The 144,179-nt window shown below is 38.3% G+C and overlaps 1 protein-coding gene across 4 annotated transcripts; it reads left to right on the top strand.

Annotated features, from left to right (window-relative positions):
• Window positions 1–34,665: 34,665 nt before the first annotated feature.
• SDHAF3 (succinate dehydrogenase complex assembly factor 3) lies at window positions 34,666–117,555 on the top strand. Of its 4 annotated transcripts, XM_067746342.1 has the most exons (4): window positions 34,666–34,948; window positions 35,165–35,262; window positions 36,760–36,823; window positions 117,319–117,555. In XM_067746342.1, exons 1-4 carry the CDS (start codon window positions 34,775–34,777, stop codon window positions 117,520–117,522), a joined length of 540 nt encoding a protein of 179 aa, XP_067602443.1. In that variant the 5' UTR covers window positions 34,666–34,774; the 3' UTR covers window positions 117,523–117,555. The 4 variants fall into 4 exon arrangements, with proteins under 4 accessions (XP_067602443.1, XP_067602446.1, XP_067602445.1 ...); XM_067746345.1 differs by lacking the exon at window positions 36,760–36,823 and having other exon boundaries at window positions 35,165–35,261; XM_067746343.1 differs by lacking the exon at window positions 35,165–35,262 and having other exon boundaries at window positions 34,814–34,948; window positions 36,642–36,823.
• The last annotated feature ends 26,624 nt before the right edge of the window (window positions 117,556–144,179 follow it).

Here is a 144,179-nt window from a genome sequence, read left to right as displayed (position 1 = left end):
TTCCTGGTTCAGTCTTGGAAGGTTATATCTTTCTAAGAATTTGTCCATTCCTTCCAGGTTGTCCATTTTATTGGCATAGAGTTGCTTGTAGTCGTCTTTTAGGATGCTTTGTATTTCTGTGGTGTCCGTTGTAACTTCTCCTTTTTCATTTCTAATTTTATTGATTTGAGTCCTCTCCCTCTTTTTCTTGATGAATCTGGCTAAAGGTTTATCAATTTTGTTTATCTTCTCAAAGAACCAGCTTTTAGGTTTATTGATCTTTGCTCTTGTTTTCTTTGTTTCTATTTCATTTATTTCTGCTCAGATCTTTATGATTTCTTTCCTTCTCCTAACTTTGGGTTTTGTTTGTTCTTCTTTCTCTAGTTCCCTAAAATGGGATCTTATATACACAATGTTCTGAAACTTTGAGTATTCTTTGGAAAATAACAATATTTTCTTTTTTTAAAAAAAAATTTTATTGAATGTAGCTGTTTTTCAATGTTGTATTCTTTTCTGGTGTACAGCAAAGTGATTCAGTTATACACACATATATATTATTTTTTATATTCTTTTGCATTATGGTTTATTACAGGATATTGAATATAGTTCTCTGTGCTATACAGTTGGAACTTGTTGTTTATCTGTTTTATATATAGTAGTTTGTATTTGCTAATCCTCAAACTCCTAATTTATCCCTCTGCCACCCCCTTTCCCATTTGGTAACCATAAGTTTGTTTGTGAGTCTCTTTCTGTTTTGTGAATAAGTTCATTTGTATCATATTTTAGATTCCACATACAAGTGATATCATATGGTATTCATCTTTCTCTTTCTTACTTCACTTAGTATGATAATCTCCAGGTCCATCCATGTTGCTGCAAATGGCATTGTTTCATTCTTTTTTATGGCTGAGTAGTATTTCATTGTGTATATATGCCACATCTTCTTTATCCATTCATCTGGTGATGGACAATTAGGTTGTTTCCATGTCTTGGCTATTGTAAATAGTGCTGCTATGAAAATTGGGGTGCATGTATCTTTTCAGATTCCAGTTTTGTCCATATATATGCCCAAGAGTGGGATCACTGGATCACATGGCAACTCTATTTTTAGTTTTTATGAGGAACCTCCATAGTGTTTTCCGTAGTGGCTGCACCAACTTACATTAGCACCAACAGTGTAGGAGGGTTCCCTTTTCTCCATACCCTCTGCATCATTTGTTATTTATAGACTTTTTAATGATGGCCATTCTGACTGGTATGAGGTGATACCTCATTATAGTTTTGATCTGCATTTCTCTAATAATTCGCGATGAGCATCTTTTCATGTGCCTATTGGCCATCTGTATGTCTTTGGAGAAATGTCTATTTACATCTCTGCCCATTTTTTGATTAGTTTGTTTTTTGGATATTGAATCGTATGAGCAGTCATATATTTTGGAAATTAAGCCCTTGTTGGTCGCATTGTTTGCAAATATTTTCTTCCATTCTGTAGGTTGTATTTTTGTTTTGTTTATGGCTCCCTTTGCTGTGCAAAAGCTTATAAGTTTGATTTGGTCCCATTTGTTTATTTTTGGATTTATTTCTATTGCCTTGGGAGACTGACCTAAGAAAACATTGGTACAATTTATGTCAGAGAACATTTTGCTTATGTCCTCTACTAGGAGTCATAAAATCATGTCATGTCATTTTATGGAGTCATGTCATTTTATGGAGTTATGTCTTATGTGTAAGTCTTTAGGCCGTTTTGAGTTTATTTTTGTTTATGGTGTGAGGAAGTGTTCTATCTTCATTGATTTGCATGCAGCTGTCCAGCTTTCCCAACACCATTTGCTGAAGCGACTGTCTTTTCTCCTGAATATTCTTGCCTCCTTTGAATGACTGTATTTTTGTTCTTTGGGGATAAACTTGATTTTCAGACAGAAAAAATAGCACTAGATTTTTTTTTTTTTTTTTGCGGTATGCGGGCCTCTCACTGTTGTGGCCTCTCCCATTGTGGAGCACGGACTCCGGACGCACAGGCTCAGCGGCCATGGCTCACGGGCCCAGCCGCTCTGCGGCATGTGGGATCTTCCCGGACCGGGACATGAACCCATGTCCCCTGCATCAGCAGGCGGACTCTCAACCACTGCGCCACCAGGGAGACCCACACTAGATGTTTTGATGGTCAAAAAGATAGTGAGACTACCTAACTCTAACAGAGGATTTACAAAAATATTTTGTCCTGTTCACAAAATGTATAAAACCTGAAGGTGTCTACTTTAAATAATATTCTTTTGGATGTATGCATTTGCTGTTTACTTTTCAAAGTCTCATTATTTTATGGTTAACTTTGATATTACAAATAAACTGGAATTAACATATATACATCACTATGTATAAAATCGATAACTGGGGGATTCCCTGGTGACGCAGTGGTTGAGAGTCCGCCTGTCGATGCAGGGGACACGGGTTCGTGCCCTGGTCCGGGAAGATCCCACATGCCGCGGAGCGGCTGGGCCCATGAGCCATGGCTGCTGAGCCTGCGCGTCCGGAGCCCATGCTCCGCAACGGGAGAGGCCACAACGGTGAGAGGCCCGTGTACAGCAAAAAAAAAAAAAAAAAAAAAAAAAAAAATCGATAACTAATGAGAGCCTACTGTATAGCACAGGGAATTCTACTCAGTGCTCTGTGTTGACCTAAATGGGAAGGAAATCTAAAAAACAGGGGACGTATGTATACATATAACTGATTCACTTTGCTGTACGGCAGAAATGTACACAACATTGTAAAGCAACTATACTCCAATAAAAATTTAAAAAAAAACACGAATAAGCTGGAAAATAAAGTACTTACTTGAAAGTCTCCAGTGAAGCCAGAGGAATTTTGTCGCTAAGAAAATCATGAAAGGAGCGTTGATTGGGTAGCAGCTGAGCTGGACATGGCCACTGCTGTATTAACCCCAGTCTCTCCTGCTCCTCTTCATCTGAAGGTCCTCTGGTGACCTGGCAGAAGGCATTCAGACCCTCAGATATGGGAAGAGTTGTAAAAAGAAATCTTAGCACACTGGAACTACTGGGGAGTAGCCAAGAATCCTCAGTTGTAGATGCTCTTAACAGAAGTGAGAAATGTGTATTTGAGCTGCCTCACTCTGTACTAATAGCAAGTTCAATGGCTACTCAAAGGGCGTGTGTGTATGTTGTGTGTGTGTGTTTAGTGAAAAAAACTTTGAATATTCTTAACACCATCTTCTATTTAAAAAGATACTGAAGAAAAGGGTGACCAGAACCACGTGTTACAGATTTTCTCCTAATTATATTATTTTTATAATTTTCTTCGTTGTGAAATTAAGTTTACAGTACTATGTAGGCATTATTTAGGTAAATTAATTTAGTATTTAAATTAAAAAGGTGTGACAGCTGTCCTAAGTACAGTTCTTTGGTTGCAAGTAACGAAAACCAACTCTGGCTAATTTAAACAAAAAAGGAAATTAGTAGAAGGATACTGTTGCCAGAACTCAAAGTGCCTGGTCTCTAAGAGGATGGGAATTAGAATAGCTCCAGGAGTAGAGGTAACAGGAATCAGAGGACAGTTCTTAAGGTCGCTGCCATCAGAATGAATGAACTTGAATTTATCTTAGTTCTTGTTACTTGCTCGAGATTCAGTTTCTAGGAAGAGAGCCTCAGATTGGCCTAATCTTGATCACATGCTCATTTCCTTGATTTCAGTCCTCTCAAGGGCATAGCCAGTGAATGAGACTTGGTCTCCCAAAGAGGAACAGTCAGTAGATGCTGAGTGGGCAAAAACAGCAGATGTGCGCTTCTCAAAAGCATCTTCACTTGCAAAAATATGAAGTGCCACATAAGTAGCATTTCCGTTGTACTATGCACAGTGATTCTTGAGCTTGAAATTTTGATTAAGATTCATGCCTATGAAACTATGATTGTCATGGCTTTTTTTTTTTACCCATCAGTACTTACTTCTAGACTCTAATTAATATGGTCCAGAGTGCAGACCCTCAAACACAGAGATGCTTCTGTATCAAACGTTATTCTTATATAAATGCAAGTCACATGCCTACCTTGAAAACCAGAAAAAAGTAAACAGTTTTCTAGAGTCACATGCTAAAGTCTTTTCAAAGATAAATCACAATTTTAGTCAAATTACATGGGGTTGGGAGACAGAACCATAAGCTTTTCAGGACTTGGAGTCAACCCTTAGCAAGAAAGGAGGCAGAAATATGAGTTGGGAGAGTGCTGAAGCAGTCTTGATATGAGATCGTCATTTAAAAAAAAAAATTTATTTATTTTTACCTGCGTTGGGTCTTCGTTGCTGCGTGCGACCTTTCTCTGGCTGCGGCAAGCGGGGGCTCCTCTTTGTTGCATTGCGTGAGCTTCTCATTGCGGTGGCTTCTCTTGTTGTGGAGCATGGGCTCTAGGCGCGTGGGCTTCAGTAGCTGTGGCATGAAGCCTCAGTAGTTGTGGCTTGTGGGCTGTAGAGTGCAGACTCAGTAGTTGTGGCGCATGGGCTTAGTTGCTCCGCGGCATGTGGGATCTTCCTGGACCAGGGCTCGAACCCGTGTCCCCTGCATTGGCAGGTGGATTCTTAACCACTGTGCCACCAGGGAAGTCCCCAAGTCATTTTAAATTAGGGTTATGATGATGGAGATGAAGACAAATATGTAGATTCAAGAGATATATTGGAAGTGGGATTTATAGGATTCTACATTGTAAATAATTTTAGAAGTGAGAATCTGAAATGCCTGTAATAATACTATGAAGTATTTGCTTTTAACATCCTCTTACCTGGTACTGTAAAATGTCCCTCTGAGTATGAGTAACGTTATTATTACTACAACTCTGCAAATACAAAAAGAAGACCTGCATATATTTAGAGCTTTATACAAGATGAAAATGGAATCCTGTCACCTTCTTTTATATTGTCAACTTGTTTTATATTGTGTTATAGCACATGTGATATCTGTTTTTTCTGCATTTTTCTTAACTATAGGTTTTCAAGGCACTTCCAGTTACCTTGCTACCTTTAAAATCAGGACATGTTCATCCATCTGTCTAAAAGCCCCCATTTTTTTTATGTTGTTCATTTTGGAGTGGAAGACAACTGTATATACATTTTCAATGAGGAAACGGACAGCATATCACAGAAATCAGGACCTTTTCAAAAACCTGCTTGGAAATTCTACTCCTTTTATATCTGTTTTGTCATATTTTGTTCGTTCTGACAGTAGTTAAGATGATGACAATTTTCATGAAAAATGTTTGTTAGGGAAGAAACCCATCATGATTTCTTTTTACCACATCTACTATGTGGAGACTCTACAATTGCAAAAAGACAGATGGCAAAAACCATGTCTGCTCTACTGAAAACATGAGGTTTCTTAGCATTTGTTTAATTAAATACGGCTGCTTCCACAGCTTCTGAGCTGATGTTTTGAAGAAACAAACTCTCTTTAAAGAAAAACTTATTCATTTCATTTTATTTGCACAGTTGATGCCAAGTTTTCCAACCAACTTTCTTTACAGAGCTGTAATAATATCCAGGAGAACTCAGGGAAATATGTGAAAAACGGGTTGACTATGGAGTGTTTAGAGTAGGGATTTGGGTTCAGCTCTGGGTGCTCACAAGTTCGTATTTAGCACTTGCTGGTGGCATTTACAGTTTCTAGCCATTGGGACACACACCCCGAAAAATCCGGTTGCTGAGGTTGTGATGCTTGTTGGAAGGATTTAGTGGATTAGGCTAAAGGAAACGGGGTTTTGGTTTCTGGCTCTGTTAGTGATGTCTGTGTGACTTCAGACAAGTTACTTAGCTTCTTTGTGTACCCCTCTCCCACTTTTCCCCCCAGCAATGAAAGGGGAAGTGAAAAATAGAGGGGAAGAATATGATACTAACATACATTTCAGGGCCAACATAAGTAAATCTGAGTTGATGCTTCGTGATACATTGTCTCTTTGTGATCCAAAGAGAAAAGAGTGTGATTAAGAAGTCATGTTATGTAACATGGTCCTTTTATTTACACTTTCAGAGGACTCTTTTATTATATACTTCCCTGCACTGTTGAACTTCAAGATTTCAAAATTCATTTCAATCAGCTTCTCTTGGTTTATATCTATCTGAACCCCGTAAGCTGAAAGTGTATCTCTTTTTAAGAGATACTTTTCCATTATTATTTTTTGCAAAGGTTTTTATTGTTCTATTTCATTCCTGACAAATTTCACCCAGAGGAAAAGATAATAATGACTGATGTGTCAAAGGAAGTTTGTTTGGGCGTGCATTAAGGATACAACTTGATGTTTTCATAAAATACTGTGTGCAATAGATCTAGTCCAGTGCTTGCTTTTAGCAGATGCCTAGTAGCAGATGCCTAGTTCTAAAAGAGAGCGTAGTTTTTGTCTGTGGGCAGTGAAGTACTTGGTAATTGATCATCTGCAAGTATATTTTGCCTTTTACAGATGATTACTTTCTGATTATTTGTTCCTCAATTCCCTTTAGCCTGGGAGCATTTACCCCAGTTGAAGGCATGGAAATACATTTAAGCCATATGCCATGATGTCTAAAGTTGGGGACTGTGTAGTTTTCCTTAGTCCGGCTCAGGGCTGTGATGTTTGTTGCTCCCAGTTCAACTGGGTTGACTCCATCCCCTGGCATTATGGTTGGCACATGGCCCAGGCCTCACTGATGAAGGTGCCACTCTATCCCTTACACATGGTGACTGATTCAGTGGTGTGTGTGTGTGTGTGTGTGTGTGTGTGTGTGTGTTATCCTATCCAGGCAGTGACAGTCAGTTTGGGAAAGAGAGGCTCTTTTTCCTGGCACTGCTATGCTAGTAGGATGTAAGCCTAAAGCTGATATTGCACATCTTTGCCATCATAGTCTATTCATTTTTGTAAAAAGACATAAGTTTGTAGGGTGGAAATTTCTGTAATTTTTTTCATGCCCAGGACTAATTTATTTTGTAACTGAAAGTTTGTACCTCTTTTGTTCCCCTCCCCAGCTCCCTCCCCTTTGACAACCATCTGTTTGTTCTCTGTACCTATGACTCTGTTTCTGTTTAGTTATGTCTGTTTATTTGTTTTGTTTTTTAGATTCCACATATAAGTGAAATCATACAGTACATCTTTCTATGACTTATTTCACTTAATGTAATACCCTCTAGGTCCATCTGTGTTGTCACAAATGGCAGGATTCCATTCTTTTTTATGGTTGAGTAATATTCCATTGTGTGTGTACGTATATATACATATACATATATGAATATATACGCACACATACATAAAGCACCTTCTTTATCCATTCATCTGTTGATGAAACCTTATGTTGCTTCCATATCTTGGCCATTTTAAATAATGCTGCAATGAACATAGGGTGCATATATCTTTTCAGATTAGTGTTTTCATTTTCTTTGGTTAAATACCCAGGAGTGGAATTGCTGAAACATATACTCTTTTCCATAGTGGCTGTCTGTAATGTTTTTTTTTTTTTAATTTTATTTATTTATATATATATGTATGTACGTATTGGCTGCATCGGGTCTTCCTTGCTGCGCGCAGGCTTTCTCTAGATGTGGTGAGCAGGGGCTACTCTTCGTTGTGGTGCGCAGCCTTCTCATTGCTGTGGCTTCTTTTGTTGTGGAGCCTGCGCTCTAGGCGCGCAGGCTTCAGTAGTTGTGGCTCACGGGCTCAGTACTTATGGCTCGTGGGCTCTAGAGTGCAGGCTCAGTAGTTGTCGCGCACGGGCTTAGTTGCTCCGCGGCATGTGGGATCTTCCCGGACCAGGGCTCGAACCCATGTCTCCTGCATTGGCAGGCAGACTCTTAACCACTGTGCCATCAGGGAAGCCCTGTAATATTTTTTGAAAGCAATTGAAAATACTTATCAATATTCTTTGTCAATATCATATTCTTTGTCCCAATAACTGGGAAACTATTCTAAAGAAATAACTCTAAATACAGAAGAGTTTGGCACACAAAACCAGAAACAACTAATGTCCAAAGACAAGAAAATACTAAATAAATTATAGCAGATACATTTGACATTTTGAAGTCAAGTGAAGAATAAAAAATTGTAAACTCATAGTCCCTAAATGCCATTTATATTATAATTGATTTGTTATAAATATGATTTGCCTCCATGATACTTTCCTTTATAATATATATTAAACACTCACTATTGTCACTTTAAATGACACTTTAAATTTCCCCCATATTCCAAGTGCTAATGTGCTGTCTCAGCCAGTGGTACCTAGTGGAGTCTATAAGACCTTTAGCTTCAGCTCGCCCACATTCAGTATATTGTGCAATGGATGCTGTTTATTCTTCCAGGGTCTCTCTTCCTGCCATTTAGTTTGTATTTAGGGAATAGTTTTGCCTCAAAATGGTTGACGCGACGTGTGCAACTAGGAATGGAGCAACTGTTTCCAAGCATCAGATGTTAAAACTCAAGTTTTCTGGAAGCTTGACGAGTCTTCAAGGAAATGGCAGAGGCAATAATAAATAAATAAAAATAAAATAAAATAAAGAGGATCAGGAAATTAGGGGTTGGTGGAAATCCTTCAACCTTTCGAAAGTATATACACATCATTATAAGTGAGTAAACATTTTTAGGACAGAATTCCTCTCTCTCTGAGAAAATAACTCTTTCTGGCTATGTAATTTGTAATACATAATAAAAACAAAAAAATCTCTACATAATACGTAAATAATACACTACATAAAAAAACTCTTTCTGACTAAATAATTTGCAAGATAAAAAGAAAAATGTGGAGCCCTTGTTTAGAAAGCAGGTGGAAAAGTAAAGGTATATGAAGCACTTCCCTGGTGGCACAGTGGTTAAGAATCCGCCTGCTAATGCAGGGGACACAGGATCAAGCCTTGGTCCAGGAAGATCCCACATGCTGCAGAGCAACTAATCCCGTGCGCCACAACTACTGAGCCTGCGTGCCACAACTACTGAAGGCTGCGCACCTAGAGCCTGTGCTCTGCAATAAGAGAAGGCACCGCAATGAAAAGCTGGCACACTGCAACAAAGAATAGCCCCTGCTCGCCGTAACTAGAGGAAGCCCGTGCACAGCAACGAAGACCCAACACAGCCAAAAATAAATAAATAAATTTATTTTTAAAAAAGAAGGTATATGAGAAGCTTTTTCCTTTTTGCCATCCTCTCTCTCTTGACCTTGCCATGGTGTTTTTTTTTTTTAATTTGCTATTTAAAGTCATTCTAAGTAAAGAAAAAAATAGATATTAAATAAAAATTAGATATTAAATGAGTATTCCCACTTTTTATATTGTGCAATGTCAATTTTAATAAATATCAGAGCACAGTGTAAAAATGAAGTGGAAATATTTCCTGGCTCTCGGGGACCAGAAGAGCAAATACCAGCGGTACTCAGACAGGAGGAAGGAGGAAGAGAGGGCTCCCCCAGACAGGAGCTGGGGGTACTTGTGGGGTGAGTGCAGCCCCTCACAGCTGCCCAAGGTCGTGTGTGCTTGGGCTTGACAGTTACCAGCTTCTGCTTCTGGCAGCTGTCAACCCAGGCAAGGTGCCTTGGCTGGGGGCGGGGTCTAGGGAAATTGAGGCCACAGCAAGATGGATGACCCCCTGAGATCTTTAAACCTCAGGGCCTGCAGGTGCTGCGGATCTGGATGAGGGTAGGGAAGAGGCTCGCCCACGCCCAGACGCAGCCTCTGGCCTGTTGCCCAGCAGATGCTGCTGTCTGCCGAGGGCGAGCAATGGCCACCACTCATCCCTTCTGTCCCCACACTGCGCCCGGGCTCCTGCCAGCGGAGAGGGCGTTAGCAGTGCTGGGGCGGGAGGGGGAGGTCGGACTGCCTAGTGTGTGGGGCGTGGGCATGTGAGGGGGGAAGGCCGTTGAGAACCAGTCCCGGGAAGATGGAGGTAGGCGGGATCACGCTGGAGCGGAGGCGCTAAGATCCTGGCGCATGCTCCATTCCCTCGTTGGACTTCACTCACAAAATCCAGATCCAAAGGTAACATTATTAAGAATTTCAAGACAGCAGCCACAGAGCATTAAACCCCAATTGTGGGACCTTTCCAGCACCAGGCCCTGTGTGACTGTGCTGTCTTTTTGTGGGAGGCACCTGGGCTAGTTAATCTTGCCGCAGTCTTCCAGTTTCAGGTTATGTGGTTCCAGTCTAGGTCACGTTTCTGTCTCTCTGTGTGCATATGGCATTTAAGATTATATAACCTAATTTAGTACTTATTAAAAAACATTGGGCTTCCCTGGTGGCGCAGTGGTTGGGAGTTTGCCTGCCGATGCAGGGGACACGCGTTCGCACCCCGGTCCGGGAAGATCCCACATGCCGCGGAGCGGCTGGGCCCGTGAGCCATGGCCACTGAACCTGCGCGTCCGGAGCCTGTGCTCCGCAACGGGAGAGGCCACAACTGTGAGAGGCCTGCGTACCGCAAAAAAAAGAAAACAAAAAAAACAAAAAAAAAACATTGCCCCAGTAAAACTACCTGGACACCAATTAGACCCGTAGCGTGTACAAGACCAATGTGAACATTATCTATTTATTTTCTTACGTGAAAGTCTGTCTCCCCACCTGCCTTGTTAATGCCTTGGAGGACAGAGACCCTGTTTTATACTTCTTTAATCCCCTTGCCCCTCATCATCACCTTGTCATTGCCTAACATGTGACTTGAGTCTTCTGTGTATGATGGTGGTAAAGTTTGCTCTCTCCAAATGAGGTGTAGTTACCTTATTTAGAGCAATAAACACATACCTAGTCTTAGATTAATATTTATGATTCATTAAGAAAGGATATTGAGTCCTATGATTTTAAAGCTGGAAGGGACTTCCGGGAAGATGGCGGAAGAGTAAGACGCGGAGATCACCTTCCTCCCCACAGATACACCAGAAATACATCTACGCGTGGAACAACTCCTACGGAGCACCTACTGAACGCTGGCAGAAGACCTCAGACCTCCCAAAAGGCAAGGAACCCCCCACGTACCTGGTTAGGGCAAAAGAAAAAACTAAACAGAGACAAAAGGATAGGGACGGGTCCTGCACCAGCGGGAGAGAGCTGTGAAGGAGGAAAAGTGTCCACACACTAGGAAGCCCCTTCGCGGGTGGAGACTTCGGGAGGCGGAGTGGGGGAGCTTGGGAGCCGCGGAGGAGAGCACAGCAACAGGGGTGCGGAGGGCAAAGTGGACAGATTCCAGCGCAGAGGATCGGGCCGACCGGCGCTCACCAGCCGAGAGGCTTGTCTGCTCGCCCGCCGGGGCGGGCGGGACTGGGAGCTGAGGCTCCGGCTTTTGTCGGAGCGCCGGGAGAGGACTGAGGTTGGCGGCGTGAACACAGCCTGCAGGGCGTTAGTGCGCCGCTGCTAGCCGGGAGAGAGTCCGGGGAGGGGTCTGGACCTGCCGAAGAGGCAAGAAACTTTTACGTCCCTCTTTGTTTCCTGGTGCACGAGGAGAGGGGATTAAGAACGCTGCTTGAGAGAGCTCCAGGGACGGGCGCGAGCCGCGGCTAAAAGTGCGGAGCCCAGAGACAGTCATGAGACGCTAAGGCCGCTGCTGCCGCCACCAGGAGGCCTGTGTGCGAACACAGGTCACTAGCCACACGCCCTTTCGGGGAGCCTGTGCAGCCCGCCACTGCCAGGGTCCCGGGATCCAGGGACAACTCCCCCGGGAGAACGCACGGCGCGCCTCAGGCTGCAACGTCACGCCGGCCTCTGCCGCCGCAGGCCCGCCCCACACTCCGTGACCCTCCCTACCCCCCGGCCTGAGTGAGCCACAGCCTCCGAATCAGCGGCTCCTTTAACCCCGTCCTGTCTGAGCAAAGAACAGACGCCCTCCGGCGACCTACACGCACAGGCGGGACCAAATCCAAAGCTGAGCCCCTGGGAACTGTGAGAACAAAGAAGAGAAAGGGAAATCTCTCCCAGCAGCCTCAGAAACAGCGGATTAAAGCTCCACAATCAACTTGATATACCCTGCATCTGTGGAATACCTGAATAGACAACGAATCATCCCAAATTAAGGAGCCCTGTGGATGAAAGGCTGTTGGTGCTGCAGCCAGGAGTCAGTGCTGTGCCTCTGAGGTGGGAGAGCCGACTTCAGGACACTGGTCCACAAGAGGCCTCCCAGCTGCACATAATATCAAACAGCAAAAATCTCTGAGAGATCTCCATCTCAACGCCAGCACCCAGCTTCACTCAACGACCAGCAAGCTACAGTGCTGGACATCCTATGCCAAACAACTAGCAAGACAGGAACACAACCCCACCCATTAGCAGAGAGGCTGCCCAAAATCATAATAAGTCTACAGACACCCCAAAACACAACACCAGACGTGGACCTGCCCACCAGAAAGACAAGACCCAGCCTCATCCACCAGAACACAGGCACTAGTACCCTCCACCAGGAAGCCTACACAACCCACTGAACCAACCTTAGCCACTGGGGACAGACACAGAAAACAACAGGAACTACGAACCTTCAGCCTGCAAAAAAGGAGACCCCAAACACAGTAAGATAAGCAAAATGAAAAGACAGAAAAACACACAGCAGATGAAGGAGCAAGATAAAAACCCACCAGACCTAACAAATGAAGAGGAAATAGGCAGTCTACCTGAAAAAGAATTCAGAATAATGATAGTAAGGTTGATCCGAAATCTTGGAGATAGAATGGACAATAGAATGGACAAAATGCAAGAATCAGTTAACAAGGACCTAGAAGAACTAAAGATGAAACAAGCAACGATGAACAACACAATAAATGAAATTAAAAGTACTCTAGGTGGGATCAATAGCAGAATAACTGAGGCAGAAGAACGGATAAGTGACCTGGAAGATAAAATAGTGGAAATAACTACTGCAGAGCAGAATAAAGAAAAAAGAATGAAAAGAACTGAGGACAGTCTCAGAGACCTCTGGGACAACATTGAATGCACCAACATTCGAATTATAGGGGTTCCAGAAGAAGAAGAGAAAAAGAAAGGGACTGAGAAAATATTTGAAGAGATTATAGTTGAAAACTTCCCTAATATGGGAAAGGAAATAGTTAATCAAGTCCAGGAAGCACAGAGAGTCCCATACAGGATAAATCCAAGGAGAAATATGCCAAGACACATATTAATCAAACTGTCAAAAATTAAATACAAAGAAAACATATTAAAAGCAGCAAGGGAAAAACAACAAATAACACACAAGGGAATCCCCATAAGGTTAACAGCTGATCTTTCAGCAGAAACTCTGCAAGCCAGAAGGGAGTGGCAGGACATATTGAAAGTGTTGAAGGAGAAAAACCTGCAACCAAGATTACTCTACCCAGCAAGGATCTCATTCAGATTTGATGGAGAAATTAAAACCTTTACAGACAAGCAAAAGCTGAGAGCATTCAGCACCACCAAACCAGCTCTACAACAACTGCTAAAGGAACTTCTCTAGGCAAGAAACACAAAAGAAGGAAAAGACCTACAATAACAAACCCAAAACAAGAAAATGGGAATGGGAACACACATATCGATAATTACCTTAAATGTAAATGGACTAAATGCTCCCACCAAAAGACACAGATTGGCTGAATGGATACAAAAACAAGACCCATATATTTGCTGTCTACAAGAGACCCACTTCAGACCTAGAGACACATACAGACTGAAAGTAAGGGGATGGAAAAAGGTATTTCATGCAAATGGAAACCAAAAGAAAGCTGGAGTAGCAATTCTCATATCAGACAAAATAGACTTTAAAACAAAGACTATTAGAAGAGACAAAGAAGGACACTACATAATGATCAAGGGATCGATCCAAGAGGAAGATATAACAATTGTAAATATTTATGCACCCAACATAGGTGCACCTCAATACATAAGGCAGATACTGACAGCCATAAAAGGGGAAATCGACAGTAACACATTCATAGTAGGGGACTTTAACACCCCACTTTCACCAATGGACAGATCATCGAAAATGAAAATAAATAAGGAAACACAAGCTTTAAATGATATATTAAACAAGATGGACTTAATTGATATTTATAGGACATTCCATCCAAAAACAACAGAATACACATTTTTCTCAAGTGCTCATGGAACATTCTCCAGGATAGATCATATCTTGGGTCACAAATCAAGCCTTGGTAAATTTAAGAAAATTGAAATTGTATCAAGTATCTTTTCCGACCACAACGCTATGAGACTCGATATCAATTACAGGAGAAGATCTGTAAAAAATACAAACACATGGAGGCTAAACAATACACTACTTAATAACGAAGTGATCACTGAAGAAATCAAGAGGAAATCAAAAAATACCTAGAAACAAATGACAATGGAGACACGACGACTCAAAATCTATGGGAATGCAGCAAAAGCAGTTCTAAGAGGGAAGTTTATAGCAATACAATCTTACCTTAAGAAACAGGAAACATCTCGAGTAAACAACCTAACCTTGCACCTAAAGCAATTAGAGAAAGAAGAACAAAAAAACCCCAAAGTTAGCAGGAGGAAAGAAATCATAAAAATCAGATCAGAAATAAATGAAAAAGAAATGAAGGAAACGATAGCAAAGATCAATAAAACTAAAAGCTGGTTCTTTGAAAGGATAAACAAAATTGATAAACCATTAGCCAGACTCATCAAGAAAAAAAGGGAGAAGACTCAAATCAATAGAATTAGAAATGAAAAAGTGGAAGTAACAACTGACACTGCAGAAATACAAAAGATCATGAGAGATTACTACAAGCAACTCTATGCCAATAAAATGGACAGCCTGGAAGAAACGGACAAATTCTTAGAAAGGCACAACCTGCCAAGACTGCATCAGGAAGAAATAGAAAATATGAACAGATCAATCACAAGCACTGAAATTGAAACTGTGATTAAAAATCTTCCAACAAGCAAAAGCCCAGGACCAGATGGCTTCACAGGCGAATTCTATCAAACATTTAGAGAAGAGCTATCACCTATCCTTCTCAGACTCTTCCAAAATATAGCAGAGGGAGGAACACTCCCAAACTCATTCTGCGAGGCCACCATCACCCTGATACCAAAAGCAGACAAGGATGTCACAAAGAAAGAAAACTACAGGCCAATATCACTGATGAACATAGATGCAAAGATCCTCAACAAAATACTAGCAAACAGAATCCAACAGCACATTAAACGGATCATACACCATGATCAAGTGGGGTTTATTCCAGGAATGCAAGGATTCTTCAATATATGCAAATCAATCAACGTGATACACCATATTAACAAATTGAAGGAGAAAAACCATATTATCATCTCAATAGATGCAGAGAAAGCTTTTGACAAAATTCAACACCCATTTATGATAAAAACCCTGCAGAAAGTAGGCATAGAGGGAACTTTCCTCAACATAATAAAGGCCATATATGACAAACCCACAGCCAACATAGTCCTCAATGGTGAAAAACTGAAAGCATTTCCACTAAGATCAGGAACAAGACAAGGTTGCCCACTCTCACCACTCTTATTCAACATAGTTTTGGAAGTTTTAGCCACAGCAATCAGAGAAGAAAAGGAAATAAAAGGAATCCAAATCGGAAAAGAAGAAGTAAAGCTGTCACTGTTTGCAGATGACATGATACTATACATAGAGAATCCTAAAGATGCTACCAGAAAACTACTAGAGCTAATCAATGAATTTGGTAAAGTAGCAGGATACAAAATTAATGCACAGAAATCTCTGGCATTCCTATACACTAAGGATGAAAAATCTGAAAGTGAAATCAAGAAAACACTCCCATTTACCATTGCAACAAAAAGAATAAAATACCTAGGAATAAACCTACCTAAGGAGACAAAAGACCTGTATGCAGAAAATTATAAGACACTGATGAAAGAAATTAAAGATGATACAAATAGATGGAGAGATATACCATGTTCTTGGATTGGAAGAATCAACATTCTGAAAATGACTCTACTACCCAAAGCAATCTACAGATTCAATGCAATCCCTGTGAAACTACCACTGGCATTTTTCACAGAACTAGAACAAAAAATTTCACAATTTGTATGAAAACACAAAAGACCCCGAATAGCCAAAGCAATCTTGAGAACGAAAAATGGAGCTGGAGGAATCCGGCTTCCTGACTTCAGACTATACTACAAAGCTACAGTAATCAAGACAGTATGGTACTGGCACAAAAACAGAAATATAGATCAATGGAACAGGATAGAAAGCCCAGAGATAAATCCATGCACATATGGTCACCTTATCTTTGACAAAGGAGGCAGAAATGTACAGTGGAGAAAGGACAGCCTATTCAATAAGTGGTGCTGGGAAAACTGGACAGCTACATGTAAAAGTATGAGATTAGATCACTCCCTAACGCCATACACAAAAGTAAGCTCAAAATGGATTAAAGACCTAAATGTAAGGCCAGAAACTATCAAACTCTTAGAGGAAAACATAGGCAGAACACTCTATGACATAAATCACAGCAAGGTCCTTTTTGACCCACCTCCTAGAGAAATGGAAATAAAAACAAAAATAAAGAAATGGGACCTAATGAAACTTAAAAGCTTTTGCGCAGCAAAGGAAACCATAAAGAAGACCAAAAGACAACCCTCAGAATGGGAGAAAATATTTGCAAATGAAGCAACTGACAAAGGATTAATCTCCAAAATTTTTAAGCAGCTCATGCAGCTTAATAACAAAAAAACAAACAACCCAATCCAAAAATGGGCAGAAGACCTAAATAGACGTTTCTCCAAAGAAGATATACAGAGTGCCAACAAACACATGAAAGAATGCTCAACATCACTAATCATTAGAGAAATGCAAATCAAAACTACAATGAGATATCATCTCACACCAGTCAGAATGGCCATCATCAAAAAATCTAGAAACAATAAATGCTGGAGAGGGTGTGGAGAAAAGGGAACCCTCTTACACTGTTGGTGGGATTGTAAATTGATACAGCCACTGTGGAGAACAGTATGGAGGTTCCTTAAAAAGCTACAAATAGAACTACCATATGACCCAGCAATCCCACTACTGGGCATATACCCTGAGAAAACCATAATTCAAAAAGAGTCATGTACCAAAATGTTCATTGCAGCTCTATTTACAATAGCCCAGAGATGGAAACAACCTAAGTGTCCATCATCGGATGAATGGATAAAGAAGATGTGGCACATATATACAATGGAATATTACTCAGCCATAAAAAGAGACGAAATTGAGCTATTTGTAATGAGGTGGATAGACCTAGAGTCTGTCATACAGAGTGAAGTAAGTCAGAAAGAGAGAGACAAATACCGTATGCTAACACATATATATGGAATTTAAGGGGAAAAAAATGTCATGAAGAACCTAGGGGTGAAACAGGAATAAAGACACAGACTTACTAGAGAATGGACTTGAGGCTATGGGGAGGGGGAAGGGTAAACGGTGACAAAGCGATAAAGAGGCATGGACATATATACACTACCAAACGTAAGGTAGATAGCTAGTGGGAAGCAGCCGCATAGCACAGGGAGATCAGCTCGGTGCTTTGTGACCGCCTGGAGGGGTGGGATAGGGAGGGTGGGAGGGAGGGAGACGCAAGCGGGAAGAGATATGGGAACATATGTATATATATAACTGATTCATTTTGTTGTGAAGCTGAAACTAACATACCATTGTAAAGCAATTATACTCCAATAAAGATGTTTAAAAAAAAAAAAAAGCTGGAAGGAAGATAGGAGAAGTGGGTTTGCACTACTGGTCTAGAGTAACACAGCTTATTATTGACACGTTCAGGACTAGAAACGACGTCTCCAAATTCCAGCTCAAATGCTTTTTATAATGTATGATACCCCTTCTGCTACAAGTTAAATTAGCTACCTACTTTGAATCTTCATAAGCTCAGAACTAGTTGTACTATACACAATGGGGAGATGACTTAAGTTATATCTGAGAAATAAGAACAAACTGTGAGAGTTATACGTGTTAGAATATGATTCATTAGCAACTTGAGGATAATGAGAAAAAGGAATGGCTTATTCACATAATATAAATAATACTGCTATTTGTATTTTCCTGTTAAATCTCTGCTACCTCCATGAAGTGTATTCTTTGTGGTATAGAAATGGAAAATGTAAATTCCAGACCAGCTTCCCCCGTCATTCTCCATCTCTCTGGCAGACTTCCTTCACCATCTGTAATGCTAATGTTAACCTAATTTGCTGCTCCTCGAAAGATATCTCAGTTGATTTCCCCCAATTATTCAGTGCTTATTTAACTCAACACGTTTTTGCTGAAAACCTATACTGTGTTAGATACTATGGAGGATATAAAAATAATTAAATAAACAAACAAATCTAAAAAACCGCATTTTCAAGGAGCCCAGGAACAAGGAAGGGGCACGGAGTTTATTTGCTATTTTGTTTAATCCAGCTCACTGCTACCTCTTACTATGACTAATCAAAAGTTGAGGTGTAATAGAAAAAACTAACAGCAGATGGGGAAGCTGGAGACATGGAATCTAGTTCTTACTCAACATTTAATTAGCTGTATGACCTTGGGCACGTCACTTAATCACAATGGAACTCCATATATATATTTTTTTATCTCTAAAATGAGAGGTTTAGACAGGAAGTAATTTCAAAGCACCCTTCAGAGTCTAAAGTCTCAATTTATGATTACAATATATTTATGGGAACGAAGCAATCTTCTAATTTATTCCAGATTATGCCAAAATTAACTTATAATTAACTGATGTTACCCTCACTTTAATTTAGAGCACTGAATAAAACTGAAATTACAAATTGAAATCAAAATGAAACAAAGGTTTTAGTGTTAGTGATGTTGGCAAGAAAGTTGGTAGTTAAGGTTCAAATGACTACTATAGATTCTTTTTGTTTAGCTTTTGCCCAATCCATAGTTGCTGAGCCTTACTGTCTGATGTCTTTTTATTGTGATTTAAGGTACAAAGCACGTGTGTGCGTGTGCACACACACACACACGCACACAGACACAAATCCTATTTAAGGACAGAGGAAGGTAAAAGAAGGTATTTTGACCCAGGGCTCACAATTCACCTATTCTTTGCACCAAATGAAGGTTTCCTCTTTCAGCTGTGGTTAGTCTTGGTTTCCGTGTGGAGCACTGGGCAGGCTGGTACAGATGCATATACAGCTTTGCCACAGATCATGCCCTTCACAGCTAAAAACTGTACATTGGTGGTCCTGACCCTTAGGAGCCCTATTTGACAGGGTGCAGTATAGAAGAACTCACATTCTTGTTTGTGTCCTCAAAATTGGTGTGTGTGTGTTTTTTTTTTTTTTAACATTTCAGCATATCTTTGCTTTCCTTTGATTCTTCTGAGGTTTAAGGGTGGTCATTGGCAGAATTACACAAATAGAGTGTTCACAGCTCAGCAGTCGTTGGATCCACATTTGGAGTTCTACGTGGGTGGCACAGGAATAAATGCCAATGAGAAGCCAGGACAGATCTGTTAACAGAAATTAAATGACTCAGGATACAGCTCTGAAAGCTTCCATTAAAAAGCCTGAAACACTTAAAAATTATAATAGTAGGAAAAAGGCTGATTTAAAAATTGCTTTGAATCTATTAATCTTTTCAAAAGCATATATCTTTTCCTATGTCCAATAATTAGTATTTTTAATATTTTTAAAAGTGAGAAGCAAAGTAGTCTTCAGAATTGAGTTTTGCTTCACTTTAGATTTTTAAAAATTGAAGCCAGAAACAAAATTTCTTTGTGTTCCTGCTCTGGCAAAAACGGGGTTGTGGGAACAGATCGAAAGATGAGAAAAATATTACCGAAAACGTAGCCTATGAAATACAGCCTGTTCTTCTAAATTTATACCTTTCTATGGGATGTTATCAGTTATACTGATGCAATCAAAATCGATTTCAACATAAGTATTTAGTTACATTTCCAGAATCCTAAGTAGTGCAATATCAATGATCTGTGCCCAGCTTTCTTTTTTCAAAAATATTGAGCTTGGCTCACCTTACTATTAATAAGTAGCTTGCTTAAGAGTTTCACTCAAAAATTACAATGATTAAACAATTCATTTTGCATATGTGTAGAAGTATAGACATATATTTTTCAGAAAATAGTCTCAATTTTAGCTTTTAGGGTAGCAGCTATTTCTGGTTCTGCTTCTGTCTGGTTGCAGGCAGGATAAATACTGAAATATATAGTAAAAATAATTAATTTTCAGTATTTTCCTTTAACCATTGAACATTAGAAATATCCTAGGTTAAGGACTGTGTCCGCAGTTGCTGCCCACCTGGTTGGCTGGCCACCCATGCTGAGAAGCCACAGAGCCTGATTTCTGTAGTAAAGCATTATTTTCCTTTAGTGGTCACCATACCATGCTAGGATTGCCATTAAATGATGGCCTTAGGGCTTTCCTGGGACACTGTAATGTGTTCTTTCCTGCCTCATTGCCAGGGCGATTATTCTCAGGGAAAAGCTATTTCCAGGGGGATTGTAAGAGATGTGCTGGCTGCCCAAGAAGGAATTTTGAAAAGAGCTGTGGTGCTGGAAGAAATGATGCTGACCACATGTGTTCTCTGAGATCTCACAGAGAGCAAAGCCCAGAAAAAGAGGCCATTTAGAGAAGACTTTTTCTACTGTTCCTCCCATTGAAAAGCAATGGGGCCTCCCCCTGTGGAGTTACACGGAAGAGAGATTTAGGATGGGAAGCAGCATTCCCCTCTGCAAATCATGGAAGGGCTAGTGCCTTTCATCTGTAATTTAACAAGTCAGAAGGTAACTGACATTGACCTGGAGTCCATTGGCTCTACTGAGTCTGTGGAGATGCACTAGAGGAAGTCTGCTCATCAAATTGTTATCTATGTCATGCAGCTTCAGCTTCTTCATAGATTTTCATGAAGATGAGCGGGCATGAGGATATCAAGCCACAGGTGACAGTTACTGAACACTTGCCTTGGGAGGATTTTTCCTTCTGTTGACCTGTTGACGCTCACAGCCTTCCTAAAAGCCACATAGGCTCTTTGTAGAAGAGTCTGTGGAATCCAAAAACTCAGGTGAATTGCTTAAACTCATCCTTTTCAGGCAAGTTGGGGCAAAGGGGAAAGACTAAGACTCTTACCTCCAAACCCTGTGGTCTGTATGCTAAAATTCTCAGGCAGCCAGGCCTCTGGCCGGAAAAACTCCTTTTCCCTCATGGCCCCAGCAAAACTGGGTAGTGAGCTCTGTACTTTGGGTGACTGTTCTAGTTATCTGTGCCGTGTAACAAACTACCCCAAAACCTGGTGGCTTAAAATAACAGCATATTTTATAATATTTTGTGGTTTTTATGGGACAGCAATTCAAGAAGGGCTCAGCTAGGTAGTTCTGTCTCAGAATCTCTCATCTAATTATAGTTAGACAGTGGTTGGAGCTGGAATAGTAGACGACTAGAACATCTGGAAGCTGGCCAGTCATCTCTCTCTTCCTATAGTCCTAGAGGCCTTTCCTTGTGGACTCTCTTTGTAGGTTTAGTTTGGGCTTCCTCACCGCATGGCAGCTGAAAGGTAGAATTTCTTAACATGGCATCTCAGGGCTTCAACACAAGTGTTTCAGCAAACTGGGTGGGAGTATATCTGAGATTGTATCCTGGTTGGAATTTAGTCATATGCCTCTCCCTAGGTACAAGGAGAACTAGACAGTATGATGCCAGCTTGGCAGCCATGGGTTCAGTTAAAATGTGAGATTTCTATTTCTAAAAGGGAGATGTGAGGATAGTATCAGGGACAATAAATAGTCTCTGCCACAAAGTTATCATGGAGTTACAGAGTCCACGTAGAAATGCTGGTAGAAGGTATGATTACAATGATGATCTTGTGCCCCCTTCACTCTCGTCTGAGCCACTGCAACCATATCTAGTCTGAGTATATTTGCAGAATATCCAGATTATAAAAGGGGTCTGACTGAGGGTCCAAAAGGAATGGAGCCAGATAGCTGATCAGCTCCAGATTTACAAGGGACAGTTTTTACTTTGTGGTATTTCTTTTTTTTAAATTTTATTGAAGTATAGTTGATATACAATGTTGTGTTAATTTCTGCTGTACAGCAAAGTGACTCAGTTAAACATATATGTATTCTTTTAAATATTCTTTTCCATTACAGTTTATCACAGGATGTTGAATATAGTTCCCTGTGCTGTACAGTAGGACCTTGTTGTTTATCCATTCTATGTATAATAGTTTGCTTCTGCTAATCCCAAACTCCTAATGCTTCCCTTGCCCTCCCTTCCCCTCCCTTGGCAACCACAAGTCTGTTCTCCATATCTTTGAGTCTGTTTTTGTTTTGTAGATGTTTTTTTTGGATTCTACGTGTAAGTGATATCATATGGTATTTGTCTTTCTCTTTCTGACTTACTTCGCTTAGTATGATAATCTCTAGGTCCATCCATGTTGCTGCAAATGGCATTATTTTATTCTTTTTAATAGCTGGGTAATAGTCCGTTGTATATATGTACCATATCTTCTTTATCCATTCATCTGTCAATGGACATTTAGGTTGTTTCCATGTCTTGGCTATTGTAAATAGTGCTGCTATAAACATTGGGGTAATGTATCTTTTAGAATTAGAGTTTTGTCTGGATATGTGCCCAGGATTAGGATTGCTGGATCATATGGCAACTCTATTTTTAGTTTTTTTTAGGAACCTCCATACTGTTCTCCATAGTGGCTGTACCAGTTTACATTCCCACCAACAGTGTGAGAGGGCTCCCTTTTCTCCACACCCTCTGCAACATTTATTATTTGTAGATGTTTTAATGATGGACATTCTGACTGGTGTGAGGTAGTGCCTCATTGTAGTTTTGATTTGCATTTCTCTAATAATTAGTGATGATGAGCATCTTTTCATGTGCCTCCTGGCCATCTGTATGTCTTCTTTGGAGAAATGTCTATTTAGGTCTTCTGCCCATTTTTTGATTGGGTTGTTTGGTTTTTTTCTGGTTATTGACTTGTAGGAACTGTTTGTATATTTTGGAAATTAAGCCCTTGGTCACATCATTTGCAAATATTTTCTCCCAGTCTGTAGGTTGCCTTTTCGTTTTGTTTCAGGTTTCCTTTGCTGTGCAAAAGCTTATAAGTTTGATTGAGTCACATTTGTTTATTTTTGCCTTGGGAGACTGACCTAAGAAAATATTGCTATGATTTACGTCAGAGAACATTTTGCCTATGTTCTCTTCTAGGAGTTTTATGGTGTCTTGTCTTGTATTTAAGTCTTTGAGCCATTTTGAGTTTATTTTTGTATATGGTGTGAGGGTGTGTTCTAGCTTCCTTGATTTACATGCAGCTGTCCAACTTTCCCAACACCACTTGCTGGAGAGACTCTCTTTTCCCCATTGTATATTCTTGCCTCCTTTGTTGAAGAGTAATTGTCCATAGGTGTGTTTATTTCTGGTCTCTCTATTCTGTTCCATTGGTCCATATGTCTATTTTTGTGCCAGTACCATACTGTTTTGATTACTGTAGCTTTGTAGTATTGGCTAAAGTCTGGGAGGGTTATGACTCCAGCTTTGTTCTTTTTCCTCAGGATTGCTTTGGCAATTCTGGGTCTCTTATGGTTCCATATAAATTTTACGGTTATTTGTTCTAGTTCTGTGAAAAATGTCATGGGTATTTTGCTTTGTGGTATTTCTAGGGGACCACTTTGTCATTGATAGTATTGAATAAAAACATAAAGAAACACTAATCTGCGGAGCACCAAAGATAATGCAGAGCATTGCCTTGGGAACCTGAGAGATAAAAGGAGTATGAGATGATACTTGTCTCCAAAGAACATGAAGTCTACTTGCGTAGACTCAATCTTGAAAAGTTAAAGAGGCACGAGGTTATAAAATGATGATTTAACATTTCTTTGGTTACTCTTCGTGTGCTCTGTAACACAAAAGAACCCTATGGCCCATTGAAGATCCATCTAAGCTCGCTATTAGATGGGCTGTCTTATGCAGGCCAAAGACAAGAAAGCCAAAGCAACAGTAAGGAGCTGGAGAGAGAAGATGCTCTAAGAGTGTGTAGACTGGGGATCGACAGCCTCACCCAATCACAACCATCTACCCCCTTAGTCCCACTCATGGCCTAATGAGTTCTATAGAGAGAAGCACAATGGAGTCCAAGGATAGAGGGCCTTCTGGAGGTTGAAGTCCTCTTAAGAAGTTTACTGAAGAAGTAATTGTCACCTGGAGAATGGATAAAATAGAGAAAAGAAAGGAAGTCTTTTGAGATTAAGAGACAAAAAAGGGAAAACGAGAGGCATGTTCTAGGACTAGCTAGTTATGACAGTTGACTGGAGAGAATGGTCATGCAGACGCAGAGTGTGAGGAACAAGGGCTGGGATCAGTGTATGAAGGACCGTGAGTGCCCAGTGAAGAAATCTTTCTAATATGCTGTCTGTTGTGGAAAGCAACAGGCTGGGCTTGGCAAAAGATGTTTTTAAATAACACGCTACACCTAGACAGCGCAGGCACACCACTTAGCTACATTGGAATTTAAATGTTAGCTGGAAGTTGTTAATCACAGTGGTTTCTTCTGGAACCTGGGGGCATACACAAAAGTTTCATTTTGAAGAGATCTATATTTAACTAGCTAAGCATCTTTTCCAGACTTTGGTCTTTGAGTGTTTAATCAGTTTTTGTTTATTCTGTTTGATGAGCCTGCTCTCACAGAGCTTTCTTTGGGGCTTCCTAAGTATGAGTGTCTTCAGAAGGGAGAGGAGCAGACATCTCCCCAAGCCTGCCTCTGCCTCGAGGGGGTGTGGGAGCTGCTGTGCCATTGCTGTTCTTAGCACAGAGCCACAAAAAGACAGATGTGAGGCCTGCGCACTTGTGCCTTCAGGGTTGAAGGTGGTTCCGCTGCAAACATCAAGTGACATTACTTTCACTAAAGATCAAAACAAAGTGATTAAAAAACGTTTGCTTAGTCAGAGTAAGTCTACTCTCAGTGACGTTAAGAAAAGGTGGAGAGTAAGGATCCAGGTGTAACTTGGAGCCTGCATTTCTAGCACCCTTCCATAGGTCAATGAAGAGGATTTGGCTAATATTTGTTTGATAAACACATGTAATGTATGTATATTAGTGCATTGCAGTGCCAAGCACAGTGACTGGGACATAGGAGATTCTTAATAAATTGCGTTGAATGACTGAATTAAGTAACCTATGTAAAATAGCTGTGGAAACAAGTATCAATAAGAAGAATCGTTAATTATGCTTCTGCTTGTAGTATAGTCTTCTTTGTTTGTTTGCTTTTCTTTTAAAACAGCTCAGAAATTTGGGGAGGGAGGAGAGAAGAAACACATAAAAAATAAAAAGAATCACCTCTCATTTCACTTTTCAAAGGTAATCACTTCCAACATGTAGGTATATTCCTTCCAGTCTTTTTCCTATGTATATCTTTGTTCATATATAAATTGTCATTTATTTAAACCAAGTATATAACCTGAAGAACAGAAGCATAAATTAAAGAATACTATATGGATTTATTGTCTTCTCTGCTCTAGTCTGAAAACATAAAAAAGATATGTAAACATACACCTATATTTTAGGTGAGTCACCATTAGCTTAATCACACATTTGGAGCCTGCTGTGTCAACACACACACGTCGTATGATACCTGTGCTCCTTTTTGCTCTCCATTTTAGCAGCATTCATTTAAAGTCGAATTAATATTAAACTAAAAACAAAATCCAAAACAAAAAGGCAGGCAAAACCTCACAACGTTTTGAGGCCATTCAGCCTTCTAATCAGGCAGCTGTTCAGCGTGTGACCATTAGTCAGACCTTGCCTTCCTCACTAAGGCTTGCACAAAATACGTTAGAGGCCTGTGTATTGATTGCCCCCTTGTTGGCTATTTTGCTAAGACATGATTACAGCCTCTGAAATTGGCTTGCAGAGGGAGCCTCCAGGCCAGAGATCTACGGTGAAGATAGCACAGGAGCCAGCAAAATATTTTAATACGTTGGCACTATAAAATTGGACAGTATCCTTGTTTTCCATAAGCCTTGGAAGGCTGTCCACGTACTTGATGTTAAGGGTTTTGAGTATCCCCACTCTGTCAATATGCTAGAAAGATAATGGGCTTTTCTTAGGTATGATAGAAGGAGGTTTCCATGAAGGGCATTCACTTGTGCAGTTGGGATGTTTTGCCCTCCTTTTCCTCCTGCTTTTCTATCTAGCTGCACAGGAGGTAGGATAAGGCGCCCAGGAGGGATATGAGGTGGCTGGTATGTGCTCTCCCAACCCTTCACCACAAACCCGGCTGCCTAAGCTGAAGCAGCCACACAGAGAGCTAAGGAAACTTTAAAAACTTAATTAAGGGGAAAAAAGCAAACAAAATAATGCTATAGTGGATTTACTTAGTGCTGTAGCCTTGCCAGGGAAACCACAGAGTCTGCATTTATATAAGACATATCTAATTAAAACGGGAGACGGGACAACGAGCTTTCTTTTAAGTTCATTTAAATACATGTTTATGTTGTGTTTAAGTTCCCTGTGGGGTAATGTAACGCTGATCCAAAGGCATAAGAGCAGTTTGATTAGGCAACTGTAGGTCTTCGTGAATACTTTGAGCCTTAAGTACTTAAGACTTAATCTCCCCCATACCCCATACCAAGGTTATCCACTGAGGCTGGGCGAGCCCCACCCCTGAAGGCAATACGTCTGAGGCTGGACTGATTCATCTTCCCTTTGTAGTCTCCTTTCCCTCCTGCCTTGGTTCTTTCACTTAAGGTTATCATACTTGAGACTTATTTTTGTTCTTCTCTGCTCTCAATGATTTATGTTATCCTTTCAGATGATATATTTATTTGACAAAGAATAACTCTCCTTTCTCTTTGCTTCTCATACCACTTCTTTCTGAGGGCAATGCAAATATTTTAAATAGGACTTCAATTTGGAGAAATTTTAAATGTTTACAAGTCAGCCAAAATATCCACATTCTATATACATCTAAACAAGAAGATGATGTTTGGGGAACTAAAATGTCTTTCTCTGTTTGCTCCCGATATGTATTATGTTTTAGGACCTCACTTCTTAAAGCGAGTGGTCCAGCAGCATTAGCGTCACCTGGGAGCTTGCTGGAGCTACAGACTCTCAGGGCCATCCCCAGGCCAACTGAACTGGAATCTGCATTTTAATAAGATACCCAGATGATTAGTGAGTACATTACAGTTGGAGAAGCACCAATTCCCTCAGACTCATCTCCTTGAGACATTATGTAGGTTCTCCAGTAGGAAGACTGTGGAAAACATCCTGTATGCTCAGGTTAGATTCTTCCTTAGGCATCTTGAATGGCCTTTTTATGGACTCATTAGAAGTCTGCTACATAGAATAAAAATGAAGAATCACTGCATAGGGTTTTAAGTCTCCCCTTTAATTATGTCTGAATTTAATTTATAATGGTTCTGGACTATAATTAGTACATTAAAAATTGATTTACTATTCATTTATGAATACATTTAAATTGGGTACTTGTGAACAAAAAATTTTCTTTAATATTATATACCTATATGTGGCAAAGTAGCTTCTCTATAGAATGTTTATTCTGCCACAGATTTTGAAAAAGGCTATAATCACATCATATATCCATAAAGGAACACTAGAGTTACGTTCTTCTTTTGAAATTTCTCGTTAATATAGATGCTATTTGATCTAACTGAAATGGATATTTCATCACTGGCTGCATGTGTTGTCACATTCTTGAGAAAGAATGGAACAATTTTAAAATAATCTCATCTGCTTAAGAACATTATTGTACTATCTGAAAGGCCATTTGGGGTTCGATTAAACAAAGTAATTAAAATAAATTTATGATTTGTTCTAAAACTTGAGCTGAATTTAATATGTATATGATAATTGCTGTTATATTTTTAAAGAAATACTGTAACCTTTTGTTGCCAAAGTCTTGTCTAATGAAGCAAGAACAAATGCTTCTTTGTTTAACCACTCTTAGTGCAATCTTGAAGTTAATTTTGAAGAAGTTATTGGTTCAGAATTATGTAGTTTCAAGAATTATCCAGCCCCCACTCTTTATTCTGTAGATAAATGATCCTCCTTCCTCATCCTCTTGGCTACAGTATCGTAGACAGAGACTAAACACTAATTTTCCTTTAATTTGTTAGTCATTCCCAGCCATCATGAGTAATAGCAATTCAAGTGATTTCACAACACAAGCCCAAGACTGAAAAGTTCCGTTCCCATTGTTGATGCTGAGGGCCTGTTAGATACTGCAGGATTTATCTTGAATCAATAAACACAGTCCAGAGTTACAGGAGATTCTCACCTCAAGAGCAACTGTTCTTGTTGCTCAAAGGAAAGCCATCATGCTTGTGTATAGTAGGGGCTCAGGCACAAATGTTGGTTTATAATTTTAGGTGTCACAGTGTAATTGCATTATATCATTTCAGTTAGTTTAAGTTTCATACCTCTAAGATTGTTGTATTCTGAAGCGGGAAATAGTTTTAAAAAACCTTAAACTAAGATTCACAGTTTTTACTGGCTATCATTTTATTTTTTTTAATTTTGAAAAAAAATTTATTTATTATTTATTTATTTTTGGCTTCGTCGGGTCTCAGTTGTGGCATGCGGGCTCTTCGTTGTGGTGCATGGGCTTCTGTCTAGTTGTGGTGTGCGGGTTTTCTCTCTCTAGTTGTGGTGCACAGGCTCCAGGGCACGTGGGCTCTGTAGTTGTGGCTCACGGGTTCTAGAGCACCTGGGCTCTGTAGTTTGCAGCACGTGGGCTCTAGTTGAGGTTTGTGAGCTCAGTAGTTGTGGTGCGTGGGCTTAGTTGCCCCGTGGCATGTGGGATCTTAGTTCCCTAACCAGGGATCGAACCCGCGTTCCCTGTATTGTAAGGTGGATTCTTTACCACTGGACCACCAGGGAAGTCCCCTGGCTATCATTTTATGTCATCATCATCATTGCTAACACTATGCGCACTTTCTATATGCTGCAGACAAACTAGTCTAAATCCCTTTTACATATCAAATCATTAAAGCACACAGGAAGCTTTTTAGGTGCGTAATATTATTCTCATTTTAAGAGAAGGAAACTTGCGACTCAGAAAGCTTAAACATAGTCCAAGATCACATAGTTAAGAAATGGTAAGGCTGGAATCTAATGGTATATGAATATAATTTAGTCACTTTAAATTTGTGAGCCTGAAGAACACATACTGTGAGCTTAGTCTAATTTGGGGGGTGGGGAGAGGAATGCCTTCTTTTGTAAGACAATTACTTTTTGCATTTGTTTATCTATTTACTTACTTTTGCTTTCTGCAGGTTAAAAGTGTAATGGCATTATAAAATTGAAATCTCTGTCTGAAGTTATCATTTAGAATTTTTCCTTCAATTTTAAGAAAATTGTATAATGTATAGTTGTATATTATAATGAAAATATAATTTTATACATGTATATTATAATGAAAAAGTAGATCAGTAATAGCTCAGCTGCAAGTCTTGCCTTTGGTTGCAATGTGATTTTTTAAATACAATTTTATATTCTGGGGCACATACTTCACACTGAAGACAATGGAAAATCTTTCGAATTTTGAAGAAAGGGAATCCAATCAGAAGACTGTTGTAGTCATTTAAACGAGGGATATGGAGTCAAGGCAGGTGGGTCAATGACATGGGAAAAAAGTGACTGATTTACAAAAGAAGTCTCAACAAGGGCTCCTCAATAACAAGATACATGAAGAGGGTGAAAGATGTTACAGAACTCTAAGTCTTTTTTTTTTTTTTTTTTTTTTGAGGTGCGTGGGGCTCTCACTGTTGTTGCCTCTCCCGTTGCGGAGCACAGGCTCCGGACGCGCAGGCTCAGCGGCCATGGCTTACGGGCCCAGCCGCTCCGCGGCATGTGGGATCTTCCCGGACCGGGGCACGAACCCGTGTCCCCTGCATCAGTAGGCACACTCTCAACCACTGCGCCACCAGGGAAGCCCCAGAACTCTAAGTCTTGAGCCTAGGTAAATTTAAGAACGGTGGCGAGAGAAAGGTCTTTGGAGAAAAATGATGAGTTTAATTTGCGACATAGACTCTGAAGAATGACAGGATATCCAATTTGAATTTATTCAGTGCTTAGCAAGGAAGGTTGAAACTGTAGAGAGGTCGGAGTGGGTGTGAGAGTTGGTTAAGATGTCCTTACCCTTTCCAGGTAAGGGTCCAGCGAGGACCTCCAAAATGGTTAGAATGGGGTTGGCCAGGTGGGGGCAGCAGAGCATCACCAATTGCTGAGGACAGCTGGCCAGGACAAGGGCACTGACACTGATGTTTGTTTGGACTGATGCATTCTCATTTGGAGGCAGGAAGAACTGCAGCTAGCTAAGGACACAGAGACAGTGGGGCCCTAGAGGTGGATCACCTGGACAGTACAAACATATGGAAGCCGAAAGATGGAAAGATTTCTAGAAGGTCAGGGGAGAGTAGATGTATGAACAGAAGCAAGTAACTAGGGAATTTGAAGAAAGTGATTTTAGAGGAGTAGTGGGGACAATAGATTAAAAGGGATTAAGCAGGGAATGAGAATGGAAATGGAGAAATATTTGTTTCAAGTTTGCCAACGAAGGAAGCAGGGTGATAGGATGGTAGTTTGAGGGGGATTTAGAATGGAGGGTTTTTTTTTTTTAATGTGAAGTGTTCTTGTGAATGTTTATGAGCTGAATGGACTAGTCTTATGAAGAGAATAATTGAAGATGCCAGTGAGAGAAAGAATGAGGGGATAATTATGAAGCTACCTCTCAGAAGAGTTGGGATACAATCAAGAGCTCTAGTGGAAGGCTTGGGTTGGAGGAGAGTACAGATGATAGAGATTTTGTGGAATTTTATTGAGTGCCAAGTTTGCATAAGTAAGCTGTGTTCTAAATGTTCATTACTTATTTGGAAAGCTTAAACCATGTCCCCTGGGAGACACGGTGGTGCTGTGGATGTGGCATGTGGGAAGTGGGATGATTCTGGAGTGAGCTCTTCAGATAGCCCTTAAGTTATTAATCACCTCCTGTTGATAATTGTGCATATAGCCTGGAGTTATAGAACTTATTTTTCACTCTTACATCCTCTTTCTCAGAGATGTTTTACTGTTTTTTTCTTTCTTTTTGATTATGTTTTTTAAAATCTTTATTGCAGTGTAGTTAATTTACAATGCTGTTAGTTTCAGGTGTACAGCAAAGTGAATCAGTTATATATATACACACATCCACTCTTTTTTTAGATTCTTTTCCCATATAGGTCATTACAGAGCACTGAGTAGAGTTCCCTGTGCTATACAGTAGGTCCTTATTAGTTACTTATTTTATGTATAGTAGTGTGTACATTTCAACCCCAATCTCCCAATTTATCCCCCCATTTTACTTTTATGTTTAAAATATTTTTAGCTATATCAAAATCTTTACCCCCATTGTTGCAGGAACACTTTAATATTGAAGGACTGGAATATTTAGTAATCAGTTTTTAACAGTGTCAATAACTTGGGTACTATTCCTGGAACCCAGGTGTTTCCAAGTTGGAAACTTAGACCATTGGTTATCAATCCTGGCTGCACATTAGAATCACTTGGAGGGGTTTCTAAGCAATAGCCATGCCTCACCCCACTCGCAAAGATGCTGATTCAAGTGGTTTGGAATGGGTCTTATCAGTTTTTTTAAACCAGTTTCCCAGGTGATTGTAATATACAGCCAAAGTTGAAAACCACTGACTTAGACCAACAGCACTTTTACTATTAGGCAACTTGTTCAATGCATCATTTAACATAGGCTGTCCCTGCAAACTCAATATGAGTAAAGTAAAATGCATTTCCAGAAGTAATTTTCCCTCCTGATTTTTCTTTGTCAATTGCACTTCCATAAAGGAAAACATGGAGACCGCTTTGATTCAAATTTTGAGGCGTTTCCCCTTCTTAAACAAAAATCTTTTCAAAGCAATTATTTCAGAGTGGGTACATATCTGCTGCTCCTTTTACAAAAAATTTTGGAGGGGACTGGGGACAAATCATGATTAGCAGAGTTGAAAGGTACTGAGAATTACCTAACCCAATTTATTTGACACGTGAGAAAATCGAGGTGCAGATTGGTTGAGTGACTTGCTGAATAACACACAGGAAAATGAATTACATGGAGGAAGGATAAAGGGAAGGCCTGTATGAAGTGTACTGATCTGGATTAGTGGCCAGGAATAGAACTCAGATCTTATTTTCAGTTCATGGCTATTTTGACCACAAGAGGAAAACCGGTCAGCCTAAATTGGTAGGTCAAAGAAACAGAAAATTTTGTCCTCAAAACATAACTCATTGTCCAGCCCACTGTAAAAAAATAAAGGTCATCTACCATTATTCTCACTGTTATTCTTGATTCCTCTCCTCTAACCATTATGTCTTGGCTTTTCTCTTACCCATCATTTGTCATTTTTGAGCATTGATTACTCAAAGCTTTATGGACCTTTTCTGCTCCCTTTATGCTGAATTAATTCTTTTATTATGTTTTATTAATTTACCGGCAGAATTTTTCCCCACATTTTTATAAGAGCTTTGGCTCTAAAAGAAGCATTTATTATACATGTACTTTAACCCCAAAGGAAACCAGAAAAAAAGTAAACTGGAACAATAAATTAATTTTTAATTTACAGGGATATTAAGAGATGAAGTATGGTTAGAAAAAGATTTCCTGAAGTAAAATAACCATGCTGCCATTCAATCCTTGCCATGAATGTGGTTTGTCAAAAAACCAAATTAAATCCATTTAAGAAAATGTTCTGTGTTCTTTTAAACAAATATTTTTCTACAATTTCAGCAAAAGGAAAATAGTCCATTCAAGGTAATAAATATTAGAGTGCTTACTATTTGTAAGGCACTGCGGTGGACCCTGAAAAGAATACTAAAATGAGTTAAGTCCCTGCCCTTGGTAGAGGGGTGTGTGTCTTTTTGTCTTTCAAGACGTCTTTGCATAAACAAAAATCTGGGGTCTCGGAGGGAATCACATAAATTTTCCCACATTCTTGCCCTTTCATCACCAGCAGGTCATATAAATCACTTGACACCCTTAAAATCACAAAATCCCTGCCCTCCGGGAATTTGTAATCTAGTGGGGGCAAGCAATAGGCAAACAAGTAAAATATGTATGTGTTACAGAGAAAAATAAAGCAGAGAGGGGGCTTAGGGAGTTCTTAGCATGATGTTGGAGCAATATCAAATATGCTTGCCAGGGAGGATCTTAATCAGAAAGAGACCTGAAATAATGAGCTGAGTGAAGTAAGGGTGTTAGCCAAGAAAGACACCTGAAGCAGAACATTCCAAGCAGATGGAAGAGCAAATACCAAGGCCCTCGGTTGGAAGAGTGCCTGGCCTGTTCAAAGATGAATTAGGGGCTTTGAAGGCCAGTGTGGCTGGAATAGGCCAACTAGGGAAAGAGCAGTAGGAGAAAATTTAGACAGCTAAGAAGCGGAGAGGCTTTGCGTTTTACTCTAATGAGAAGCCACTGGAGGATTTTGGCGAGCAGAGTAGTGACATGTTTTTGTTCTGTTTTGTTTTGTTTTGCGGTACGCGGGCCTCTCACTATCGTGGCCTCTCCCGTTGCGGAGCACAGGCTCCGGGCGCTCAGGCTCAGCGGCCATGGCTCACGGGCCCAGCCGCTCCGCGGCATGTGGGATCTTCCGGGACCGGGGCACGAACCCGTGTCCCCTGCCTCGGCAGGCGGACTCTCAACCACTGCGCCACCAGGGAAGCCCTGTTGTTGTTGTTTTTTTTAAACCTATTAATAATTTAATAAAAAGCTATGTAAAAAGGTGTGGTCAGAATGATGGGAACCAGCAAGGATTTCTAAGGCAGCCAGATACTACCAGTAGCAGAGGCTGTTACAGTTTAGGTGGATCATGATCAAAGCTGATCATGGCAGAAGCAGAAACACAAAAAGTGACTACAGCATCCGGTAAAGAGAGACCATTGTGGAATAGGGAGTAGTGAGAAATGATCGAATTCTGCATACATTTTGTTGGTGGAGCCATCAGGATTTGTTGAAGGTCCAAAGGTGTGATGGGACAGAAAGAACGAGGCTAAACTGCTGCCAGCTTTGATTGGTCACACTCTCAGTATCACCGTTGTAAAAGGTGAAGATTTGTGAACGTTCTGATTCTACGTTTTCATCTCAGACTACTTAATCAGAATCTCCTGGATCGTGACCTTGGACACAATACATTTAAAATGGTCTCTAATTATTCTTCTAAAGCCAACTTGACATGAGCTAAGGATTGAAACCTGCTGGCTCAGGTCTCACTTGAGTTACATGAAACAGGCCACGCCTTCAGGGTACAAATTAGGAGCACAGCCCTGTGCAAGGTACGTGGGTGGGTGGGCTTCTGAATGGAGAGATTAATCCCATTCCGATCCCTCTCGCAGAACGCAGGAACACTGCAAAGACATCTGAAGTGTCTTTAGCCAACCATGGAAGGCTTCCTGGAGGAGTCCGATTTTGACGGAGCCTTTCTTAAGCCTTTATCAGGAGGAAAAGGGGTAAGATGAATGGAAAAGATGATGGGGTGTAACGGAGTGGTTAACAAGCACCCAAGCCAGACTCCTGGTGGACGACCGCTCCGCCCCAGACGCAGGCCCTAAGGAGTCGCTGCGCTGGCGCTCCACGAAAGCTACGCCCCTTTCAGAGAAGGACCGGCCCATTTCTGCCCGCCGCTGCCCCTCGCGTTTCCGGAAGGTCCTGATATTAGGCCGGACCCAACCGGATGCAAGTCGCACGCCCTCTTCCGCTTGTATTTGGGTTACTTATATTCAGCTTGTAAGGAGAGGCAGGCGCGCGCGGTCTCCCTGCGCAGGCGTGGCCTGTGGTCCACGCTCGGAGTTATGCCTGTTCGGCACGTCTCGCGTGTCCGGGCCTTGTATCGGCGCATTTTGCTGCTGCACCGGGTTCTGCCCCGAGACCTCAAAGCCCTTGGTGACCAGTACGTGAAGGACGAATTTAGGAGACATAAGACCGTTGGTTCTGACGAGGCCGAGCGATTCTTGCAGGAATGGGAGGCAAGTAACTGCCCCCTTTTCTTCGCCCCAGATCTTTGAGGTCCCTCAGCGGTGTCCCGGTTTGTCTCTGGGAGAGGCCGCCTGACCCGGCTGGTTTCCCCGGGCCTCACGAGCTCGAACACAGCGGCAGCCTGTTCCGTTTGAATTAAACAGCGCAAAGCCGTTCAAACAATACTTCCCAAAGTTACGTCCCAAGCTGGTCTGTTTATCCCACAGGTTCCTCGCTGGAGCACATCCCGTTACAACAGCGTGTCCAGTTCAGTTCAAGTTTTGCCAGGCGCTGGAGGGGTGAGGATGGAGGTTACAAAATTGAATAAGTCACCGTCAGGTGCTTAAAGAGCTTACCGTTTGGCAGCTTTTTTGTCTCCTCCAGTGCCTTGCACGTAGCGAGCGCCTATTGATAAATTAATGGTTTTCTCGTTACTAGTTTTCAGAGTTTTAGAGGCTTGTTTCTATAATTACTATTTTTAAAATCCCAGTGTTCTTTGTTGGGTCTTAATAATATTCTCAGTTGACTGATAACAGAAATCGGATAAGACTGGGGGTAATTAAAAGCGGTGGGCAGAAATGCTGGTCAGAGGTAAGTCAGGTGAAAGTTGGTTTCTTCGTAGTCTCAAGTCACGTTATTCTGTTGAATTGCTCTGCATCATTGCACTAAATCTTAATGAGACACATGCATTAGGGATTAACCCTTTGATTTTTCCCTCCCTTTTTTGAGTGAAGTCAAATGATGTTCAGAGTGTTTCATTTAGAGTGTTTCGTGGGGTTGGGAGCCATGCAGCACTGCCCCTCGTTATTTGCAAATATAAAGAAATGAATGAAATTGGCAATTAGAGCGACAGGTATTTGAAAGCATGAAGCAGTGTTGGTTTAAGAACTGAGGTAAGCAATTCTTCAGCCTAAAAAGTTGATGGCTATAGAGATGATTGAAGTCTGTTTTTTTAAAAAAATCATAAAGGGTGAACACAGGGTGAACATTAGGGTGAACACCGAACTCTTTCACTGAATTGCAGAATGTTTTATTGTAGACTCATGTACGCTTGCAAGAGGGACATTTAGGACAACGGTGAAATTTAGAACTTGCCTAAAAATTATGTGTATTAGATGTAGTGAGGCTGCCTAGAGCCAGGGAAGTTGAATCTTAAAATGCAGACTGCTGCAGACTGCTCTCTTTTAATATGGTAACTTGGTCTTGAAGCCAGAAGAACTGGATTCAGATTCAGGTACCGGCATTTATTAAATGTCAGGTCACTTTTCCTAGTCTTATTTTCTTATCTGTAAAATCATAACAGTATTTACAATATGCACCTCTAAATTAGTGTATGTAAATGTAAGTGACATCTTTTAAGCCAAGTCAGTTTGTGGCAGGACAGGAAGAAGTCTAGCTCTATGTTGGGAAGAAATAAGGGCACTTTGGGAGGCCCTAAGAACTGGGAAGCTTTTTAGGGAAAGAGTAGGAACCCAGAATAAATTGGTAATAGGCTAGAGGAAAGAGACATTTTAAAAAAACTGTTTTTTTAAAAAAAATGTGTTGATCAACTGAGGAGACTTGGTGTCAGGCGTTCAGCTTAAAAAAAAACAAACCCACAAAAACCCAAAAAACTCTCCTAGTGCTATGTGGCATTTGGTCTCTAGGATTCTTTCACACACTTCTAAAATTGCTTATGAACTTGAATTTGCTTTACTTTAAAAGGCAAAGTTGGGTATGGATACCACTGGAGAAGAGAAGGGAAGGGTCAGGAATATGAGAGGACTCAGTATTGGGAGGAGAGTTCCCTATTCCCTTTCATCTATTCCCTTCTGATCACAGAAAACTGGCAAATGTTAGAGCAAATTCATCGGGGGAAATTTCTGTTCAAGGACCTTTGGGGGAAGGTAAGAGGAAAGTATTTCATTTTATCTTAAGGATAAAAATGTAAATGCGTATTTACAGAGTAAATAGTGAATTTGTATGATTCCTTACCATAGAGAAAAAATGTTAAGTTCAGGGAGAGATGTTTGATAACTGGTTATTAAAATACCCCTTGTAATCTTATTCCGGAGCCTTTTAGGGGACAACTGTTAAAAGTGGAATTGGGGCAGGGTAGATCAGGGGGTCTTACTTATTATTGACACTTTTAAAGTTCTGACTATGCTCAGTTTTGAAGAATAGCTGTTTTAGGTAATGCTTTCCATTTTTCTTTCTGCGCCGACCCAGTTGTGGACAGAAGAACTTCTTACCACTGTTTTCTGGGAAATTAGAATAAACGTTGAAAATTAAATAGCAAGTAGAAGACCTTTGTGTTAGAATGTGAGACGAAACACAGCTCCTTAGGAGCCACTTTGAAAAGACTCCGTGTGTTTAATTTTTCATTTTTTTTGCCCCATTTATTTATGTCTGTTGCTTTCTTGCCTGGTTTCCATTGTTTTCCTTAAGTAGCTGCTTTGCTCTGTGTCTCTTGGGGGAGGTTTATAGTGGAAGTTTCTGGAAAAAGCAAAATGCTTAAACATTCTTTAAATAGTTATTGATCACTTATTGCCAGGCAAAGTGCTAGGCATTGTAGGACACACAATGAATAATATATGTGTTTTACTTTTATGGTGTACAAGTTTAGAGTATAATAGACGATTATAGTATGAAAGGGTGTCTCTGAAGTGCTATAGGGGCAAGGAGGGAATGGAGGAAGCTGAGGCCACATGTAATGTCTGAGCTGAGGTTTGAGCAGGTCAGCGTTACCTTGTCAAGAAAAAGACTCTAGAAAGAGGGAATAACCTATGCAGAGTTATTGAGGTAAGAAACAGTATGACTTTTTCCAGGATATGCAGTGATGTGTTTAGAATTTAGTGTATTACATGGGAGATAAGGAAGAGATAAAGCTAAAGAGGTGACAAGAGACAGGATATTCTGTTAAGGATTTTAGGTCTTTATTTTGAATCATTGAAAGATTTTAAGCAGTGGTGAAAATGATTCAAATTATATTCTAGAAAGATCACTTTAACAGCAATAGAAAGGAATGATTGAAGAATGAGACAGATTGAAGGTAGGGAGAACTGTTAGGAGAGATGTAGTAATCCCAAATATGTATGTGCCTGAACCGAGACAGAGATGTTGAGGATGGAGAGTATGGGCTTTTGCGTTACCCTTTTTAAGGTAGAATGGGATTTGACTTGGTGACTGATACAGGATTAATTAGAGGGGAGGCCATAGAATGGATAACTCTCAAGTTTTGGAATACGATACCAATAACCAGAATAAGTATATAGGAGGAGGAGGTGGAGGATGAGTTCAGTATGGTACATTTTTGTGTTAAAAATTCTGGTGGGACAGTCAAGTGGAGATGTTTTGAGATATATTTACCCTGATACTCAAGAGACAGATTGTGGCTGGAGATAGAGATTTGGAATTCATTAATTGTAATTGATGGTCCAAAGGTGTGAATTAAAGTGCCCAGGCTGGGTATAACGGGGGAAGCTAGATAGATAGTGGTCAAAGATAGACCACTAACATTTAGGAGTTAAAGAGAATGAAGGTAGTAGTAGTGTAGTGCTGGAACTGTTCTGTTCTTTTCTTTTTCTGTACTCAGTTGTTCCTAAGCTACTTCTGCAAAGGAACATACTTTAGATTTGTATGATAGTCTTTATCATAATATTTGCTTTTTTGTTTTATTTTGTTGTATTCATTTTAGAGAGGAGGAAATGCTTCAAATTTCATGTAACTGTGCATTTGTAACTCATGTGGGATATCTTATGAGTTTGAAGTGGATCATCAGATTAAAAAAATGTATGATTACATTGCATGTCATCTATATTTAGAGTTTCCTTAACTTAATATAATTAGGGTTGGATGGATATTTTGCAGTTTTTATAATTGTACGTCTCTCTTACCTAATTTGAGGACCTCATTTTGTTGGTTTTGAACATCCTGATTTGAACTTTGTATTTTAGTTTGTGGGAGAAAAGGAATGAATTACCTCTCTGTTCAGTAGATGGATTGTGTGTGTGGGGGATCATCTACCAAGTATGAGGGAGTCATCTGGGAACCTCTTAGTTGTACTGTTTATTCCGCATGTTACTCAGTGTGGTGTTTTTGTGACGGTTTATTGGGTGGTGATGGTTTATTGATATGTTACACATGTGTGTTTTCCACATTAAGCTTTACCATTTAAAAAATTTTAGCCGTACTGTGGTCCTTACCTAATGGTTGAAAAAGGGGTGAAGGTGAGGATTTGAAACAGTATATCCTTGGAACATAAAATGTTTCTTTTTTTTCTTTTTTTCATTTCTGAAGTATTTGGAAGCTTTTACGATATTTTTTTGTTTAGAAATACTTAACTTTTATTGGTGTCAGTTGTGTTATAACAGTGCTTATGTTATAAAGTAACTTAAGATGTTTTTAAAAATCATAGTTTGATCAACATTGCAAATATTATTGACTTTATACTATATTACTGGAACACAGAGGTACGTCCTTTTATTTAAGTGATTTTAAAGTTATTGGAATTTATAGATTTAAAATAATGGTAATAGAATGATAGTATTAATATGCTATTAGTTATGGTTCTAAAACAGATCTGTGTGTGTGTAGGGCTGTGTGTATGTCTATATACCACACAGACTTAAGAATTTGAAGTAAGTTTTTCCGTAGAATTTAATAAAAGGATTATATATATATGCATAATATTGATTTTACTGGTTTACCTATTATTTTATGAGATAAATTATTTTACGGTTGCTTAATAAGAACAGATGTTTGAAATTTTACATAGGGAGTATTAGAATTGATTGAAAGGGGCTTCACATTGCTTCAGTAAACTTGTTTTTTAGGTTAATGCTCTTCAGCTTTTTTGAAAAACCAAAGTAATATATGTATGTGGTTAAAAAAATTAGTGTGGGAGGGCTTATAATAAAGAGCAATATATTCTTTTCTATTCCTTAATTTATCTGTTCTGGGGACATTTTTCATTTTATTTTGGTGTCTTTCAGGTTTCAGGTATCTTGTGAATTTTGTTATCTGTCCAAATTTACAAGTAAAGCAATAAGAAACTGAGAACTCTGTATATAGGTAGGCTTGTTGATTAGAAAATTACTTTTAGGATCACAGAGTTTCAGTAAATCTCCCTTGGATTTGCTTCTTGCTCCTCATTTTCTTTACCTCCCTGGTGTTTGTGTTCCGTTGGTTCTGGCAGTTTGGCTTTATCTTCAGCTGTTATTCTCTGTTTTGTTTTCTAAGCTGTGGCTGCTTCTACTGAGGCTGTTTTATTAGTTAAACTTCTCCACCTGCTTTCCATTTTGAGAACCTTACTGAAATCTCTTGGCTTCTAATGGCTCCTTTCTTAGTCTTTATGGATCGCTCCTTTAAAAGTTTTTCTATTAGTTCAGTGGAGTTTTGGAAGGGAGAAGAAATAAGAAATAAGCTGCTGTGATTTCTCCAATCTGCCATCTCAAACTGGGGATTCTCAGTGTTTTCATTTTAAAGATGAAGAAACTAAGGCCTGTAGAAGTAAAATGACTTGTTTGGTGCCACACAACTAGGTACGATGAAAATCTTGTGCTCTCGCCTCATGAAAATCAGTTAAGATTTTGGAAATTAATGTTTCCAAAAGACTATTCAATTTTTGTTTAATGTAAAATGATTATATATTTTTTTCTTTGAATTTTGCTTGTTTGCTTATTACAGTTTATTTGTATATTTGGTTTGTTTTCCATTTTTGGTATTTTTCCTAAGGGACAGGGAAGATTTTTTTTAAATCATGTTTCTACCTAATACACCTCTAGCATAATTAGGAAATGTTTAGGTAATGATTTATTTGTATGTTTATTATCCCAAGGTGCTAATTGCGACACATTTCTTTCTCAAAGATTTTTTTCGTTAATGACATGAGAATAGAAGTTGCTGTAATGTAACTGTTAAACTGTTGTGCTAGTCAGGCACATATATTTCCTGTGTGATTTTTGGCTTCAGTTGTCTTAGTAGGGGAAGTAATATTTTACCCTTGAAATTACAGATGGACCAAAAAGTTCTCTTTTACCTCTAAGATATGATTATATTAGGAGATGAGTTAAAACTATATCAAACGGCTTAACCCACTTTACACTTTTCATTGGCACCACTGATTTCTCTCTTTAATCTTCTTTTAGTTTTAGGGTTGTGTGTTACCATAGTAATACCACGGACAATAAAAATACAGTACATTTTATTTCTCTTTGTAATACTTACCATTAACATAAAGTTAATAATTCCTGAATTAAAAATTAGTTAAAATAAAAGGCAAATAGAATGTATTTGGGATTAATGTGATAGATGCTTGATAGCATTAGTATAAAAAGCACTTAGCTTGGACTGGGAAAACACTTAACAGCTTTAATACAGGAATGGGCAAAAGGGACTCTAATAAGAGGTCATTCTCTGATTTATATATGAATTTAACTGCTGTGTTGAATGTATATGGTAATAGTGAAAAATTTAAATCAGTACAGATGTCCAGTGATGGCAGAAGAATGAAATTATAGCCATGTGATGGATGGGTTAGTATGCAGCTCTTAGTAATGGTGTTTCAGAAGAATTAATGGTATAGAAATAGAAAACTGCTCATGATACAATTAAAAATAAACAGTGTTTATCTTTGGGTGCTGGGATTAAGGATGATTATAATTTTCTTGTACCTCAGAATTCGAGATCATGTGCTACTTTCGTAATTATAAGAAAGCCAATAAATGTGATTTTAAACGATGCAGTTGGATATGCTCAGCATTTTTGTTACCAATCTTGTGTCACAAAGCACAGGAAAACACATACATTGAGTTAACTAGCACCTTATAAATATAGTTCCTAATTTTGCTCTTTAAATTTTGTAGGTTAAACTTAGACTTCTTCATGTTTCATAAATAATGTCAGCTATATATCTTAATTATTTCTTGCTGAGTTTTGTAAAATTAAAACAATGTAAATGTGTAGACTTTTTTATTCAGTATTGTAAATGGCCACTGAAATAAAAGGCATCCAGATTGAAAAGAAAGAAAGAAAACTGCCTTTATTCACAGGAGATATGATTATGTAGACAATTTGATGTGATCTACTAAAAAACTTCTGGAATTTAATAAGTCAGTTTAGCAAGGTTGTATGATACATGGTCAGTATATAAAAATTAACTGTACTTTTATATACTAGCAGTGAAAACTTGGAAATTAAACTTTTTAAATATCACTTACCATCAAAAAATATGAAATGCTTAGGGAAAATTCAGACAAAGGATGTTCAGACCTGTACACTGAAAACTACAAAGCATTGCTGGGAAAGAATAAACATGTGTGGATTAAAAATTAAACTTTATCTAGTTACTGTTTTTTCCTTAACCACTAGAAGACATATTTAGAATTTAGAATCTTTAGGGCTCTAAACTGAGATCAGAAAAGAGTCATCAGGGCCATCTATCTGGTATAGTTTTAAGTCTTTTTAAGCAACGTGAAGAATCTTCTCATGTTAATTTCTTAGAGATCATACTTAAATAGTCATAATTCTCCAATAACTTCATTTAATGAAAATTAAGTTACTACTTAATAACTGTTAGAAGTCTATTTTAATTTTTTACCTTTTTCTAAGTATTGTAGAAGGTTGCATGAAGGCTGACAGTGTATTAGGACTGGCAGAGGAAATTGGTTAACTGTTGGTTTGTCTTCTGGCGAGTGAGACAGAGAGAGGATGGAAGGTGGCTTGGAAACCAGCAGGCTTAGGAAGGAGATTCTAGGTAGGTTTGTGCCACCCAAGATTGTCATTGTAAGTTCTGGTAATTGATCTTGTACATTTGGAATTGGACTTTATCAGCATACTCAGAGATGATCGAATATTGACTTCAGATTCACACTAACTAAATTTATGTAATACTGAAGTATAAGCTAGAATGCTGATTTCTATGGTTTGGGGAGTGGGGGCCGATGAAGAGGGCTCTCCTTTTCCAGGAGTCAGAATATTCATATTTAGATCCAGGGACACTTCTTTCAGAGGTGTCTCAGAATTTAGAATTTTTTAGATTTTAGAAAGGTAACAAGGAGTATGATTGAATTTTAAGACACACCCCTGTGGGATCTGGAGTGGTACCCTGTAATCAAGTACATTAATATTTCTGCAGTAAAGCTTTTGACTGTTCATATTAAGCAGAGTAAATAAATGCTTCACATAATCCATTTAGGTCCGGATTTGCTACCAGATGAGTTCTGAAACAGCTTTTGTTTTTTGAAACTTCTTTGACTTCAGAATTGCAAGTAAGGGATTGTGGACCTCTATTAAGCTTTCTAGGAAACTGAATTAATGTTTAGAAGGTTGCCTGGTAAACACGGAATTAAAATAATGGGAACTGGGTAGGCATGAGAGATTTTTCATCAGGCCTTGTAGTAGAAAACATCCGTTTAGTTTACAGTAGAAAACATTGTGGGTCCTCATGCTTCACTGCCCTTTTTTCCTGGACAGTGCTGAACACACATTAGGAAGTTTGCCCCCTCTTGATAGTTTATTTTTGTTTTAAGCACATTTTTTCCTGCCAAAGCATTATTATTATTATCAGTGTGTTGATAGATTAAGCTACCTAATTGGTCTTCTGGGCCTGAGAGAATTCAGATGTTTCCCATTGTGTGTTGATTTTTTTAGCTCAGTTCCCAAGGGAGGATCATATTTATCTTATTTAGAAGTTTTTGGTCTTCCCTAATCCTAAATTAGTAAACTTGGAGCATTTCTAAAATAAATTGAATTTTGACTTCTAAGCTTTCAAACACTAAAATATTTATGCTTTATTTGAATAGATTTTAAACATGGCCTATTTTTTTTTCAAAAAACATTTCATCATTATAAACATAAAAAAATAGCAGAATGTTGTATATTGTATGTTTAAGTAGCAAAGCTTTCTGGACTTTGCTGCAGGACTCTTCACTTTGCTGCAGATGAAGTTGTCTAGTTTGTTTAAAACTATCCCATTGAATAAAAAAAAAATCACACACTTCTCATAGGAACTTTCCCCTTTCCACACTAAGAATGGCAGCTGATGGCATGGCAAATACGTATATATAAAAACAACTATAGGGCTTCCCCGGTGGTGCAGTGGTGCCAATGCAGGGGACGTGGGTTCGAGCCCCGGTCTGGGGAAGATCCCACATTGCCACGGAGCAGCTAAGCCCGTGTGCCACCACTACTGAGTCTGTGCTCTAGAGCCCGTGAGCCACAACTGCTGAGCCCATGTGCCACAACTGCTGAAGCCCACGCACCTAGAGCCCATGCTCCGCAACAAGAGAAGCCACCTTAATGAGAGGCCAGAACACCGCAACGAAGAGTAGCCCTGGATCACTGCAACTAAAAAGAAAGCCCACACGCAGCAACGAAGACCCAATGTAGCCAAAATAAATAAATAAATTTATAAACAAACAAACAACTATAATAACATCAGCATGCGGCATCAATGGGTCTAGCCTCACAGCACAGACCCAAAGCTCTAACCCCTCCAAAAGGTAGCTTGTTCACTGCCTCACACTTCCCAGCCTGGCTGCCTACTTATTCATTCTATAAGGTATAAGTACGTACAGTTGATAATGCAGGATTTCTAGCCAATAACCATAGTTAACACCACTTAAAAAACACCATGAACATATTTAAATGCCTTTACTAGGCTAAGCAAGATGCACAGAGTGAGAAAAACGTCTTATTTTAAAATATTTGGAAATATATACAACTTTGATACAGTTTCAGGGTACTAATAACGACCTTGGCTACTTCATGTAAATTACTTAAAATTTCTAGTACACTTCTAGAAACTGCAATATGATTATATTCGAATTTTATAATTAAATCTAATGAGGGCAGAGCCATCTCAAAGAAGTTTGTTATATTTTTCCCTACTCTGGAATTCATGTGGAGTTAGATACTCAAGTTTATTTCTCTATCCTCCTCTTTCTCAACCCCCTTCTTCCTCCTGTCATCCTCTTCATCTTCCGTTTTTTAGGCAACATCTGTCTCCTTTGCACCATCAGATTTTCCTGAGTTGGCTAAACCTTTTTCCTATTTCTCCTTCAGCCTCACTACCTTATTATTGTAAGGCTGCTTCTTTTGCTCTCAGATTACTCCACATCTGTTTGGTCTTCAGTGGAGGTGCCAGGGTTTGTGGATTTGATCTCAGGGTGGAACTCTGAACAGAACACTCCCAGTAGTGGCTACTCGGGAGCATTAGGTCCTTCCTGCTTCTCTTAGTTCTTCCACAATGCTCCATTTCTGGGTCATCAGATTTGGATTTCCTTTTCCCAGAGATTGTCTTCTGTATCTCAGAGCACTTCTTAGAAAACTGCAAAGGAAAAATCAAAAACAAGCTGCAACGCTGATGGGATCTCTTGGATTTTTCTTCTTTTGTACCTCTGGCTTGCCTGCACAATGAAGGCAGAGAAGACCCTTTGCTCTGTGGTTTCTTAGGTCACCTTCAGCCGTATTGATTCATTGTTTGCTAGCCTCTGCGTGCAATTTTACTGCACGCAGTAAAGAAACAGTTAACAAGAAACCAGTATTAATGATTATGGTAGACATACATGTATATAGTTAAGAACTATATAGAATTTGCTTTTCTGTGCCATTTTCAGCTATTGTATTTAATCTTTTTGTGTCACCTGCTAGGTTAGTCAAGCGATTGGGACAAAGATTGTAATAACGTTTTGGAAGCTTGATACTTTTGTAACTACTTTTATGCTATGAGTGCATTTCTGAAAAGTTGTTTATAAGTTGATTTTAAAAAATTTTAACTGTATTTTAAGTATACTGGCAGATTAACTATTTAAAGAAATTCTTTTGTTAATCCTTTTGTAAAATGAATAATCAGCCCATAATTTCCTTCTTTGTGTAAACCTGCATTTGCATACATGAAATTTGTTTTAAATAGGGTTTGTCTGCAAATGTCGATGCATGTGTCTAAAAAGAAAAAAATTTAATTTCTGTTTGTGAAGAACAAATTCAGATTTGGCACTTTTGATAAGTAAGACATACCAGATTATTTTAGTTCTATTCTTTTCAACTAAAGCATATTTTAGATAGCATTTTGCTATCAAAATATGCTCTGCACCTTTAAGGGGTGGCAAGAAGTTCATATGTTAAGATTGAACTGTAGTATATTCTTAAAGTATATTTTCTTAAATAGTAATAGAGCTAGTGTGAAGTTATATAAAGTTTAAAAAGCTATTTAGTAGTTTTATCTTTTCTTAAAAGCATAACTGGAATCTCAAATCTTAATGATTTTTGTCTTTAAAAATTTTGCTTTATCTTAGTCTGTACTTACAGAGGTAGATGTGTATGTTGCTTTTAATTATGTTTGTTAGCTTTCTACTTAACTGTAGTTGGGTGATACCTAGCAGTTTACTCCTCTGCTTGATACTTGGATGATAGATAACTCATCCTTCTTTTAGTTTGGATACTGAAATCTTGTTAACCAGTATTAACCATAAACAGCTATTTAGTCCACAGTATAGCATAAATGTGGTATATTTATGATGAAAAAATAAAAATGTAATTGCCATTGTGTAATATTTTAACTGTACTGTGGTTAAATAGACTTTTTCTGCAGGGCTGTCTGGGAGCCTTACTACTATTTGTTATACTGTTTCTTTGGGAAAGTATATACAAATTAAAGTCTAGAGCATTGGGAACTTGGCCCCATCTCTTAGACCAGCTGCACAACCTATTGGATAGTCAGTCAAAGGAGAAGCCCTCATGATTTAACATGGGTACTCTTTGATTCCATGGAAAGTAAAGCCTTTCCTCGATAACTGAGGAAGAAGTCAGTGGGTTAGAGAACCCTTGGAAATGTCCTGGGATCTAGTAGAGACACGTCTTCTAATATAAATAAGGCCAGCCATTTGTTTGTTCATGGCCTTAACAAGTTGAGTGTCAGGGATAATCTAGACGACATTATTAAGGACAAAAACTGGAAAGAAAGCAAAGAATCAGGAGGAGAGGTTTCAGCAACAAGTTCAAGGTGGGACATGGAGAAATTGTTCCAAATGTAGGTCTTGAATTGTGTGAGGCTGGGAGGACTAGACAGGAGGAGCCCAACTGAGTTTATTTGTTCACTGATTCATTCAATGCCTACTATTTTTCAGGGGATACAGAGATTAATGGTCAGTATCTGTAAGGAGTTCATAAGTGTGGTACATGTCTGTATAAGATAGAAGAAGACTCATTGTACTCTAAAGAGTAGTAGTTGAGAATGTTGGTCTTCTGACAGCAGGGCAAACAGAGTGGTGTGATTACAGGAGGAAACTTCTCTTTCCCTTAGCCATTCAATTTATGATTGTTAGGCAGTTCTCTAACCAGTATATCTACCCTGTCACTTGCTGTTCCTTATTCTGACTCTGTTCTGTTGGATTTTGAAGATCTTTTTATCTTTGAGTTTCTTTTTAAAATATAATTACCCTATGAGAGATTCCATTTTAAATTATTGGCAGCTAACACTTTAATGATTAACAATGACATTGATTAACATCCAGCTACTTACTGTGTGAATGGATAATTTGATTAATCACTCCAAGCCTCAGTTTCCTCATCAGTGAAATGGGAATACCAACAGTACTTACTTCAAAGGTTAAGGATGAAATAAGATAATATATGCACAATAGTTGCCTTGTACATGGTAAGTTCTCAATAAGTGTTAACTATTTTAGCTGTAGTGTGTGGTAGGAAGGAGCTTTGATAGGAAGGAGTTTTGAAGGTACTGAAAACAAATTTTGTAATTTCATTATTCTTAATTCTTCCTTCTTTCCTATCTTCCATATCCAGTTAGTTTCCAAATCTGGTTGATTCCTTTTACCATATCAGAACTCTGACCTGTTGTCTCCATTCTCTTTGCCTCTGGATGTTTGTAGTAATTTCATAAATAAGCTTGCCTTTAGTCCCTTTTAAATGTCAGCTTATAAAACACAAGCTGATCATATTATTGCCCTCGTAAAAAGCCATCACTATTTTCCGATTGACCTTTCTTGAACCCAAGTTAAAAACTATGCAAAATCTGACTTGAATATGTTTTTCCTACCTTACATCTCAATATTCTTTTTCAAGTTTCCTAAGTTCTAGTCATACTCAACAGAGAATGTGGCCTTAAGTTGTCTTGGCCTCACTATTCATTTGCCCTAAATGTTTTCCTGTCTTTTTCTGTATAGCCAAATCCTAAAATCTCTTTCATAACAGCTCCAATCCTTTGCTATCAACTGTTTCTTGATTAATTCTCCCAGTAAAAAGCAAAACTCTGTCTTCTAATTTTCTAAAACATTATTTTGTATTTTTGTCTTCTTCATGCTTTCTACAGTGTATTATAATTATTTGTGTACATCCTTTTTGGTGCTAGTAGAGGGTAAATTGCTTGAGGACGAAAACTATGTTTCATGTATCTTTGTGTACCTTAAAGCTCCTAGGACAGTATTTTGCTTATGATAGATGCTCAGTAAATCTTGGTTTTTTCCTCCAAAAGAAAAATGTGTGATTTTTCAGATGAAGACCAAACATGTTGGATAAAAAGTTAACCAAATATGTGAATTATAGTTTATAAAGATTAATAGTTTAAGCAAAGGCTTTTAGCCTGATTATGGGAATTCTTAAATTGTATTTCATAAATAAATGAGAATTCAGTGTTATATTTCATAGTGTACTAGGCTTATTCCAGGCACTTTAATCCATGTTTTTATGTAGATATGCTGTCAAGTCAGTAGGCATATGAATGCATGAATAGCTGGTTCAGGTTTTTTTTTTTAATTAATTAATTAATTAATTTATTTTTGGCTGCGTTGGGTCTTGGTTGCTTCACGCGGGCTTTCTCTAGTTGCGGCAAGTGGGGGCTACTCTTCGTTGCAGTGCATGGGCTTCTCATTGTGGTGGCTTTTCTTGTTGCAGTGCACAGGCTCTAGGTGTGTGGGCTTCAGTAGTTGTGGCACACGGACTCAGTAGTTGTAGCTCATGGGCTCTAGAGCACAGGCTTAGTTGTGGCGCACGTGCTTAGCTGCTCTGCGGCATGTGGGATCTTCCCGGATCAGGGCTCTAACCCGTGTCCCCTAAATTGGCAGGCGGATTCTTAACCACTGCACCACCAGGGATGTCCTGGTTCAGTTTTATATATATATATATATTTTTTTCTTTTTCCATTTAATATAGTGTTTTAAGTGCCTAAGAATGGAGAGAGATAATTAAAGAGTATTTAGGAAATTTAAGATCATGAACTGGGAGAGTCCTAGGACAGGCATAATTGCTAAGAATCTTGGAAACAGAAAAAGAAGTTGGGTGTCTGTCATGCAGTCTCCTTAAGCTATAATGAACACCATCTTCTCTCCAGAAGAAGAGAGAAACTAGGAGCAACTGTGCATGGTCATTTTCACTAAATTCTTCTAAGAATATTTACCTTGTTTACAACCAGATTCATTCATTCCTTCTAGTATTGACTGGAATACTCCAGTCAGATACAGGAATTTTTTGTGTAAGTGTAATTTCAAAAATTTCCACATGATGGCAGAAGATATCTGGAAACACGTTACTGAATGAAATTCAGAAAACTTTGTATTTCAGTTTTACCTGAAATAGTGTCTTTTCACATTTCTGCTAGTAATTTTCACACTTGCATTGTCTGATAGAGATAGTTATTGGTATTTTGAACATTGTAAATGTTTTCACTAATTTTAAAATTTTAAAAAGAATAATTTTTTTCCTGATTTCTTTTATATAATTTAAATTCATTTTTGAAGGTTTCATGGGTCTCCCCTGAATAGTGTTTTTTATTTATTTATTTATTTATTTATTTATTTATTTATTTATTTATTTATTTATTTATGGCTGTGTTGGGTCTTCGTTTCTGTGCGAGGGCTTTCTCTAGTTGTGGCAAGCGGGGGCCACTCTTCATCGTGGTGCGCGGGCCTCTCACTATCGTGGCCTCTCTTGTTGCGGAGCACAGGCTCCAGATGCGCAGGCTCAGTAATTATGGCTCACGGGGCTTAGTTGCTCTGCGACATGTGGGATCCTCCCAGACCAGGGCTCGAACCCGTGTCCCCTGCATTGGCAGGCAGACTCTCAACTACTGCGCCACCAGGGAAGCCCCTGAATAGTGTTTTAAATACTTGTTTTGGTAAATGTCTTTTTTCTTAGTAAGCCAGTTTAGCGGAGATTGAGTTCAGTTATTTACTATTTATAGATAAATGTGTGAAACCAAATATGTGGACTTTTATTCAACTTTATGTTAGAAATAAAGGAATCGATTCAACGTACATTCTTTTGTGTGAATGCACCTCATGCTCTCTTGACTGTTTTGTTTTTTGCTTCCTTCTCTATCACTGTCAGGTCTTCTCTGAAATCTTCCCTTTATTAATTTAAGAAATTCATTCATTCTGGGGCCTTCCCTGGTGGTCCAGTGGTTAAGACTCCAAACTCCCAATGTAGGGGGTTAGGGTTCAATCCCTGGATGGGGAACTAATATCATGCTGCACAGTGTGGCAAAAAAAAAAAAAAAAAAAGAGAGATTCATTCATTCTGTATGTTTGTTAAATATTTACCATGCTTCACATAGTGCCCTCAACAATGATAATTGATAGTGTTAAAAAAAAATTCACCAAATGTAATCTTCATTTGCTGGAGTTCACAATCTTACAAGGCAGATAGCTACCAAATACATTATTGTGTTTGAGTTGATGTTTGTGGTTCTTATAAAGCAGTATACTTTGCATAAAATTTTAAAGAGTATGCAGCTTTTACATAGTTATGGTAGATTACTTCTGAAAGCATGAATTAGAAGAACAATGACCTGAAAAACATCAAAATAAACATGGAAATTTTGTGAAAATGTAAATAGACCAAGGTATTTTGTTTGTTTGTTTTTTGAACACTAGGTGATAGATGATCTAGTTAAAAAAGAGAGGGGGGAATAACATGGCAATTTTTGTTTTGGTTAGTAACATTCTGTTTTTTTTTTAAATGATGTGTATCAAGAAGCTATTTTATTTTTACATATTTTTTTAACATCTTTATTGGAGAATAATTGCTTTACAATGGTGTGTTAGTTTCTGCTTTATAACAAAGTGAATCAGTTATACATACACATATGTTCCCATATCTCTTCCCTCTTGCATCTCCCTCCCTCCCACCCCTCTAGGCGGTCACAAAGCACCGAGCTGATCTCCCTGTGCTATGCGGCTGCTTCCCACTAGCTATCTATTTTACATTTGGTAGTGTATATATGTCCATGCCACTCTCTCACTTTTTCCCAGCTTACCCTTCCCCCTCCTCATATCCTCAAGTCCATTCTCTAGTAGGTCTGTGTCTTTATTCGCGTCTTACCCCTAGGTTCTTCATGACATTTTTTTTTCTTGGATTCCATATATATGTGTTAGCATACGGTATTTGTCTTTCTCCTTCTGACTTACTTCACTCCGTATGACAGACTCTAGGTCCATCCACCTCACTACAAATAACTTAATTTCGTTTCTTTTTATGGCTGAGTAATATTCTATTGTATATATGTGCCACATCTTCTTTATCCATTCATCCGATGATGGACACTTAGGTTGCTTCTATGTCCTGGCTCTTGTAAATAGAGCTGCAATGAAAATTTTGGTACATGACTCTTTTTGAATTATGGTTTTCTCAGGGTATATGCCCAGTAGTGGGATTGCTGGGTCATATGGTAGTTCTATTTTTAGTTTTTTAAGGAATCTCCATACTGTTCTCCATAGAGGCTGTATCAGTTCGCGTTCCCACCAGCAGTGCAAAAGTGTTCCCTTTTCTCCACACCCTCTCCAGCATTTATTGTTTCTAGATTTTTTGATGATGGCCATTCTGTCCGGTGTGAGATGATATCTCATTGTAGTTTCTTTTTTTTTTTTGCTGTACGCGGGCCTCTCATTGTTGTGGCCTCTCCCGTCATGGAGCAACAGGCTCTGGACATGCAGGCTCAGCATCCATGGCTTATGGGCCTAGCCGCTCCACGGCATGTGGGATCTTCCTAGACCGGGGCATGAATCCATATCCCCTGCATTGTCAGGCGGACTCTCAACCACTACGCCACTAGGGAAGCCCTGTTGAAAGATTTTTAATCACAGTTTCAATTTCAGTGCTTGTGATTGGTCTGTTCATATTTTCTATTTCTTCCTGATTCCGTCTTGGCAGGTTGTGCATTTCTAAGCATTTTTCCATTTCTTCCAGGTTGTCCATTTTATTGGCATAGAGTTGCTTGTAGTACTCTATGATCTTTTGTATTTCTGCAGTCAGTTGTTACTTCTCCTTTTTCGTTTCTAATTCTATTTTTTTTTTTCTTTTTTTTGCGGTACGCAGGCCTCTCACTGCTGCGGCCTCTCCCGTTGCGGAGCACAGGCTCCAGACGCGCAGGCCCAGCGGCCATGGCCCACGGGCCCAGGTGCTCTGCGGCATGTGGGATCCTCCTGGACCGGGGCACGAACCCGTATCCCCTGCAAAGGCAGGCGGACCCTCAACCACTGCGCCACCAGGGAAGCCCTCTAAGTCTATTGATTTGAGTAGTCTCCCTTTTTTTCTTGATGTGTCTGGCTAATGGTTTATCAATTTTGTTTATCTTCTCAAAGAACCAGCTTTTAGTTTTATTGATCTTTGCTATCGTTTCCTTCATTTCTTTTTTATTTATTTCTGATATGATCTTTATGATTTGTTTCCTTCTGCTAACTTTGGGGTTTTTTTGTTCTTCTTTCTCTAATTGCTCTAGGTGCAAGGTTAGGTTGTTTATTCAAGATGTTTCCTGTTTCTTAACGTAGGATTGTATTGCTATAAACTTCCCTCTTAGAACTGCTTTTGCTGCATCCCATAGGTTTTGGGTCGTCATGTCTCCATTGTCATTTGTTTCTAGGTATTTTTTGATTTCCTCTTGATTTCTTCAGTGATCACTTCGTTATTAAGTAGTATATTGTTTAGCCTCCATGTGTTTGTATTTTTTACAGATCTTTTCCTGTAATTGATACTTAGTCTCATAGCATTGTGGTCGGAAAAGATACTTGATACAATTTCAATTTTCTTAAATTTACCAAGGCTTGATTTGTGACCCAGGATATGATCTATCCTGGAGAATGTTCCATGAGCACTTGAGAAAAATGTGTATTCTGTTGTTTTTGGATGGAATGTCCTATAAATATCAGTTAAGTCCATCTTGTTTAATATATCATTTAAAGCTTGTGTTTCCTTATTTATTTTCATTTTGGATGATGTGTCCATGGGTGAAAGTGGAGTGTTAAAGTCCCCTACTATGAATGTGTTTCTGTCGATTTCCCCTTTTATGGCTGTTAGTATTTGCTTTATGTATTGAGGTGCTCCTATGTTGGGTGCATAAATATTTACAATTGTTATATCTTCTTCTTGGATCGATCCCTTGATCATTATGTAGTGTCCTTCTTTGTCTCTTGTAATAGTCTTTATTTTAAAGTCTATTTTGTCTGATATGAGAATTGCTACTCCAGCTTTCTTTTGATTTCCATTTGCTTGGAATATCTTTTTCCATCCCCTCACTTTCAGTCTGTATGTGTCCCTAGGTCTGAAGTGGGTCTCTTGTAGACAGCATATATATGGGTCTTGTTTTTGTGTCCATTCAGCCAGTCTATGTCTTTGGGTGGGAGTATTTAATCCATTTACATTTAAGGTAATTATTGATATGTATGTTCCTATTCCCATTTTCTTAACTGTTTTGGGTTTGTTATTGTAGGTCTTTTCCTTCTCTTGTGTTTCTTGCCTAGAGGAGTTCCTTTAGCATTTGTTGTAAATCTGGTTTGGTGGTGCTGAACTCTCTCAGCAGTTGCTTGTCTGTAAAGGTTTTAATTTCTCTGTCGAATCTGAATGAGATCCTTGCTGGGTAGAGTAATCTTGGTTGTAGGTTTTCTCCTTCATCACTTTAAATATGTCCTGCCTGTCTCTTCTGGCTTGCAGAGTTTCTGCTGAAAGATCAGCTGTTAACCTTATGGGAATTCCCTTGTGTCTTATTTGTTGTTTTTTTGCTGCTTTTAATATGTTTTCTTTGTATTTAATTTTTGATAGTTTGATTAATATGTGTCTTGGCGTGTTTCTCCTTGGGTTTATCCTGTATGGGACCTCTGTGTGCTTCCTGGACTTGATTAATTATTTCCTTTCCCATATTAGGGAAGTTTTCAACTATAATCTCTTCAAATATTTTCTCAGTCCCTTTCTTTTTCTCTTCTTCTTCTGGGACCTATAATTCGAATGTTGGTGCGTTTAATGTTGTCCGAGAGGTCTCTGAGACTGTCCTCAGTTCTTTTCATTCTTTTTTCTTTATTCTGCTCTGCAGTAGTTATTTCCACTATTTTATCTTCCAGGTCACTTATCCGTTCTTCTGCCTCAGTTATTCTGCTATTGATCCCTTCTAGAGTATTTTTAATTTCATTTATTGTATTGTTCGTCCTTGCTTGTTTCCTCTTTAGTTCTTCTAGGTCCTTGTTAAATGTTTCTTGCATTTTCTCTATTTCCAAGATTTTGGATCATCTTTACTATCATTATTCTGAATTCTTTTTCAGGTAGACTGCCTATTTCCTCTTCATTTGTTAGGTCTGGTGGGTTTTTATCTTGCTCCTTCATCTGCTGTGTGTTTTTCTGTCTTCTCATTTTGCTTATCTTACTGTGTTTGGGGTCTCTTTTTGCAGGCTGCAGGTTCGTAGTTCCCGTTGTTTTTGGTGTCTGTCGCCAGTGGCTAAGGTTGGTTCACTGGGTTGTGTAGGCTTCCTGGTGGAGGGGACTGGTGCCTGTGTTCTGGTGGATGAGGTTGCATCTTGTCTTTCTGGTGGGCAGGTCCACGTCTGGTGGTGTGTTTTGGGGTGTCTGTGGCCTTATTATGATTTTAGGCAGCCTCTCTGCTAATGGATGGGGCTGTGTTCCTGTCTTGCTAGTTGTTTGGCGTAAGGTGTCTAGCACTGTAGCTTGCTGGTCATTGAGTGAAGCTGGGTGTTGGCTTTGAGATGGAGATCTCTGGGAGATTTTCGCCATTTGATATTACATGGAGCTGGGAGGGGAAGGAAGGAAGGAAGGAAGAAGGAAAGAAAGAGAAAGAAAGAAAGGGAAAAAAAGAAAGGAGAAGGAAGGAAGGAAGAAAGAGGATAAAATAAAATAAAGATAAAAAATAAAGTTATTAAAATAAAAAATAATAATTAAGAAAAAAAAATTTTTTAATTAAAAAGAAAACGGACGGACAGAACCCAAGGACAAATGGTGAAAGCAAAACTATACAGACAAAATCTCACAGAGAAGCATACACATACACACTCACAAAAAGAGGAAAAGAGGAAAAAATAATAAATCTTGCTCTCAAAGTCCACCTCCTCAATTTGGGATGATTCGTTGTCTATTCAGGTATTCCACAGATGCAGGGTACATCAGGTTGATTGTGGAGCTTTAATCTGCTGCTTCTGAGGCTGCTGGGAGAGATTTCCCTTTCTTTGCACAGCTCCCTGGGTTCAGCTTTGGATTTGGCCCCGCCTCTACGTGTAGGTCGCCTGAGGGCGTCTGTTCTTCGCTCAGACAGGGCGGGGTTAAAGGAGCCACTGCTTCGGGGCTCTGGCTCACTCAGGCCGGGGGAGGTAGGGGTACGGATGCAGGGCAAGCCTGCGGCGGCAGAGGCTGGCATGACGTTGCACCAGCCTGATGTGCGCTGTGCGTTCTCCCAGGGAAGTTGTCCCTGGATCCCGGGATCCTGGCAGTGGCGGGCTGCACAGGCTCCCGGGAGGGGAGGTGTGGATAGTGACCTGTGCTCGCACACAGGCCCCTTGGTGGCGGCAGCAGCAGCCTTAGCGTCTCATGCCCAGCTCTGGGGTCCGCGCTGTTAGCCGCGGCTCGCGCCAGTCTGGAGCTCCTTTAAGCAGCGCTCTTAATCTACCCTCTCCTCGCGCACCAGGAAAGAAAGAGGGAAGAAAAAGTCTCTTGCCTCTTCGGCAGCTCTAGACTTTTACCCGGACTCCCTCTCGGCTAGCCGTGGTGCACTAACCCTTTCAGGCTGTGTTCACGCTGCCAACCCCAGTCCTCTCCCTGGGATCCAACCGAAATCCGAGCCCCGGCAGGTGAGAAGACAAGCCTCTTGGGCTGGTGAGTGCTGGTCGGCACCGATTCTCTGTGCGGTAATCTCTCCGCTTTGCCCTCCACACCCCTGTTGCTGCGCTCTCCTCCGCGGCTCCAAAGCTTCTCCCACCCCTCCGCCACCCGCAGTCTCTGCCCGCGAAGGGGCTTCCTAGTGTGTGGAAACCTTTCCTCCTTCACAGCTCCCTTCCATTTGTGCAGGTCCTCTTCCTATTCTTTTGTTTTTCTTTTTTCTTTTTTCTTTTGCCCTACCCAGGTACCTGGGGAGTTTCTTGCCTTTTGGGAAGTCTGAGGTCTTCTGCCAGCATTGAGCAGGTGTTCTATAGGAGCAGTTCCACGTGTAGATGTATTTCTAATGTATCTGTGGGGAGGAAGGTGATCTCCGCGTCCTACTGTTCTGCCATCTTCCCCGTTCCTCCTATTTTTACATATTGATGTTCATTAAGCTTTTTAAAATTTTTTATTGAAGTATAGTTGATCTGGTCTTTTTCAATGTGCAGTTTTATCTTATGTCTGAATTTGATTGTATAATTTGTTAAAACTGGGACACTTGGAAGTTTAGAAGTACTAAAATAAAATCATAAAACACACGTACACATCTGAAATGTATACTTACTGACTTATAAATTTGGTTTATTATATTGATATAGCTATAAAATAGTTCTTTATGAAAACTGTTCTCAAAAATAAGTTTTTAAAATGTGAGAATTATATATATCTGTTTAAGGCCAAAAACATGGCCTTTATAATGATTATATGACCATTACAAAAAGAAGATAAATAGAGTAATTACTCTTGGGATATATTAAAGTACTTTTTTTTTAGATGTTGTTGTCTGTAATGTGTCATTTTTTCTGAAGAATATAGGTTTTGCAATATGGTTTTGTTAATTGTTTTCTTACAATTGCTTGCAACAAGCTTTATCAAAGTTACATTTTATGGCTAATGCATTTGAATTGTTGACTTCTTTAATTGAGAAAACTTTCTATAAATGTTGAGATATCAAAGGAGCTCCGGGCAAATTCTGCTCGATGGAGGATATTTCCAAATCAATATTTTTTGTATTGGAATTGTATAAATATTTAAGCCACAGTATTTTAACAGGTACTGTATTTTTATCTCCATTTATAGTAGCTTTTTTTGATCTATATATATATATTTTTTGGCCGTGGCGTGCGGCATGTGGGATCTTGGTTCCCCACCCAGGGATCTAACCTGTGCCCCCTGCAGTGGAAGTGTGGGGTCTTTTTTTTTTTAAACTTCTTTTTTTTATTGGAGCATAGTTGCTTTACAATGTGTGTAAGTTTCTGCTGTACAACGCAGTGAATCGGCTATATATATACATATATCTTCTCCCTCTTGGACCTCCCTCCCACCCCACACCCTATCCCACCCATCTAGGTCATCACAGAGCACCAAACTGAGCTCCCTGTGCTATACAGCAGGTTCCCACTAGCTATCTCTTTTACACATGGTCGTGTATATATGTCAATCCTAATCTCCCAATTCGTCCCACCCTCCGCTTCCCCTGCTGTGTCCACATGTCCGTTTTCTACGTCTGCGTCTCTATTCCTACCCTGCATATAGGTTCATCTGTACCATTTTCTAGATTCAACATATATGTGTTAATATACAATATTTGTTTTTCTCTTTCTGACTTCACTCTGTATGACAGACTCCGTGTCCATCCACATCTCTACAAATGACCCAATTTCATCCTTTTTATGGTTGAGTAATATTTCATTGTATATATGTACCACATCTTTATCCGGTCATCTGTTTTTGGACATTTAGGTTGTTTCCAGGTCCTGGCTCTTGGAAATAGTGGTGCAGTGAATGTTGGGGTACATGTGTCTTTTTGAATTATGGTTTTCTCAGGGTGTATGCCCAGTAGTGGGATTGCTGGGTCATATGACAGTTCTATTTTTAGTTTTTTAATGAACGTCCATACTGTTCTCCATAGTGGCTGTATCAATTTACATGCCCACCAACAGTGCAAGAGGGTTCCCTTTTCTCCATGCCCTCTCCAGCATTTATCGTTTGTAGATTTTTTTTTTTAAAGAAGATGTTGGGGGTAGGAGTTTATTAACTAATTTATTTATTTTTGCCGTGTTGCGTCTTCATTTCTGTGCGAGGGGTCTCTCTAGTTGCGGCAAGCAGGGACCACTCTTCATCGCGGTGCATGGGCCTCTCACTACAGCGGCCTCTCTTGCTGTGGAGCAGAGGCTCCAGTCGCACAGGCTCAGCAGTTGTGGCTCACAGGGCAAGCTGCTCCGCGGCGTGTGGGATCCCCCCAGACCAGGGCTCAAACCCATGTCCCCTGCATTAGCAGGCAGATTCTCAACCACTGCGCCACCAGGGAAGCCCCTGTAGATTTTTTTAATGATGCCCATTCTGACCAGTGTGAGGTGATATCTCATTGTAGTTTTGATTTGCATTTCTCTAATAATTAGTGATGTTGAGCATCTTTTCATGTGTCTCTTGGCCATCTGTATGTCTTCTTTGGAGAAATGTCTATTTAGGTCTTCCCATTTTTTGATTGGGTTGTTTGTTTTTTAATATTGAGCAGCATGAGCTGTTTATATATTTTGGAGATTAATCCTTTATCCATTGATTCGTTTGCAATATTTTCTCCCATTCTGAGGGTTGTCTTTTTGTCTTGTTTATGGTTTCCTTTGCTGTGCAAAAGCTTTTAAGTTTCATTAGGTCCCATTTGTTTATTTTTGTTTTTATTTTCATTACTCTAGGAGGTAGGTCAAAAGATCTTGCTATGATTTATGTCAAAGAGTGTTCTTCCTATGTTTTCCTCTAAGAGTTTTATAGTGTCCGGTCTTATATTTAGGTCTTTAATCCATTTTGAGTTTATTTTTGTGTGTGGTGTCGGGAGTGTTCTAATTTCATCTTTTACATGTAGCTGTCCAGTTTTCCCAGCACCACTTATTGAAGAGGCTGTCTTTTCTCCATTGTATATCCTTGTCTCCTTTGTCATAGATTAGTTGACCATAGGTGTGTGGGTGTATCTCTGGGCTTTCTATCCTGTTCCATAGTTCTGTATTTCTGTTTTTGTGCCAGTACCATATTGTCTTGATTACTGTAGCTTTGTAGTATAGTCTGAAGTCAGGGTGTCTGATTTCTCCAGCTCCGTTTTTTTCCCCTCAAGATTGCTTTGGCTATTCGGGGTCTTTTGTGTCTCCGTACAAATTTTAAGATTTTTTGTTGTAGTTCTGTAAAAAATGCCATTGGTAATTTGATGGGGATTGGATTGAATCTGTAGATTGCTTTGGGTAGTATAGTCATTTTCACAATATTGATTCTTCCATTCCAAGAACATGGTATATCTCTCCATTTGTCTGTGTCATCTTTGATTTCTTTCATCAGTATCTTATAGTTTTCTGAGTTACAGGTATTTTGCCTCCTTAGATAGGTTTACTTGTAGATAGTTTATTCTTTTTGTTGCAGTGATGAATGGGATTGTTTCCTTAATTTCTCTTTTTGATCTTTCATTGTTAGTGTATAGGAATGCAAGAGATTTCTGTGCATTAATTTTGTATCTTGTAGGTTTACCAAAGTCATTGATTAGCTCTAGTAGTTTTCTGGTGGCATCTTTAGAATTCTCTATGTATGGTATCATGTCATCCGCAAACAGTGACTGTCTTACTGCTTCTTTTCCAATTTGTATTCTTTTTATTTATTTTTCTTCTCTGATTGCCGTATCTAGGACTTCCAAAACTATATTGAATAATAGTGGTGAGAGTGGACATCCTTGTCTTGTTCCTAATCTTAGAGGAAATGCTTTCAGTTTTTCACCATTGAGAACTATGTTTGCTGTGGGTTTGTCGTATATGGCCTTTATTGTGTTGAGGTAGGTTCCCTCTATGCCCACTTTCTGGAGAAACCCATTTTTTATCATAAATGGGTGTTGAATTTTGTCAAAAGCTTTTTCTCCGTCTATTGAGATGATCGTGTGGTTTTTATTCTTTCAATTTGTTAATATCGTGTATCACATTGATTGATTTGCACATATTGAAGAATCCTTGTATCCCTGGGATAAATCCCACTTGATCATGGTGTATGATCCTTTTAATGTGTTGTTGGATTCTGTTTGCTAGAAATTTGTTGAGGATTTTTGTGTCTGTGTTCATCAGTGATGTTGGTATGTAACTTTCTTTTTCGATGATGTCTTTGGTTTTGGTATCAGGGTGATGGCCACCTCATAGAATGAGTTTGGCAGTGTTTTTCCCTCTGCAGTTTTTTGGAAGAGTTTGAGAAGGATAGATGTTAACTGTTCTCTAAATGTTTGATAGAATTCGCCTGTGAAGCCATCTGGTCCTGTACTGTTATTTGCTGGAAGAGTTTAGATTACAGTTCAATTTCATTACTTGTGATTGGTCTGTTTATATTTTCTAATTCTTCCTGGTTCAGTCTTGAAAAGTTGTACCTTTCTAAGAATTTGTCCATTTTTTTGTGGTTGTTCATTTTATTTGCACAGAGTTGCTTGTAGTAATCTATTATGATGCTTTGTATTTCTGCAGTGTGTGTTGTAACTTCTTTTTCATTTTTAATTTTATTGATTTGAATCCTCTCCCTTTTTTTCTTGATGAGTCTGGCTAAAGGTTTATCAATTTTCTTTCTCTTCTCAAAGAACCAACTTTTAGTTTTATTGATCTCTGCTATTGTTTTCTTCATTTCTATTTCATTTGTTTCTGCTCTGATCTTTATGATTTCTTTCCTTCTGCTAACTTTGGGTTTTCTTTGTTATTCTTTCTCTAGTTTGCTTTAGGTGTAAGCTTAGGTTGTTTATTTGAGATTTTTCTTGTTTCTTGAGGTGAGATTGAATTGCTATAAAGTTCCCTCTGAGAACTGCTTTTGTTGTGTCCTGTAGGTTTTGGGTCATTGTGTTTTCACTGTCATTTGTTTCTAGGTGTTTTTTGATTTCCTCTTTGATTTCTTCAGTGATCTCTTGGTTATTTAGTAGCTCATTGTTTAGCCTCCACGTGTTTGTGTTTTTAATAGTTTTTTTCCTGTAATTGATTTCTAATCTCATAGCATCGTGGTCGGAAATTATGCTTGATGCGATTTCAGTTTTCTTAAATTTACCAAGGCTTGTTTTGTGACTCAAGATGTGATTTATCCTGGAGAATGTTTTGTGTGCCCTAGAGAAGTAAGTGTATTCTGCTGCTTTCGGGTGGAATGTCCTATAAATATCAATTAAATCTATCTTGTCTACTGTGTCATTTAAAGCTTGTGTTTCCTTATTTATTTTCTGTCTGGATGATCTGTCCATTGGTGTAAATGGTGTGTTAAAGTCCCCCACTATTATTTTGTTACTGTCGATTTCCCCTTTTATGGCTGGCAGCAGTTGCCTTATGTATTGAGATGCTCCTGTGTTGGTTGTGTAAATATTTGTAATTGTTATATCTTCTTCTTGGATTGATTCCTTGATCATTATGTAGTGTCCTTCCTTATCTCTTATAAGTCTTTATTTGAAAGTTATTTTATCTGATATGAGTATTGCTACTCCAGCTTTCTTGTGATTTCTATTTGCATGGTACATCTTTTTCCATCTGCTCACTTTCAGTCTGTATGTATCCCTAGGTCTGAAGTGGTCTCTTGTAGACAAGCATATATATGGGTCTTATTTTTGTATCCATTCAGCCACTCTGTCTTTTGGTTGGAGCATTTAATCCATTTACATTCAAGGTAATTATTGATATGTATGTTGTTAATGGTTTTGGGTTTGTTTTTCTGGGTCTTTTTCATCTCTTGTTTCCCGCCTAGAGAAGTTCCTTTAGCATTTGTTGTAAAGCTGTTTTGGTGGTACTGAATTCTCTTAGCTTTTGCCTGTTGGTAAAGCTTTTGATTTCTCCGTCGAATCTGAATGATGTCCTTTCTGGGTAGAGTAATCTTGGTTGTAGGTTTTTCCCTTTCATCACTTTAAATATATCCTGCCACTGCCTTCTGGCCTGCAGAGTTTCTGCTGAAAAAATCAGCTGATAACCTTATGGGGATTCCCTTGTATGTTACTTGTTGCTTTTTCCTTCCTGCTTTTAATATTTTTTCTTTGAATTTAATTTTTGTTAGTTTGATTAGTATGTGTCTTGGTGTGTTTCTCCTTGGGTTTCTCCTGTATGGGACTCTCTGCACTTCCTGGACTTGGGTGGCTATTTCCTTTCCCATGTTAGGGAAGTTTTTGACTCTAATCTCTTCAAATATTTTCTCAGACTCTTTCTCTTCTTCTGGGACCCCTATAATTCAAATGTTTTAGTGTTTAATGTTGTCCCAGAGGTCTCTTAGATTGTTCTCATTTCTTTTTATGTTTATTTTCTTTCTTCTGTTCCTCAGCAGTTATTTCCACCATTCTATCTTCCAGCCCCCTTATTCGTTCTTCTGCTTCAGTTATTCTGCTATTGATTCCTCCTAGTGTATTCTTCATTTCATTTATTGTGTTGTTCATCACTGTTTGTTCTTTAGTTCTTCTAGGTCCTTGTTAAAAATTTCTTGTATTTTCTCAATCCGTGCTTCCATTCTACTTCTGAGATTTTGGATTATCTTTACTGTCATTACTCTGAATTCTTTTTCGGGTAGATTGACTGTTTTCTCTTCATTTATTTGATCTTGTAAGTTTTTACCTTGCTCCTTTGTCTGTAACATTTTTTTGTCATCTCATTTTTTTTTTTTTGGATGGGTGGGCCTGTGTTCCTCTCTTACTGGTTGTTTGGCCTGAGGTGTCCAGCACTGGAGTTTGCAGGAAGTTGGGTAGAGCTGGGTTTTGGTGCTGAGATGAGGACCTCCAGGAGACCTCACACCGATTAATATTCCCCGGCGTCTGAGGTTCTGTGTTAGTCCAGCAATTCGGATTCAGCGCTCCCACCACAGGAGCTCAGGCTTGACCCGTGGCCTGAGAATTATGATCCTGTTAGCTGTGTGGGGGAAAAAAAAAAAAAGACAAAGAATAAAATATAAAATAAAATTAGAAAAATGAAAAATATGTTTGAAAAAATAAAAATATAAATGAAACAAGTGCCAAAAAGACCAGAAAAGGCCTTGGTGGGGCGGGGGTGGGGGCGGCTCAGGCAGGGGTGCAGCTTAGGTAGGGGGGTGGGGCCTAGGCTTAGCGCAGATGGAGGGGGCCCTGAAGGGCGGAGGTTTAGTCCTGGGACCCCAGCAGGCTCGTGGGTGCCTGAGTGGACAGGGGAAACGCTGGTTGCATTCCCCTCTGATCTCCGGATGGTCTCTCGTCATTCCTGTGAATCCCCACTCTGTGGGTGGGCCCCTCAGAGTGTGGGAACTCCTTCCCCCACCACCCCTCAGGGGTGCTGGTCCCCTCACACCTCCACTTTTCCTCCCCCTATCCCTCACTCCCACGCCCCCAGGACCCACTCGGCTGGAGGGGAGCCCTGGAGGGCTGAGGTTTAGGTCCAGGGCCCCAGCTGGCTCGCCGGGGCCCAAGTGGTTGGGGGAGTCACTAGTCGTGTTCCCCTCCAATCCCCTGATTCCCTCAAGGTTTCTCCCTGTCCTCACTGATCCCTGCTCCGTGGGTGGGCCTCTTTGATCTTGGGAACCCATCCCCTCCCCCAGCCGCCCCTCAGGGGTGCTGGTCATGACCCGCCTCTACTTTAACTTTCCCCATCCTTCACCGCCTGTGTCCTACCCAGCTGCGTGGGGATTTGTCCCGTCCCTCTAGGTGTCCGAGCCCCAACCTGGTACGTGCCCTAGTTGTGAGGAAATGTGAACTCTGTGTCTTCTTATTCTGCCATCTTGACTTCTCTCTCACCCCACGTGCACAGTGTTATCTACTGGACACCGGGGAAGTCCCAACAAATATTTTTATAAGACAAAACTCGTTAGATAAATTGTCTTTATTTATTGATTATTTTGAATGTTTTATCAGATTCAGCTGGTCCAAAATCATAGGCCCTTTTAATTTTTCATCCATTTTGGTATGAATATAAATATATCCAACTGTAAGTATTGGAGATCCTTCAAAAGATTGTTCCCAGGAGGCTTCCCTGGTGGTGTAGTGGTTATGAATCTGCCTGCCAATTCAGGGGACATGGGTTCGAGTCCTGGTCCGGGAAGATCCCACATGCCATGGAGCAGCTAAGCCCGTGCGCCACAACTACTGAGCCTGCGCTCTAGAGCCCACGGGCCACAACTACTGAGCCCGCATGCCACAACTACTGAAGCCTGCATGGCTAGAGCCCATGCTCTGCAACAAGAGAAGCCACTGCAATGAGAAGCCCATGCACCACAACAAAGAGTAGCCCCTGCTTGTCGCAACTAGAAAAAGCCCGCACGCAGCAACTAAGACCCAACACAGCCATAAATAAATAAATAAAATAAATTAAAAAAATAAAAAATGAAAGAAGTTACCTTGCTTAAAAAAAAAAAAGATTGTTCCTAGAAGTTGAGATAAATATGCAATGATAGAATTTCATAGTTATGTCTTGTATACCATTTGTGTTCTTAAAATTTAATTTTAATTTATTGTTTCTTGTTTTTGTAGCAGTAAATCTCAGTCTTCCTGTTTATAAGCTTTATTTTCAAAAAATGCCATTTGTTAAGAGTTAAAAGGTTAAGCTTTTTGCTTGTCTCATATTTGAAGAATTCCTACTGATTTTAACAAAATGCAACCAAAATGTAAGGAACTCCTTTACAAAAAAGTTCAGTATCTTTGTAGGACACTTAAGTTGATTTATAAATCAAAATGTTCATTGCAGCTCTATTTACAATAGCCCAGAGATGGAAACAACCTAAGTGTCCATCATCGGATGAATGGATAAAGAAGATGTGGCACATATATACAATGGAATATTACTCAGCCATAAAAAGAGACGAAATTGAGCTATTTGTAATGAGGTGGATAGACCTAGAGTCTGTCATACAGAGTGAAGTAAGTCAGAAAGAGAGAGACAAATACCGTATGCTAACACATATATATGGAATTTAAGAAAAAAGAAATGTCATGAAAAACCTAGGGGTGAAACAGGAATAAAGACACAGACTTACTAGAGAATGGACTTGAGGCTATGGGGAGGGGGAAGGGTAAACGGTGACAAAGCGATAAAGAGGCATGGACATATATACACTACCAAACGTAAGGTAGATAGCTAGTGGGAAGCAGCCGCATAGCACAGGGAGATCAGCTCGGTGCTTTGTGACCGCCTGGAGGGGTGGGATAGGGAGGGTGGGAGGGAGGGAGACGCAAGCGGGAAGAGATATGGGAACATATGTATATATATAACTGATTCATTTTGTTTTGAAGCTGAAACTAACATACCATTGTAAAGCAATTATACTCCAATAAAGATGTTTAAAAAAAAAAAAAGTTCAGTATCTTTGTAGGACACTTAAGTTGATTTATAAATTAGGTTTTTAAAAGGTCCAGTATTTCTAAAATTTGTGTGTGATAGCACAAAGAGAAAGTTCATACAGCAATGCTGAATTGTTGCATTCAGTGTCAGCCTTGTTATAAAGATTTTGTAGATTATTCTTTCTGTATAAACTACAGTTTTTAAAAAAAAGTATCAGTTCTGACAACAGATTCTGCTTTGATTAGTAGAATATCACAGTTTGGGCATAGTTATAAATTATGTACATACCACAACCAATGCCAGGTACATTGCTTCTCTAAGGGTCTCTAAATTTAATAGTAACTTTTTTTCTTGGCATTTTGCTCTACCAAAATTTATATTCATGTTTTCACTGTAAAAACAAGTAATTTTATCTTTCATGTTGAACTTTTAAACAGAATTTATAGTAGCTCAATAGTGTCAGATATTTCACCTTTAAGAATGAATTTCTAATAGCTTTACTTTGATTCCATGAATTGGATAAAGAAATCAAGCTAATATTTAATTGGTTTTCTATTTGAAGCGTGTGGTATCACTGATACCAAGCTAACATCATTTAAGTTTTTGCAAAGTTACTCTTTTGCAAACAGTTTAACAGTGATTGCTTTTTATTTAAGCAGATGATAATCTAGAGTAGAAATGAGTAAAATTAATTTAGATGATTAGAGATTTGATCTAATTGAAAAAAATGCTTCTAGTGTAATGTGTAAACATAGTATCTGTAACTACACGTTAGGTTGTCTCCATGCACAGTCTTCTTAAAATACTTCATTATAACTTTAAAGTACATACCAGTGCTGAATCAGTGAATTTGTATCTGCTGCTTTTCATGTGGTCAGTGATACTGCCTGCAGTAGTGTCCATGTTGCACATTTATTATCAAATTTTTTTAAGAAATGGAAATTCTGTACTTAATTTTTTATTCAAGATGCGGTTTTTTTCTAACACTGGTGCCAAAAGAGTTGATGACAAAATAAAAAAGCGTTGCCAGACAATATACATAAATAGTTGTAGATTTGTGCTGTATGTTAAATGACGAAACTACTCTGGTAGGTTCAAACTCTGTGTTTTTTTCCCTATATACTCTATTTCCCTTACATATTTCACATGTACCTAACCTATAATTTCCCATGTTTCCTGCTGAGCCTACAGAATGGCAGCTTTGTATTTGGGTGAAGCACAGACCAGAGCAGAACTGCCTGGTAGACTAAGTATTTGGTAAGGGAAGTAGAGTCAAAAACTCATTTGACTGTTCTACTCCCAACCAGAAGGAGTTATATCTCTGGACCCTCTGTGCCTCTGTGCACTTGATTTTATTTGTTTCATAGCTGGCCAAAGCTACAGGCTCAGATCCTATTAAAAAATTGTTTAAAATTTCTTTACTTGACATGTAATTCTGATTTTAGGTAACTAATTTTATCAGTTCTTTTTTAACTTTTGAAAGGAAACTTATCAAAATCACTGTTTACTAAAAATGTCTCTTTAGATTGTCTCTTATCTTAAAAATACTTTTTTTACATGACTGGGACCAATCAGCAGGGGAAACCACACAGTAATTTGAATAGGAAGGTGTAGTATAAAGAATTAGTAATTATAACAAGAGATTGGAATAACAAGAGATTGGCTAGGAAGAAGTGAAGAGAATAGGAATAACATAAAAGGAGCAACCACTCCCCTCAGAGCTGAGGGAGAGTGCACAAAGCCATGTCCCCCCACTCCAGGTGAGAGCCAGACCTTGTTGGAGAGGGCACAGCAATAGCTCTCTGGATGGCAGAGAAGTTGCTGTGGTGCGGTGTTGTCAGAACTTGCCAGAAATTAGCACCTAAGGGTGCTGAGGAAAGCTGTTTACAGGGAGGTGTCTCACTGGGGACCTCTGAGCGGGGTGACTAGAGGAGCTGTGGGCTGGTGGTTGTTGCTGGCTACCAGGCACCACAGGAGATGTGAGTGCTACAGGAGCGGGTCTGGAGAAAGTTGTAAACGCTTAAGCACTCCAGAATAAGAAGGCAAAACCTTCCTCCTGCACTTTCTCCCATGCCCTCTCCTGACGCAGCTTAACATCCAGCCTGCTGGCAAAGCAAGAATAGTTAAAGGGCCCAGATGCATTTCACAGAGCAGGCTTTGAGCGAATTTGGAGCTGTGGCTGTAAATTAATAACCAGCACAAAACAAACAGCCTTCTCATTTTGCTGTGCTCTAGTAAATTGCAGTTGCCATTCATCATGAAATTTGTAGTACCTTCTTCCAGTCCTTTTTTTTTCTTTTTTAATGTTTGGTCATTGTACTAGCTTTTGCATCTACTCGATTCTGCATCAGTAATATGCCTTTCTATTAAATTTTAAAAGTTGTCCGTACTAAATTTTTAAGCTTAAAAAACAAATTTAATTATATTTTAACTTTAAAAGTAAGTATTTTGATTTAATTACCAATTAATAGGTATCACTGTAAGTCATTCTGTCTTGCATAAAGTATTCTAATACATGTTACCTTGGTGCCTATAACAACATCACTTGAGCGGAACCAATCCATTCACACTAACTGGATTGGTTAATATGCTTGTGTGTAATACTAGAAATAATGCTTGCACTCCCGTCCCCCTAGTATAATACAGTAATGATATCTTACACAAAGCAACTGTTAAACTGAAATCAAAACAAGAAAGTTGTGTTTACTAGGAAGATATTTTATGTTAGTTGTTTTTTTTAAAGTTTATTTTGAATCCATTATAGATTCATAGGAGGTTGCAAAGAAATGTACAGGGGTCTTGACCCATCTTTGCCCAGTGTTAACATCGTGTATAACTATAGTACAATATCAAAACCAAGCAATTGGCATTGTTTACAGTCCAGAGAACTTATTCATATTCCTCTGGTTACAAATGCACTTTGTGTGTGTGTGTGTGTGTGTGTTATAGATCTGTGCAATTTTATATGGATAGGTAAGCACCACCACAATGAAGATAGATATGTACCATCACTAGAAGGCTTTTTTGTGCTACCCCTTTGTAGGCACATTTACCCTATTCCTAATCCCTGGCCACTAATCTGGTCTCCATTTTAATAATTTTGTTATTCAGAAATGTTATATAAATGGTATCATGTAACTTTTTGAGGTTTGCCTTTTCCCTTAGCACAATTCCCTTGAGGTTCATCCAAACTGCTTTGTGTAGCAACAGTTCCTTTTTTATTGCTGAGTAATATTCCATGGTGTAGTTGTGCCACAGTTGGTTTAACCATTCTTAAACCACTGTCCACTGAAGGACATTTAGGTAGTTTGCAGTTTTTGACTATTATGAATAAAACTGTTATGAACATTTGTATATAAACTCCTATATAAAATGTCCTCATTTTTCTGGGTTAATTCCCAAGAGTACAATTGCTGGGGTATATGGTAAGTCCATTTGAAAGGAATTTCCAAGCTATATGCTAGAGTGACTGCCATACCTATCTGTAATGTATAATTGACCAGTTTCTCTACATCCTCATTAGTGTTTATTGTCACTGTTCTTAATTTTAGCCATTTTGATACGTGTGTAGTGATATCTCATTGTGTTTTAATTTGCATTTTCCTAAAGACTAAGATGGTGAACATCTTTTCATGTGCTTATTTGTCATCTGTGTGTTGTCTTTGGTGAAATGTCTGTTCATGCCTTTTTGTGCATTTTCTAATTAGATTTTCTTTCCCTTGAGTTTTGAGAATTCTTTATATATTCTAATACTGGTCTTTTGTCAGATACATGGTTTGTACATATTTCTTGTAGTCTATAGTTTGTTTTTCATCCTCTTAACAAGATCTTTTTCAGAGAAAAAGTTTTAAAATTTTGATGAAGTCCAACTTACTGTTTTTTACCTTTTATGGGTCATGTTTTTGGTGTCAAGTCTAAGAACTCATTTACTCCCAGGTCCTGAAGATTTGCTCCAGTTTTTTTTTTAATGAAAGTTTTATAGTTTTACATTTAAGGCAGTGATTCGTTTTGAATTAACTTTTGCATATGGTGTGAGGTTTAACTCAAGGTTCATTTTTTGGCCTATGGATGTCGAGTTGCTTCAGCACAGTTTCTTGAAAAGGCTGTTTCTCTTCCATTGAATTGCTTTTGCACCTAAAAAATCAATTAGGTATGTTTCTGTGAGTCTGTTTCTGGGTTCTGTGTTTTCCATTGATCTTTGTGTCTATGCTTCACCACACTGTCTTGTTAGCTATGGCGATATAGTGAGCCCTAACATCAGGAAGCGTGATTCCTGTCACTTTATTTTTCTTTTTCAAAACTGTTTCGGCCATTCTAGGGCCCTTCCTTTTCCATATACATTTTAGGATAAGTTTGTCTATGTGTAAAAAAAAAAAAAAATTTCTGGGATTTTGATAGGGATCATGTTAAAACTTGGGGAGATCAACTTAGGGAGCATTGACATCTTTACCATGCTGAACTGCTTCAGTTTTTAAATTTAAATTTTAATGAAATAAAATTAAGAATTCGTATTCTCAGTAATCATATTTCAGGTACTCAGTAGTCATGTTGGTTTGTGCTACTCTGTTGGACAGTGTAGCTCTAGACTCCTGTACCTACTGTTCCTTGTTTCTGGAACCCTTCTTCCTATTTAGCTTTAATCAACTTTAAGCTTATTCCTGTAGACTCAGCTTAGATGGCACCTTGTCCTAGACACCTTCTCTGCCCCTTGTCTCGTTTCTCAGCCCAAGTTCTCCCACTGAACTCTGTTCATTTCTATTTATGGCAATTATTATGTGGTCATTCCTCTTCATTTATTACATTGTATGCTAATTACCTTTCTTACTTGTCTGCTTCATCACTAAATTATAAGCTGCCTTGAATCAAATTGTGTGATTATCCTTGCATCTCTAGTACTTCACATTGTGTGCTCAGTAAATAATTGGTGAGATATGAATAGTAGTATCACATCTAGTTAATTTACTTATTTTTTAGAATTGTCTCAGCTTTTGGAGCATGTATTACATATGTGTTTATATATTTATTATAAAATCTGAACATGTCTTATGATTAGCTAATATCTGCAGCAAATTATAACTTAGGGTACAGCATTCATCATTAACAACAGTGGATGTCAATTTGTATTTCAAATAGTCTTGATACTTCTGAAAATTTGTGGCTGATTTTTTTTTAGATCTGATTATATTTCCATTTTTTAAAAAAGTATGGTACCTCTGTCACAACTAATGAACAAGTCTTGGTACACTGTTGCTTACTGAAGTCCATTCTTTATTCATATTTGCTTAGATTTTACCTAAGGACCTTTTTCTGATTTAGGATCCCATCCAGGAGACCATATTACATGTCTCCTTAGCCTCTTCTAGACTGTGACAGTTTCTCAGGCTCTCCGTTTTTGATGACCTTAAGTTTTGAGGAGTATAAGTCAACTGTTTTGTGGAATGTCCTCCAAATGGCATTCATCTAATATTTTCCTCATGAATAGACTTGAAATTACAGGTTTTGGGGGGAAGACCACAGAAGAAGTAAATGCCATTCTCATCACATCATATCAAGGTACATTATTGCCATTGTTTTTACCTTGTTAATGTGGCTGATGAGCTTGTACTCGTCATTGGAAAAGTGTCCATTCTCCATTATCTTCTTTGCTTGTGCTTGCATTATTAATATTGTCTTCAACCAGAAGTTTCTCTATAGGCATCTCTTAAAGCCATTGTTCATTTTATAAGAGTTAATTAAACTAGATAATATAAATTATAAATATACTTAACTGACCCATCACATTGGAGCACATCCAAATACTGTACACCAGAAGCAGATGCACGGGTTATAGGGACAGGTCTCTTTCAGTTCGGTGACATGGGGGAACTGGAGAACTAACCTCATGTTATCTTTTGCCTGAATCCTGCATAACCTTGACTATATTACACAGTTATGAGGATGCCAGTGATAGCCTGTAATTTAAATAGCAATAAAATAAAATTTCTCTTATATTTGAATGAAAAACTTAAATAGAAATTCTGATATTTTCTACCTTTACCCCAGTGGATTGCCTTGCTGTAATCCCTGTATCCCTTAGGTGCTCACATCTGCTCTGGAGACGAATGATCTACTGGAAGAATTTCAGAGATCATTTTACTACCTCCCTAAATTGATTCTTTTCTGTATTCTCCAGGCTTCCTCACATTATTATTCCTTTGTGCACAGTTTCCTTGTTATGACATTTCCTTCTGTTTTCTGATAACAAGACTGGATGTACATTACTACATTCCAGTTAGTTAGAACCTGGGAATCCATATAGAAACCCCAGCCATTGCTAGATTACTTGTCTTAAAAATTTTCTTTTGGGGAGTAGGTTAATTAGGAGGGTACTTCTAGGAGGCTGACATTTATATTCTCTAGGAGTATAGATGAATGCTTTTGCTCTTTTGCCTTTTTTTCAAAACAAGTCTTCATTTCTTTTCATCTTATAATAAACACTTTCCTATTTTCCCAATGTTTATGAGTAACTCTTTGAAATGGGAAGATGCATGTGCTGTAACACTGGAAAAAAAATTAGAAAATAATATAGACCAAGATCATTTTAAGGAAATCCAGTGTATAGCATATAAAGCTAAATCATGATTAATTAGGACTATTTTATCTCTGAAGGGATTTTTAAGCATTAACAAAGTATTTAGGAAGAAACCCTTTCATTCTTTAGTTCATTTAATATATTTCAACTTATCAAAATTTGACTCATGAAATTTTTCAGAATTTTCCACTATAAAGTGAGGCATATATCTCTAGGCATTTATGACTGATTCCTGTTGTTAAGGAATTCCAGTTAATGGATTCTATATAAAGCAATATTTGGGCAAGCTATGCTACTATATATTATTATACTTCACAAGTGTAATAGTTAACGATACATGTTTTGTTGGGGGGGATCTTGGGGGGTATCTATAATCTTTTTAAGGAAAATAAGTATAATATATTCCATTTTATACAGTATTACAAGCATTATATAATATTTCTATGTGACTTTTACTTATTTCAACATTTACGGTCTATGTAATAGTCTGAAAATTCCAACCTAACATTAACTATGTAATACTAAATGCTAAGTCTCTAAATATGAAAGGTAAATTGCAAAATTCAGTAACTGGCATTTTGATGCTGCTGTAAGGAGAAGAAATTCATGATACTTTTTTTTTTTTTTTTTTTTTTTGCGGTACGCGGGCCTCTCACTGTTGTGGCCTCTCCCGTTGCGGAGCACAGGCTCTGGACGCGCAGGCTCAACAGCCATGGCTCGTGGGCCTAGCCGCTGCGTGGCATGTGGGATCTTCCTGGACCGGGGCACGAACCCATGTCCCCTGCATCGGCAGATGGACTCCCAACCACTGCGCCACCAGGGAAGCCCTCATGGTACTTTTAAGTGTGACGTATGGCAGCATGCTTAAGGAAGTTATTAGTATTTTATGTCTGTTTGACATTTTTGAGATACTGTTTCCTGAATTTTTTTTAACGTATATGTTTTAGTGAATTTCGTGAAACTCCTGTTAATTTTTTTGTTTAAAAATATTTATTCAAGATGAATGCAGGTTTTGGTCATTCCAGGTAAACTGTTAACAATTGCATGTTTTTGCATTCGTTACTTTGCCTTCCCATTGTTTCAAATGATTCTCTTTTTATTATTCAGAGCTATTCTCTTGTCATATATTCCTCATCTAAAGCATTTTCAGAAGAGTAATTGAATGGATTTGAATAGATTTGTATTGACTATGTTACTCTACAATTTTAGCTTGAAACTAGTGATAGTTATTATTTTCACAGTTACTTCTGCCAGATGTTAATACTAAAACTCTGACTCAGAAGAAACTCACCTTGTACGATAGATTCTAGCAAAGTTACATTTGAGCATATATAATTCCATTTACCTAATGACTTATATTATGAAGTATAAGATTTGGTTGGGCTGGCCAACATACACTGCTCTAAGTAACTTATTGGAAAGTATATCTATCTGTAAACACATTTAAACAGCCTATTTTTTGGTATTTTTTTCCTTTTAATTTTTTTGTTAGTCAACAATATAAATAAAATATATTTGCTAAGAGCCTAATTAAACAAGAACATAGTATAAAGAAGTCACTCATTTTTCTTTAAACAAGTTCTTTATTTTACAGCAAAATATCATGCGTATCTTCTAGGTTTTTTAGATTCTAGGTCTGAATTACTCATGGAATTAACACCAACTTCTGTAACAAATAATCCCCAAATCTCGGTGGCTTAATATAAAAATTTATGTCTTGCTCTTGAGAAGTGTGTGTAGATGTTCCTATTCAGATAGCTTTCCCAGAAGGATCTCCTCTAAGCAGTGACTCTGGAATCTGAACTCCGTCAACATTTTAGACATGTGACCATTTGCATGACCTTGTAAATTCTCAGAAATACGTGGGTGTTTTTCAAAACCCTTACTCCCCAAAGGTATCTCATTCCTCAGCCTTTCCTTCTAGGGTTTTTGGTTAGTCTGTTGCTTGCCTCAACTCTTATCCCTTGCCCCAGGTATCAGTGTACATGTGCCTTACATGTTTTTGACAAATGTGCCTTGGTGGTCCCCCAGCACTGGGTGATTTCCGAGTAGGACGAGGTAAAGGAACGCTGCTCCTCCGGGGAGTAACCAAACAGGTCACAACAAATAATCCCAATTGTTTGAGAATAAGGTCTGTTCTGTTCCCTCTGATACTGGGTACGCGTTCTGGGACCGTGAGCTGTTGTCTTCAAGACCAGCCCAAGGCTCTCTGACTGAGATTCAGCTGTTTTTCCTTGACTAAACATTTACCTGGTTACTGCAAGCTTTCCATTAGTTTCCAGAATTCTGGAAAAGTTGGTTTTGGCAATTTATACCAGTGTATTTGTTGCTTTTGTGGAGGAGTTAACTATTGAGGGGTTCCCTACTCCACCATTGTTGCTGACATCTGGTTCTACGATTTTTAATGTTTAAGAATGGTTCTATCCTGAGGACATTGGGAAAGAAGAGGTGATAATGACAAGGAGATATTACCCATTTGATACTAATGGAAAAGTACCGAAATGGAGATGCACTGTAGGCAGTTGTAAATGTGGAACTGTAGTGAAAGGCAGAGGTGTCAGGGTTTGAGATTAGAGTTTGGATTTGGTAATGTAGAACCTCTGGAACTCAGAAGTGAATTTGTAGAAAGAATAGTAAAGGGCTTCTGAGGCCTTAGGTTTGGAGAACGGTCTATAGTTGTGTAAAATGAAACTGAAATTGGTGTGGTGCAGTAGAACTTTTTCAAATGGGAAAATTATTTTTGGAATTTGGTGTAAACTAACATTAATTTCTCCTTGTGCCAGTTTCTTTGTCATTTCTGAAAAAGATATTTAGTGTATAGAGTCTTTGGGACTCTACTTCACAATTAGCTGCCATTGGTTGGGATTGGAAGAAGGAATGATATCAATAGTAGTGTTTCTCTGCTTAGTTTTTATCAGAGAATCACTGATTTGTTACCTTTCTTTTACTTTCCCAATTTCTTACCCCTCCTCAAACTCAGGTAGATTATTTGTAGTTACTATTAATTCCAGAGTTTTTTGATCTCTGCTGAATCATCTTGAACAACCAATTTAGCGAAACTAACTTTCTGTTATCTAGCCAGTCCTTCAAGTATTCAAACCAATCTTACCCCGTTTTCTACTTCTCATTCTCCTTTCCCTTCCAGTTTTTACTTCTCTCATATTTAACGCTTTTATTACAGGCTTATAGGCATATATGAAAAGGCAATGAGATGAAATTTATTAAAAATTCCAATATACTTCACTAATTTCCAGGGTGAAATACCAGAGGCTTTAATTATTTACAACTGCCAAAAATCTCATTAAATTTCAAAATTGTAGTTCATAAATATAGACTGAATCATAACCTCTTGGGTATTGCAAAATAATTTCTCTCTAGTGACTCATAAGTTGTCTTTTAAAAATCAATCCGTAATTAGACTGTAAAAGAAAGGACATGATCATGAAAGTTTTAATTGCTCCCTACGTGTATTTTACCAAAGTAATAACATTAAAAAAAAATTGGAATAGGACAGTATACTCTAGACTGTGTTGTTGAAAGGAGAAACACCAAAAGCATTTCCCCTAGCATATTGGTTTAGAACATGTTAATTTGTATATCAACTAATGAAGTATAGAGATTTTAAGGAAATTTTGTTTAGAGTTGAATATTCAGTTTTGTGAATATGTATTCTTTAAAGTATTCTTACTCTGTTGTATGAGGAGTAGTATAAAAACTTACATTAATCTGTATGCACTGGAGAATATGTGCACGCCTTGAAGGCTGGTTTCATTATAAGCCCAGGACTTAACTCAGTGAAATGGGGAAACTTGTTAAGGGACATGGGGGCAGGAATCCTGTGGAGTGCAGCATCTCCAGTTCTCTGCATTTTCTTACTGTCTTAATATGAGCTTAACTGGGAAATGAGGAAGGTGACAATTACAGCGTGCTGGCAGGGTTCCCCTTTACTCACTTGGCAGCATGGGGGACGGGTCCAGCCTACTCAGTCATTGTCTCATTCTTCTTGGAACCTGTAGGGACTAAGATTTTTAGTAGCTGTATTGGTTCTGATCTCAACTTGTTTAAAGTTGTGGTCTAGCAGGGCAGGCTGCCTTTGGAAAAAGATTCTAAGGTCCAGTTCACCTAGGAGGAGTGTACATCAAATTTAACCCTGTGTGACCTGTATGTCTCTTCATTATTCTGATGATTAAGAATTGCTGTTATGGAAATTAATAATTTTTACACTTAGAAATTTTATAGTTAAGCTGTATTTAAGAGGCTTTTAAAGATAGGTTCCTAATTCTGTTTGAGAAGTTATTTTCTTTAAAAAGAATGGATAAGACTATATGAAATGGCACTTTTGTTTTGTAAGAGAGAATTATTTTTCTTAAGCTGATTTTACTACACTATGGTATAACATTTATGAGGAGTAAGCCAGAACTTACAGTTGAGCTTGAGTAGGTGCATGCATTATAAATAATCAGAAATTTTTTCATGGTTTTCATTTTGAGTCATTTTAGTGATTGACCATCATGCAAATGTGTCCAGTTTTTCTTTATTGTGATTAAAGTGTAGAATTTTTACTTCATAATGGTGGGATTATTTGATACATGTAACGTAACATGCACCTCTTAGTTTCTAGTAAATCTAGGCTAACGTGTTTTTGTCCATGAATATCCCAGAAATTTTCCTGTGCTAAATATGATATATAGAAATGTGTATATTGTAGAATGTTGTTCTTACGTTAATAATGAATTATACGTCTGTTATTTTCATCCTGAGATCATATTGAATACGTTAAATTGCCATTTTAACATATTCAATAAAGACTTTATTGAAGAAAGTAACCCTTCTCCAAGCCCTTGATAGCATCTGAATGTTAATATTTTTGTGTTTGTTTAAAATTTTTTGAAATTTAAGATATACCAAAGTAGAATAAAATTACAAAAAAATCTTGCTAAGTTAGACTCTGGCCTTTAGAGTCACTTTAATTTTATAATGATAATTTTTTAGAAACTAAAACTACCAACAGATTATGATCACAGTACCTCTGTTGAAGTTTACTTTGGTACTAAGTTAAGCTCCATTTAGCTATGTTACTTTCTTTTCCAACAGACATTCAGTTGATTTCAGTAATGTTCCAGGGTCCATATTAGCTTTTTATCTTTAGAATGGGAGTTGACTTTTCCAAATATTTATTGTTGTGAAGTACTGAACACACTTTATGATGTGACATTTAAAAAAACAGTATTTTTATTTGAATCCTTTATTAAATTTAAGCTGTCTTTCTTTGCTACTATAAAGTTTTAAAATTTTAATTTAAAAATAATCCTTAGAAGCTGTGTTTTGGTTTATTAGCATTTATGAGCATATGCTATAGGACATGTTCTGTGGTTTTATTTGATTGTAAGAATTAAGAGACGGTAAGTAAAAGTGGTCAAAAATGTGATATTTTATGTACACTTAGTTTTTTACTGTTATAGTAGTTGTCTTTGTTGCACCTTACAGTTAAAAAGGATACTTTTATTTGGTGACAAGTTCTCCAGGGCATCCTTTTCGTACTATTTCTTTTCATTAAACACTTATGACATTTCAAATTTATCATTAAACACCTATCGTCCCTGGATATTAGAGGGCAGAATAAAGAGCAGTGTTTATCATAATTGGTGCCTTCTCCCCAGGTATTTATGTTAAGCAGAACTGATCTTCTGGGTGGGCTGTGCACTTACATACATGGTTGTGTGGAAATTGACAGATTGCAGCCTTCCTGAAGGAAGGAGTCAGGAAAAGAGAATGTTGAACCATTATAGTAGTCATTCTCAAACTTTAGTGTACATAAGAATCATGTGGAGGACTTTTTTTGTTTGTTTGTTTGTTTGTTTTTTTCTGCGGTAAGCGGGCCTCTCACTGTTGTGGCCTCTCCCGTTGCGGAGCACAGGCTCCGGACGCGCAGGCTCAGCGGCCATGGCTCACGGGCCCAGCCGCTCCACGGCATGTGGGATCTTCCCGGACCGGGGCACGAACCCGTGTCCCCTGCCTCGGCAGGCGGATTCAACCGCTGCGCCACCAGCGAAGCCCGTGGAGGGCTTCTTAAACACAGATTGCTGGATCCCAATTGAAGTTTCTGCTTTGAAGATCTGGGATGAGACATGATTATTTGCGTATTTAACAAGTTCCCAGCTGATGCTGGCACTGACTGTTTCCTGTTTCAGAGACTTAAGACAGATAAGGCTGACAGGAAAATCAGAAGGAAGACTACATTTTAAAAATGAAGGCAGATTGGAAATCTAAGAAGCAATTAGATATAGGGTTATGGAAAAATTGGTTCTAGTTCACAAACACCTACCCTACCTGCCAGAGAGGCAATATCATCACATGTTCTTTTAAAATTTTTTTCAATTTTAAGTTTACATAGTTTCAAAAGTCAAGTAGTACCAAAACATTTATAATAAAAAAAAAATCATTACCCTATCTTATCCTTCTCCATTCCTGCATTTTTGCTTCCCAGAGGCAATCACTTTTTATTAAGTTTTAAGTCACATAATTAGATGTTCAGCTGATAGATCTTACATATAAACACAAAAATGCCTTTTTACTGTATGCATATTACCTATAATGAAGAAAAATTGGTAAGCATCTGGTTGAAGTACAGAAAAGGGAAAGGAGAAAGCATAAAAATTTCTAATATGCAAATAGATTGAATAAATAATTTTGATTTAATATATATATCATTGATACCTTATTTAATTAGCTGTCTAGTATTGTTGTTCTTTTTAAAGTATGAATCCCAAAATACAAAGGGCTTTTATAGCTGCAGTTTCAGTCTTGGTCTCCCTATCATCCTGTAAGGTTTTAGATTAATAAACAAGAAAAGAGATGGCATTTCAGGTGGAGAGAATAGCTGGAGTAAAAGTTTAGAAGCAGAATAAAGCAGATATAGAGATGGATCTAATGAGAAAGGTGATTTGGTATTTGCTTGCTTATTAGTTCATTCATTGATTGTTCATTGTCTATTATGTGAATAAAACATCTTCCCTTCCAAGGAGGAGCTTTAGGTCCAGTAGCTGTGATAGGTGTATAAATAAAAAATTAATAAAACTGTGATAAATGCCGGAGTAGAGTTGGATATATATATATTACTGTGGGATTAGGGAATACCAATTAAATTTAAGTTGAAAATAATTTTGGACTGGTTAACTGGGGTTGGTTGATAGAATTTAAATTTGATCCAGTGGGAACTAGGACACCATTGTGGTTTCTAACATAAGAGAATGACTGTGTTAATGTCATTGTTTCTAAATATATAGTGGAAAGGTAATAATTACCTCCAAACTAAACACAGGGCGATTCATGGTTCTTTTATATAGCTCTGACAGTTAGGCCACCAGCCATCTTGATGAATTGTTTTTGAGTTGTTCACAGTGAATAACTGGGGGTGAAGTTTTAGAGTGAAACTAGTCTACCAGTTTGGGGAAGGAGGGAGGACAGACTAACATAATTTCTTATAATTTGCTGCATACTGAAGCAATATATTATTATCGTGTAAATAACTAGTGAACTTAAACTATAGGAAAGATGGCAAAATAAATATATTAGGGAACATAGTTTAAAATGATGTATCATGGCTATGAGGAAATTCTAATGGAAAGCAATAGCTTGGAGTTCTTTCATCAGTGGAGTAACTCACTTTTTAAAAGATTAAACTGTAGCTGGCTGAAGAGCAAAGAGACAGTGTCTCCATGAGAATCATCCTCTGAAACAGTGGTTTTTTTATTAAGCAGTCTTTTAGATTTATCATCATTTGAAAAAGTTTACACATATGCAAAGTGGCTACATTGATACTATCCTTTAAATAAAAATAAAAGCTAAAGGAAACTGATGTGATAAATTATTTACTACAGAGACTATTTTTAGTGATGCAGGTTTTACATGTATAGAGAGAAAAGAGAAGAGGAAGGCATGGACATCCTTAGAAATGCTTTGAGGTTGAATTTTTAAGAGATCAGACTATACTTGTATTTATAACTGGCAAAATTAATTTCTTGATTTCAAATTAGAGTATCTGAAACTTTTTTCCTGTTTGTTTTTTTGCTTGTTTCGCTTTCATTTTGGTTACTGTTTAGTATTCTGTTAGGCAGTTTTTTAAGTATTTTATTTATTTGAAAAATAACATTTGACTTTCAAATGTGGGATTAAAGAGACCTTTCTGCCTCTTTAATAATATTTTTTGATTAAAAAATAAAGTGATATTAGGGAAGATTTTGTAAAACAGTATAAAGGAGAAATTAAAACCACTCTCAAATAATCATGTTTATATTAATCCTCACTGAATAGCCTCATTTTATTGGGATAAATCAGGGTCTGAAATCTGATGTTTAAATTTGCAAGTTCATTCAGATTTGTCAAGTTCTCTGTGTTTTTGTGGTAATTTAGACTGTGGTGTTAAATTGGCAATTTCCTTTGTGAAACCTTGAAAGTCTAACACAAACAACATAACATATATGAACTTCCTTAAGATGTGTGTTACAGGAAATGTGTACAGAGTGCCAGCAGAGCACTAAAGGCAAACCTAGAGTGAGGGTACAGACATCATGGAGAAGAAAGTGATGAGCTGAGTCTTGAAGTTGTATGCCATGAAATAAATAAGGACAGTCCACATAGAGGGAATATAAGGATGTTGATGCATGAACGAGCAGGGATATATTTGAGAATTATAGGCAGTTTGTAATGAGGCTGGTGACATCAGCAGGGGCCAGATGATGAAGGATCTTATAGATTAGTAGAAATAATAGTTACCATCCTTGCAATTTGAGGAATCAAATGCATGTCTGAAGGTTATTCATTAAGCATACTCAGAGCGATGTAAAAGAGCTTTTACGATTAAGCTTTTACAGTGATAAACCTTCTTCCACTCGAAGGTCGTGTTCAAGGATAAAGATACTGATTTGGCTGATCTAGGCACCCTCTCACTTGAGAATACTTGGTAACATTTTACAATATTCAGTGCCTTTTTCATGCCAGAGCAATTAAAGAGGGATGTGTTCAGATGGATTTACACTTTGGCTTTGTGTTTTCCTCATGCCTTTTACTTTTTAAAAAATCATTGCTCTATAAACTAATTTTTGTTCCCTCTTCCTGTTATTTTTCTTTTTAAACCTATGTATAAATATCCTAAGTTCATTTTTTGTATGCTTAATCATGTAGTCTCCTTTAGTGATTGAGTTATTTTTGTTTGTTTTGTTTTTTGGTTTAGTTATAGACATGTAGATTCTGGGTAACTCATGTAACATAATTGTCATAATGATAATGCTACACTCCCTCATTTGGTTCATTCAAATAATATTTAAATGTAGAAAATAACTGTTAAAACATAGTGTATTTTAATTTTCTGTTAAAATTTGTCTTTCAGAAATAAGTAGTATTTAATGTAATAATAGCCTGCTTTGGATCATGGCACACAACCCCAATTTGAAGTGTGGAATTACTGTCAATTTCATCTGTGATTTTTAAAATACATTGTTTAACTCAATAGACTAACTCACTTGATCTTTTAATAGATTGCCTGTGGAGAGTGTCTGAGAATCTTGTAGGTTGCTGTGGATTTTTTCATGCAACCCAGAATATTAAGCAGTAATTAGTTAGAAAACATACTGCTGCTTTTATTTTCTTGATAAAATCTCGAAGATTTTCTAAAAAGTTTACATGAAAGTATAATTTGAATGCATCATCTTTCTTAGTTTATATAATTGTTTATTCTCTTTTTAAAAAAATATGGAATTATTCTGCATTGTAGATAAACGGATAGTAAAAAAAAGTCCTCTATTGGTAAATGCAGAAAATTGAGTTTTAGAAAAATATATAAATTTATACAGCTTTTTATTTACAAAATACATGTCTGTAGAGTGAAAAAGAAATGAATTATAAAAATTTATCATTTTAGTTCTTGTATGTTTTTGTGATTTTTTTTTTTTTTTACCTTGTATAAATGAGATAACTGCAGGGGGGGAATGTATCAATTTAAGAAGAAAAACCAAAGTATAATGTTGATTCTGTATATTATTATCTTCCTTTTTTTCTATTTTCTTCGATCAGTGTATCAGCGATGTAAGCTGTTTCTGTTCCCTATGATTTATTACATCAGTTGGGTATATGCATTCTTATTTCACTGTATTCTTGCAATCTTTATTATAGTTAATTTTATTTCCTTGCTAATTTTCTGAATCCTCCCCCCTTCAATGGCATCAGGTTGTGAATAGGGAGTAGGTAAGGACGGGTTGGCTAGTTCCTTTTTCTTAACAGCTTTACTGTGGTACCATTGATGTACAGTGAGCTGCACATATTAAAAGTGTATAATTGGATGAATTTTGGCCTATGTATATACCCATGAAGCCATCACCACTACTAAAGTAACAAAAGATTACTAATTTTTGTTCCCTCTTCCTGTTATGTCTTTTTAAACCTATGAATAAATATCCTAAGTTCATTTTTTGTATGCTTAATCATGTAGTCTCCTTTAGTGATTGAGTTATTTTTGTTTTTTGGTTTAGTTATAGATATGTAGATTCTAGGTAACTCATGTAACATAATTGTCATAATGATAATTCTACACTCCCTCATTTGGTTCATTCAAATAATATTTAAATGTAGAAAATAACTCCAAAAAGATTCCTTGTGCCTTACTTTATTCTATTTTCTTTATTGCACTCCACCTTCCCCCTTGGGCCCAGGACAGCACTGGGTTTGTTTGTTTTTTGTCAGTACAAATCAGTTTATATTTTCTAAAATTTTATATAAATGGTATCATACAGTAAGTACTTGCTTTTGTCTGGCTTTCACTCAGCATAATTATTTTGGGGATTTATCAGTGTTGTAGCTGAGTAATAATACATTGGCCATAACAGAATTTGTTTATTCATTCACCCCTTATTGAACAATTTGGGTTGTTTCCAACTTTGGTTGGTATGTGTACAGGTCTTTGTGTGGGCATATGCTTTTATTTCTCTTGGGTAAATATCTAAGATTGAAATAGCTGGGTCATTTTTTTTCACATTTTAAGGGACTACCCTACTGTTTTCCAAAGTGGTTGTACCATTTTACATCACCCCCAGCAGTGTTGGAGAGTTCAAGTTATGCATCCTTGCTAACACTTGGTATGGTTAATCCTTTTAATTTTAGCCATTCTGATGTGTGTGTAGTTGTAGCTCAGTGTGGTTTTAATTTGCATTTCCTTGATAACTAATGATTTTGAGCATCTTTCCATGTGCTTATTGCGATCCCTATACTTTCAGTGAAGTATCTGATCAAATCTTTTGCCTCCTCCCCTACCCTTTTTTCAAATTGAAGTATAGTAGATTTACCATATCATGTTAGTTTCAGGTGTACAGCATGGTGATTCAGTTATATATGTTCTTTTTCATATTATTTTCCATTATAGGGTATTACAAGATATTGAACTTCATTCCCTGTGGTATACAGTAAATTCTTGTTGCTCATCTATTTTGTATATAGTAGTGTGTATCTGTTAATCCCATACTTCTAATTTATTCCTCCCTGCCATCCCCGTTGGTAACCATAAGTTTATTTTCTATGTCTGTGAGTCTGTTTCTGTTTTGTAAATAGATTCATTTGTATTATTTTTTAGATTTCACATGTAAGTGATTATAATACTTGACTTTCTCTGACTTACTTCACTTAGGATATACTCTAGGTCCATCCATGTTGCTGAAAATAGCGATATTTTATTCTGTTTTATGGATGAGTAGTATTCCATTGTATATGTATACCACATCTTCTTTATCCATTCATCTGTTGATGGACACCTAGGTTGCTTCCATGTCGTGGCTGTTGTAAATACTGCTGCTATGAACATTGGGGTGTATGTATCTTTTCAAATTAGAGTTTTTGTCTCTTCTGGATGTATGCCCAGGAGTGGGATTGCTGGATCATATGTTTTTTTTTAGTTTTTTTAAGGAATCTCCATACTGTTTTCTGTAGTGGTTGCACCAATTTACATTCCCACCAACAGTGTAGGAGGGTTCCCTTTTCTTTACACCCTCTCCAGCATTTATTATTTGTAGACTTTTCCATGATGGCCATTCTCACCGGTGTGAGGTGATTGCTCATTGTGGTTTTGATTTGCATTTCTCTAATAATTAGGCATGTTGAGCATCTTTTCACGTGCCTGTTGGCCATCTGTGTGTCTTTTTTGGAGAAATGTCTATTTAGGTCTTCTGCCCATTTTTTGATTGGGTTTTTTTTTTTGATACTGAGTTGTATGAGCTGTTTGTATATTTTGGAAATTAACCCTTTCTCACCCACACCCTCCTTTTTAAATTGAGTTGGCTCTTTATTACTGAATTATGAGAATTCTTTAAATGTCCTAAATACAAGTCCTCGTCAGATATGTTTTGATGAACATATTCATCAATCTGTGGCTTGCCTTTTCATTTTTCTAACAGTGCCTTTAGAAAAGCAAGCCCAGTTTATCAATTTTATCTTATATGGATTGTTTTTAGTGTTGTATATAAGAAAGTTTTGTGACCCCAAGGTCACAAAAATGTTTCCTTGGGTTTTTTTCTAGAGGTTTTAACTTTGGGGTATATGATTAATTTTGACTTAATTTTTGCTCATGGTGTGATGGAAGGATTGAGTTTTCACTTTTTTGCATATAAATGTTCAGTTGTTCTAGTATATTTTACTGAAAAGATGATCCTTTTTCCATTGAATTCCTTTGTGCCATGTAAAAAATCATTTGGCTGTTGGGGCTACTTCTGGGTTCTCTATTTCATTCTGTTGTTCTTTGTGTCTGTCTTTTTTGCCAGTACCACACTGTCTGGATTATTGTACTTTCATAGTGAAGTCTTGAAATCAAGTAAGCAAGTTGTTCAACTTTGTTGTTCTTTCTCAAAACTGAACTTTTCTAGTTCCTTTGACTTTCCATAAGTGTTTTAGAATCAACATGTCAATTCCTACAAACACCCTACTGTAATTTTGATTGGGATTACATTGAATCTGTGAATCAGTTTGGGGAGAATTGACACAGGTATGTCTTTGATTTTGTGAGTGTGTGTGTGTGTGTGTGGTGCTATTCATTTTGGTACTAACTCCTTTTTCCTGAGTGCCTGTATTAATCCTAATACTTTTAGTCAATTTTTAAAAGTTTTCTTGATAACTATATTATATACAAATCAGTTTTCCTCTTTTCTAATAGTTATATCTCATTTATTTTATATCTTACTGAGTTGCCCATACATCTCATTTTGAAATGTTTTCTCCCAAATAGAAATAAAAAAGACTTCAGTTGTTTTGTTTTTATAGATTTTATTTTTATAACATCTTTATTGGAGTATAATTGCTTTACAATGGTGTGCTAGTTTCTACTGTATAACAAAGTAAATCAACTATACATATACATATATCCCAATATCCCCTCCCTCTTGTGTCTCCCTGCCACTTTCCCTATCTCACCCCTCTAGGTGGTCACAAAGCACCCAGCTGACCTCCCTGTGCTATGCAGCTGCTTCCCTGCTATGCAGCTGCTTCCCACTACCTGTTTTACATTTGGTAGTGTATATATGTCACTGTTACACTCTCACTTTGTCCCAGCTTACCCTTCCCTCTCCCCGTGTCTGCAAGGGCGTTCTCTACGTCTGCTTGTTTATTCCTGTCCTGCCCCTAGGTTCATGAGAACCTTTTTTTTTTTAGATTCCATATATATGTGTTAGCATATGGTGTTTGTTTTTGTTTTTCTCTTTCTGACTTACTTCACTCTGTATGACAGACTCTAGGTCCATCCACCTCACTACAAATAGCTCAATTTCGTTTCTTTTTATGGCTGAATAATATTCCATTGTATATATGTGCCACATCTTCTTTATCCATTCATCTGTTGATGGACACTTAGGATGCTTCCATGTTCTGGCTGTTGTAAATAGTGCTGCAGTGAACATTGTGGTACATAACTCTTTTTGAATTATGGTTCTTTCAGGGTATATGCCCAGTAGTGGGATTGCTGGGTCATATGGTAGTTATATTTTTAGTTTTTTAAGAAACCTCCATACTGTTCCCCATAGTGGCTGTATCAATTTACATTCCCACCAACAGTGCAAGAGTGTTCCCTTTTCTCTACACCCTCTCCAGCATTTATTGTGTGTAGACTTTTTGATGATGGCTATCCTGACCAGTGCGAGGTGATAGGTCATTGAGGTTTTGATTTGCATTTCTCTAATGATTAGTGATGTTGAGCATCCTTTCGTGTGTTTGTTGGCAATCTGTATATCTTCTTTGGAGAAATGTCCATTTAGGTCTTCTGCCCATTTTTCGATTGAGTTGTTTGTTTTTTTGATAATGAGCTGCTTGTATATTTTGGAGATTAATCCTTTGTCAGTTGCTTCCTTTGCAAATATTTTCTCCCATTCTGAGTGTTCTCTTTCTGTCTGTTTATGGTTTCCTTTGCTGTGCAAAAGCTTTTAAGTTTTATTAGGTCCCATTTGTTTATTTTTATTTCCATTTCTCTAGGAGGTGGGTCAAAAAGGATCTTGCTGTGATTTATGTCATAGAGTGTTGTGCTTATGTTTTTCTCTAAGAGTTTTATACTGTCTGGCCTTATATTTAGGTCTTTGATCCATTTTAAGTTTCTTTTTGTGTTGGTGTTAGGGAGTGTTCTAAGTTCATTCTTTTATATGTAGCTGTCCAGTTTTCCCGGCACCACTTTTTGAAGAGGCTGTCTTTTCTCCAATGTATATTCTTGTCTCCTTTATCATAGATAAGGTGACCATATGTGCATGGGTTTATTTCTGGGCTTTCTGTCCTGTTCCATTGATCTGTATTTCTGTTTTTGTGCCAGTACCATACTGTCTTGATTTCTGTAGCTTTGTAGTATAGTCTGAAGTCAGGGAGCCTGATTCCTCCAGCTCCATTTTTCTTTCTCAAGATTGTTTTGGTGCTTTGGGGTCTTTTCTGTTTCCATAAGACTGTGAAATTTTTTGTGGTAGTGCTGTGAAAAATGCCATTGGTAGTTTGATAGGGATTGCATTGAATCTGTAGATTGCTTTGGATAGTAGAGTCATTTTCACAATATTGATTCTTCCAATCTAAGAACATGGTATATCTCTTCATCTGTTTGTATCATCTTTAATTTCTTTCATCAGTGTCTTATAGTTTTCTGCATACACGTCTTTTGTCTCCTTAGGTAGGTTTATTACTACGTATTTTATTCTTGTTGTTGCAGTGGTAAATGGGAGTGTTTCCTTAAATTCTCTTTCAGATTTTTCATAATTAGTGTATAGGAATGCAAGAGATTTCTGTACATTAATTTTGTATCCTGCTACTTTTCCAAATTGATTAGCTCTTGTAGTTTTCTGGTAGCATCTTTAGGATTCTCTATGTATAGTATCATGTCATCTGCAAACAGTGACAGCTTTACTTCTTTTCCGATTTGGATTCCTTTTATTTCTTTTTCTTCTCTGATTGCTGTGGCTGAAACTTCCAAAACTACGTTGAATAGTAGTGATGAGAGTGGGCAACCTTGTCTTGTTCCTGATCTTAGTGGAAGTGGTTTCCGTTTTCACCACTGAGAATGATGTTGGCTGTGGGTTTGTATATATGGCCTTTATTGAGGTAAGTTCCCTCTATGCCTACTTTTTGGAGTTTTTTTTTTTTTTTTTTTAACATAAATGAGTGTTGAATTTTGTTGAAAACTTTTGCTGCATCTATTGATATGATCATATGGTTTTTATCCTTCAATTTGTTAATATGCTGTATCACATTGATTTGTGTATATTGAAGAATCCTTGCATTCCTGGGATAAACCCCACTTGATCATGGTGCATGATCCTTTTAATGTGCTGCTGGATTCTGTTTGCTAGCATTTTGTTGAGGATTTCTGCATCTATGTTCTCAGTGATATTGGCCTGTAGTATTCTTTTTTTGTGACATCTTTGTCTGGTTTTGGTATCAGTGTGATGGTGGCCTTGTAGAATGAGTTTGGGAGTCTTCCCTCTGCTATATTTTGGAAGAGTTTGAGAAGGATAGGTATTAGCTCTTCTCTAAATGGGCTTTTGTTTGTTGGAAGATTTTTAATCACGGTTTCAATTTCAGTGGTTGTGATTGGTCTGTGTATATTTTCTATTTCCTCCTGGTTCAGTCTCGGAAGTTTGTGCTTTTCTAAGAATTTGTCCGTTTCTTCCAGGTTGTCCATTTTATTGGCCTGTAGTTGCTGTAGTAATCTCTCATGATCCTTTGTATTTCTGCAGTATCAGTTGTTACTTCTCCTTTTTTATTTCTAATTCTGTTGATTTGAGTCTTTTCCCTTTTTTCTTGATGAGTCTGGCTAATGGTTTATCAATTTTATCTTCTCAAAGAACCAGCTTTTAGTTTTTTGATCTTTGCTATTGTTTCCTTTATGTCTTTTTCATGTATTTCTGATCTGATCTTTATGATTTCTTTCCTTGTGCTAACTTTGGGGGTTTTTGTTCTTCTTTTTCTAATTGCTTTAGGTGTAAGGTTAGGTTTTTTATTTGGGATGTTTCTTGAGGTAGGATTGTATTGCTATAAACTCATCTCTTAGAACTGCTTTTGCTGCGCATCCCATAGGCTTTGGGTCTTCATGTTTTCATTGTCATTTGTTTCTAGGTATTTTTTGATTTCCTCTTCGATTTCTTCAGTGATCTCTTGGTTATTTAGTAGCGCATTGTTTAGTTGCCATGTGTTTGTATTTTTTACAGAATTTTTCCTGTATTTGATATCCAGTCTCATAGCATTGTAGTCGGAAACGACACTTGATAACGATTTCAGTTTTTAAGTTTCCCAAGGCTTGATTTGTGACCCAAGATATGATCTATCCTGGAGAATGTTCCATGAGCACTTGAGAATAAAGTGTATTCTGTTGTTTTGGGGTGGAATGTCCTATAAATATCAATTAAGTCTCTCTTGTTTAATGTATCATTTAAAGCTCGTGTTTCATTATTTATTTTCATTATGGATGATCTGTCCATTGGTGAAAGTGGGGTGTTAAATCCCCCTGCTCTTATTGTGTTACTGTCGATTTCCTCTTTTATGACTGTTAGCATTTGCTGTATGTATTGAGGTGCTCCTATGTTGGGTGCATAAATATTTACAAATGTGATATTTTCTTCTTGGATTGACCCCTTGATCATTATGTAGTGTCCTTTTTTGTCTCTTGTAATAGTCTTTATTTTAAAGTCTTTTGTCTGATGAGAATAGCTACTCCAGCCTTCTTTTTATTTCCATTTGCATGGAATGTCTTTTTCTATCCCCTCACTTTCACTCTGTATGTGTCCCTAGGTCTGAAGTGGGTCTCTTGTAGACAGCATATAGATGGGTCTTGTTTTTGTATCCATTAAGCTAGTCTATGTCTTTTGGTTGGAGCATTTAACCCACTTACATTTAAGGTAATTATTGATATGTATGTTCCTATTACCATTTTTTTAATTGTTTTGGGTTTGTTATTGTAGGTCTTTTCCTTCTCTTGTGTTTCCTGCCTAGAGAAGTTCCTTCAGCATTTGTTGTAAAGCTGGTTTAGTGGTGCTGAATTCTCTTAACTTTTGCGTGTCTGTAAAGGTTTTAATTTCTCTGTCGAATCTGAATGAGATCCTTACTGGGTAGAGTAATCTTGCTTGTAGGTTTTTCTCTTTCATCACTTTAAATATGGCCTACCACTCCTTTGTGGCTTGCAAAGTTTCTGCTGAAAGATCAGCTGTTAACCTTATGGGGATTCCCTTGTATGTTATTTGTTGCTTTTCCCTTGCTGATTTTAATATTTTTTCTTTGTTATTAATTTTTGATAGTTTGATTAATATGTGTCTTGGTATGTTTCTCTTTGGATTTTTCCTGTATGGGACTCTCTGCACTTCCTGGACTTGATTATTTCCTTTCCACGTTAGTGAAGTTTTCAAGTGTAATCTCTTCAAATATTTTCTCAGTCCTTTTATTTTTCTGTTCTTCTGCTGGGACCCCTATAATTTGAATGTTGGTGCATTTAATGTTGTCCCAGAGGTCTCTGAGACTGTCCTCAATTCTTTTCAACCTTTCTTCTGTAGTGTGCTCTGCTATAGTAATTTCCACTCTTTTATCTTCCAGGTCACTTATCTGTTCTTCTGCCTCAGTTATTCTGCTATTGAGTCCTTCTAGAGAATTTTTAATTTCATTTATTGTGTTGTTCATCATTGTTTCTTTGCTCTTTAGTTCTTCTAAGTCCTGCTAAAATGTTTCTTGTATTTTCTCCATTCTATTTCCAAGATTTTGGATCATTTTTACTATCATTACTGTGAATTCTTCTTCAGGTAGACTGCCTATTTCCTCTTTCTCTGTTTGGTCTGGTGGGTTTTTACCTTGCTCCTTCATCTGCTGTGTTTCTCTGTCTTCTCATTTTACTTAACTTATTGTGTTTAGAGTCTCCTTTTTGCAGGCTGCAGTTTCGTAGTGCCCATTGTTTTTGGTGTCTGCCCCTAGTTGGTAACGTTGGTTCAGTGGGTTTTGTAGGCTTCCTGGCGGAAGGGACTGGTGCCTGTGTTCTGGTAGATGAGACTGGATCTTGTCTTTCTGGTGGGAAGGACTGTGTCCAGTGGTGTGTTTTGGGGCATCTGTGAACTTACTATGATTTTAGGCAGCTTCTCTGCTACTGGGTGTGGTTGTGTTCCTGTCTTGCTAGTTGTTTGGCATGAGGTGTCCAGCACTGGAGCTTGCTGGTTGTTGAGTGGAGCTGGGTCTTAGCCTTGAGACAGAGATCTCTGGGAGAGCTCTCACTGATTGATATTACGAGGGGCCAGGAGGTCTCTGGTGGTCCAATGTCCTGAACTCGGCTCTCCAACCTCAGAGGCTCAGGCCAGACACCTGGCCACACAGCTCAGAAGAAAAGGGAGAAAAGAAAGAAAAAAAGAAAATGAAGTTATTAAAATAAAAAAGTAATTTAAAAAAAAGGAAGAGAGCAGCCAAAGCAATAAACAAATCCACCAATGATAACAAGTGCTAAAAACTGTAGTAAAAAATCATGGACAGACAGAACCTTAAGGCAAATGGTAAAAGCAAACCTATACAGACAAAATCACACAAAGAAACAAACACAGTCACGAAAAGAAAAAATATATAAATATTTAAATTAGTATATATAAATATAATATGTATATAAAAGAAAGGGAGAGATCAATAAACAAATCTACCATGATAATAAGCTCTAGATCGTAAACTAAGATGAACATAAAGCTAGAAACAAATTATATGCAGAAGGCACACCCCTAGTGTACAGTTGCTCCCAAAGTCCACTTCAATTTTTGGATGATTTGTTGTTTATTCAGGTATTCCTCAGATGCAGGGTACATCAAGTTGATTGTGGGGAATTAATCCACTGCTCCTGAGGCTGCATGGAGACATTTCCCTTTCTCTTCTTTGTTCAGAACACAGCTCCTGGGTTCAGCTTTGGATTTTGCCCGACCTCTGCATGTAGGTCGCCCTCTGGCGTTTGGTCTTCACCCAGACAGGAGGGGTTAAAGGAGCAGCTGACTCTGGGCCTCTGGCTCACTCAGGAGGGGCGGGGTAGGGAATGAGGGGTGAGCCTGTGGCGGCAGAGGCCAGCATGACGCTGCACCAGCCTGAGCTGTGCCTGTTCTCCCGGGGAAGTTGTCCCTGGATCACGGGACCCTGGCAGTGGCGGGCTGCACAGGCTCTCAGGAGGGGAGGTGTGGAGAGTGACCTGTGCTCACACACAGGCTTCTTGGTGGCTGCAGCAGCAGACTTAGCGTTTCATGCCCGTCTCTAGGGTCTGCACCGATTGCCGCGGCTCGCCCTCATCTCTGGAGCTCGTTTAGGCGGTGCTCTGAATCGCCTCTCCTCGTGCACCCCGAAACAATGGTCTCTTGTCTCTTCGGCAGCTCCAGACTTCTCCCGGACTCCCTCCCGACTAGGCTAGACGTGGTGCACTAGCCCCATTCAGGCTGTCTTCACGCAGCCAATCCCAGTCCTCTCCCTGGGATCCACCCGAAGCCCGAGCCTCAGCTCCCAGCCCCCACCCACCCCTGGGGGTGAGCAGACAAGCCTCTCGGGCTGGTGAGTGTTGGTTGGCACCGATCCTCTGTGCGGGAATCTCTCTGCTTTGCCCTCCGCACCCCTGTTGCTGCGCTCTCCTCCGTGGCTCTGAAGCTTCCCCCCTGCCACTCCCTGTCTCCACCAGTGAAGGGGCTTCCTAGTGTGTGGAAACCTTTCCTCCTTCACAGCTCCCTCCGGGTGGTGTGGTCCCGTCCCTTTTTTTGGTCTGTTTTTTCTTTTTTCTTTTGCCCTACCCAGGTATGTGAGGAGTTTCTTGCCTTTTGGGAAGTCTGAGGTCTTCTGCCAGCGTTCAGTAGGTGTTCTGTAGGAGCTGTTCCACATGTAGATGTCTTTTTGATGTATTTGTGGGGAGGAAGGTGATCTCCACATCTTATTCCTCTGCCATCTTGAAGGTCCTCTCCTAGATTTTATTTTTGTTAAATCCTTATAGCAGTTAGATAATTGACAACTTATTTATTTGCACTGACGTCTCATTTCTGCCATCATGACATACTTGATTCGTATGTGACTACAGAATTCATAGTAAACAAGTGTAAGGAGCATTTGTGAACCAGATTGTCTACATTTCCTTATTATTTTCCTAACCAAGAATCTTCCATGTTCTTGTTCCAGTCTTTTTTTCCTGCTTTAGGTAGTAATTAATACCTTTTTTGTTCATCCCTGGAGTCACAGGTGAGACCTGAGTTTGCTTTACTGCACTGGGCAGAGGAACCTGGGAAACTTGATTCCAGGGAGGCCCAGCTTCATGGCCACCTGAGAAATACAATGATTGGTGACACCGGTGCTACTTTGTATTCTTGTTTGTTTGTATTCTGTGAGTCAGTGTGATGTAATAAAAGTGTTTGGGGGCTAAGAAATAGCATAGGTGGTTATTTGATATTTTTTGTGCTGTAAAAAGGGATAATCTGTCATCAGTGACTTGAAAATCATAAAACCTGATTAAAGAGAGCCAAGAAGTCAAACTTATTATTATTGACAACATGGATTCCTTTTTTATTCTGTAATATAAAGTATTCTGTATTAATGACTTAGGCAGCTGTGCTTCAAATCCCCAAGGTGTCTTTGAATTTAGTCATTGTAATTCGGGTAACTTTCAGGTTTCTTACAGAGCGGCTGTTTTTGTTGGTTTTGTTCCTTGAGGAGGAGGACGCATGGCATTTTTAATCAGTTCTCTGGGGAAAGCTTGACTAAATGCTCCAAACTTAAGTTTATTGGTTCAATGTTGCTAAATAAAATTTTTAAATAATTCAGTAATTTGGGCAAAAGGTAATTTTTTCCTTTTAGATCTAGTAGTTGTCCTTCTCTTTGTGAGTTTACACTGAAGGAGTATAAATAATTTAGTTTGCCAAAACTCTGAAAAACTATTGTCATTTTAGCTTTCCAGGAAATTGTGGGCATGGCAGCACCATATATGCCTATCTTGTAATGGAATTAATAATATGACTTATATAGTTCAAAAGAAAGCTATCTTAAACCATTTGGTTTCATTAAAGGGGGTCTATGATAAATGCTTTTCTAAGTATGAATATCCTTTTGGGACGCAATCCTTTTATTTACAAAGTTTGACGGTTTGGATTGTCATATGTCATGGTTTCCTACAGAACCAAAAGTGTTTCTGACTGTGCTTTTGGGATATTTAGTTGTAATTTTGTTTTAAAGAACAAAGAAGGACAAGTAGTAGGTATGTGATTAAACAAGATAATGGAATTTGAGTTTTCTTTTGTTAATCTTTATGGCCAAGTTAATTAAGCACAATAGGCAAATTGATTTGGTCTCTGCTGTTAGGATAAATCATGAAAAAGCAGAGTTGTAACTTCCTCCATTCCAAAATTTCTCATATAAGCTTCTCTTTGCTTTCTTTCCCTCCCATTTAACTACTTAAATAATATTAACTATTAAAATAATGTTCATTATAAAAGATCAAAACAGTACAGAGGTGAGATGTTCAGAACAAAATATGAAAGACATCCCCCCAAACTTTTGTGGGCATTCTTTCAGCTTCTGTGTTTACATAAATATATAAAAATTCTATTACATGTATAAATTTGTACATATTTTTAAAACATATGCAAATGGAATTGTATTCACATAATCTGCAAGTTGCTTTTTTTTACTTGTCTTGGGGAGCTCTTTATGTCAGTACATTTTTTACTTTATTCCTTTTAACTGTTGCATACTATTCTATAGAATAGATGTACCATAGTTAATTTGACCAATCCTTATATTTTTCTCTCTATATATGTATTTTTTTAAGATATGAATATGTCCAGTATCTTTTCTGCCCACATGTTCCTGTTACTTGCACTTAAAGTCTCAATTCTCTGAAATCTATAGCTTCTGGGCTTTCTGAGATTCTATCACCATCTCATATTCAATCCCATTCTCTTCTCTTCTTGCCAACTGTGTTTCTCATTGGCATCTTTAAAAATTGTGGCCCAGCTTTGTTTATAAGAACCAATCAGTGTCAAGTTTTGTATGTCAGGTGTATAAGGAATTTTATTCTACTTTGATGCTAGCCTGTGGGGCAGGTAGCACAAATTCGGTGATTTACATTAATTATAAATACAAATGGTAATTAAGTGGTGCACAAAGTGAATTTAATCAACAGTCACAAGCATGTGTTAAAGTATCAATTCAAAATTCTATTCTTTTGGTGAGGAAATTGTTGTGAAGCCTATTTAAAAATGGTTTTGGGGCTTCCCTGGTGGCGCAGTGGTTGAGAGTCCACCTGCCGATGCAGGGGACGCGGGCTCGTGTCCCAGTCCAGGAAGATCCCACATGCCGCGGAGCGGCTGGGCCCGTGAGCCATGGCCGCTGGGCCTGTGCGTACGGAGCCTGTGCTCCGCAACAGGAGAGGCCACAACAGTGAGAGGCCCGCATACCGCCAAAAAAAAAAAAAAGATTTTGGTATGTTTTACTTCAATTTTAAAAATGTGTCTGTCTTAAAAATTATAGTAATTCTAAAGTGTTTAAGAATATTGTCAGAAACAAAAAAGAAAAATGGATGATGAATGTAGGGTATTTTTAAATTAAAGAACGTTAGTGTGCTCTCTAATGAACACTTAATAGAGAAGAAGGAGAAACCTAAGGAAATGGTTAATTGGTGCAGGAGAGACTGAGGCTCAAATAAGATTAATTAACAAGGACTAAAAGGGATGAAACTTTGTTACCCAGGTAATCATTGGAAACAAAGTTCTCAGGACTGAAAAAAGATACCCTCAAAGCTACCTAGTTTTCTTATTTGAACCTGCTGAATCCACAAAAACAAACAAAAACCCCGAAGGGTATTTTAGAAGTTGAGGCGGCAAAGAACAAATAATACTTGAATCTGAGTAAAAGTTTGCTTTTTTCTGTGCTGATTCATAAAAATTAATTTAAATTTAGCATTGAAGACACCTAATATCACTCATTGAAACAAAAAGAATTGAGAGCTATGATTTTTGGTTTGAGAAGTTAAAGCAACATGAGAGCACTCTCTAGAGTTGCAGGCTTGGGGTTAGATTAGGCCAATGGTAGCGTTTCAGTGTCTGGGAAGCTTTGCAGGTAAGTTAAATTTCATACTTATAGTTGAAATTTATAAGTGATGGGAATAGTTTTAGTTTAGTGCTGTTTGTACACAGTTAATTCTGTTTAAGTTATATGTTATATATGCACGTGTATATGTATGTACATATTTTTTTTAGTTAATGGAAAAAAATTCAAACATATACAAATATAGAGAAAATATAAGAAACCACCATGTACCTATCACTTGGCTTCCAACATTTTAACATCAGTTTAAGGCCAGTCTTGTTTCATCCGTATTCCCACCTACTTTTCTTCTCACCCCTAGGTTATTTTAAAGCAAATCACAAGCATATAATTTTATTCACAAATATTTCAATATTTAAGAGACTTTAAAATAATGACCATAATACCTCCAAAATTAGAAATAATTCCTAATTCATGTATCATCAAACATCTAATCAGTTTTTTAAATTTCCTAGTTGTCTATTTGTTAATAGCACTTTCATTTGAATAAGAATCCAAATAAACTCATGCATTGTGATTAGTTGATATGTCCATTAAATCTCTTTTAGATATTTTTTCCTTATTCTTTTAGCTTCTCACAGAGTTATAGTACAATTATCAGAAGTAAGCAATTAACATTGGTGCAATATTAGTTACTAAGTGTATTCAATTTCACCAGTTTTTACACTAATATTCTTTTTATGTTCTAAGGCCTAATCTAGTATTACACGTTGGATTTGGTTGTTATGCTGCCTTAGTTTCCTCTAATGTGTGATAGTTCCTTAGTTTTTCCTTGTCTTTTGTGACATTAAAGCTTTTGAAGATTCCTGGTCTGTTATTTTCTGGAGTGTCTGTTTTTAAAACTTAATTAATTTATGGCTGCATTGGGCCTTTGTTGCTGCATGCAGGCTTTCTCTAGTTGTGGTGGGTGGGGGCTACTCTTTTTTTTTTTTTTTTTTTTTTGGGGTACATGGGCTTCTCACTGTTGTGGCCTCTCCCGTTGCAGAGCACAGGCTCTGGACGCGCAGGCTCAGCGGCCATGGCTCACGGGCCCAGCCACTCCGTGGCATGTGGGATCTTCCCGGACCGGGGCACGAACCCGTGTCCCCTGCATCGGCAGGCGGACTCTCAACCACTGCGCCACCAGGGAAGCCCCCCGGGGGCTACTCTTCGTTGTGGTACGGTGGCTTCTTTTGTTTTGGAGCATGGGCTCTAGGTGCACGGGCTTCAGTAGTTGTGGCACGTGAGCTCAGTAGTTGTGGCTCGTGGCTTTGGAGTGCAGGCTCAGTAGTTGTGGCACATGGGTTTAGTTGCTCTGTGGCATGTGGGATCTTCCTGGATCAGAAGTCAAAGTGGTGTCCCCTGCATTGGCAGGCGATTCTTAACCACTGCGCCACCAGGGAGGTCCCTCTAGAGTGTCTCTTAATTGAGGTTTGTCTGATATTTTCTTATGCTTAGATTGAAGTTGTATATTACTGAGATGAATATTACAGAGCTTAATACCCATCTCAGTGTGTAATTATCTGAGGGTCATGATATTAATATCATGTATTATTTTTAGTTTTCTTTATTGAAGTAACATTGGATTATAACTTCATATATGTTTTAAACATGTGTACATTGTATTTCTGCTTCTCTATACACTACATTGTGCTCACCACCAAAAATTTAGTTTCCACCTGTAAACATACAGTTGATCCTCTTTACCCATTTCACCCTGCCCTGCCAACCCTTTCCCCTCTGGTTACCACTAATCTGTTCTCTGATCTATGTGTTTGTTGTTTCTGTTTTTTGTTTGGTTTGGCTTCTTCGTTTATTTTGTTTTTTATATTCCATATATGAGTGAAGTCATATATTTCTTTCTCTGTCTGACTTATTTCACTTAGCATAATACCCTCAAGATCCATCCATGTTGTCACAAGGCAAGATTTCATCTCTTTTATGTCTGAATGGTTATACGCACACACATACACACACACACACACACACACACACACACACACACACACACCATTTCTTCTTTATCCATTCATCTGTTAATGGACACTTAGGTTATTTCCATATTTGGCTATTGTAAATAATGCTGCCATTAATATTAGGGGTGCTTATTTCTTTTTGAATTAGTGTTTTCATATTCTTTGGATGATACCCAGAAGTGGAATAGCTGGATCATATGGTAGTTCTGTTTTTTTGAGGAATCTCCATACTGTTTTCCATAGTGACTGCACTAATTTACATTTCTGCCAGTACAGTATGAGGGTTCCCTTTACTCCAGATCCTTGCCAACACTTGTTTTTGATAATAGCCATTCTAACAGGCAAGATGTGATATTTCATTGTGGGTTTGATTTGCGTATCTCTAATTATTAGTGATGCTGAACATCTTTTCGTGTGTCTGTTGGCCATCTTTGGAAAATGTCTATTCAGTTCCTCCTCCCATTTTTTAATCAGGTTGTTTGTTGAGTTATATGCCTTCTTTATGTATTTTGAATATTAACTCCTTATCAAATATGTGATTTGAAAATATCTTCTTCCATTTGATAGATTGTCTTTTCATTTTGTTGATGGTTTCCTTTGCTGTGCAGAAGCTTTTTAGTTTGATGTCCCATTTGTTTATTTTTGCTTTTGTTTCCCTTGCCTGAGGAGACATATCCAGAAAGATATTACTAAGACTGATGTCAAAGAGTGTACTGCCTATAGTTTTTGTTTAGGAGTTTTATGGTTTCAGGTCTGATATTCAAGTCTTTAATCCATCTTGAGTTAATTTTGTGTATGGTATAAGGCAGGGATTCTTTTGCATGTGACTGTCCAGTTTTCCCAAGAGACTGTCCTTTCCCCATAGTATAGTTTTGGCTCCTTTGTCATAAATTAGTTGACCACATATAAGGGGTTTATTTCTGGGCTCTCAATTCTGTTCTATTGATCTGCGTATCTGTTTTTCTGCTAACATGCTGTTTTGATTACTATAGCTTTGTAATACAGTTTGAGATCAGGGAGTGTGATACCTCCAGCTTTGTTCTTTTTTCTCAGAATTGCTTTGACTATTTGGGGTCTTTTGTGGTTCCATTTGTATTTTAGAATTTTTGGTCTTATTTCTATGAACAATGTCCTTGGGATTTTGATAGATATTGCATTGAACCCATAGATTGCTTTAGGTAATGTGGACATTTTAACAGTGTTAGTTCTTTCAATCCATGAACATTGACTGTCTTTCCATTTATTTGTGTCTTCACCAATTTCTTTCAACAGTGTCTTATAGTTTTCAGTGTATAGGTTTTTCACTTCTTTGGTTAAATTTATTTCTAGGTATTTTATTCTTTTTATTGTGATTGTAAGTGGGATTTTCTTTTTTCTTTAAGTTTGTGATGAATTTTGATATTGATTAATTTTATGATGAAATATTTAATAAAGAGCAGAGTATAAAATGATAAATACATGAATTAATAATGGAAAGGAAAAGCACATGTAACTTTTGTCTATAACATTTTTATGGGATTGTTTTCTTAATTTCTCTCTCTGCTAACTCACTGTTAGTGTTAGAAACACAACAGACTTTTGTTGATTTTGTATCCTGCAATTTTACTTTGTTTATTATTTATAATAGTTCTTTGGTGGAGTCTTATGGGTTTTCTAAATAAAATGTCATCTGCAAATAGTGACAGTTTTACTTCATTCTTTGCAGTTTGGATGCCTTTTATTTATTTTTTTCTTGCCTAGTTGTTCTTGCTGGAACTTCCAATACTGTGTTGAGTAAGAGTGCTGGGAGTGGGCATCCTTGTCTTGTTCATGATTTTAGAAGGATCGTTTTCAGTTTTTTATCATTCAGTATGATGTTAGCTGTGGGTTTGTCATATATGGCCTTTGTCATGTTGAGGTATATTCCTTCTATACCCATTTTATTGAGAGACTTTGTGATAAATGGGTATTGAATCTTTTCAGATCATTTTTATGCATCTGTTGAGATGATCATATGGTTTTTATCCTTCATTTTGTTAGTGTGATGTATCAGGTTGATTGGTTTGATGATGTTGAACCATCCTTCATACCTGGAATAAATCCCACTTGACCATGGTGTATTATCTTTTTAATGTATTGTTGTATTGGGCTTGCTAATAATTTTGTTGAAAATTTTTACATCTATGTTCATCAGAGATATTGGCCTGTAATTTTGTGTTGTCCTTGTCTGGTTTTGGTATTAGAGTAATGTTGTCCTCGTAAAGTGAGTTAGGAAGCATTCCTCCCTCTTCAGTTTTTTGGAAGAGTTTGAAAAGGATAGTTATCAAATTTTCTTTGAATGTTTGGTAGAATTCACCAGTGAAGCTGTCTGGTCCTGGACTTTTGTCTGCTGGGAGATTTTGATTAGTGTTTCAATCTCTTAACTAGTGATTGGCCTATTCAGATTTGTTTTATTCAGTATTTAGTCTTGGAAGGTTGTATGATTCTAAGAATTTGTCCATTTCTTCTAGGTTGTCCAATTTGTTGGCATATTGCTATTCATAATATTCTCTTATAATCCTTTGTATTTCTGTGCCATCCATTGTTATTTCTTATCTTTCATCTCTGATTTATCAGAGCCTTCTCTTTTTTCTTAGTGAGTCTAGCTAAAGGTTTGTTGATTTTATCTTTTAAAAGAACCAGCTCTTATTAGTTTCATTGATCTTTTCTGTTGTCCTTTTAGTTTCTATTTCATTTATTTCTCCCCTGATCTCTTTTATTTTCTTCTTTCTGCTGACTTTGGGATTTGTTTGTTCTTTTTCTCATTCCTTTAGGTGTAAGTTTATTTGAGATTTTTTCTTGTTACTTGATGTAGGCCTATATTGCTATAAATGTTCCTCTAAGCACTGCTTTTGCTGTATCCCGTAGATTTTGGTATGTTGTATTTTCATTTTCATTTCTATTCAGGTATTTTTAAATTTCCTCTTTGAGTTTTTCATTGATCCAGTAGTTGTTCAGTAGCCTGTTGTTCAGTCTCCACATATTTCTGATTTTACCAGTTTTCTTCTTAGAGTTGATTTCTAATTTCATACAACTGTGATCAGTAAAGATGCTTGATATGATTTCAGTCTTAAATTTATTGATCTTGTTTTGCATCCCAACATATGGTCTGTCCTTAAGAATGTTGCATGTCCACTTGAGAGGAATGTGTATTCTGCTGCATTTGGATGGAATGTTCTATAAAACCATATCAAATCAATCTGGTCTACTGCTTCACTTAAGGCCACTGTTTCCTTTTTGACTTTCTGTCTGGATGATTTATCTGTTGATGTAAGGGGGGTGTTAAAGTCCCTTACTATTACTGTGTTCCTGTTAATTTCTCCTGTTAGGTCTGTTAATAATTGCTGTATATATTTTGTGCTCCTATGTTAGGTGCATTTATATTAATAACTGTTATGTCTTGATGAAATATCTCCTTTATCATTATTAATGTCCATCTTTGTCTCTTGTTACCTTTTTTGGCTTGAAGTCTGTTTTGTCTGATGTGATTATGGCTATGCGTGCTTTCTTTTGGCTGCCATTTGCTTGTAGTATCAGCTTCTATCCCTTCACTTTTGAGCCCAAGTTTGTCTTTAGAGCTGAGATGAGTCTCTTGGAGATAGAATCTAGTTGGGTCGTGTTTTATAATGCAGCTGTGCACTCTGTGTCTGCATTGGTGAATTCATTCCATTTACATTTAGGATGATTATTAATAAATGGGAACTTAGTTTGCCATTTTATGCTTTGTTTTCTGGTTGCTCTCTGTCTCTGTTGTTTCTTTTTCCTTATGTTTCGTTTCTGTCTGCCATTTTCCTTTGGTGGTCTTCTATGTTTTCTCAGTTTCCTCTTTTTCTATATTTTGTGTCTGTGTTCTGGATTTGTATTTTGTGGTTAACATGAGGTTTGTATAAAATGTCTCATAGGTAAAATAGTCTTTTTTGTGATGACAGCATCTTGTCTTCATTTGCCTAAATGGGTTCTGTCCTTTTCCTCTCCCCTGCTGCCTTTGTTTTTGTTGTCTCAAATTATCCTTTTCTATATTGTGAGTTCGTTACCAAATTGAAGTAGCTATAGTTATTTTTGCTGCTTTTTTTCCTCTTTAACCTTTATTCTATAATAATATTCTGATGTAGAGTTGAAATGTTCAGATTTATCACTTTATGCAAAGTTTTGTGTACTCTGGCCTTTTGTTTCTGGTAGAAGAGCTCCTTTCAGCATTTCTTGTAAGGCAGGTCTAGTGTTGATGAGCTCCCTCAGAGATGGGAAAGTCTTTATTTCCCCTTCATATCTGAATAACTTTGCTGGATAGAGTGTCCTTGGCTGACAGTGTTTATCATTGAGAATTTTGAGGTGATCATTTCATACTCACCTGGACTGTAGAATTTCTGGTGAGAAATCTGCTCATTTCCTAGTGGTGGTTACTTTGTCAGTTATCATACATTTTTCCCTACCTGCCTCTAAAATTCTTTGTCATTGACTTTTGACAGTTTAAATATAGAATGTCTTGGAGAAAGTCTTTTTGCATTGAGGTAATTAGGTGTTCTCCTAGCTTCATTGACTTGTATATCCAGTTCCTTCCCCAGGATTGGGAAGTTCTCAGCTATTATTTCTTTAGATAAACTCTGTTTCCTTCTCCCTCCCTTCTCCTTCTGGGATACTCATTATCTTAATGTTGCCGTTCCTAAAAGAGCTGGATAGGTCTTAGAGAATTTCCTCTTTTTAAAAAATATTTATTTATTATTAATTTTTATTGAAGAATATTTGAATTACAATGTTGTGTTAGTTTCTGCTGTATAGCAAAGTGAATCAGTTATACATATACATATATCCACTCTTTTTTAGATTCTTTTCCCATATAGGTATTACAGAGTATTGAGTAGAGTTCCCTGTGCTGTACAGTAGGTTCTTATTAGTTATCTGTTTTATATATAGTAGTGTGTTTATGTCAATCCCAATCTCCCAATTTATCTGTCCCTTCCCCCTTTCCCCCTTGGTAACCATAAGGTTGTTTTCTACATCTGTGACTCTATTTCTGTTCTGTAAATAAGTTCATTTGTACCATTTTTTTAGATTCCACATATGTGATATCATATATTTGTCTTTCTCTGTCTGACTTCACTTAGTATGACAATCTCTAGGTCCATCCATATCACTGCAAATGGCATTCTTTCTTTTTTATTTTTCAATTTTTTTGGATCTTCATTCGTTTTCTTCTTCTGTCTATATTATTTATAGATTTCTATCTGCAGGCTTACTAATTCTCTGTTCCATGGGGTCTGCTCTGTTTTTAGTGCTTTCTAATGCAGTCTTCATTTTGATTACTGAGTTCCTCATCTCCAAAATTTGTTTGGTTCTTTTACCTTTCAATCTTTTTGGTAAGGTATTCCTTCTTGTCATTAATTTTATTCCTGAGCTCATTTCAGAGTTTTCGTGAAGCTTATTAGTTTCTTCATGGCAGCTATTTTGACTTTTCTATCAGTTAGATCACAATATTACATGCCTTTAAGTTTGGTTTCTGGAGAATTGTCATTCTCTTTTTGTGATATAGTGTAGGGGTCCCCAACCCCCAGGCCACAGACTGGTACTAGTCCATGGCCTGTTAGGAACCAGGCTGCACAGCAGAAGGAGAGTGCTGGGCAGGGGAGCGAAGCTTCATCCATATTTACAGCTGCTCCCCATTGCTCGCGTTACTGCCTGAGCTCCGCCTCCTGTCAGGTCAGCAGCAGCATTAGATTCTCATAGGAGCGTGAACCCTACTGTGAACTGTGCATGTGAGGGATCTAGGTTGCGTGCTCCTTATGAGAATCTAATGTCTGATGATCTGAGCAGAGGCGGTGATGCTAGTGCTGGGGAGTGGCTGCAAATACCGATTATCATTAGCAGTGAGGTTTGACTGAACAGGGACCGTAATAAATCAGTTGCTTGCAAACTCATATCAAAACCCTATCAGTGAGTGGGAAGTGACAATTAAGCTGCATCTTATGGAGTAGACTGGAAATAAGCAACACACTTCAGGTGTCACTGTCTCCCATCACCCCCAGGCAAGAGCTCTAGTTGCAGGAAAACAAGCTCAGGGCGTCCACTGATTCTGCATTATGGTGAGTTGTAAAATTCTTTCTTTATATATTACAATGTAATAATAGTAGAAGTAAAGTGCACAATAAATGTAATGTGCTTGAATCATCCTGAAACCATTCCCATTCCCACCCTGCCCTGGTCCATGGAAAAACTGTCTTCCACAAAACTGGTCCCTGATGCCAGAAAGGTTGGGGACTGCAGATATAGTGTTACTGTGGTTCTTCATGGTACTTGATGACTTGTTCCTCTGCTGGTGCATTTGAAATAGCAAACATCTTTCTTCTTTAAAGTTATTGGTTTTAGTTTTGGTTTTTTAATTTAATTCTAAGGATTCAACAGGTTAGAAATTAGAGTTCTTTCTTTTGTTTTCCAGTGGGTGATACTATGACACAAGTTTTTTGTTTTTCTTACCTTAGCTGCCTCTGGTTATATTTGAGAGTTGGCACTTTCCACCCTCTACCACCTGTCATAGGTGTTGCCAGTTGACCTTGTTGCTGCTTGTGCCTCGAGGGTTGTTGGTGCCTTGCTGTTGCGGTATTGCTGGCATTGCCACCAGGGACACTGGGATGGTAAGCGCTTCTGCTGTGTCCAGGATCTCCCAAGCCACAGGCTCTGCTGCTGTGGGGGGAGGGGAATGGGGAGGAGCTGGGGCAAGGTTGCCTCTTCTGTGTCTGGGGTTGTCGTGTTTGCAGGCACCACTGCTCTGAGCAAGGGGTCAGAGTGGTGGGTGCCTCTGTGGCTGGAGGAATGTGGTCATAGGCCCCTCTGCTGCTGCTGCCCAATTACCATGGCCAGGAGTGCCGACGTGGCCAGGTGTCTGGAGTCATGTGTGCTACCTCCTCTGCTGTTACTGGGCTCCCTGGGACTGTGCGCTCTGCTGCCACAACCAGGTAGCTGGGATTGCAGGCACTGCCTTTGCTCTTTTTCTGGTTCTGTCTTCTCTATGTGCTCCAGTCTACCCACCTTTAGATGTACAGATGTGTGGATCTCTGGCATCCTGATGTGTTGGGCAGAGGTACCTTTGTTGAGGGCAGATGTTTTAGTGGTTGCAGATTGAAGAGGAGAGACAAAGGGAGCATCTTACTTCACCATGATGTTTTCAGTATCACTTATTACTGGTAATGTTAATCTTGATCATTTGGTTAATGTGGTGTCTTCTAGGTTTCTCCACTGTAAAGTTATTTTTTCTTTATTAGCTTTAAGACTGGGGTTGTTTGTTTTTGTAGCTTTTCATAGTCTGGATTCTGATGATTGAATTTCCATAGTGATATTTAACGTATTCTGTAAATTGGGTTAAATGTAGAGGATATTCAGTGCAGATAGATTTTCTGTGTTAAGTACTTCCATCAGGAGGCCCATAATATCTGGTTGTTTCTCTTTTTGAGTTATTCCTTTAGTTTTTTAAGTCCCAAAGCTGGTTTAAAAATATCTAATACAGTTCATTTTTATTCTTAAAAAAGTCTTTGCCTGCATTTTGCTAATACTTTGCTTTAGAGGTAATTTTATTAGATGGACAGTTTATTTTTATCTTTTAAGTTAAAGTTATGTTATAAAAGATTCTATCTACTTAGTTTATTTTTATCTTTTAAGTTAAAGTCATGTTATAAAAGATTCTACTTTGTTACCAGTAATTTAATGGTAATCAGTTGGATTCAGACTATAGACAAGTTTAATACATAAAGAATAAGAAAGTACAGTGAAGGCATAACTAGTCTCTTAAAATATTTCTAATTATTGTCACTGATAAGACTAGGTACTCTGGTAGTCTAGGTTCTCTGCCTTTTTAAAAACTCTAGTGAGAAAGAGAATTAGCAAGCCACACTTCAAGTTGTTACCATAGCATGAAGGGTAGTTTTTCCTGTTAAAAGCCTTTCCTAACATCGTATTTCTGTAGTTTACTGCTGTATTAGTTTCCTGGAGCTGCTGTAACAACTTAGCACAACTTGGTGACTTAAAACAACAGAATTTTATTCTCATACTGTTCTGGAGGCTCTGTGTTCTAATCAAGATGTTGGAGGTTCTCAGGGAGAAACCGTGCTTTGCTTCTCCTAGCTTCTGGTGGGTGAAGGCATTCCTTGACGTGTTGCCATGTCATTCCAGACTGTCTCCATCTTCACAACACCTTCTCCTCTGGTGTGTCTAATTTCTCTCAGTCTCTCCTTTATGAACATTTGTGATGGTATTTAGAGCCCACCAGGATAATCTCCTCAGCTCAAAGATTCGTAATTTAAATACATCTGCAAACCCTTTACCATATAAGGTAATACAGGTTTCAGGAATCAGGACTTGTTATCTTTGGAGGACATCATTCAACTCACTACACCTTCTCTCACCATACTCAAAGAGTCTTCCTTTGATGGCTTTCTGCTACCTGAGGAAGCACTGTGCATTCTTTTTGGTTCAAGAGATCAAATCATAGGAGGCTTCTAATTTGAGGAAAATTCTGAGATAGCTTTATTCTTAGAGGCTAGCATGACAAGCTTGAAACCAAAGGGTGCTGTAGCTCATATGAGATGTTTTTCTATTCTCTGTCTTTCTCCCTCTAGGGTGGTTTTCATGGTAGGGGATCTAGTCAGAAAATTAATATTTTATTGCTGCTTCTCCCTATATCTGGACACATACAAATTGTCTTAAAGTTGTTGGGTTGTTTGTTTGTTTTACATTTTTCTTGTATCCTGTCAATAGAGGAATGTTGAAAGTGCATGGGGCAGACTGGTAGGCAATAGAGGGTGACAGAAGGGGGGAAGTGTGTTCTTTTTCCCTGCTGTGACAGTCTTTACACTCAAAATGTTCACTGATCATTCCCCTTAGATCTTTTTTTTTTTTTGGCATTTTATCAAACCAATATGGGCTTGAATTATCAGATTTTTAAAAATCGAGATATAATTGACATGTAGTTGGCCCTCTGTATCTGTGAGTTCCGCAATTACTAATACAGAGGGCCGACTGTACTACACCATTTTATGTAAGGGACTTGAGCATCCTTGGATTTTGGTATCCACAGGGGGTCCTGCAACCAATACCCTGTGGATACCAAGGGATGATTGTATAACATTGTATTAGTTTTAGGTCTACAACATAATGATTTAATGTATGTATATATTGTGAAATGACTACCAGAATAAGTTGGTTAACATCCATCACCACACATTTACATTTTTTCTAGTGACGAAAATTTTTATGATTTACTCTTTAACAACTTTCAAATATACAATACAGTATTGTTAACTGGTTACCATGTATACATTACATGCCAAGGACTTATTTATCTTATAACTGGAAGTTTGTACCTTTTGACTACCTTCACCCATTTCCTCCCTTCTCTGCCCAGCTCCCTCCCTCTAGTAACTACCAATTTGTTCTCTGAATCTGTGAGGTTTTTCTTTTAAGATTCCTCATATAAGTGAGATTATACTATATTTGTGTTTTTCTATCTGACTTATTTCACTTAGCACAATGCCCCCATGTTGCAAATAGCTTAATGATATTCCTTTGTGTGTGTGCGTGTATATATATCGTATTATATATGGTATTATATATATAAAATCACATATACCACATTTTCTTTATCCAGGAAGAGACTGTCCTTTCTCCATTGTATAGTTGTGGCTCTTTTGTCATAAATTAGTTGACCACATATGCACGGATTTACTCCTGGGCTATTTCTGTTCCATTGATCTGTTTCTGTTTTTTATTGCAATACCATACTGTTTTGATTATTAAAGCTATGTAATATAGTTTGAAAGCAGGAAGTGTAATGCCTCTTGCTTTGTTCTTCTTTCTCAAGATTGCTTTGGCTATTTTGTGGTTCCATACAAATATTAGTATTGTTTACTGTAAAATGCCATTGGAATCTTGATAGGGGTTACGTTGGATACATAGATTGCCCTGGGTAGTATGGATTTTAACAATATTCTAGTCTGTGAGCATGGAGTGTCTCTTCATTTGTGTCTTCTTCCATTTCTTTCATCCATGTCTTACAGTTTTCAGTATACAGGTCTTTCAGCTCCTTGGTTAAATTTATTCCTAAGTATTTTATTCTTTTTGATCCAGTTGTAAATGGGATTGTCTTAATTTTTCTAATAGTTTGTTACTAGTGTATAAAAATACAGCTAATTTTTGTATATGGATTTTGTATCCTGTAATTTTACCTAATTCTTGGAGTCTTTAAGGTTTTATATGTAAGTCGTTTACAAATAATGACAGCTTTACTACTTTATTTTATTTGGATGCCTTTTCTTTTTTTTTCCTTTTTGTTCTGATTGCTCTGGCTAGGACTTCTAGTAGTATGTTGAATAAAAGGGGCAATAGTGGACTTCCTTCTATCATTGCTGATCTTAGAGGACAAGCTTTCAGTTTTTCATCACTGAGTATGATATTAACTGTGGGCTTGTCATATATGGCCTTTATTATGTTGAGGCATGTTCCCTCTGTACCCAGTTGAGAGTTTTCATAATTGAATTTGAATTTTGTCAAATGCTTTTTTGGCATCTATTCAGATGATCATATGATTTTTATCCTTAGTTTTGTTAATGTGGTGTATCACATTGTTTTGCTGATGTTGAACCACGTCATCCCAGGGATAAATCACATTTGATCATGGTGTATGAACCTTTTTGTGTATTGTTATATTGGGCTTGCTAATGTTTTGTTGAGAATTTTTGCATTCATGTTTATGAGGAATATTGGCCTGTAATTTTCTTTTCTTGTTTGTTTTGTCTAGTTTCAGTCTCAGAGTAATAGTGCTGGTCTTGTAAAATGAGTTTGGAAGTATTCTCTTCTCTTCTGTCTTTTGGAAGGGTTTGAAAGGGATTGGTATTAATTCTTAAAATGTTTGGTTGAATTTATCAGTAAATCCATTTGGACTTACGTTTTTTGGGAGGTTTGTGATTACTGATTCAATCACCTTGTTTCTAATTGGTCTGTTCAGATTTTCTATTTGTTCATGATTCAGTCTTATTTAGTAGGTTTTATGTTTCTAGCAGTTTATCCATTTCTTGTAGGTTGTCTGAATTGTTAATGGATAATTGTTCATTGTAGTCTCTGATGATCCTTTCCATTTCTGTGGGAACAGTTGTATTGTTCTCTTTCATGTCTAATATCATTTGAGTCTTTTTTCCTTAGTGAATCTAGCTAAAGGTATGTGTACTTGGTTTATCTTTTCAAAAAATCAGCTTAGTTTCATTGAACTTTTGTATTGTCCTTTCTTGTCTTTATTTTATTTATTTCTGCTCTGATCTTTGTTATTTTCTTCCTTCTACTAACTTTAGGCTTAGGTTTTTCTTTTTCTTGTTCCTTCAGGTATATAGTTAGGTTTTTTATTGAGGTGTTTCTTTTTTCTTAATGTAGTCATTTATCACTATGAACTTCCCTCTTAGAACTGCTTTTGCTGCATCCTATACGTTTTGGTGTGTTGTATTTCCATTTTTGTTTGTCTCAAGATATTTTTTGATTTCTCTTTTGATTTCTTCTTTGACCTATTGGTTGTTCAATTTCATGGTATTTAATCACCACATATTTATGAATTTTCCAGTTTTCTTTCTGGAATTGATTTCTAGTGTAATAATACCATTGTGGTTGGAAGAGATGCTTGATGTGATTTCGGTCTTCTTAACCTGTGTCCTAACATAAGGTCTATCCTGCAGAATGTGTCATGTGTGCTTAAGAAGAATGTGTACTATGCTGCTTTTGAATGAAATGTTCTGTAAATGTTTGTTAAAGTGCATGTTACACGAGATGGACTTGAATGTTTTCTTACTGATTTTCTGTCTGGATTATTTGTACATTGATGAAAGTATGGTATTAAAGCCCCCTACTATTATTGTAGTTCCTGTCTCTCTCGTTAGATCTGTTAATATTTGCTGCATACATATTAAAAATGTCATTCTTTTTTGGATGGACCCCCTTTTCGTTATACAGTGACCTTCCTTGTATCTCTTTTTGTCTTTGTCTTAGTCTCTTTTATCTGATGTAAGTATAGCTACCCCAGCTTTCTTTTGGTTTCCACTTGCATGGAATATCTTTTTCCATGTGTCTGTTTGTGTCCTTAAAGCTGAATTGAGTCTCTTGTAGGCAGCATGTAGTTATGTCTGTTTTTTTAATCCATTCAGCTACTCTGTGTCTTTCGATTGAATAATTTAGTTCATGACATTTAAAATAACTGTTGATAGATACGGACTTACTATTGACAGAGAAGCAAAAGCTGAAAGAGTTCATCACTATTAGACCAGCCTTACAAGCTTCTTTCGTAGAGATACTGACAACCTGTGGCAGGGTAATGGGAGCATGCCAGGATGGTGCCCACCTATTTGCAGATCCTCAGTGCTGGGTTGGGGTTTATGGGGAGATTGTGTCTCAGCCTCTGTTACCTTTTTCAGTGTGGATTTTTTTTTTATTTACCCAATATGTAAGAGTCGTGCAGCTAGTTTCTGGATTTTTTTCAGAGGAAAATTGTTCTATGTATAGCTGTAGATTTGGTGTGTTTGTGGGAAGAGAAGAGTTCAGGAGCCTTCTTTGTTGTCATCTTGAACTGGGACCTCCTCCTCACACTTCTGTGTGAAATGCATTTCTAGTTTTCTCAAGAAACATAAGAATTTAAGATAAGCATTAGATTGTTACCTTAATTATTATAAATTATACCCCAGTGAAATGTTCTAGAATTTTGTATACTTAAATTTTTAAGTGTAAAATTATGAAAATTTCCAAAATATAGGAAGAAGAAAATTGTATATAGTACATTCATATATCCACCACCCAGATTTAACACATACTGACATTTTACAGTATTTGCTTAAATCAGTCTTTTAAAAAGCAAATAGAATACTAAAAGTACAGCTAAAACTTTACCCCAGTCTTTGCCTCGAAAAACAAGGAAGGGGGAAATCAGTATCCTGACATTGGTGTCTGTTGTTTCCACGCTTGTTTTCATACATTTTGAACATATGTATATAACTCTAAAGAATATATATTTTCTATACATATGGTCATACTATGTAAGTTTCTTTTAGGATTTTTACTTTATGGGTCCTTTTCAACAATCTGACTACCTGTATGCCTAGGTGTGGCTTCATTTTGTATTTATCTTGCTTGGAGCTTGCTAATCTTTTTGAACCTGTACATTTATTTTTCAAAAAGAATTTTTGCCTCATTGTCTTCTGGGATTCCATTTAAACACAGTTTTGACATTGTCCCACAGATAACTGATCTTAAGTTCATTTTTTTAAACATCTTTATTAAAGTATAATTGCTTTACAGTGGTATGTTAGTTTCTGTTTTATAACAAAGTGAATCAACTATACATATACATATGTCCACATATCTCTTCCCTCTGGCATCTCCCTCCCTCCCACCCTCCCTATCCCACCCCTCTAGGTGGTCACAAAGCACTGAGCTGATCTCCATATGCTATGCAGCTGCTTCCCACTAGCTATCTATTTTACGTTTGGTAGTGTATATATGTCCATGCCACTCTCACTTTCTCCCAGCTTACCCTTCCCCCTCCCAATATCCTCAAGTCCATTCTCTAGTAGGTCTGCATCTTTATTCCTGTCTTGCCCCTAGGTTCTTCTGACCAATTTTTTTTCTTTTTTTAGATTCCATATATATGTGTTAGCATACAGTATTTGTTTTTCTCTTTCTGACTTACTTCACTCTTCACACTAGGTCCATCCACCTCACTACAAATAACTCAATTTCGTTTCTTTTTATGGCTGAGTAATATTCCATTGTATATATGTGCCATATCTTCTTTATCCATTCATCTGTTGATGGACACTTAGGTTGCTTCCATGTCCTGGCTATTGTAAATAGAGCTGCAATGAACATTGTGGAACATGACTCTTTGAATTATGGTTTTCTCAAGGTATATGCCCTGTAGTGGGATTGCTGGGTCATATGGTAGTTCTATTTGTAGTTTTTTAAGGAACCTCCATACTGTTCTCAATAGTGGCTGTATCAATTTACATTCCCATCAACAGTGCAAGAGTGTTCCCTTTTCTCCACACCCTCTCCAGCATTTATTGTTTGTAGATTTTTTGATGATGGCCATTCTGACCAGTGTGAGGTGATATCTTATTATAGTTTTGATTTGCATTTCTCTAATGATCAGTGATGTTGAGTATCCTTTCATGTGTTTGTTGGCAATCTGTATATCTTCTTTGGAGAAATGTCTATTTAGGTCTTCTGCCCATTTTTGGATTGGGTTGTTTTTTTGTTATTGAGCTGCATGAGTTGCTTGTATGTTTTGGAGATTAATCCTTTGTCAGTTGCTTCATTTGCAAATACTTTCTCCCATTCTGAGGGTTGTCTTTTGGTCTTGTTTATGGTTTCCTTTGCTGTGCAAAAGCTTTTAAGTTTCATTAGGTCCCATTTGTTTATTTTTGTTTTTATTTTCATTACTCTAGGAGGTAGGTCAGAAAAGATCTTGCTATGATTTATGTCAAAGAGTGTTCTTCCTATGTTTTCCTCTAAGAGTTTTATAGTGTCTGGTCTTATATTTAGGTCTTTAATCCATTTTGAGTTTATTTTTGTGTATGGTTTTAGGGAGTGTTCTAATTTCCTTCTTTTACATGTAGCTGTCCAGTTTTCCCAGCACCACTTATTGAAGAGGCTTTCTTTTCTCCATTGTATATTCTTGCCTTCTTTATCAAAGATAAGGTGACGATATGTGTGTGGGTTTATCTCTGGGCTTTCTCTCCTGTTCCATTGATCTATATTTCTATTTTTGTGCCAGTACCATACTGTCTTGATTACCATATCACTGATGAACATAGATGCAAAAATCCTCAACAAAATACTAGCAAACAGAATCCAACAGCACATTAAAAGGATCATACACCATGATCAAGTGGGGTTTATCCCAGGAATGCAAGGATTCTTCCATATATGCAAATCAATCAACGTGATACACCATCTTAACAAATTGAAGGAGAAAAACCATATGATCATATCAATAGATGCAGCAAAAGTTTTCCACAAAATTCAACACTCATTTATGATAAAAACCCTGCAGAAAGTAGGCATAGAGGGAACTTTCCTCAACATAATAAAGGCCATATATGACAAACCCACAGCCAACATCATCCTTAATGGTGAAAAACTGAAACCATTTCCACTAAGGTCAGGAAGAAGACAAGGTTGCCCACTCTCACCACTAATATTTAACAGTTTTGGAAGTTTTAGCTACAGCAATCAGAGAAGAAAAAGAAATAAAAGGAAACCAAATCAGAAAAGAAGAAGTAAAGCTGTCACTGTTGGCAGATGACATGATACTATACATAGAGAATCCTAAAGATGCTACCAGAAAACTACTAGAGCTAATCAATGAATTTGGTAAAGTAGCAGGATACAAAATTAATGCACAGAAATCTCTTGCATCCCTATACACTAATGATGAAAAATCTGAAAGAGAAATTAAGGAAACACTCCCATTTACCATTGCAACAAAAAGAATAAAATATCTAGGAATAAACCTACCTAAGGAGACAAAAGATCTGTATGCAGAAAATTTTAAGACACTGATGAAAGAAATTAAAGATGATACAAATAGATGGAGAGATATACCATGTTCCTGGAAGAATCAACATTGTGAAAATGACTCTACTACCCAAAGCAATCTACAGATTCAGTGCAATCCCTTTCAAACTACCACTGGCATTTTTCACAGAACTAGAACAAAAAAATCACACAATTCGTATGTAAACATAAAAGACCCCGAATAGCCAAAGCAATCTTGAGAAAGAAAAATGGAGCTGGAGGAATCAGGCTCCCTGACTTCAGAATCAGGCTCCCTGCCTTCCCTTCAAAGCTACTGTAATCAAGACAGTATGGTACTGGCAGAAAAACAGGAATATAGATTAAGTTCATTCTTTAATAGTTTTTCACTTTCAGGTTGGATAATTTCTACTGACATACTTTCAAGTTCATTGAATCTTCCTTTTCTCATCTCTAGTATGCTGTTAAACCCAGTCAATGAGGATTTTTAAATTTCAGATAACTGTATTTTAGAGTTCTAGAGTTTTCTTTTGGTTCTTACAGTTTCTTATTTTCTGCTGAGATTTCTCATCTATGCATTTATTATGACATTTTCTTTTATGTATTTGAACATAAATAATAGCTGCTTCAGAATCCTTTGCTGCTAGTTTTAATGTCTGAACCATTTCAGGCATTGCCTTTTCTCTTGATTATGGGTCACATTTTCTGTTTCTTCATGATTCTTGTAATTTTGGATTTTTTTCTGGACACTGTGAATGATAGACACATTGTAGAGACATTATTCCACTGTGTTCTTCCAAAGTGTATTGATTTTTGTTTTATCAAGCAGTTAACTTGGCAGAACTCATATTCCAAACTCTGTGTCCCCCTTGACAAAAAGTGTCTATTTAGTTCTTTTTGCCTTAGCTGGGCTTTAGTCTGTCATGAGCATGCTTAGTTAAGGGGTTAGCCAGAGATTTTGGCAGAGTTTATTTGCAGAATTTGGGGTTCCCCTTTTGTAGTTCTTTTTCTGAGATTTCCCTTTCTTACTTTCCAGCTGCTGCTGTTCTCCCACACTGTGCTCTGAGTCCTCAGTAACCTTGCAGCACCAACTGGCATCTTCCCTCGGAAAAAATGCCATAAGAGCGGCAGTCTAACCCTGTGTTCCCTGCCATTCACCATTCTGTTAGCTCCTTTCTACTTTCTGATTTGGTTGCTCTCCAGTGTCTTGGGATTGTTGTTTGATTATATTTTGTGTAGACTTTATGTTATCTGCAGGAGGGTTGGTTTGATAGAAGGTACTGCACTATTAATGGGAGTAGAACTCCTTGCATAGCTTTTTTTTTAATGTGGTAAAAATACATATAACATAAAATTTACCACTTTAGCCTTTTTTTTCTTTTTCTTTTTTTTTTTTTTGCGGTACGCGTGCCTCTCACTGTTGTGGCCTCTCCCGTTGCGGAGCACAGGCTCCGGACGCGCAGGCTCAGCGGCCATGGCTCACGGGCCTAGCTGCTCCGTGGCGTGTGGGATCTTCCCAGACCGGGGCACAAACCCGTGTCCCCTGCATTGGCAGGTGGACTCTCAACCACTGCGCCACCAGGGAAGCCCCACTTTAGCCATTTTTAAGTGTACCACTCAGGGGCATTGATTGCATTTACAGTCTTGTTCATCGGTTACCACTGTCTATACCCAAAACATTTTCTTACCCAAACAAACTCTGTGCCCCAAAAGCAGTACATCCCCACTCCCTCTCCCCCAGCCCCTGGTGTCCTCTATTACACTTCTGTCTCTATAAGTTTGCCTGTTCTACATATTTCACATGAGTGGAATCCTGCAATATTTGTTTTTTTGTGTCTGGCTTATTTCAGTTTTAGCATAATGTTTTCAAGTTTCATCTGTGTTGTAGAATGTATCAGAATTCTTTTTAAGTGTGAATAATATTCCATTGTATGTTCACGCCACATTTTATTTATCTATTCATCTGTTGATGGATATGTTTCCACATATTTGCTGTTGTGAATAATGAATGCTGTTATGAACATGGATGTACAAGTATCTGTTTGAGTTCCTACTTTGATTTATTTGGGGTATATACCTGTAAGTGGAGTTGCTGGATCAGACGGTAATTCTTTAACTTCTTGAGGAACTGCCAAACTGTTTTCCACAGTGGCTATACCATTTTATATTCCCACTAGCAATGTACAAGTTTCCAGTTTCTAAAAATTCTCACCCATATGTGTTATTTTCCTTTTATTTATTGTCTATTATTATAGTCATCCTAGTGGGTATTAAGTGGTATCTCATTGTGATTTGGATTTTCATTTCTCTAATGACTAATTATGTTGAGTATCTTTTCATGTCCTTGTTGATGGTTTATATATCTTTGGAGAAATGTCTACTCAAGTCTTTTGCCCATTTTTTGAGTTGTCTTTTTATTGTCTTGACATATTCTGGTTATTAAATGCTTATCAGACATAGTTTGCAAATATTTTTTCCCATTCTGCAGTTTCTTTTCACTCTGAGTGTCTTCCGATGCACAAAAGTTTTTGATTTTGATGAAATCCAATTTATCTAGTTTTTCTTTTGTTGCTTATGCCTTTGGTGTCATATCTTAGACTTGTTGCCAAATCCAAAGTCATGAAAATTTACCCCTGTTTTCTTCCAGGAGTTTTATGGTTTTAGCTCTTATGTTTGTTTTTCATCCATTTTGTGTTAATTTCTGTATATGGTGGGAGGTAGGGATGCAACTTTACTCTTTTGCATGTGGAAATCCAATTTTCCCAGCAGTATCTGTTGAAGAGATATTCTTTCCATTGATGGACTTGACACCATTGTCAAAAGTCAGTTGGCCATATATGTAAGGGTTTATTTCTGGATGCTCAGTTCTATTCCATTATTCTCTATATATCTACCCTAAAGCCAGTAAGTTTTGAAATTGGGAACTGTGTATGCTCCAACTTTGTTTCTTTTTCAAGATTGTTTTGGCTCTTCAAGGCCTCTCACATTTTCATATGAATTTGAGTATTGGTTTTTCTACTTCTACAAATGTATAAATTTTTTTAACTTGCTTTTTGGATTCTGATTATTTTAGAGATTTATTCATGTTAATACAGACATATAATTACTTAATGGATTATAAAGAAGTGTCTAAACACTTTATTAATAAACAATGTTTTGCTTTTATAAGGAATGCCACAATGAACATTCTTTGAATGCCTCTTGTCCACATGTTGTAAAGTGTCTTTAGGACAGTAGTTCACAACCTGGGCAGTTTTGCTTGCAAGGAAACATTTGGCAGTCTTTGGAGACATTTTTGATTATCAAGACTAAGAGGAGGGGTGCTGCAGGCATCTAGTGGGTAGAGACCAGGGACACTATTAAGCATCCTACAATGCAAAAACAGATTCCCACCCACCCTATTACAAAGTATTATCCAAATTATACACTTTGTTAATAGTACTGAGGTTGAGAAACTATGCTCTGGGGCATATACTTAGAAGTGGAATTTATAAAGCCCTAGGGTATGTGCAGTTTTTTAGTATTATATGAAATGGGTTTCTGTAAAATGTGACAAAGATATTATTTCCAATTCAAATAAAGGTTTGGAATATCTGAAATTAAAGTTTCTTTGGTGATGCTGGTATCTAACAGTTATAAGCAATTTAATTATCTTAAACCAGATACAATAGCAGCATTATCCAGAGTTAACTAATTTGTTACTTACCCAGAGGGTGCACATAATTTAACTTCATGAACTGAAATACAGCAGTACTTCCTGCCTGATTAAAAGAATGAGAGAAAAATTAGTGTGAAAAATGCAGAATTTTTTTCTGGCAAAGATGGTTGTTAAATATTGAAAGCTTAAAGGTTTGAAAATTTTTTCTAAGTGTGATTTAAATTCGTTTTTAAACTGAAGACAGGGGAATGAACCTAAAGAATTTTGAGACCCACTTTTAAGCCTATAAGACCCATGACTCCCCCTTTGAAAATCTGATGAAAGTTATGGCCCCAGAACTACGTGCATGTTTGTGTACATACAATTTTGTGTATGATTTTTGGGTGGTTTATGCATGCTCCTGAAGCCCATTCAAGGACCACTCCTACCTGCCTTGAACCTTCTAGATTTCCAGATTCAGGACTTTGGTAATAAAACTCTTAAAATGCTAAAAATAAGATATATGTATTTGAAACTATCACTGAATAGTAAAGACACCGCTCTATATTGTTCGTGTCTTATTTGCCAAATGCACAAGACTCAGTGATAGGATTCTTTAAGTTCTTCAACATTAAATGAATGAATACAGATCTGATTTTAATATCTATAACCTTCAATTTTTTTTTCTTTTTACTAGGCATATGCAGCGGTGCTATGGCAACAAGCTAATGAAAACAGATGCAATTCAACTGAAAAAGCATGTTTTGGAATCTCCCTACCAGAAGAAAGACTTAATGACTTTCGTGATGAACAAATTGGACAGTTGCAGGAGCTGATGCAAGAAGCCACTAAACCCAATAGGCAGTTTAGTATTACTGAGTCCAGGAAACCAAAATTTTAGTCTATACAATAAAGTTTAACAAAGCATTTCAAATTCAGAGCCCCTTATTTTAACTGTCATTGGTTTTAAAAATTTATTTCTTAAGCTTTTAGGCTTTGAGAATGCCTGGTGTTAATGAAATATTCTTTTATCTGGGGATGAGTGCTCTTTGTAATATACAGATCAGGATCATAAGTGGATGAAACTTTACATTATTGAAGTAACAGCACTTGCTGGATAGGATTTGTTTTTTGGATTGAACAAGAAAGAATGGCTCTAAAATGGACAAGCTTGTGAAATTTTGCCAAAAATTTTTTTATGTATAAATTCGTTTTAATGCTATTCTTGTTCAACCATTAGCTTCATGGCTTTAGCTTTATAAGTATATTTATTATGATAATGATTGATTGATAGATGTAGAATTCTGAGGTTATTATTTAATTTCCATTTGCATGGAATATCTTTTTCCATCCCCTCACTTTCAATCTGTAAGTGTCCCTGGATCTGAAGGTGGGTCTCTTGTAGACAGCATATATAAGGGTCTTGTTTTCATATCCAGCCAGTCTGTGTCTTTTGGTTGGAGCATTTAATCCATTTACATTTAAGGAAATTATTGATATGCATGTTCTTACTGCCATTTTATTAATTGTTTTGGATTTGTTTTTGTAGGTCTTTTTTCTTTTCCTCATTTTATTTATTTATTTATTGGCTGTGTTGGGTCTTTGTTGCTGTGTGTGGGCTTTCTCTAGTTGCAGTGACTGGGGGCTACCCTTCGTTGCAGTGCATGGGCTTCTCATTGCAGTGACTTCTCTTGTTGCAGAGCACGGGCTCTAGGCTTCAGTAGTTGTGCCTTGCAGGCTCTACAGCACAGGCTCAGTAGTTGTGGCACATGGGCTCAGTTGCTCTGTGGCATGTCCCAGACTAGGGATCGAATCTGTGTGACCCCTGCTTTGGCAGGCAGATTCTTAACCACTTTGCCACCAGGGAAGGCCCTTTTTTTTCCCCCCCTTCCTCTGTTGTGCTCTTCTCTAGTGTTGTGTTTGGATTGCTTTTTCTTTTTTGTGTGCATCGTAGTTTTGGTTTGTGGTTACCATGCGGTTTTGATTTAGTAGTCTATATATATATATATATATACACACACAAGATTGTTTTAAGTTGCTGGTCTCAATTTCAAATGCATTTCCAATATCCTGCATTAGTAACTCTCTTCATGATTGCTGGTTTTGATATATTTGTGTGTGGATGATTTCCTGCCTTTACTGTATGTTTGCCTTTACTGGTGAGCTTTCCCATTCAGAATTTTTTTGTTTCTACTTGCAGCCTTTTCTTTTCAATCTGGAGAAGTTCCTTTAGCATTTGTTGTGAAGCTAGTTTGGTGGTGCTGAATTCTCTTAGCTTTTGCTTGTCTGTAAAGCTTTTGATTTCTCCATCCAATCTGAATGAGAGTTTTGCTGGCTATTCTTGATTGTAGGTTTTTTCCTTTCATCACTTTAATTATATCATGCCACTCCCTCTGGCCTGCAGAGTTTCTGCTGAAAAATCAGCTGATTGTGATTTTGGAGTTTTTGCGTGAGGAGGTGAGCTCAAGTCCAGCAAGGTTATTATTTAAATACATTGTTATCCTGAAAATTTCATCACTTCTGCTTTAATAATACATATGATTATTCTTTTAAATGTCCCTTTTCCCTGAGTCATTGTTTATTTACAATGAAAGGTTAAAAAGAAGCTTTAGGATTCAGTATTATACATATTACCATTTGTCTACTAGATTTTACAATGTTTAATACATTTCTCTGGTGTTTGTTAATAACAGATGACCCCTTAATTTGTAGTTACTTTGAGAATCTCATTTATGGCCTAATTCATGGGGAGATAAAAACACTTTCATCATTTTTTTCTTACACTTAAGTCAATTTATACACTGAAAAGAAAAAAAGCATTTTAGAATGTGACTGGGATTATGAATTAAAAAAAATATTGTACACTAAAACAACTTGCATATATAATTATGTATGTGTACTTTGATTTTTTTAACACCTATATTGGAGTATAATTGCTTTACAATGATGTTAGTTTCTGCTTTATAACAAAGTGAATCAGTTATACATATACATATGTTCCCATATCTCTTCCCTCTTGCATCTCCCTCCCTCCCACCCTCCCTATCCCACCCCTGTAGGTGGTCACAAAGCACCTAGCTGATCTCCTTGTGCTATGCGGCTGCTTCCCACTAGCTATCTATTTTACATTTGGTAGTGTATATATGTCCATGCCACTCTCTCACTTTGTCCCAGCTTACCCTTCCCCATATCCTCAAGTTCATTCTCTAGTAGGTCTGTGTCTTTATTCCCATCTTACCTCTAGGTTCTTCATGACCTGTACTCTGAGATTCTTAATCATTTTTCAGATGCAATTGTGTTTATGTCAGCTTTTCAAAAAATTAATTCATATTTGCTCTGTTTTTCTGTCTTGTGCTTTCTCTGTGTATGGCTGCTGGGTCCCTCAGTCCTTTCTTCTATTCCTCTCTGATCAGTCTATAGACTGATCAGTGAGTCTTTTCCCATACGTCAATCAGTAATTAGTCTTTACATTATAACAGGCTCCAGGAATAAAACAATGAATAAGATAAAGCTCTTGCCCTGAAGTTAGTCTTACCAGTGCATTCAGGAACCCTGTTTCAGCATGAACGAATACGTTACGTCCTCAAACTCTTTATAGTACTATCTTTTTCATCTTCTTGGTTAATAGAAACCTAACACCTGCGAGGACACTGCTTCTTTGTGTCTTGTGATGTGGGAGTTGGGGATCCTTTAGAACTCAGTGGAACATAGAACCCCCATTACTGTGTGACCCTTACTTAAGAAATCTTTCATTTGTAGTATTTTCTTTTTGGTTATACATTTTCTTGTTCTTTGGTACCTGGCTCATACCTCTTCATCTCATGTCTTGCCATCATTTTGGTGACATTAGTACTAATCTATGTGGTTGACTTACCTAGTAGCCAGATGGTTCTTTGATGGTTCATTATTCACTTTCACTAATCCAACCACCCATTTTCTTGGCTACACTTAAACCTGCTTTATTCAAAACTGAATAAAGCTCCAATTCTGAAATTATGAATTACTGCATTCCGTGCTTTTGTCATTGCATCTTAATATGATGAGTTTTTTACTCCTGCACCTGGGCATTCTTTCAACAAATACCAAAGAACCTTAATATGCCAGGCATCATCTTAGAGACTAGGATACAGCAGTTATCAAAGACAAAATGTCTATCCCTATGGAATTTACATTCTAAAAGAGGGAAACAAAATACGTAAATAAAATAGGTAGGGTGGTTAGAACTATGAAGAAGTAAAGCAAGGATAGGGGATAGAGCTGTGGTTCCCAAAATATGAACTGAGATGCCCCAGGGCACCACAGAGAACCACAGCGGTGCTGCAGGATATTTCAAATTTTTCAGGAAATCACAGCCATATTTTCTGGACACCACACAGTTACTAGTTTGAGGTATTTCAGTTTCACTGTTGTATTGCAACATTCTTTTGGATGACATATCTTTGTAAACCTGGGCTTTAGCAATTGCTGTGAGAAAAGCAAATACCACACAAAAATTAGTGACAGAAAATTTCCAGTATGATTACAGTGTTTGAGAAGCTGTGTAGTGTCCAGTAGGTGCTAAATTGTTTGTTAGTACTTAAATACCTACTGAGTTGTTTGAACTATGTAGTAAAACTGTTGTGGGGTTTTGTTTTGTTTTGTTTGCTGTAGGTGTGCTGTGTAAATACTGAGACACTAAGAGTGTGGGAACTGATGAAATCAGCAGCATGTCAGAGAGTGGTCTGTAACTGTGAACTCATTAGTCTTTTGACCACTCAGTTTGTTCAGTATCATTCCTTTACTGCCTTCATTTCCATCCCAATCTCCCCTAGTTTCTGTGATCTTTCACTTCATCCAGCCATTTAGCGATACCCTCAATGTCACTGTCTCCTTTCCTTTTACCTCATCTGCTGCTCTCACCAAGGTAACCACTCACTCGCCAAAATTAATAGGGTATTAATCAGTATAAGATGGATATGTTAGGGACTTCCCTGGTGGTGCAGTGGTTAAGAATCCGCCTGCCAATGCAGGGGACACGGGTTCGAGCCCTGGTCCAGGAAGGTCCCACATGCTGCAGAGCAACTAAACCCGTGTGTCACAAATACTGAGCCTGCGCTCCAGAGCCCACAAGCCACAACTACTGAGCCTGCGCGCCACAACTAGAGAAAGCCTGCATGCAGCAAAGAAGACCCACTGCAGCCAAAAATAAATAAAAAAATTTTAAAAAAAAAGATTGATATGTTATCCTGTGAGGCTTGATAGTATTATTTACTCTCTCCTGCTTTTAACTCACTCCTGCTTGGTTTGTATACTGCCTAACTCTCCTTTAGGTTATTTTTTTTCTCGTTTTTAAAAAAGTGATGTTCTGTGGGATTTCGTCTTTAGGACTCCTACTTTACATATCCATTGCTTCAGATATTAGCTATACTCTTAAATCTATAACACCAACCTAAATCTCATTTCTTCAGATTTGTGTTTAAAATTCTGTTCGTCATTTTCCAACTCATATTTAAAATTACTTTTCTTCCCTCCTCAGGGAATGAATGATACTAACATATACTCAGTCCAGAATTCTGTAATTTAGCCTAGATTTTCACAATTTTCCTGGAGGCCTCCCTCTCATTATTCCATTCTGACAACTCCATGTGGTGGACTGCAAAATAGCCATAGTTCTCTATCGCTCCTAGTACCCATGCCCATTGCAGTGTGACTTTGCAGTTCCTCCCGTCAGGAATTCCATCATTAGAATTCCACAGACCTGGAACTGGCCTTGTTTCTTGATTTGCTAAAAAGAATGTGGGTAATGACAGTATGCCAACTCAGGCTCTAGGCCTCAGAGCCTTGTACACTTCCACCTACACTACTGGAAACCTACCTGGCTACCATGTGAACAAACTTGGTCTTGTGGAGAACGTGGAGCAGCGGTGAAGCCATCCTAGACCAGCCAGCTCTCAGCCAACTGCAGTTACATGAATAAGCCCAGCCAGGCCCAGAAGGACTGCCCGGCTGACCCCAGCCCAAATTGCCAATTGTAAGTTAAATAAATGGTAGTCCTTTTAAGTCACTATATGTTTTATAAATGGTAGTCCTTTTAAGTCACTATATGTTTTGTGGTGGTTTGTGATATAGTTAAAACTGATACACTCTACTGCTTTACTATTTCAGAATCATGACCTTTTCTCTACCTAGTCTGATATTTCAGACTTAGAATTTTTTTCTTTTTCTGTAGTAAGTTATATATGGCTTCCTTGTCTTTGGCATACTCCTTTATATATTATTCTCCATTTGGCTGTAAACATCGCCTTATTGACATGCAAATCTGATCTAGAGCTGGTTCAGTTATCAACTTACCCTTGGTGGCGGTGGTTGAGGGGGATCTAGTACAGTTTGTAGAAACTGGCAGTGTGTATTGAGAACTTTAAAAATTATCATACCTCTTGGACCCATTAACTCTATTTCTAGAATTCTGTCCTAAGGGGGGAAAAATTAGAAATGTGGACAAAGTTTTTGATATAAACGTATTAGAATTGGTGTTTAAAAGAGTCAAAATTTGAGAACAAAACTTCCTCAAACATCAGAAAGGTTAAGTGAGTTGTGATAACATGTACAGTCAAACAATTTAAATTTAGATTTACAAAGGGTTTTTAAGGACATGGGAAATTACTTGATATTGATAAGCACGAAAAGGATGCTACGAAATAGACAACATTTCACAAAGACGTTAGATTTCCTTTTCAGTAATGTGGCAGACTTCGTTAACCTGAGCATTTCTCCTCATGAAAATGAAAACTTTTAGGTAGAATATAAAAGCATTTTTGAGAAGCATGTAGAGTTGGCAGTGTTCTAAGAGATTAAGTAACAAGGCCAAGTGAAACTGCTGAAGCCTCTTTGGCTCCAAGGGTGAATTTCAGCTTTGGTTTTGATAGTCCTTTGGAACAGTAGGCAGAGGACAAAGCATACAGGCCTCCAGAGGTGGAGAAAACCAGCCGCTAAGGACTGCACCATCAGGGTAAGAGTGAGCCGGAAGCAAACCTGCTCCAGTGTTTGTGCAAAGTGAAGTAACCCCAAATTCAAGTTATCTGGGTGCTAAAACAGACAAAACTTGAGCTATGAATTTAGGGGCCCCAGAATGAATGCCTGGCAGATGTGAACAAATCTTTGGAGGATACTAGACAGTTTTCCTAGGAAATGAATGCCTTAAGTTTAAATAAAGTCCGTAAGGAAGGCTAGCATCATGAATGAAAGGCAGCAAAGATACAAGAAAATAACTTTGGAATTAGCACATGTATAAGATAAAACATCTATGTTTATATGTTTAAAAAATAAAAAGTTTTAAAATATCTACAGGAAACAAGGCATTATAAAAACTGACCTAGCATATTTAAAAAAGAACCAAATAGAAATTCTGGGAATGGAAAATAGACGAATTAAAATTACAAATAAGCCAATGTGGAGGTTTAACACAAGATTAGATGGGCCTGAAAAGAGAATCAATGAGTACAAAATAGAAGAAATGATCCAGAATGTAACACAGAAGAGAAACTTAAAAATATCAGAGTGGAGAAATCCAAAGGGTCTAATGTATAGCTAATAATAGTCTCAAATAGATGATGGGGCACAAGCAATATTTGAAGAAATCATTGCTGAGAATTTTTAAATCAACGAAAAATACCAGTCCACAGATTTATCCCAAGTGGGATAAATATGAAATCCTCACTTAGGTAAACTGCAGTGAAACAGTGGAGTGCTGAAGACAAAAACTTGTAAAAGCAGCGAAAACAGAAGTTGCAGATAACCTTCAGAGCTACGTCAGCTAGACTTTTCTTTAGCTGATTTGGAAGCCAGAACCCAGTTGGATAACTGTAATGCGTGAGCAAAAAATAACTTTCAACTTAAAATTCTATACTTAGCAAATTATTTCAAGAATGACGGTGGAATAAAGACAGTTTCAGACAACGAAGCATGAGCACAGTTGCCACCTGCAGGTTCTTACTAAAGGAAATTCTAAAGGATGTGCTTTGTATAGTAGAAAGTTGATGAAAGAAGGAATAAAGGACCAAGATTGTTGTAAATATAGATTAATCTAAAGGAACATTTACCATATGGAACAATAATGATGTTTCCTGGGGTTAAGAAATGAGGGATTTAGAAAACAATAATATGTAAGTTGGTAGGGTAGTGATTGGAATAAGTACTCTAAGTTTGGATGGACTGAGAAGAGAATAAAAGTACTGATTAACTAAGTGGAAATGTGATTTCTAGTGTGTAACTCATTTCTGTATAACATGTTAGTGGTTGTTACATAGAAATGAGTATATAACTTCCAAGCTAGTAGAGGGGAAAAATGAAATAGGAAAAAACAATCATTATAAAATAAGGAAAGAGAAAAGACATAGAAGAGGAGCTAAGTAGAGAGATAAAAATTGAGAAATATAACTCAAAATGTCAGTAATTATCTTAAATGTAAATGGACTGTTATCCAGTTAAGGGCAGATTGTTAAACTGGTTAAAAAATGAAACCAATTATATGCTATGGTAAGAGACCACATCTAAAGCATAAAATACAGAACGTTTGAAAGTAAAATGATGGTAAAAGTTATACCAACCGGAAATAAGCTGATGTAGATATATACATATTTGAAAAAAGTTGCTTAAGGCAGAGAGATTGCTAAGGAAAGTAACTTCATAAAATGAAAGGTTCAATTTACTAGGAGGATCATTTTAAATTGGTATTTACCTGGGAAGTAAGTGATTAAACAGCCCCATATTCTAGGAAGCTAACAGTTCCAAATAACCCATGAATTAATCAAGAAATCCTAATGGATCCTAGAATATAAGTGAAACTGAGCACTAGTGGAATACTTAATAAAATATGTGGGTTGTAGCTAAAGCAGTAGTTGAAGGAAATTAATAGCCTTAAATGTGTCTAGCAGAAGGAAAGAACGAAAAAAAAGGCTGAATATTGAGAGAAGCATCTAACTTAATAAATTAGAAAAACAGCATAAAATAATCTCAAAGGAAAGAAGAAAATCAAGATAAGGGCAGAAAATTTTTTAAAAAATCAAAAGTTCATTCTTTGAAAAAAGACAACAGTGACAAGTCTCTGGTGAAGTTAAGAAAAAAAGCGGGCACAAATAATATCAGGAGTGCATAAGAGGACATAACTATTTCTGTGATTTTTAAATATGATATGAGCAACAAAAAAACCAATAAATTTGTATCATGTAGAAGAAATGGACACATTTTTAGAAATGTATAGCTTACCAAAATAGAAGAATGGTTTTACAGTTATTAAATTAATAACTATTCCTAGAAAGGAAATTCTAGACCTAAATAACTTCTTTCATGAGTACTGCCAAGTATTCAATAAATAAATAATTCCGAACTTAAGCCCTTACAAAGAACAGAGAAAGAGGGTTGCTCCCTAACTAACTTTATATCAGACTGGCAAATTCCTGATAGCAAATGATAAAATGGAAAATTACATGCCAATTTCACTTAGGAACATAGTTGCAAAATCCTAAACTAAGTATTCATCATGACCTTGTCAGGTTTATCCCAGGAGTCCAAAGTTGTTAGAAAATCAATTACTATGATCTGCCACATAATCAAATTAAAGGAGATTTACTCATGATCATCTCATTAGATGTAGAAAAAGCATTTGCTTAACATTCAACATCAATTCATGATAGAAATTCTCTTAACAAAGTAGGTATAAAGGTTACTTCATCAGTCTGATTACATGGTTTCTACCAAACATCGGCAGCAAACATGATGAAGAATCCTTGAAAGCTTTCTCCTTGAGGCTGGGGAAAAGACAAGAATGTCTGTCATCACTGCTCTTCAAGTCAAAACTCTTAGTCTCATAATATTATCATATATGTAGAAAATCTAAGGGAATCTATAAATCATTAGAATGAATAAGAGAATTTAGCAAGTTTGTTAGATGCAAAAATTTCTATCTGAAAGTCAATTGCATTCCTATATAGCAAGAAACAACATGAAAATTTATGAAAGTATCCTTAAAATAATATCAAGTATTAAATACTTGGAAAGCAGTTTCACAAAAGATATTCAAAACTCTCTGGAGAAAATTGTGAAATTTTACTTAAAGACACTAAAAGAAGACTTAAATGAAGTTGTACTCTATGCTCAAAGATTTAAAGATTGAATATTGTAAATATCTTAAGTATCCCCAAATGGTTTGTAGTTTCATTGCGATTTTCATCAAAATTCCAGATTATCTTTTTCTAATTGACAAGCATATTTTAGAATTTATATGGATATGCAAAGACCAAGAATAGCCAAGGCACACTCTAAGAAGAACAATGTAATAGGATTTACCCTGCCTGTGAGATAGCCAAACATAACTGAGACAGGCTGGGACCTGGGACCCTTTGCTGCAGTGCTTGCACCTGGACAAATGTCTCCTCAAGCAGCAGAATACAAAGAAACTACAAGGGACTGAAAAGTAACTGTGTGCATGTACATTTGGGGCAAATTATGAAAAACAAGAAACAAAAAAGACCAAAACCCAACTGCCACTTCTGAGGTGCTGGGAGCAAAAGCAGGCTACTGCACATGATCCCAGCACCACCAAAGGGGTGGGCAGGCCACCCAAGCCGCCCCTCCTGCCCGACCCCCGGAACTGCCCCTACCCTAACCCCATCTAAGGAACAGCTCGCCCACACCCTAGAGAGCTAGCAAGGGAACCAGTTGCTTGCTTTCACTCCCTTGTGCTGCAGCACGAGTCCCAATAAAGCCTTGCCTGAATTTCTTGTCTGGCCTCTTACTAATTTCTATTGATTAAAGATTCGAAGAACTCCGGTCAGTAACATAACTATAGTTATTAAGACAGTGTAGCATTTAATTATATGGAGGTTTGGTTTATGGTGATGGTGGTACTGCCGTTGCCATAATGGTGGTGGAGAAAGGACTCCCTTTCAATAAATGGTTCTGGGACAATTGAGTATTTTTGTTGGGGGGGGGGGACTTTTTTTGGTGCCTAGAATTGGCTGTACGTTTCTTAATTAAAGGCAAAATTACAACACTGTAAGAATATAATGCAGAGCATATCTTCAAAATGTTGGGGTGGTAGAGGATTTATAAAATAAGACACAACCAGTTCTAACTGTAAAGGAAAAAAATAAATCTGAATATATTAACGTGTTACTTTTTTTCATTAAAAGGAGTAAAGCGTGCAAATGCAAGACTCAGAGTGTGAAGAAATGGTTGCACCCCATATAGTGGCCAAAGAAATAGTATTCAGAACATCTAAGGAATTCCTACATATCAATGAGAAAGATGTAAAATCCAATAGAAAATAGGCAAAAAACTTAAACAAGAAATTCACGAATAGGAAACCCACATGATAAGTAAACAAAAAATACCCTTTGCCTCATCTGTAATAGAGGAATGCAAATGCAAATCACAATGATATTGTATTACACAACCTCCAGATTAAAATAAGGAATTTGACGAATAACAAGTGTTGTAAAAGATAGGAAATAATGAAAACTCTCATCCTACTTGTGGGAGTATAAATTAGTATAACCTCTTTGGAAAACATTTTAACATTCTCTTACAAATTTGAAGATGTTTATAGCCTATACATACTATTACATTATAATGTGGTGGTTGATTACAGACTCTGCTGCCAACTATATGGATTTGAAGCCCATCTTTCTAGTTCTGTGATCTCGAGCATATGACTTTATACATAAAAAGAGTAAGGTTTTGTCCTCCTACCCTGCCTCCAAGAATCAATTTTTGCCCTTGTGGGGATTAAATGAGTTAATGCTCAGAACAGTTCCTGGAAACTAAACACTATAAAGTGTTTGCTGAACTGCTCAGAACAGTTACTGGAAAATAAACACTATAAAATGTTTGCTATCATTGTTATTTGCTAGTACTGTTGTTATTAATATTACTTTACCACCGACAAAATCACTCCTTCATATGTACACTTGTGGAGGATTAGGATACTATACAAGAATGTTCATGTAAGAATGATTTTAGCAGCTGCCAACTGGAAACAAACCTAATGTCCTTCAACAGTAGAATGGATAAAAAGTTATGGTATAGTCATATAACAATGAAACAATGAACTCTAGCTTCTCATAATACTAACTGAAAGAAGTCAAATACAAATGAATACATATGGTATGAATCCATTTGTACAAAGTTCAAAAGCAGCCAGAATGAAACAAAATTGTAAGAGACGCAGATATTAGTGGTAAAATTGTAAGGAAATAACAGTCATAAAAATTGGAAGGATGGTTATTTCCATGGGAGTGAACAAGGTTGTGACTGGTAATGGACATACGAGGGTTTTTTGCGGTCCTGGGTGGGTATGTTTTATATTTTGACTGGGTGATGTTTATGTGAATGTTTATCATTATTATTCAATTATACATGTATATTTTAATACATTCTTCTGTATATCTGGTATACCTCATTGAGTTTCATTTTTTAAACTAGTAAAAACTTTGGGAGTGGGAAAGATAGCTGTTGTTTAAACTAACAGCAAAGGAAAGAGAAATAATAAAATAAAAATCTCTAAATAGACTGTCTGAAAGGCTTTTGGAGACACTTGCTTAAGATCATAGGAAGAAAAAGATATCAACAACCTCTTGCCCTGCCCCACACACGGCATATTGGGACTTATTTAAAGAGCATTTTACCATTGTGTATGATGTTGTATCTTTAAAGATACAGATTACTGGGTGCCCACTCTGAAGATTCTATATGGGATAGGGCCTGGGCACTTAAGAGGGTTAGACAGTTTTTAAAAGCTCTCTAGGAAATTTTGACGAATTTCTGAGATTGTTTTTAGTAAAGCAGTAGAACTCAAACAACAACCACCCATGATTAAATAAAACAGGAAAATAATTATTTTGTTTCAATTAAGGATCAACAACAAGTTTTCTTTCTTTTTAATTAGCTCGCCTCTTTCTTTTAGCCTAAACAAACTCTCCACAATTTTGATGTATTCATAGCATTTTATGAACTTGGTCAGTATGGTAATGTAAGAACACACCTGTTTGCGAGGGAAAATAAAGGTAATGTTACTTTTGTGTCTGCCCTTGTTGCTTTAATTCATCTTTTATAAAGGTCTTTGCTTTCTCGCCCTTGGCACCAAGTTAGTTGATGTGTTTCAAATAAACTTGGCTTTGCAGTGAACAATACTTGAGGGTTGTTTGCATTTTCTCTTGGTTTCTAATTTTGTTCTTTTGGTAAGAGACCTGATAGAGAAAGGACTAGAGGATCTTTGTAATGTCAATTAGATTCATATAAAATTACTGAATTTGAAGATGGTAAGTTTATCTAGCCTAATCTCATTTTTCATCTTTTCATTTTCAGAATTTATTTGATTAAGAAATTCATTTTGACACTCAAGATTAGTGAATTTGAAACACTAATTCACTTATTCCAACTAGTTTTGTGTTCTGGATATCTCTTAAGTTTGACAGAAACATGTAGAAATGCTGGGTTCAATTGGCAATTATTATGTGCTTTAATAAATGTATCATTTTTGTACAAATTGTAAGATTAACTGGTTCTATTTTAACAAAGAAATAAGAGTTCAAAGCTAGATACCTGAAATAGTACACCCTCTTCAGGGTTTCAAAACATCTTTGTGCAAAAGCTGGTAAGAGCTGAATAGGGAATAATTGTTGCTAAGCAACTTCAAAAGAATATCTGCATAGTAACAACATATCTATTGAATACTGCCACTCACCCTAGATGACTGAAATGGTACCAAGCACCAGGATAGTAAAGAATAGTAAAATTTTAAATTTAAAATATATATCATAATGAACTTAGAAGACAAGCTCACTCAAAAGCAATTTGACTTTAAAATATGATTAAACAAAAAGACTGTGGTAGATACATTTGAAGGAACTGGATTTGAATTAGTCAGTATTTTAAATCAACTTTTCTAAAGTAGGGAGCAGATGTGAGTTTTATCTCAAAGCTGAGGTTTATGAAACATGTGAGCGACACCTTGTGCCTTCTAGAGCCTAAGAGACACCTCACATCATTTAACTCCGATGCCCCAATCTTCCTATAGAGAATACAACTTTCCTAGGGCAGGAATTTTGTCTTGTTCACTGATGCTTTGTTACTACTTAGAACAGTGCTGCCCACATTGCAAGAACTCAGTAACTATCTGTTGAATAAAATATCTAAAAATAGTGTACGAGGGTCCATTCTGGAGACAGAAACTACCATTAATTTGAATATGAAAAGTTTAAAATTAAAAAAGAATTAAACATAATAGGGAAGTAACTAAAGATGTAAAGGGACCTCTAGAGAATAGCCTGGGGCTGAGGGAGGGTACCCAAGGAAGGACAAAGTTGGAATGAAGCACCCTCCCCGAGGCTGGGATTCTGAGCTCACTGGAGAAGGTGTGGTTGCAGCCCACACAATAGCAGAGATGCTTGCTGTGTTGCCCAGGCTCTAGAGCTAGTCTGTATTTTCCAGGCAAGCAGGAAATTACCCTCTGGCAGGTATGCTGAGGCAGGCTGGCTGGCAGGCAGGCTTGCAGAGGAAGTTGGGGTAGTGGGACCCTGCTCACTGGCAGGACAGTGCGCAGCCTGGGGTGTGCAGTGTGCATGTCTGGAGGGCCTTGGAAAACAGCTCAGGGAGTGCCGGCAGGCCGAGGCTGGCGGCAGGCACGCAGAGCGAGCTGGGGCATCAGAAGCCTATCTGTGGGCAGAGTGCCACAAGGCCTGGGATGCTCTGTATCCGTGTTAGGAGGGCCATGTGAAGTGATCACCGGTTCAGGCCAGGCTACATACAGCTGGGGCAGAGTACCACTGGCTATCCCAACACACGTGCCACTGACAGCCACACAGCAGGAGCGAGAAGCAAAAATGGCAGCATACCACACTCTGGGAGAGAAATCCCATCTCCTGCAAAAACCCTCCATTGATAAAGCTTAACACGGTGCTCACTGCAAAGGAGAAATATTTAAATCTCCAGGATCACAGAGCCAGTAATGCAGGCTGACTTTGGAGAGGAGCCTAAATAAACATATCTAGCACAGATAGCTCACAGAGAAGGCTTATTATATACCAGGCATTGGGATGTATAAGGATTTTCTCATTTAAACGTCAACTTCCCTATGACTGAGGTTGCTGTGACTTTCACCATTTCATCCATGAATAATCTGAAGCTTAGGAGTGAGGTAACTTGCCGGAGGCCAAACAGCTGCTCAATGCAAGGTGCTGGGATCAGCTCTTTTAGTTTGCCTATCACCTGTGCCTTTAACCATTACACCATTATGCTCCTCAAAGGAAAATATAATTGAATTGGTCAAGGTAATAGATTGGTCCCCTGTTGGGTCAGCACCTACATGTCATGTCCTATCAAGTGGCCCTTTAGACGTGGCTTTGCAGTAGTCTAACTCACTCAGAGGTCTCGTGTTGCCCACAGGGTCTCAGCATTCCTTTGGCACCTCTGCATCAGAGACGAGCGCCCCACACTGGCCACCTAGGAGTCATGCCAATGAACAAGGCGGTCTCCGCTAGAATCCCCTATGCAGGGAGACACTGGCATGGCAGTGAACGCTAGACGACAGCATAGCAACTATCCCAAAAGGAGGAGATTGTGAAGCTCCTTTCTGAAGTCCTTAAGTCCCACAAATGGGCCCTAAATCTGAACAGAGCTGATAGTACCTTACAAATTCAGAAATGGAGAGAACTACAACTGTTTACTCCCAAACCACACCAAACATACCTCACATTGTGTTCTAGGGTTTTGACCTTGGACCTCTTCTCACTCCCTTCTCCCCCCTGGACACTCCATCAACTTCTTTTGCTCTCTTACCAGGCATTTTCATGACTCCCAAATCTCTATCTCCAGGTCAAATCTACTTGTCGTGAGTTCCATATCTCTGAAGCCAGCCACCCCTAGATGTCCTAAGACCCAAAGACCACAGTTCACAACCGAATTGATGTGACTGCCCTAAACCTGATTACCCTTCAGTGTTTGGGCTTCTTTTTCTGAATTGAATCACCAGCTGTCATTACATGAGGCTGTGTATCACCCTCGATGGCTTCCTGTCTCACCTCCATGTGAAATAAATTCCTTTCCCGCCTTCCTACCTTTAACCTATTCATCACCAATTCCTGTTGATTCTAATAGTATTCGATATTTAATAGCTCTTACATTTACTCAGTTTTTTCTGTCAACACTTTCGCTTCTTCAGTTCAAGCCAGCATCTCGTCTGGATTTCTGCCACACCTTCTTAGCCACCTCTAGTATTGACCCCTCCAACCTATTCTGCTGAATTCAGCTAGGATAATACAATTTGAATTTGAGAAAAATTATGCCACTTTCCTGCTTGAAAAACCCTTCAACCATCTTGTTGAGGGTAAGTCCAAACTTCTTACCAGGTGTATTGTACGACGCTTTATGATCCAGTCTGTGTGTGTCTTTTGAATCGAGTGCCACTCAGGAGATAGAAACCATACCAGGCACTTCCACTGAGATAATTTAATATAAAGAATTGTTAACTAGTTATTGAAGAACTGATAAAGCAAAGAGAGAACACTAAGATATCAAAGAGAGAGATTCCAGAAAGCAGCTATCAATTCTAGGGCTGGGAGAATAAAGGGAGAGGTTGAAATTATTAAGCTTCAGAAGCTTCGAGATGGTGATTTGAGCAGCTGAAGCTCAGACCTCTGAGGAGAGCGTAGGGGACAGCTAGTGGTCGCGTCTCTGAGATGGTCTGATGAGGCCAGTTTGCAAATGGCAGAGAATGAGCTGCCACTTCTAAAGGGAAGTGAGGCTGGGCTGACCCTGAGAGAAGTGAAGAGCAAATAAGCAGCACGCAGTAAGTAACAGGAGGGAGCAAGCCTCTTCCTCCCCCGCCTGTCCAGTAGTTTTTCTCTAGCGCCCCCTATTGGCAGAGCCTAACAAAGCCTTGCGGCAGAGCAGAGATGTGATTTGCAGAGGGGCAGCCCCAACCTCACAAAGCAGACGGTGGGTTTGAAGCTGAGAGATCATAACCTAATCACTGACAGACTCCTCCCTTTGGCTGCTCAGCACACAAACACATCACTTCTATGCCTATTTGTCTTCTAAACAATGACAAAAACAACTCTATGTTTTTATGCATAAATGCAACTATCCTTTGTTCAAATAAAGATATTCTCACCCTTTTCTCAAAATGAGGGGCCCAAAGTCTCAACCATAAATGAATCCACCTTCATTAGCAGTCACGCTATGTACCTCTGGGCCATAATAATTCCCCCAATTCAGTCACAGTTCTATCTGAATATTTGGTCACCTAGAGACTAAATGGTAAACATATATAAAATAGTACGTGGAAGGATGTGAAAGAAAAATAAATTTGTATTTACAAATACACACAAATACACCCATTCATACAAAATGCAAAGAAGAAATAATATATAGCCATTTAGTCATTGTTTCTACAGCTATTCACAGGGATATGTTTATAACTTCCTTCTTCCACTACCTATCTCATGTTTCCTTGCGTCTCAGCCATAACTTCAGAAGGTCAAGGTTTTGTGCCTGGTGGGATGTTCTAAACCTTCATTCCTGAAGGGTCAGAATCTTCAGTGGACCTGCTATTTTTTTGGTTGGGGGAGGCAGAGAAATTTCTGCATTCCACATAATTCTCCCTGCTCTAATGTAGCGCAGCAACCCAACTTCCTTTTAGTCATCAGGATCGCTCATCTCAGCAGTAGATTAAGCCCATCTTTACCTGTAAGATCAGTAGCATGAGGACCTAGGTGTCAGTCTTAACTTCTAATTCAGTAGAACCACCATTGTGTGCAGTGATGGAAACATTGCTCCTTTCTAAACTGGCAAAGTCCAAGGTTGTGGGAACAGGAATCAAAAATTCTGCACTTGGATTATTAACAGTGAGGGAAACCACATGGAATTCCATATGTCGATTCCCGGACCTGTAAGCAGCTCTTGCCAAGAAATCACCCTCAGCAAGAAGCCCCTTTTCTTGTCACTTTAGCAAAGTTTTATTGAAACTAACTTTTTTTTTTTTTTTTTTTGCGGTACACGGGCCTCTCACTACTGTGGCCTCTCCCGTCGCGGAGCACAGGCTCCGGACGCGCAGGCTCAGCAGCCATGGCTCACTGGCCCAGCCGCTCCGTAGCATGTAGGATCTTCCCGAACCGGGGCACGAACCCGTGTCCCCTGCATCGGCAGGTGGACTCTCAACCACTGCGCCACCAGGGAAGCCCGGAAACTAACTTTTAAACCAGACACCCCCATGCTCTACTCATCTCAAGCCCAAGCATACCTTTCAAATCTTTTAATCACACAATCCCTTGCTTAACTTGTCAGTTCTTTCCGTAGATCAAAGAAGTAGAAATGAAGAAGTAATTAACAGATGACTAGATCTCTTCCTTAGCTTCCCATTCAGTAACCTCCCAAACAAACTGTGACCAAACTGTATGAACAAGATAACATCTAGAGGAAGATCACAAGAAGCTGATGAGCCTGCACGCAGTGGGGGAGTGGTGACAACTCTGACCCCCATCTCCATGATTGACTGAGATGACTTCCCTCCTTCCCTTTTAAAGTTTCATGGCCGAGCAGAAACTGGGGAGGTGATTTTGGGGGGATGTTGAGTCCACCATCTCCCCAGGTTGCTGACATTCTGATTAATTCTACCGACATTTGTGAGTACGTAATTGATTTTGTAAGTGGTGAGCAGTGGGGCCCCCATTCAATAACAGACCCACGTATTCCGACTGTGGGAGAAACAGTACCATATATTGGTCACTGATTAAAAAATGTCAACTGCATCCTGTAAAATAGAGCCCCATCCATTCAGGATATTATCTCCAACTGGCATCATAGCTCGTCTTCAGGAGGCTGTTCCACCACTCTACTAGGTCAGCTGCTTCTAGGTGATGGGTCGTGGAAGACTGATGAACTCCACTGGAATGAGCCATTGTGCACTTTTGCTCTGAGATGAGGTCCCTGATGAGACGAAATATTTATGTAATCCCATGATGATGAATAAAGCATACCAGAGGTTCACAAACTGGGGTGCTGGCAGGGAACTATAAACAGGAAAGGCCAATTCATGTCCAGATACAGTTTATTTCAATGAGAATAAGTCCATGCCTCCCCCATGCAGGGAAGAGACCAATGTAATCAAACTGTACCAGGTAACTGTCTGGTCCCTCTGGGGAATACTGGCACATCAGGGGGCTCAGCATTAATCTCTGATGTTGGCAGCTCAGGCACTCAACAAGAGTGGAAGCCAGGTCAGCCTTGGTGAGGGGAAGTCTCCATTCCGGCCACCATGGCCACTTTGTACGTGGGCTCACTGAGTAAGCACTGGGGTAGCTGGGGAGAGATCGAATGACATCCACACACCATGTTAATTTGTTCTCCTGATTACTGAGAACCTCCTCTGCAATGGATGTGTTTTGATGACCAGTCACATGGGATACAAGTATCTTCACACTCTGTGCCCTTTCTGAGAGATTCATCTTCATACTTCTTTCCCAGACCTCCCTGTCTGGTGTCTCCCAATATTGTTTTTTCCAAGTCCCTGATCATCTGGCTCAACTGTTAACAACTGCCCCTGAATCAATGTAGGTACATACTTTTGTCCATCTTCTGGTGCAAAGTGAACAATCAAATAAACTGCTTGAAGTTCTGTGCAGGAGTGCAATGCTGCAGCCATTCTGGTTGGTGCTAGCACGTTGTGCAGAAACATCTGTACACCAGGACTGAGTTTTTTCCTTCTCAATCAATTGGTCAAAGGAACTCACAGGGGCCATAAACGTGGACTGAGGGAAAAGAGGTAATGCAAGCAAAGTAGGTGTCAAAGAAGTCTGAGCCATCTCATCGTAGAACTTGCTGATGGACTGCTGCTGTAAACACAATTGACGGTTTAGTGAGTCAGCACCCAGTTTGTTATAGGCAGCTCAGGTCACATAGTCACTCGATATCTCATGGTTAGGCACTTCATCTTTATCAGTACCTCATAGCAAGCCAAAAGCTGTTTCTCAGAAGGACAGTTTTCTGCAGAAGAGGGTGTGAGTTTGCTTTGAAACCCTTTAGCTCTAGGCTGTGATTCTCCTTATGTCGCTCACCAGAGGCTCGTACATCAGCCCCATTTGTTATAGACATTTTGGGTCTCGGTGGAAGCCCTGTCCTAAGGCCCAAGTGGAAGAGCAGTTGCGCTGTATTCTTGACTTGCTGTAGAGCCTTCTATTGCTTTGGACCCCACTCAGAAAAGGCAGTCATATGAGTTACTAGATAAATGGGTAAGAGTGAAACCCTCATCTTACACTTTCCTCTTTCAAACGTGAGCCTTCTGGTGAACTTCACGAACCTCATGCAGTTCCATGAAGGTGGCATGTTTTCTTTCTGCTTATATTTCTGTAGCCATACAATGTGTGTCCTAGTTCTGAGACACTCAGGAGGCAGCTGCACAACAAATTGAAGCCTAAGCTTGCTGATTTGCTGCCTTTCTCCTTTTTGAGGACAGGCGGGGCAATAGCGGAACTTCAGATCCAAGACTGTCCAAGCCCCTTTTCTTTATGTCCTAAAGGAGCATACTCTTTTTGCTTTGTCCATGTAATCATCTCCCTTTAAGCAAGTAAGTCTACTCACTGGCAGTTTTTTGTTCCTATCTCCTCTCTACTTTGTTCTACCCATTTCTTTCCTGCTTAGAAAGTCTTCTCTCTTCCACCTCTCCCCTCAAATGCTGCCTCTTCATTTTTAGAGCCCTCCAGCTTCAGGGTCCCTAACTTCCCTGGACCAACCTATTCCCTTCTCTCTGGTTCCACACTGGTCTCTCTCTCCTTCCCTAGAATTCCTCCAACATGGTTTAAATGCATCAAAAGAGACTGAATTTTCTTCTAATACATAAGCTCCCTGTGAGAGAGAATTGTGTTTTTCTCATTTTTTTTTCCCTTTGCAGTTTTCACAATGTATCCATACCTACCTATTTAAAAAAAATGATTTATTTGGCTATGCCAGGTCATAGTTGCGGCATGTGGGATATTTAGTTGTGGCATGCAGACTCTTGGTTGTAGCATGTGGGATCTAGTTCCCTGACCGGGGATTGAACCCGGGCCCCCTGCATTGGGAGCGTGGAGTCTTAGCCACTGGACCACCAGGAAGTCCCCATGCATATATTTTGGCTAATTGTTCCATTGGCAATTGAAGCCCGGGCCTTGCTGCTGGGACGGGTGGTTGACAAGAGTTGGAGTGAAGTATTGCTGCCTTGGCAAGGTGGGTGGGGACCACCCCATGGCACTGGTTTTCCTGCCTTCTCTGTTGTGTGAGCAAAGCAGGCTCTTGGTGAAGCATCTTGTTCCCAAACTTGCTTTTCCTGGGCTGTTTGTCTTAATGTTCACGAGGCCAGAGAGGCCTCCCAAGTTATCCCAAACTCTCCTGGCTGTGGAGACCCAAGCAGAGTTAACCACAGGTCCAGTTCCCCTTCCTCTTCAAGTGGTTGTCTGTCTGTCTGTCTGTCTGACTGACTGACCAGAAAAGCTAAGTGGTGGGTCAGCGGTTCAAAAACAAGTCACAGGCAGCTGTGTGGTGCTTCTGAACTTTAGGCAGAATCCAGCAGAAACTGATCTTGCCCCTTAAGGTCTGTAGGTGGGATGGCTTCACTCAGATCAGGGTTTTAAACAGAAGTTACAGCCAAACTAGAGTAAAAATGCTCAGAACAATCCTTTCACTGCAAAGGAGAAAAGAAAACCCTAACTCTACTGGTCAGGGTTCTTTGTGGCAGAAAAAGAATCCCCTCCACCTGGTGGAAAGATGCATGTGGAAAGGGTTTGGTTGGCCCATGGCATCTACACAGCCAGGAGCGAAGAGTCGGGAAATGCATCCCACCCAAACTGAATTAGTTATAAGGGAAAAATCCCTGCTCCTCGCACCTATGATGCTAGAGTCGGGACGGTGGAAAGACACTGGCATGCCCCAGAGAAAACCAGATACTTCTGTCCTTGCACCTGCTCAAAGCTTTGATGGCTTTGCCACATCCCCTGGTGCTCCCTTCGGCCTCCAAGTCACACTCAGGTGGATCCGCTTGGCAGAACCTCAAGGCCAGGTCACCAGAGTGAGTTTCCCGTTTGGATGGTTATTCAGACCGTCAAGGCACAATAGCCTTGCCCAACACAATTGGTTCCTTAGCTTTAAGAAAGGATCCAGGAGAGAGAGCATCCAGAGCAACAGCGTCCCAGAGGCCCTGGATGCAGCTTGTGACGTCCCCAGTCACACGCAGTGGGTACGTTTTGGTCACAGGAAAGGAAAAGCAACGAGTGTGGATCGTATCAGCAAAGGGATACCTCAGAGTTTAGGATCCCTGAGCTTAAACACTTTCCTAAGCATGTTAGCTTCCCAAAGTCACTGTGATGAGCTCCCACTCGTTACGGCAGCCACAGTCCCTAAATCACAGGTTATACAATAAACAATCCTGATAACTAGGTACAGCGTACTTAGCAACATCTTCGGATTCCTCAAATTAACCACAGTGGATACTTCAAGAAGTTTGACCAAAGATTGAACGGTGCTCAAGCATCAGTAAGATTTACAGTCCAGCTATTAATTCTTTCCTTTTAGCAGGTCACTTGTATAATCCTGGCTGAAAGTCTGGGTAATGCACTTTGCAGCTTTTCCAGCATCTATGGTCCAGGAAGCCAAACAAGAAGAAAGTTGGAACAGATGTTGTGTGGACCAGAACACAGAAGTACCACACCGTCTAACTGGCTAAAGGCTAAAAATCCCTAGTCCGGGAGTCTGGCAACAGGCCTCCGAAACCATTTACCCTAAGTTGTAACTTTGGACACATCACATACTCTGGTTTTCAACTTCCTCATTGGCCACAAGAGAGATTTGGACTGAACCGCTTTAGCGATTAGGCTAGCTGTAACACTGTATAATTCCATAATTTGGGGCAACTCTCTTCCAAATTCACTGAGCTTCAGCCCCACAGAGGACACATAAATAGGCAGGCTGTGTGTAACTGATGCCTTTAAATCAAAAATCCATCCCATATCAGAACCTTAGCTCTTCTGCATGGTCCTGCTATTCTCAGATATGTGAAATCATTTTCTTGCTCTGGTGTCGTGGGACTTGTATAAAACTCAGTTGGCTTTAATTCATGTCCATAATATTCCATTTTACAAGCTTAAAATCTCTAAGTATATTTTAAATTATTTTGGACATTTAATTTCTGGAAAGTACTATATATATATATGTATATATATGTTATTATTTTTTTAACTTGCAGCATGCTCTTCAGGCATTTTTGTTGCTATTCTTGGAGGATGATAGAACTGGAGCATCTTCTTGCTGATTGCTGGGGAAGGTCGCTTTTACATGTACTTCCGCACTGGTACAGGAAGCACTGTAGGCTCAGAGAGGGATAGTTTCCCTGCACAGCCTTCCCTGACCCCTCAAGACCCAGTTAGATGTGCCTTCCAGGTGCCGCAGGAGGCTGCTCCTTACCCCGTTCCCCCCCACCCCCACCCCGTGGGGCTTATCACACCGCGTTGAACTTGCCCGTGACTCGTCTGTCTCGGCTCTAGATTAGTGGGCTCCTGGAGACCCAGGAGAGTCTTTTGTTCTCCACCGTGTCCCCAGCACACAGGGAGACACACTGTAACTTTAATGCACATTTGTTGACTACATCACAGATTGAATGGCTGTGTGGCCCCGGGAGAGTCCAGGTGGGTAATCCAGTTTCCATCTCTGTCAAAATGACATTTTTTTGTTGAACTGGCGTCTTTTCTGTGCAGGACCACCACCATGCAGGGGCTGGGGTGGGTCAATGGCTGTATTTGCCAGATAGGTTTGGAGCAAGGGTTACTTACAGGCTCTGTGGCAGGTGGGCATTTTCTAGCTCTTGGAAAAGTATTCTTTTTTTAATAAACAAAAGAGCACTACATAAAAATATTGTGTCAGGTGGCATCAACTCTTGTGGCAAAAGCAAAACTACCTCAATGGAACCTAAATTCATAGTAAAGAGGTGTCAGATCGTTACCTTCTAAGTTCAAATCCCTACAGGCACTTCTGTATACAAACACAAAACGAAACAATCAATCGTTGACTACTGATGATGTCTACACGTAACCATTTATTTACTACCTTGGGATCTTTCTCTCTGGCTTAGCTTTCCTCACAAATTTGCTTCTTAAGTCCTTGCCATAGGGATGGTCAAGCTCTATTTATTTCATTATCTTTTTAGAGTGATATAAACTTCAGAAAGACATTGAAAGGGCGTAATGATTACAGAGGCAGAACTGAGAGAGATGCTATGTATAAATTAATTTAGAAATGAAAAATCCTCTCACTGAAAGTGATATTCACCTCACTGCAGTGGTCACCGAACCACCCCCCTCTTCAAGTTGGTTATTTTTACAAGTTTAATGGGCTGAAACCTAATTGTGTCAAGTCATTTAGTCCAGATGATAGGGATACTAAGAAGAGATTAAAAACATTAACATATCTCGTCAAATTCTTTTGAGTATTTCTCAGGGGCAGTTTATCTTCTGCCTTTGTGGGTGAGATTAATTTTGGGAAATAGTCAAGTGTAATAAATACAATGGATGATTCATCTGACAGTACCCAAGGCTTATCACACAAAATGTTATGATAGATAGGCTGATTTCCTGTGCAGGTGAAAACCAGTTCTGTTGAGGAGTTGGACACACAGCTGATAAAGCTTATACGTGGAGGGTTTTGTGTCCTGACATTTGCTTTCACAGTTCTTCATGTGCCGCCCTAATCCTCAACCCTCTCAGTTTTTAAACTAATAGACTAGGTTTATAGGTCTTGAATTATTTCGTTCTCAAAATGACCTCCAGCTCTTTTGGCTTCTTCCTCTTAGTTTTAGAGCAAGGCTATGATGGAAGAGACCAGAATGCGCTTCTACCTGAAAAGGTCTGAAAGCCTTTAGTGACGGGGGAATGGAGAGAGTGTGGGCAGCCCAGGAGAGCAACTGGGAAGCTTAGCAACCTCTGAGGGAAATAACTACACAACAAGTCCCTTCATTTGTCTTCCTCTGTGACATAAAAACAAATCACCAGACCTTCCTGAGGTCCACACATCTATCCCTTTTACACTCAGAAAATGCTAAGAGATCCAACTGTGATGGCTTCATTAAATCTAGAGTTGAGCAAATATTTTATATTTTATGTCTTTGTCTCTAAAAATGTTGTTATCACAAAATAATCCTGATACATAAAAGATGGCAGGTCTGTAATCACATAGTGTCTTGTCCCTCCAGAATTAAAGAACTGAAAGGGGGCATTTCAAAATTGGATCAAATAAAAAGGGGGGGCGGTGAGCTAAAGCACATAAACATGCCAGATAAATAAAGATGGGAAAAGACTTTAAAGTGTAGCCTGAAAATATGAGGTTGCTCCTGGGAAGATGGTGTTGCCAGGCAAGGATTCGTAGGAAGAACATTCCTTTACCAATTTATTTCTGTTTCTGGATTGTCCTAATGTTTGCCTTGGTGACAGGGGAAAGACAGAGAGGAGTGAAAATTATTAGAGAGGTCTACTCTTACCATTATGTCCGAAAGATGTGACAGGACATTTCATTTTTCAGCTCTGAAGTTACAGTGAAAATAGGGACAGTGCCTCAAGAGAGTGGGTTCATTTGGGAGGGGACACTAAGCAGGTCCTAGCGAAAGATGAAACACGGTCTCTGGGAGGAGACTTGAACAGGTGGGAAGATAGCTTAGAGGTAGCATTGCCAGATTCAATAGCAAAATGAAACAAACACGTACACATGACAACACACACAAAACGCAACACATACAAAATGAAACAAAAACAGGACACTCAGTTAAATACGAATTTCAAAGAAAAAAAATTCCGTGTGTGTGTAGTATTTTTCATCAGTCCCAATGGACACACTAAATGATTAGTCCAATGAATATACTCAATTCAAATTTAACTGGGCATCCTTTCATTGCAAAGGAACCCCAGACAGTCCCTAGGAGAGCATGGACGTGAGAATGCACTGAGAGGGAGGAAACTGACACTGTGGGACCGTTTTCGGCAGGGAGCAGAGGGTAGCAGCAGCTGGAATGGGGCAAGAGGAGGGGCCAGAATTGGGTGCCCTGGGAAGATGCTAGGTCTCCTGCAATCCTGAAGTGTCCCGTCCTCCTCTATCGTGGGTATCCTACCTGGCTGGAGGCATAAAGGACAAAGCTGCAGGAGAAAGGAGCTGTCTAGCAAGTATCTCAAACTCAGAAAATAGTTGGGACTGTGCAGTCAACAAATGTGTGTGAAGCTAAGTGATGCCTCTCATCTACTTTCTGGAAACATGAAGGTTTTTCTGGTCTTTCATTTTCTCATTTTTGATATAGACATGAGTCTATACCAAAAATATTTTTCTTTCATAAGAAAGACAACAGAGCACAAATGATAAACGGCAGATGTTGGGGAGACAGGAGGATATGGTGAGAATCATATCCACGGGATCTCCAGCATGTATACGGGTCTTGTCTGAAGAGGGCAGAATCCAAAGCCATAGAACGTACAAAACAAAGAGTGAGCCCTACAGACTTCAGTTAATAATAATGTATCAATCTTAGCTCATCAAATGTAACACATGTCCCATACTAAGTGCAAGATATTAATAATAGGTAATGCTAAGTGAGTGGGGAGAGGGTGTATGTGGGACTCTGTACTATGTGAAACTGTTCTAAAATGTAAAGTGTATGAATTTTAAAGAGTTTTGCTAGAAAAAGCTAGAAAAACTTTGAAATTCACTGAATTAAAAAAAATTAACTTTAGGTGAAAATAGAAACTATCTGAAGATATAAAATGGAACAGGTAATTTCAGCATTTGTTTTGGCCTTTAGCACTCGGAAAAATGGGATTCTTGCTTTCCTGAAAAGAATAGAACTGAATGCCAGTAAACAGCCTTGCCTCGCTAGGGGGTCCGGCGAGCAGCATCTCCTGGAGCTCATTAGAAATGAGGACTCCCAGGCCCCTACTGAGGTGGCAGGAGGCAAAATCCGCATTTTAACAAGACCCTAGGGGCTTCCCTGGTGGCGCAGCGGTTGAGAGTCCGCCTGCCGATTCAGGGGACGCGGGTTCGTGCCCCGGTCCAGGAAGATCCCACATGCCGCGGAGCGGCTGGGCCCGTGAGCCATGGCCGCTGAGCCTGCGCGTCCGGAGCCTGTGCGTCCGGAGCCTGTGAGGAGAGGCCCGCGTACAGAGAAAAAAACAAGACCCTAGAGTGGTTTCCAGGCACAATAAGAATCACTAGCAGAGGGGTCAGAAACATGGGTTACGGTATCAGATGGCCTTGGTTCCGCGTCCTATTTATCACTCTTTCTTCTAACTGGGCCCCCGGGGTTACCTAAATGTCTGTAAGCCTCAGTTTTTAAATTTCCAACACAAGGGGAGTGAGAATACCTATCTCAATTGGTTATTAGGAGGATAAAATGAGGTCATGCCTGTAAAGCTCTTAGCATGGAGCTTAGCAAAAAAAAATTTTTAAAAACCAAAAAACAAACAAACAAAACCCAAAAAACCAACCAACCAAAAGACGTAGTCAATGAAGGTTAAGGATTGATGTTGC

Source organism: Pseudorca crassidens, chromosome 8, assembly GCF_039906515.1.
Source record: "Pseudorca crassidens isolate mPseCra1 chromosome 8, mPseCra1.hap1, whole genome shotgun sequence".
Lineage (NCBI taxonomy): Eukaryota > Metazoa > Chordata > Mammalia > Artiodactyla > Delphinidae > Pseudorca > Pseudorca crassidens.
Note: the sequence above shows the minus strand (reverse complement) of the source record. Positions and strands in the feature narration are given on the sequence as shown.

Coding starts and splice junctions, on each gene's coding strand:
- SDHAF3 (XM_067746342.1), top strand. CDS start 34,775: ATGCCTGTTCGGCACGTCTCGCGTGTCCGGGCCTTGTATCGGCGCATT. Junction 34,949..35,164: donor GATTCTTGCAGGAATGGGAG/GCAAGTAACTGC, acceptor TTTATCCCACAG/GTTCCTCGCTGGAGCACATC. Junction 36,824..117,318: donor TCAAGGACCTTTGGGGGAAG/GTAAGAGGAAAG, acceptor TCTTTTTACTAG/GCATATGCAGCGGTGCTATG.